The sequence below is a fragment of the Trematomus bernacchii genome, unplaced genomic scaffold (genome assembly GCF_902827165.1).
Source record: "Trematomus bernacchii unplaced genomic scaffold, fTreBer1.1, whole genome shotgun sequence".
Lineage (NCBI taxonomy): Eukaryota > Metazoa > Chordata > Actinopteri > Perciformes > Nototheniidae > Trematomus > Trematomus bernacchii.
Window position 1 is genome coordinate 1,486,605 of NW_022987469.1, and position 144,179 is coordinate 1,630,783.

Below are 144,179 nucleotides of genomic sequence, written 5' to 3' on the forward strand. Positions count from 1 at the left end.
TTAGCTGTAGAGCTTGCGAGTAGGTCGCTGGACCGGAGCAGCAACAGAACAGCTGACAGCTGACGGACGGCTGCGGCCGCTGAGTTGGGACCAAGCGGCAAACTCTGGGGCAGAGCCGGGAGGCCAATAAGGAAGTGCCACAAACTGCAGTTCATCTATTGGCCGATAGGCGATGACTGCAGAAAGGATCAATTTCCATAGACCCCCATGTTAAAATGCCCAACTTTACAGCAGAAATAAACATGTTTCTGCCCCTGGATGCAATACAAATTATTCGGGATATAGTTAGATTCCATCTTCATGATTATGAATTGTTGAGTGAATTGTTTTATAACGCGACCCTTTTATTTATATTAGGTCTTAACGTTTTTGCATAAATTAGTGCGTGGTTACTTTGATGGACAGGTACGTGCCTCACTGTCAGCTAACAGCAACTTGTCCACTCTGCTAGGCTACAACGTTAGTTAGTTGTAGTTACTGTACTTGATATATATACAGTTTAGTTTATGATTCAGCCTTGGGTAAGACTTTTATAGTCTATGGCTATGCTATGCCATAATGCTAAACGGGAGCAAATGTTAAAAGGGGATCCAATTATCCCAGTGGTGGCCGCTGGAGTCCGCCGGCTGGAGCTAGCCCCCTGCGGCTCCGTTAGCGCCAGCCGGCGTCCCGGCGGCGGAGTTCGTTCGGCGGCGGAGTCCGGCGGCGGAGTCCGGCGTTATAACTGGAGATCAAGGAATGCAGCGAAACGCGGACTTGGTTCACCTGCAGCCCGCTGTAGTATTAGCTAAAGAAATTGTGTTGAACAAGGCTTATTAAGCTGAACATCGCCACAATTGTTCTGCTATGTATCGGTAGCCTACTTATTTCATTTTTTATTAACGTGTGAATGACAAGCATTAAGAATAGCAAAAAATAGCTAATTCTCTTGCAGATTGTCTCGTTTGATTATGAATGTAACGTTTATATAGTGGAACTACACTGTTTTATCAAAACCAAAGTGCCACGCAGTAACTTGGTATGCATGTATTTCAGCAGGAAATGTGCAGATGACATTTACCAACACAGACTATATAGAAATATTTGTAAAAGTTGTTAATGCGTTATTAAGTGAATATGGCATTAAAACACCTATGCTTTTTGACTCTCAAATGTTTACATTTCAGCATTGCATCATTAATTTAAGTTCTATGCTTTGCTTGTTAAGCAGTCTGTAACCCTACACACCTAACATATAACTTTTCATGTATTTTTGTATAAAGGTTTCCTTTAGCTTAGCTTCTTAGCCTAAGCTAGCTCTGGAACTTCCAGCTCGGTGGCAGCAGGTCCCGCCTCGGCTCCGCCTCTTTGCCCTTATTTGGAGCAGGCGGGAGTTAGACTCTGACGTCACTGTCGAGACGTTAGTGGCCGACTCCGCCTACTAAGGGCTTCTCGGCAACTCTGCAGAATCCTATGGGTGACGTCACGGACACTATGTCCATTTATATATACAGTCTATGGTTGGGACACAGCTTACGCTTTCGTCCGGCTTTAAATTCAAACACTTATTCGGTCTCTGTCTGTCGGGTCAAATCTAACTTTGTTAACCGTTTCTGCATTTGCAGCGTCTTTCTGTTTTATTTTTTATTTTTACAGGTTTTGTGTGTTTTATTTCTGTATTTGCAGAGTGTTGCTGCTTATGTTTGTGTTTTGGGCTGATGTGGCGCGCTTGCAGGAGTCGGCCTACGTACAGACCAGTGCGAAAAACTGTGTTAATTTAAATCAGACATTGCTTCACAACCAAAGATAAATTGAAGCAATTTTTCACAATTACTTCACACATTGGCTTGAATTTGGAAAGACACGTCTGTTATTCAGAGTATAATTTTCATATAGCTCTAATACCCAGTGCGAACACTTGAATCTCTAATTCTAATTTTAAGATCCTAAAAGTTTCAAAATGGGCCTAAAGCTTAATCCAGAGTTATTTTCCCTCTCCATTCATTTGACTGAGCCGAGTCCGGACGTGACAGAGCAAATTGATGGCAGGGCTTTAGGAAAATGAAAGGGTGCATGCTCTATGGGCCCAATGGATGCTGAAGATTCCCTGTAGAACCCTGTAAGATCAGGGTACTTTTGTTCTCCAGATTCAGGCCATTTTGTCTTCATGCACCACTGAGCCCTGCCTCCAACGCTGTTCCCAGTACTCTCTATACATCAACGATATACCCTCCAACCCTTCGCTCCACTCTGCCTGTGTCAGTCCCGGATATAGTGTTAGAATATGCATCGTGAAGACAGACACAGGCTTGTTTACTTCATCGATTAAATTAAAGGAACGATCCATGAGTCTAGGAGAACTACTACACTTTAGGAACCGATAAAACAGAACCCAAATTATTTATTTTTTGTCCTTTTACCTGGTACTTGCCACAGGGGATTTGATACTGATTTGGACCATTGTGGTTCCCAACCCTGGGAACAACCAATCTTACATCATCAATATGCCAAAATACTAGAAATGTATATACTTGTGTAAAGAAACACAGCTGCAGTGATAACATGACAAGGTGTCAGATCTAGAGAAGGTTAACTGCTTTTGGATGAGCGGCTTGGCTGAGGAAGAAAAAAAGTCCACGAGCCGACGGCAGCTAGCTGTCTACATCCACGTCATTAATCAATGCTGTTAAAGTAAGACGAAGTTCATCTGTCTTACTTGCTCTTTGAAAAAAGAATTATGAATTACCTTTTACTCAATATAATTTATGTAATTGTTAACATTATGTTATTTAAAACATTTTCAAACTAAATGCCCTAACAAACCAAGTTGGCCGTTGGTAAAAGGATCTGTGATTGGCTGTGTGTCTGTCCATTTATTGATCATTGACGGGATGAGAGCGGACCTTCAGTTGGTGGCTTTAGCTTCTTAAATTAAGCGAGTGTAAACCAAGCTTCAATTTTCTAAAGCCACTTCTGATGGTCCGTGTCCATAAAGTCGTTTTCAAGTGGCCCAGGAAAAACAACAGACGCAGGGGGCATTGGCTTTTTGCAGATTTCTAAGCAGTTTTTTAATTTTAATTATAATATTAAGATTTCATTTTTTAGATCTAATATTTAGAATTAGATTTAACATTTAAAATATATGTGTCCCATGAGAGAAAGCTAAGGTTTATCTTCCAGTCACTTGAAATCAACCGCAGTGGAGAACTCTGAATAACACAGCAGGATGTAAATAATGGATATTGTAAATAATGCCGTAATATTTAGTTAATCACAGTTAATTCACTGGTACGCTGATCTTTGTGCGACACAATCATAGCTTAGCATGTTGTGCTACTTTATCACCTGAAGTCATCTGCAGTTCTTCTCCTGACCAGCAGAGGGAACCAAGCTCTGAACCCCTGTCATGCTCAGTCAGGAGGACTACAGGATAAATGTGTTGGTCAGAACAGCCTGAAACATCTGAAACACCACATCAGGGGGTGTCAGCTGAATCCAGCAGCACCCAGCCTCCAGCTGTCCTCCACCCAGCCTGCCATGTTAGGAGATTCCTCCACAGCACCGCGCTGCAGCCGGACCACAGGATGTGCTCCGGGTCAGGTGTCATGAGAACTGGGCTGCTAGTCCAGACCAGACAGGGCTGGAGACCGAGGCCACCAAGGACTCATGGGAAATGCAAGTATGTGTCTCAGTAGACCGCAGACTGGAGATGGCTATTTTCAGACACAATGGCCACCATTCAAAACACATATTCATGTCTGTACACATATGTATACGTCCTCACTTACTGCACACAGAAGCGCACACTGATCAACTCTCCTCCATGTGTTTCAGATACAACTACAGTGTTGTTATACAATAACATCCAACTCCTGAATGCCGCACTTTCAATATTTCTATATTATATATAAAATAAATTATGAGAAAGGGATCACTCATAGTAACAAAGGGACAAAGATGCCTGTTAGTGTCTTCATTTGAAAAAGGTCTCAAATACTAATGACTTTTGACTCATTAATAAGTAATTACACGACCTTAATAAATACTGATCAGAAAAAAGTAATTAGTTACATATTTTATTTCTCTGCTTACCCACACCTTCGTATGTCCGACCTAAAGCCTACAGATTTGAGGTGCTTATTGTCCATCAACAAAGCCTCTAAAATCAGAGGAGTGTGGTTTCACACACCCCCACCGGTCAATCAAACCAGGGGATTCCTGTTAGTGGGCTTACCATCAAGCAAGACCCCAGATATAAAAAAAGATGTTTGGAGTTAAAGAGGTCTTTCTGCAGAGGCAAGCTATCTGTCCAATATGTCCATGTGTGAATTTGTCCATGTGTTCATGTGAACATGTGTGTATGTATTCATGCATTATCATAAGCTGATATTCATCCTCTCATCCAACGCACAGTAAGACAGTAAACAACTAGACCACAGAGCCTTACTGGGATTACGTTCCATAATGTATTTGCTGAAACTACTTTTTACTCGAAGAAATTGATGCAGATGCAAAACGAAATGTTGAGAGCATCACCTTGTCAGGGGAAGTGGGCTATCTGACACTGTAAAGACTGAGCAATTTAAAAAGGAAAGGAAAGACGAACTGACAATAATAGTTTTTTACACTCCTTAAATAGCGTCTTTTCACAGTAGGGCATTATGAAAAACTGCGGCTCACTTGACCCCTTCGTGCCCTGTGGCCAGACTGAAAAGGATATAGCCATAAAAACAAGCAATCAAGCTCTACTGTACATGTCGGCCTACATTAAACCTCCACGCAGACAAAAGAGCAGAGCCGCGCTGCGGGCCAATTAACACGGAGGATATGACCGCCATGTCCAGAGCGGGAGAATGACCTCGAGGCCAAAACGGATGAGTCTTTTAATAGCCTGCTTTATCCGACCCCAGCCCTGTATGTTACATCATGTCAGACGAGCTTTTACAGGCCACTTGTAGATCTCTCTGCTGCGATAAACTGTGTTGACCCGCGGAGGCCTTGGCTCTGAGGTCCCAGGTGACTCTGGAGGAAGAACCGGAGGAACTTCAAGCCCAGCCTGGTGGACATTAAGAATGTGCTCCGAAAGAATCCTTGCGTGTGAGTGGACGTCCTGTATCAGGGGGGCTGACTCGATGCTCTGCCTGTGGGGGGGCCCTCAGGAATCTCATGGGAGATGATGACACCGGTTCATCAACCCAAGGAGCAAGACACACCTTATTCTTTTAGATATAAGTCTCATAAAGAAGTCTCAGGGTGTTTATTTTAGCACCAATGATAACTAGCAGCTGAAAATGTAACACAAGAAACATTCCCTAATAAAACATTTCAAGTTTGGAACTCGGGACCAACTGTGCAGTTCCTTCCGTGACAGGCTTCTTCACCGCGGTGTCTCAGGGAGAGATACAGCAGGTCCTTTCTTCCTGCAGCCAGGGCTGGTTTTTGGCATAGGCGGTTCCCTAGGACACCAGATCTTAGGGGGCGTTGCGCTGGTAGCTCTGGGAGGGAAAAACATTTTTTGACTGTTTGTGCTCATCCTAATTTTCGGCCTTGATGTAACAACATTCATAATTAAGTAAAGGTAACACCCTTTTCACCCCGGTTACACTTTTCATTTGCCCTGTGGGCGCTGTAAGTGATGAAATGTTGGCTTATCAGGCGCCCGCAGCTCACAGCCAAAGTGTGAGTGAGCGCGAGAGCAAGCGAGCGAGGGAGAGAGAGGGCGTGCACCGGTACCGGGAATTGTTGTTGTTAGCATCTGGTGCTAGCTGCGCTAATCGATATAAGAAGATGTTTCTACAATAAGGTGTAGGGAGAGTCCTCTCCTGTCAGACTGAGAGGATCTGTGAGGTAAAGGACTCTGACGCAGCGTCCACACGGCGGCGTGCGTTGAAGCTTGCCGGTGGGCGTGTCTGAAACTCGACCAACAACCAATCACATGAATCTCCCGCCCCGGACACACAAGCACACGGTTTCATTGGCTAGAGCTTGTACTGGCATATGATTTGATTGGCTGACGCTTCCGTCGAAGCTTCAAAAGTTGAACATTGCTCAACTTTCGAAGCGAGCAACGCGAGCAAAGCGAAGCGACGGAACCACAATGCAGTTCGGCAAAGCGTGACGTCACCCCATTCAAAGTGAATGGGCAGAAGCGTTGAAGCTTCAACGCACGCCGCCGTGTGGATGGGCCGTGAGTGTTTAGATAGTTAACTTTAGTCTAAGTTATCTCAGTGGGTCTCAAACGTTTTGATCACAATTTATGTAAACAAATATTTATTTGTGATCAGCCTGAAATAAAATATGCATTTATTTAGGATAAATAAAAACAGGTTTGAAATCATTCCAATGTATACTATAGGACAGTAAACCAAAAATATCGTTTAAAACTGGAGAGATTTGATTAATAAAATGTAAATCGATCTTTTTCATATGGGTGTTTAAAGTTGTACCCCCTAGATCTAGTCTCTAGTCATTCTGCTCAAAGTGCACCAGATTGAAACATTTTACTTTAAAATGTTAAAAAACATCTTCCCAGGGGGGCATACCCCCGGACCCCCCTAGAGGAGGTGATGTCCACCCCTCAATTAAAACATGTTCATACAATACTGAATACATTTGAAGCCTTCTTTATATAACTCATGTCAATAAGTTTCTGTTTTTGTAGTGTATTGGTCTTTTGTAGAGATTTTTCATTTATTCTTTATCAATCAATCAATCAATCAAACTTTATAGGCACTGATGAGTTATTACCTCTATATTTGTTAACCATTTCCTTTAAGGCGTATATACACAAGTCAGTGCCATGTTTAGCCTTAAAGCCAAACTGGTTATCTGTTGAGTTAATAAAGTCATCTAATCGGTCCAGCAGAATTCTTTCTAGGACTTTTGACAGTATGCTGGCTAACGCTATGGGCCTATAGTTATCTAGGCTTCCCACTTTACCGGCTTTGTCCTTAATAACTGGCACTAACAGAACAGACAACATTGAGTCTGGTAACAAGCCATGACTCAGAAAGGCAGTAAAGCAAATAGAAAGGAGAGGAGCTATCTTCATACTGTCATATTTAAGATGTTCAGCAGAAATATGATCTACACCACTTGCTTTGTTATCAGACAGCTTGTTTATAGCTTGGCACACCTCATGTGACATTATCACCATTGAATCATTGCTATCAATATCATCTACTTTAAATAGTTCACTTTGGACACAGTTGAATAAGGTACTATAATGCTGTCGCAATATTGTCTGTTCCGGATGTTCCATCAACAGTGCATGGTAGAGATATTTTGCAGTTATTAATAACCCTCACTTCTTTCCAAAAATCAATAGCATTGTTACTTAGCAGCTTCTTAGCCATGAAATCAGCCCTCATCGCTTGCTCATTTTTACAGATGAAGTGAATGGCATACTTGTATCTTGCATTAGTAAGCTTCTTGTACTCAAATACAGACCCTTGTCTGGGTCTGCCTGCCATAGCCCATGATTTAGTGGCTTCACAGGCTTCAGCACGATACTCAGCTCCATACTTATTCCAGCCAGGCCTGATGTTATGTGTTTTATTGTTATGTGTATAGTAAGGCTTACTGCCTTCATACAGAGCACTTACTATATCATTGTACATGGAGCAGATATCACTCCTATGCTTTGCATCCTCACAATTAACATCACTACACATAATTGCATCTCTAGGTACAGTAGATGAATATTAGTTAAGGATGTATCCGTCTGAGCATAATAGGATGTAATGTCTTCCTTTGTGAGGGTTGACCAGTCTAGTTTTTCTGTTTGAACACTATTTACATTTCTGGTTAGCCCAGGTAGATGTTCGACATTTATTGACATAGCAACATGTATATGATCAGTCGTTGCTGTCCCATACAGAATGCTCTGTACTAATACAATGGTCAAGCCATGACGTAGTATGCCAGGCCTCACTAATGTAACTATAACTATCTGCAGGCAAAAGCACCTTACTTGACAATATAAAATTGTTATCGTGACAGAACTGTCAGCAGCCTTCTCTGAGTCATGACGTCGGCCTTTTTTCACAACATGACTCCACTTTGGAGAGCCTGGCAAAAACACCAGCTAAAATCTTGCCTAGGGCAGCACATTGGTCAGGACCGGCCCTGCCTGCAGCGGTCAGACTGTACAACCACCACGGCCCCTGTTAGACCCCCACACACACAGATTGGAATACCCCTGATGTGCAATAACGCTGCCTGTAAATATATAACTTTGATCATGGGCGTCACTTTGTTAGAAAAGGTGGTGGGGACTCTTTTGTCAGTTTAAAAAAACACTACTGCATTAAACCCCCCGCAGACAATACATACATATATACATACACCCTTATGATTACAATACTTTCTTTTACAACTAGTGCAGTAACTAGGCTGCTGCAAAGCGGAGCAACGATTGCTTTACTATTCTCTATTCAATTATTACTGATATTAAACGTGTCGCAGGTCCAAACTGCACCACTTGGGTTCCCAGAAACACACCCAGAAAGTGAGAACAGTCCTCCAGATTGTACATGTTGTCTTATGCAAATCAAATTAAAGTGAACAATTGTTTGTGCACGCTATTTTCAGAACATTTCTAACAAATGATCCTAATGCAAAGTGGTGCATTCCCCAGCGTCCACAGTATAAATTACACCTATGGGTCACTTATTCAATTTATGCTACATTTTTATTTCAATGTATTTACAATCTGTAAACAGTACCTGCTACTTCTATGATTTATAGGGTAACTTTTAATAAATATATATATATATATATATATATATACTGCTACTTAGTTTTTTCCCATGGTCTGCTTATCAGTTATTTGTTTTTACTTTATTATTATTGAAGTGTGCATACTTTTCATTTTTTAATATGTAAGTCTATTCTCTGTACTTTATCTGCACTATACTTCTGCTGTTCTACACAGTGATTTCCTTGATTTATGATAAGAACTGCATCTTCGAATCTTCAAGAATGTGTCCAGCTTAGTCTTCCGAAGGAGAGCTGAGACATTGGTTGAATTTTAATGAGACACCCCCCACCTGTCTCTGACTGTCAGGAGCTGTGAAAGACGAACAGCGTCTGCAGGAGGTGAATGACCGGGGGGGGGGGGGGGGGGGTGAGTCTTATCTTGAGGTCACGTTGAGGGGTAAAGGAAAGATAATAGTGCTGCTACTGTAATGGGTTACAGAAGCTCCAGCACTAATGGAGCAGTCTGACTGATGCATCTATCACATCTCTAAAGAATACTACACAAAGGCTTCAAAATATTTCAACTATGACAGAGTCTGCAATAAAAGTCTTTAGGCATGTCCAGTATCACACAGGAGAAACCAGAACAATGATTAGTTCAAATGAACATTTGGATTTTCAGTGGGCTACTCCAAAATACTAAATTCAGGGCTTTAATCGAGAATAACACAATGAAACTGATGTTTTTTTATTTAAAATATATAAGTTAAAAGACAGATGTAACTGTAACGAGATACATTTAATCAAGTACTTCACTTATGTAAATATTGTTGGAACTTTTCTTGAGTATTTTCTCATTATGCTTTTATTTCAGTAAATAATCGGAATACTCCACCACTGTGGTTCCTCTTTGATGACACATGTGACTTTGGTAAGTATAAGTATTTTGTTTACAGACTATTAAGCCGCCACTGAGAATATTTTTGATATAAATCATTTTAGTATTTTATAAATCATTTTAATCATTTTAGTATTTTATAAATCATTTTAGTATTGCCACTCTCGGGCAATATTGACTGAAATAAGAGCGTTTCCACTTGCTGCCTGTGTAGAAACGGTAGAATCAGATATCTGAGAATCAAACACACAATCTGGGCAGCTGTGATGAGCAAAGATATCCAACAAAGATTAGGAGATCACAGTCCTGTGCAACATTACAACAATGAGGGACAACAAACGCTTCTTCTTGGATTTATTTTCAAATTGAAAGCTATAAGTAAAGATACTCTGGAAGCTGTTTACATGAAACTCTAGTCTAAACTATTCAAAGTATGCCACTACTGTTTCTCTCCCACTTTCTCTCCACACACACACACACACACACACACACACACACACACACACACACACACACACACACATACACACACACACACACACACACACACACACACACACACACACACACACACACACACACACACACTCACACTCACACTCACACTCACACTCACACTCACACACACACACACTCACACTCACGCTCACACTCACACTCACACTCACACTCACACTCACACTCACACTCACACTCACACTCACACTCACACACACTCACACTCACACACACAGATAAATCACAAGGCGCTGTGCAGCTGGCTGTGAGGAGGAGGCTGCAGCTGTTTCCGATGAGTCAGGTTATCTGACGCGGTGTTTCCCAGCAGAGAGCTGTCCGTCACTCCACACTGTGTGGAGGGGAGTGACTGCATGGTGCTGGAAAACATGCACTGTCTTTATTTTGTGTGTCATCATTAAGAGATGTAGTATAATCAAAAAAACATGTTGCTTTTAGTTGTCAATACTGCTAATGTGCAAGTCATAAAACCTGCAAATAAATACATTCAACCATGGCAAAAATATTGCACAAAAGGTGCACAAAAAAGTATGGTGGGTCATAAACACTGTCTGTACACTGCACTACACTACCAGTCCTCCTTTAGTCTCACCATTGACTTATCTGCATCAGACCAGACACATTTACAACACATGGAAACCTGAAAACATTGCTCGTCGTCACCAGTGCAAAAGGTCCCACCTGTCCCATGAAGGAGACTTAACCCAATTTCTAAATGTACACGCTTTTTTACTGCACAGGATAATTACGGCAATATTTAGACATTTGCCAGAAATCAGAAGAAATAAACGTCACTGATATGTGCTTCCTGTCTGCCACTGAGTGCAGCTATAAAACTGCACTAAAAGATCTCTTGCAAAGCAGACATTATAGTTTTTCCAAGCATAAAGGCGCAGTTGTAACGTAGATCATAAATAATGTCTCATGTCCATTTACAGTAAGCCATGGGGGGGGGGGGGGGGGGGGGGGGGGCATGCAGCTATTGTTAATGCTCAATATCCACCTTTGCTTTGCCTGCTGGGAAATATCTGATGAGGAAAAACTCTACTCGTCACTGCGAAGCATCTCATCTCGAGTGACTGTTTTTAGTGTCTTGGTTGAGAAAATCTACAACCACTGAAATACTATTGTGTTTTCAAGTGTTAGCAAACCAATAGCTTGAATTGACTTTGTTATTATAGAGCTTGGTCACCTTTCACATTATACATTATAATGTATATCAACATTGTAGAGGCTAAGCTTTAAGCCACTGAGGATGTCTGTGTTGATGTAATTGACGCACACTTGTCAGGTGAATTAAAGTCGATACAAATTGTTTCCAACTGAACACTTAGTCCGTTTTTTTTTCATTGCTGTTCTCCATTCAGCTTGAATCAGATTCCATCACTGTACAATATGACACTTCAAACACAACAACTCCAGTAGCCAATCTGTACCTCAGCGTGTGGGGGTGTGTGCCCGGGTGTGTGTCCGGGTGTGTGCCCGGGTGTGTGTCCGTGGTCATAAACAGTTTGCCCTTCCGGCAGAACCTGAGTAACAGACATTGGTTCCTACTTTTAACTTCTGAGCTCTAATTGGCTCCTACAAACCTTAATATAAAAACATTAATTACTACAGTTTTAAACCAAGTCATCCAACCTGTCTGAAGAAGTTGGTGACATGGTAAGAAAAAGGTTAATTCCTTAGACAGAGAACCTGCTAACTAACCTATCGGAAGAAATTACATATTTGATACTTTTTTTTGGACATGCTGAGCATCTCCTAATAATCTTAATGCCAAGTCCAGCTTACAGCGCACTTTATCTTGTTAGCAGCTTCCTCCCGTAATATTGGTATCAGCTTTACAAAGCATTCAGTGAACTTCATACTTTAGTAAGAATTTCTCATTCAGAACCATTCTCACATCTTCCCGGACACACATTCCGCTGGACACACACTTCATTAGAACTTTAATGGCATTCCTTTCAGTTGATGCAGGGGGTTGGGGGGGGTTAAAGTATTTACGGTTACAAACTGAGAAGCATGGTGTTGTTGGGGGGGGGTCGTGTTGCTGGCTGCTTGCATGGTAAAACTGCATGGTGTCCCGCTTTATGAGCGGAGCCAGGTTGCACACAGGTCGCTGATGTTGGTGCAGCTGAGCAGGGGCCAGGGGCCGCCGGAGCCCCGGTTTGATGTGTCAAGGGGTTGTGTTTGTAAAAACAGACCCTTTGATGACACTCTCCCTTTTCCAGTGCTCACCCCCCCAGCCCCCCCCCCCCCCTGACAGCACCAGTCAATCTGGAAGCCATTTGCTGCTCCACACAGAGAGAGTGCAGGCTGATCACCCCCAGCATCTGCTGAGTGTTTATCTACCCGCAGCAATTAACCCATTACACAAACTGAACAAGGGCGACTGCATGGCCGCCGCTCACTGTGGCCCCTGAGGACAGGAGCCAGCGGGGCCACGGCATTATAACATCAAGTCAGGAATCAGAATCTGAATCGTTTTTGATTACCTCTCATAACAAAGACACATAACAAATAATACCTTTATATTTTTTTGAACAAAAAAAGAAGCAAAACATTTTCCTATTACAAAAACTATTTAAAAAACTCTTTTAAGACGATTCTTAAAAGATACAAATAAAACATGAATATCTAAGACACTGAGTACAGTTAAATAAAATAAAATATGACAAATACTATTTTCAAAGTGGAGAGCTGTGCACGTTTAAAAAGAGGTAGTGTGGGGCAGAAATGTGCAACATGTCCAAAGGGATGTGCAGGATTTACAGTGTATATGAATGTTTAAAGAGTCAACTCTGACTAAGCTAAATCTAAGACAGTGTACTGAATAGAGAGTGGTATGTATTTTTCTACAGTATTTGCTGATGGAAGAGTAGTCTGAGTATTTAGTGAGAGCAGGCAGGACAATTATTCATTGTCTTGTTACAATAAGTTGGCTTTAGACTGAGCCACAAGGCTACATTTGTTGCTAGGGGACCACATTGATGTTTTTAGGGCTGAACAGTGCTCTATTTTCCTCAACAGTATCTACTAGTAATTAAGAAGGCCAATATGTAGAAATCAAACAATCTGGACAGTATCACTATCATTCAGTTCATACATTGACAGCTTGTTCTACTAATGAATTGAATTGGCTATAGTGTGTTAATTCATTTTGTATTGAATCAAATGAGCTGCACTCAGTAGCAGAGCTGCTGCTACACACCTTGCTGCTCACAGTACACAGTATACATTCTCTTGGGTTTTCAAATTCAGGATTTCAGATTCTGACTGCCTAACAAACTGGTAAGTGTTTTTGATTTGTCAAATCCAGTGGTAGAAAGTAACTAAGTACATTTACTCAAGTATTGTACTTAAGTACATTTTTGAGATGTACTCGAGTACTTGAGTATTTCACTTTTTTGGTACTTTTACTCCACCACAATTTAGAAGCATATATTGCATTATTTACTCACCACACTTGGTATAGTAATACTACTACTAATCCTTGGTACTTAAGGATTTTGTGATGCTGTTACTTTTGTACTTTTACTTAAGTAACGTTTTAATGCATGACTTTTACTTGTAAAAGAGTATTTCTACACTGCAGTATTATTATAAGGTCTAAGTTCTTCTTCCACCACTGGTCAAATCGTCATCTCCAAGTATACAACAAGTGTCAGTGTCTTAAGTACAGTCGGCCTACTTGCAGTGGTGTAAAGTAACTAAGTACATTTACTCTAGGACTACCATTTTGAGAGACATGTACTTTACCTGAGTTTTTCAGTGTTATGCTACTTTGTACTTCTACTCTACAATTCAGAGGTAAATGGTGTACTTTTACTCCACTACATTTATTTAATACCTTTAGTTTACAGATTTTGATTAATGATGTGAAATATAATCAAGTGTTAAATCAGACTTTAGTTCCACCTGGAGTAAATTCACAAGCTACCCTGCAGTATACAAAGTCATTCAAACTAGCTGCACCTTTACCAGCTTTGAGAACACTTTCATGATCAATCATTATAAAACATATCATATATATTATTCTGAAATGGACCAATCTGCACAATCACTACTTTTGGTACTTTAAGTACATTTTGATGATAATACTTTTGCACTGTTACTTGAGTAACATTTTGATTGCAGGACTTTTACTGTAACAGAGTATTCCTACTTTTACTTAAGTTACGAGATCTGAGTACTTCTCCCACCTCTGCCAACTTGAGTAAATCTTCTCAGTTTTGTTGCACAACTTTCTGCAGCGTTTGTTAAGTCATCAATCTGCGTCTGAAGGCCACCAAACTTTTGCTCCAAATTCCACCCATAAAAACTAATGGCTCGTGTTGAGGAAGGTGTCCACATCTTGCCATACTCAAAGCATGTGGACTTTTAGGACCAAAACATTTGGGAAGATGGGAGCCAGGCTGCATGTGCCCCACCCCTCCCCCTGCAGCTGCTTAGGGGCTGCTGTAGCTGCTATAAGAGCCCTCCCTGACACGATCACCATCACACTGGAACATCCTATGGGGAAGTGTCAAAACAAACTGGGGACTCGTGTGTAAACCTTGGAGTTACAACACTTTTACGCACGGCTCTAGTCTGCATGCAGCTGTTTTCTACGTCAAAATAAGGGATTGTCTTTCCCCTGGAACACTCTTGGCTACAAATGATGGCTTTCACTATGCTGAGGCCGGTATCGACCCATCCCTTCTCTTACCCGGCTGACCTGACCTTGATTTCGGACGACGAGGAGGAGAACCGCAGCGAGAGCGACGGCAGCACGGACCAGGGCTACGGCTGCTGCGGGATCCCGGGGCAGAGCTACAGGCTGGAGTCCGGCGTCGTGGTGCCGCATCGGAACGCCGCTAACGCCAGGGAGAGACACCGGACCCAGAACGTGAACACGGCCTTCACGGCGCTGCGGACGCTCATCCCCACGGAACCGGTGGACAGAAAACTCTCCAAGATCGAGACGCTGCGCCTGGCGTCCAGCTACATCTCACACCTGGCCAACGTGCTGGTGGTGGGGGACGGGAGGGAGGACGGAGAGCCGTGCCTCAGCGCTGTCTACAAGGAGGGGAAGGGAGGAGGAAAAGGCAAAAAGCCCCGGAATATCTGCACGTTCTGCCTCAGCAACCAACGGAGAGGGGTAAAATATGAATAACCTATCCTTAGTCGCTGGCAGAAAAACACTGGCAGGTGCCAAAGCTCCATTTCATACTTAAATGATTTTCTCAGTGGGAAGCGTAATGCACACAGCAAATATACTTAAGATCAAAGATTCAAAGGTTTTATTTTCATATGCACAGCTACAGTGTATGTATGGTAATGAACATCTTAAATCCCAGGCTCCAACAATGCAACAGAAATATATGATATAATATAAACAATACAAAAGAATGCAATAACAGGACAGACATCAAATAAAATAGTGCAAGAGAATGTTGCAAGTGACCAATGTATGTATTGTGAATACATAGGCTACTACAAATAAGTCAACTATACATGTAAAATCTTCTACTCCTGAATACGACTTATATAGAATTGAGTACGCTATAATGCAATCATGTTTACTGTGCAGTTTCTAGTTTTAACGCCCCCGCATGTAATCCCTGCACCATCGATCATGCAGAATGCAGCGCGCGGTGCCAAATGGAACATTTGAGCGGGATTATAAAACGTGTTTAATAATTAAATAATTTGTGTGCCGAATGACTAATAAAATCACAGCATTTCAAATAGTCATTGATGGGTTACAGCGTGTATCTTTGCGGATAGACAAAGGGCCACAACAGTTGCACATTTATATAAAGTGATAAAGATGCTGGTTAAATATAATGTCTCATTGTTAATGAAGGCTTGAGGTTTTCTTTGCAGTAGAGAGTGAGTATATATATTGACATTTATTTTGGTGTGAACTGAAGGCATTGTACACTTTTTATTTTCAGCATTATTAAAAAACGATTGTACTTAGTTATAGACGTAACAAGTTCCACATTTCACATCCCCATTTGCCTGGAGTTTTAGTTTTCTAAAGTTCATCAGTAAAAAATAGTTTGAATGGAGCTTTAGAGGGAGGTCATGTGACAGTGCTGGATTATAATTGGCTGCATGCTTCTCAGTCCAATTGAATGTGGTCCATCTTGGATTTATATTATTGCTGATTGGTAACTTTATAGGTTCATAATTATTCAGTGCATGGAGGTGTTCTTTAAGGAAAGTGGTGGTTGTATCCCTATTTGACAGCTATGTGGCTGAATCCATTTGCTTGTAGGAAATTACATGAAAACATCTAAACTTAGAAATGATTGTCAAAAATATTTCTTGCAGATATACAGTGACAATAATTTCTCTCTTTGGTCACAGGTGAAAGACAGACGGGACTTTGTGAAAATGCATGGAGGCAGTGGGAGACAAATAAGTCGGCGATGAGAGGGTCTGAGCAGGACTGGATCCACTCTTCAGATCAGACTTCAGGGAACCTCCACAAACTGTTCCACAAGTCTGGAAGCATCTCAGACTCTGAGGACCACTTTGACTTTTTGCTTTGGCTCAACGGTCACTTTACCCTGTGTGAGATGAGAGGACTCAGGACTGGCACCAAAACCATCAGTGTCTCCAGCACAGACTCAATGCAAACACACCAATGTCATTGGGGAATAAAAGTGAGAGCGTAAAGCTGCTATAGGGCCATGGACGTTCTTTTCATTTTTAAAGACAAACATGTTCAGGGCATCGGTAGGATACTAAACAACGAGGCGGAGTATCTATTGGCCTGAGTCTCAAAGCAGAATGTATGCAAAGTTTTGGTTTTTGACAGAAGCTTTGCAGCATGGATTATGGGTAATTATCCACTATTACTTAAAGGCACAATCCATAATCTTAATCTTAATAAAAGGAAACATTCCCCGTTCAAATTCAAAATACCTGAACCTGGTTTGAACCTGCTATCACTTTTAAATATCCTTGTTTCATATATCCACATTCAATATATGTCCACACATTTACTTGTGAAAGTTGCATAATGCTTAAGGTTTATTTACATAAATAGTTTTGTCTCTTATCCATGGATCAAATGTATTGAGTCATATTTGTGAAATGACCCAAACATTAGCATGGCTGCTGAGACACAGAGATGCTGTTGATGTTTATCCCCGAACTGATAAACTGTACTGGGTAAGGCACTGAGGCAAACGGGCATACAAGTCTGCATTATTCTTTACGATGAAGAGGAGGGATACGTCAGGCCGGACCACACACAGCTGTTGGGAAGATGTGTGCGACAGGACATTTTTGTGGGACACTACGTTGTTTTATTTTTCATTACATGTTGTAATCTACTTTGAAATTAAATTTATTTTTACATAAAAGTGGCTCTTGTGTTTGCCTTAACAATGGATTTAACTATTTGAATTGATAATGCACACACAATAATATTGTTGTTGAGTTGTTGTTGTTGTTGTTGGCATATTATGACATATTTTCAACTGTCGTCCTCTAACAAAGCTGTTCCAAATATCAAATGTTAACTGATTACATTTGTTTGTAAGGTTTGATAAACTTCATTTGCAAAAATAGGAACAGAGCCAGATTTTGTAAACCTGGACAAATAAAACCAGAACTATCTGCATTGCGACTACACCTTAGTTTGTAGATCAGTGATGCAAAAGCTGCAAAAAGTAGGCTCTGCAAATAACTCTTACAGATATCTATGTTCCTGATATATTCAATGCTTTACACCACATGTAGAGTTCATGTTACTTCAGGACAGCTGGATCCAAAGAACAAACCACTTAACCATTACTGGCATCTTCTGCCTGTAACGGCTCAGAGGAGGAAACATATACGGGGAATTCCAGTGAAGGTTTACCCTCTCCGTCTGAGTAATGCCAAGGAATCTCATGGAGGAAGTAATCAATCTTTTCCTCAGTGGGCTCTCTGAAACGTATCCCAGCAGTGGGAGCCCGCAGACAGCCTGTCAGTAGGCAGTGCCAGTTAGGAAGGCATGAATCAGAGTCAACTCTAAGGTAAAGGCAAAACAGGAAAGACACAAATTAGCGTTGTTGGATCTATTGTAGGGACTGATGATTACTTATGGGAACCATCGGGGGGTGTAGCACATTCCTGGAGCCATGCCAACGAGATCAACCACAGAGAGGAAGAAGCAGAGTTCAAACTTTGGTGTTAAAGCTCAGAAAAGAAAAATCCATGTGGAGGTTCAAACATTTCAGCCTTTTTGCGTTTGACAAAAACAGATCTCTTTTTTTGAATGCCAGTAAAAACACACTGTCAGTTTTGATATATACCACAGTGCAACGTTTTGAATATTTAGAAGCAATATTCAGGAAAAAACTGAAATCTGAGGGCTGATCTTTGCATGACTCTGCTCTGGTAGTAAATCTCCCGGGTTGGAATCCACATGTGGTGTTGATCAGTCACAGCTAATATCACCTAGCACCCTGTGTCCAGACAAACACAGCTGCTACAGAATTAAAGTTCAGAAAGTGAACACGCAGAGACAGAGAGAAATACTGTTTTGAATTGGATGTGGCAAAACTTCCAAAAAGTACTTCAGAAAAAAGAAGGTCTAAAGTTTGATTTGAAAAATCTGCACAGCTTTACTTTGCAACAATCACATAATGTGGCAAAAGTAAAAGTAGAAAAGGTGTCCACTTTGATGGATGACCTCCTTCAAGAAAGTCTCTACCAGATGCATTATTTCTTAGAAATAAAAAATTTAAAAATAATTGTTGACATAAACGTGTTCACTTTCTTTCAGAGAGAGACGATTACTACCACTGAAATATGTAGCTTCAGCCAGGATTTGTTTAGTTTAGCTTAGCATAAAGGCTGTAAACGAGGGGAAACTGCTAGTTTAGCTGTGTGGCCAGGTTTCTTCTCAGGTGTTAGTTAGAAAGTTATTTAAGCATTTTGGATTCCTGTATCATAGTTACCACTGCTGTTGATGTATCCATATATTTTTTACAATCTTTCACAGAAAAATGTGTGCATCTGGCACATCTTTGTGTGTTCATGTTGAGAATAGCATGACCATGTACACTACAATACCTTATGATACCTCTGTATTTCTGCCATAAGCATTCCTTAAAAAAGCTCTGAAAAGTGACCCCATATCACAGTGTGCGATGCAACAGTCGAGTCAGAGCCAGCCCTGAGATTTATCGCTGAATTTAAACATTTGACAACAGAGTTATGACTAAACTGAATCATTTCAATGACCCCTGAAGTGATGTTTGGGGGTACACCCCTCTGGAAAAAAGTTATTGCACTCCGGGTCCTCTGGGGCAACACAAATAACTGCACACTTGCATAAAGCGTCCCAACGCTCCACTTTCTTTCCACCTGTCAGTGCTAAAGCCTAATTAGAAGCTGCTGTGTGAGCTTATCCTGTAGCTCAGAGGGCCCGGCGGAGCCCCGCTCAATGGCTCCCAAGGGCCCCCCCATGCAGGAAGATGTCATAGACGAACAGGAAGGAAAAGGCCTGATCGCTCGACCCTGCCGAGGTTCTCCCTGTGGGGCCCGGGGCCCTGGGTCAGTGCCAGCTTTGACATCAGTCAGGGCCCAGATGACCCTTGTGCTCAGCTGATGCTGGTTTTAATTCCAGGGTGGGAAAGCATGGCCGAAGACTGAAACAATACAAAATATAATAAAGTAATGGTAAGTACTTGTAGTATAGCTACATGTGAGTTCATATCATTCTGTAGTTGTGAGACTTATTTTTTGAAATATACATGCAGATTGTATTGCACTGTAAAGTTCAACAGAAACATGTTTACAGGAATTGGAAAGGCTGAATCACGGCATAGGCACCAGTACCGTGTGAATTGAGATCAGTAGGTGCAGATTGTCTTCAGAAATATGGTCAAAAGTAGTGATGTTGTGCAAAAAGCTAACTATGGTGGCAGAGGCAGAGATCCTACAGAGGAAACATTTCCTATCTTCTGGATTACAGAAATCTTTATGATAAGAGATAAGAAGGACAGCGTGGCCACCTCTGACTGGAGTGGTTTCTCATTTACGTTAGTGATATCCGTGAACAGGACAGTATAAAGCTCAACCTCACCATAAATTAATATGTCAAAGACTTCAGCGACGCTTTCCCAATCTTCAGCCTCATCTGGTAAGCATTAGTGAAGGATACCATGGGGCAAATAGGAAGGACTAAGATTGCGATATAGTTCCCCTCCACCACACTTCACCCTAAACAGACCCTTATGGTGCTATAGCTCAACTGTTTGACAGGGAAGACCCCCCCCCCCCACTGCCTCTTGTTCAACCCTATAGTTCTCAAGCCGGCCGCTGGCCTGTCAGTCTTCGCCTTCTGACACGCACTGCGGTCCTAACATGGGACTGAGGCTTTGGGAAGGACGCTTCCAATCTTCCTGATTGTTTTCCTTGTTGTTTTCCTTGATTGGGGTAGTAAACAGCAAATAACAGCCCAGTCCTCTGCAGCAGCCTAATGGCGCATTTCCATTGCAGGGCCTCGCTCGGCTTAGTACGGTATAGTTAGGCCTTGTTAGGCCAGGCTCACTTTATGCTGCATTTCCATTACAGTTTAGTAGCTGGGGCAGTAACTATAGTAACGCAGTGTAGGCGGAGCCGTGACGTCATCTTCAATGCGAACCACAGGAAAACAACATCAGCCGTTAGCTGTTAGCCCTCAGAGCTCACAGCTCCTCATATCTGTTCAGAAACTAGACAAAAGTTAAACAAGTACACACCACAGACTGCCTGTGTCATGGCGAATACAGTCGCTGCTTTATTTATGTCTGTAGGCCGTTGTTGTGAGTGTGGATGGTCGGAGCATATACTGCGTTAGCTTAGCCGATCTCCATTTAGAAAACACGCATTTTAAAAGGTTTTTCGCCTGCCGTCTGTCTGCAGACTTGTCAAAGCATTAATTCATGGTTTTTACTAACCGGTATCAGTATGTTGTTACTTCGGCATCATTTTGAAACGTGTATTACAATTAAATCACGGTCAAATATGTTCATTTAGTTGTAGTTGTAGCCCCCTTGCCAGCGATTCTCTCTCTAGTTTAGCATACTCAGCCCGACTCAGCCTGGTTGTTGGCCCGCTAAGAACCTCGATTTTATGGGGCCATAAAAACTGTGAAATAGTAGGCTACCCGCTAGCCGGTACTACGCCTAGTGGAAACGCAACCAAAAACGGGCCGCGCTTAAACCGCGCTGTAGTGGAAATGCATCATAACAGGCACTTACAGGGTCAAACCTAGTTTGTGTGTGTGTGTTGCTAACAGGATCCAAATTAAAGGGCAGGTGTATTTTGAAGATTGTTAAAATCTGCAAACAATTTTGTAACCTAACTGTTAGCAGAGTCAAGCTCAGCTCTTTGCTGTGCGCACCCAGGGTTAAACCATTATGGATAACGGAGGAATAATTACACGTGGGACATCTGTACTTTGCTCAACTGGAACTCCAGCATCGGGGCCTGGCTTTATTAATGTATGCATATGACCTTACATCGTAGTGGCTGTCAGAAATGTCCATCAATATTACACAAATTGATAGCACATTTACTCATGTCATACAAATGATGCCAGTGTCATGTATACATAGTAAAATCAACATGGTAAGCCAACTGACAACTTTAAGCTAGTAAAATAGCTTCTTGCCAACTTAGCTAAAGTTAAAAATAATATGCGAGGTGCCAATGGCCTTGCTTTAGGCATTGTTGATGTAACCTTCAATCCAGTAGCTGTATCTCTTTGTTTGGATTCTTTGAGGGATCTTTACAGACTTATGCCCACGTTTGATTAGTTCAAGCTGGGGTGCATAACTCAAATGTTTGACGGCAAAGCTAGCTGTCTGAACAGTTTCCGGAAGATTTCAACTCGTCCTCAGGTTTTCAGCCTGGGCATGCTGGAAATCATGCCATTTGTGGTGGGGAATTCATAGGATCAGCTGGACAGGAGGGAGAGATAAGTTCCTGTTAAGACAACATCCATTTGTGAATCAAGGAAAGTTAGGGGAGTCTCACAAAGACCCACAATGTGGGTGAGCAGTGAAGTTAACATATGAAAAGTAGTTTGTAAATTCAACTTACATTTTTGACTGTCTACACATTTTTAGAAGAGCTTTAATTCCTTTCCTATGTGTGTGTTGTTGTGTTTAAAAGGCCAGATGAATGTGCGATCATAACGTGTATGATAAAGGCATCAAGTTAGAATCTGGTTAGTTAAACTCAATTTCATGTTACCTATTAGCTCAATACAACAGATCCCACAATGAAGCTCAGTGAATAAAACCAAACAATGAGCAAATAGGTGAGACCAGGTTGGCAAATAGCCTACTTCTTAGCTAAATTAACTTTAAGCTTAGATGGTGAATTTTCGTGTTTGTGTTGTTGTGCAGTAACAGGTCGGTTAGCTGTTCAAATCCGAAAGAGAAGGGTCGCTCTGTTTTTTATCTTACAGACTTCAGTTTGCTCCTTGCTAACTGCTTGTTGCTCCTATTGTAAAGTTTAGCCATCTGTTGCTGACTGGAGCTCTTTCAGGCAAATGCTTAAGTTTGTACCGGTAAAAGAACACAGAGTTCGATTTGTCGGGCTGGAGGGACGTGCTCCCAGCAGGCTAATTGCAGCGGTCAGTTGCGACTGTACATTAATGACCTCAGGCAGAGGTCAGGGCACTTCAAATTGCAGACACAGTTGGTGGTTATGGGTTTTCACATCATTCACCACCAGAGAGGATCATGGGAAAGTGTGAACACATGGCTCAGTTCCCATTTGGCCAAAGAAAGTATTTCATACTTCTATTGTGGTCTATATCTGTAGAGATTGGCGACCCTGTTTGCTGATTTCAAGCAAGGCCAATATCGTGAAATGTGTCCAGCAGAGCAGATGAGTGTGTGGGATTGTTCTCTGTATGGGTTGACACACTCTCCTCTCAGCAAAAAAACAATCTCTGGACTATTTTTTGCCTGTTGGGAGGAAGTTGTGTAATGACCTGAAACATTAGTACAGACAATATCAGATCACCGGGTCAGGGCTCTGATTGCTCTCCTGCTACCTCAGACCTAGGGCGGCGGTCCTTTATGCAGAGGTGAAAGGGGACAAATCTAATGCCTGATATCTCCTCCTGTCATAATAATACTACAATATGTTTGCCAGAGTTCTTTAAAGGAGGAAAGAGGCAGACTTCCGCAGCAGCTTGACGTCCGTAACATCTTAGCCTGCATCGCATCTTAGCCATATTAAATACTTAAGGCCTACTTCTGAAGAATACAGGTTCTTTATCTCTCTTTCATGTGAGATCAATCTTACCAACTTGACATTTTTACCAAGAATAAATCTCCTTTTTCGAGAGGGCGAATACATTCACATCCTGGTTTTTCCTATAATTAAACCGAACTGCGCACTTCCGTTCAACCCTCAGGGTTTGCTGTTGAAAAGTCACAGCTCTGCCTTTGGTTGGCAGAGATTCACAGTAAAGAACTGTCCCCTCAATCCAGAAATACACACATGCATGGGTAAACTCACATGGTATAAATTCGCCTGTGGATCTGCATTTTAACAAGACATAAAAAATCATCTTGGGGCCAATAAATGCAAGTGTTTACAGCTTGTAACTAGGACATGGATTGGAGGAAGAATATACGTTTGAAAACTTTTAACCAGTTTCAACACTCACAGCAATTGTTTAGAGAGGATATCCCCAATCAAGGCCCCAAAGAGCACAATGAATAGTCTGGCTGACAGAAACCTGCTGCCCCCAACAACCTCCTTCACCTGCCGGCTGTGCTCTGGAGAAGAATGAGTGCCTGCTCCAACAACACAGTGACGTGAACTTTGTTTCTCATTGAATTTCGCCAATGGGAGTCTTCTGCCAATTTAAACTAGTCACTCTTCTTCTGATGGTGTCTTAGGGAGTGCTGACAATAAAACTTGGTTTGGGCTTTACTCAATTTTTGCCATTTCTGTATTCATATACCCAGACCATATACCCCCAAGACACCATTCTTTTTGTGTATAAACCATAAACCCATGGTCATTCAGTACAGTGCACACTGCAGACTACACAGACCAGCTTTTTGCTCAGACATCCCAAAAACTAACTGAAAAGCATGGCTGGTATCTGCCGCCAGATTTTCGTTGTTTCAATTAATATGATTTATTTCTTTATTTAGGAATATGCACCCTGGGATAATATTATAGTGTGATAATAAGTAAGTAAAATAATTCCAAATGTAAGAATACATTTATAAACAGGGCCCCAGCATTATGAATTAATTACTAAAGATATTTAAAACTTATCAAATGTAATCTGAACCCAAACATACCCAATGACATGTGCAAAATACCTTAATAAGGGGAAGTAAGACAAAGAAGCTGAGTCAAAGTGTACAGGGGAAGTAAAAGATAATAAAAAACATTATTTCAATGTCTACAAACAAGTCTTAAGAAAAAACAATTTGAATGGCAAGTACTGTACATTTGAGCTCTTAAGTCAAGTTTAAGAACTCTCAGAACCTGAGAGAGCCACATTGTGCTAACATTATCCCTGTATGTTCGGTGTTGTACTGTAAGTGTTATGTGTTTTAGTATTGTGAATGCATGTTTCCATTTAACTTTAAAGAGGGTGGTTTGAAAATGAGCAGAGTGAAAAATAACATGCATGTCCTTTTTAATGTTGAGGCTCCCCCTCTTGGACAAAGTAAGAATTATTTAAAGCCTACTTTCATTTACAAATATAGATTTTTAAGTAACACATTTAAACAATGCATACAATGTTATTTTTACAGTTATAAAGACATAATCAGTGAAGATGCATAATATATTTTCACCCATGAATGTTGCAGCAATCCCTTTTGCCAGGCTGTAACAAGTATATCATTTGATAAAAGCTTTATAAGTTGCATGTGTCATGTTCCCTACAATTACCTTCAAACCGATCCAACACAGGCTGCAGAGGACAGAGGTGGATCGTGCTTGCCATGTCGTATGCACTGCAGTCAAAAGATATTTGGACAGTTCTGTCCATATCATTGGATTTCGAATGAATGCACAAGGTCAAAGTGTTAAAGGTCCCATGTCATGCTTTTCCGGTTATTAACCGTCCCCTTGTGTGTTATGTAGGCCTAAGACGGCGAGACGCGGCGGGGCTCTGCCTGGGCTCGTTCTGAGCACAGACGCAGACTCACAGCCAGGCTGCACATGTGTGTGTGTGTGTGCTCGGGCTGGGTTCAGGCTGGGTTTCGCTGTGTCTCGCTGTCTCACAGATCCCCCGCAGCAACCAGGAAACAACACCAGTAAGCCAGCTCACACTGTCCGCTCCAGCAGCTGTTTGTCATTGCTGGTGTCATTTTCTGGTTGCTAACGCCATTGTAACACATAATCACTGATGTTCCGCTGTAACGGTGGTGGACTCATCAGAACAGAACTCATACTATACAGAGATGCTGTATGAGAAACCAATGTGAGTTTGGAAAATTGCACAATGTAAATGTATTCTAGTATACCTCAACAATGGAATTATGATCAGTAGAAATGGCCATGACATGGGACTTTTAACATTTAGTTTTGATGTGTATTTTCATCCACATAGGATGTAACCTACAACGTATGAATTATAGCCATTTTATAATACCTGAATTAAAAACTACACTTGAATAAAGTTATTGTATTTAACATCTGGTTGAGGTGTCTGCCCTGCTGATGTGCCGTCGGAGTAGGCTTTGTAGAATACTCATACACCTCTTATATATATCTCACAGAGTCAATAAATACATTATTGGATACTGTGTATCTACATTTATGTTGCTGTAGTATATTGGTCTTTTATAGAACATTCTAAATTGTCAAGAATATTTTATATTCTGTGTTCTATGGGATTTATGTATTTTCTACTGTATTCCACCTTTTAAATATTTGAATGCCTGAACACATTGCTTTGACTTGATTGACATTGATTTGCTGTAACAAAATAATATCCCAATTTGGGATGAATACAGTATCTATCTATCTACAGTATCTATCTATCTATCTAATTGTTAAATGATTATTTTTGGGCCTTTGGGCTGATCTTTGGATGTGAAACAGTTTGTGATTAACCTGGTTATTAAAGAATATTCCAACCTTTGACCTAAAAAGTGTGTTGGGAGTTTCTGAAAATAAACATGACAGTTGCTACTGTTTTGACAGTTACTCCTCCTGTAGCTTGTCCCTCCACGGCCTCCGTTGCATTACTCGAGGACGTAGGTGGCGGCGGCAGTCAGCCATATTGTCTCTGATACAGCAGAAATCTCACACTTGCAGACACACCGGAGTCGGAGGGAGGCGAGGACCTTTGGCTTAAACAACATCAGCTAACTGGGAAGCCTTTCAGTCGTCGAATTGATCAAGGGGGTAAATATCCACTCCATGTTCCTCTACTGTAGATAATGCAGACTCCAGTTCTCTCTGGAAGCTAGCAGGGGAGCACGTTAGCCATGCTAATGTTAGCGGCTAGCAGCTCGGGCCCGCCTAGAGCCGACAAGTTGCCAACACCTTCTGCTCACAGCAAAGCTAACACAGCCGGTTGTAGCCCTGCTGTAACGTTATTCACTGTCAAATAAATATAGTTTCACCACTGTATGCAAACATTGGCACACACCCAACGTTAGGTATGAATGTACCGTTACAGTTGTTGTTCGAATGTCGACATAACGTTAACGTTGTGGCTGTCGCATAATTCCGAATCAATAACTGAAACGATTACGTTTGATTTAACCTTAGCCAAACTGTTTGAATAAGGCTAAATTAATCATTCAGCATCGTGACACTCGATGCAAGACGACCGAGGGAGCTTTTGTAAAAGCTAAGATTTAATTGAATCTAGCGATGGTTTCTCTAACGCTCGCATGATTAGATGAATGCCGAATGAGGATTGAATCCGGAAAAGGAATTCATTCAGGTAACATGAGCTTGTCTTTAAAGCAGTTATTTAATATGATTCAGTATATTCTACTCCTTTATTACCTTAACCTATCACGGGTAAAACCTTCTCGTTTGTCACTTGAGGAAAAAATACATCTCTGCCATAAATCTGTCTTTTACCGGCGTATTCATTAGCAAAATACCTACATGAGCCAATGCTGTATTAGAAGACAATAGATTAAATATAAAAAACTGCTAAACACAACTAGCTAACGGTAGGGTTTGAGTTGACTGTAAATGTGTAACGTTATAGTAGCTACTACGCAATCGACCTATAGGACGATACACATTGCGCAAATTGGATCCAAAATCTGACATGATATCTAATCACAATACCGATTCAATATCGGTATATTGTCCAGCTCAAGACACAACCCAGGCGCATGACCCAGGTGAAGGCTAGCCTCAGGCCCAGTTCCTCCTCACAGCAAACGCCTGGCACAATGCCTGTATGCTGCAACCATCCGCCTGTTGGACTGATGCTCCTTCTACCTTTCTCATGAACATCAACTCAGGATACTACGGAGCCCCCTAAGGCAGTGGTTCCCAACTTCTTCTTTTTTTACCAAGGCACCCCTGAAAATATTTCTCGACCCCAAGGCACACCAACTTTTCTTAGATTTAAAAACCACTTCAGAGCTTAAAGGTGGGGTAGGTAAGTTTGAGAAACCGGCTCGAGATCGCTAGAATTTGAAAATACAGAACCGGAGAAAATCTGCCACTTCCTTACAGAGCCCCTCCTCCAACACACACGAACGCGCACATGACCAATGAGGGCACGAGATAAGTTTGTGCACAGATGGAAGGCTGACAGGCAGGTAGGCCATCCAGTTATTTTAGACGGGCCGGCTAAAATGATTGGTCGTACTTTATACAGTATTACGGCTTCCACAGATTACATTTTTTTTATGGATTTTTTGTCAAAGCACTTAAGATATTCATTGCTATCGGGATGTTAAGAGCATTCCATGGAATATAACAAAAAGTGTATCTCGAGCCGGTTTCTCAAACTTACCTACCCTACCTTTAAACTAAAAACAATAAATACACCATAAATTGGTTTTCAAATGTGTATTTAATTGAATAGAACATTTTATAGAACAAATAAAGTGTTCACACATAATAACAAGAACCAGACTAAAAACGTCAACACCCTATGATTAACTCAATATTATAAACAGGCCTACTAAGTAGGCTCTTTTGTTTTGGATGAAAATAGTAGGCCTACCTGTGTAAAAACACGAATACATATCATTTTCTGAGTTATTATTTTACATTTGGATTTCAAGAGAGGTAGGCCTATGATCACTTAAATTTAAATAATAACTTAATATAATTGGAGGGATGAAACAATGCCCTCTGACCTGACTGTGGTCATGTGACTCATCAACCACATCCCAAATATGAAACATTCTGCATTTCGCTATCCAGATAATACTTGATTTTGATTGACAAAATCTATAATGATCATATAAAGGTGTGCCTTTACCTCACAGAACCTCTCAGTCTGACAGGAGAGAGCTCTCTTCCACCTGGTTGTAGAAAAAGCTCCTTATATTCGTTAGCATAGCTAGCTAACCAGATGCAATAATCCCCGGTACCGCTCTCTTTCTCTCTCGCTCGCTCTCACAAAATACGCTTGTAATACACACACACACACACACACACACATACACACACAGAGCCACAGCCGAGCTTGAGTGACACACAAAGACCCAGAAGTAGTTGTACTGTAATGTAGCATATTGTTTTCGATGGCGTTATTGACTGTCTGATCAGTATGACAGATGAACAGATCGCCACTGGGCTTTCAACTAAAGACACAGCCACGCAAAAACTGCGGCATGTGTATGGCTTATGGGTACTGCAATTTTTGCAGTCCTTTTCCGGTGCGTTCCGGCAGCACTACACCACGTGATGACACGTTATGCTCGTGTTGTGTTCAGGGAACCTGTCCTTGGCCAGGAAAAACAGGCAGTCGCTTGTTTAATTCTGTTGCGGTCTAGATTGCTTTAATTTGTTGTTTCCTTCTGCGCTGCGCTGCGCTGCGCTGCGCTGCGCTGCGCTGCGCTGCGCTGCGCTGCGCTGCGTGCATGGCTTCCTTCTGCAGTTAACGGGGAGACGAGCTCTGGCGGCGGTCTCGTTCAGGATCCGAAAATACAATTTAAATATTTTGCACACTTATTCCACTTATTCCTAGTGTGCCACTGGTTACGGTACCGCGTGCCAATGGTGGCACGCGTGCCTATGGTTGCCGACCCCTGATCTAAAGTAATCATTGACTGTCTCTAAGTCACTTTGCCACTTTAGTTTATCTCTTCCAATCAGCTTGAGCTAGTCTATCATCAGCCAGCTCAGTGTTTTCCTTGCTGTCACCAAATTGTTTCGCCAATAAAGGGGCAGAGAAAATCAGATGACAAGTAAAATGATTTATTGTTTGTGTGTTTATGGCCGTCATGCACTGGTGTTATTATTTGTGGATTCTCTGTTGAGAAACTGCTGACACCTCTATCAGTAAAATAGAAACATTCAAATGTTCTAATCCATCATTTCCTCTCTCACCCTCGTTTTCAGCTATCCCACCGTGCCCCTGGTGGCCCCTTCCCCCGTCCTCAGGCAAAGCCCCCCCCCAAACCCTTTGCCCTGTAGGGATCAACCCCTTCACCCCCTACTTTCCCTCCTCTTCCTCCCACCCATCCTCCCTGTACTCCAACAGTCTTCCGCTGCAGTGAGAGTCCCTGACCATCTCTGCCAAGCTGTCGGACATGTCAGGACCCGTGCCGAGCCGGGCCCGAGTGTACACTGAGGTCAACACTCACCGGCCAAGGGAGTACTGGGACTATGAGTCCCATGTGGTGGAATGGGGGTAATCACCTTGCAGACATTAAACAACTTTTGCAGTATGCGGCTCGACAACTCTTCAATCCAGCTAATGTTTTTTTTTTTTTTTTTCCTTCACAGGAATCAGGATGACTTTCAATTGGTGCGTAAGCTCGGACGTGGCAAGTACAGCGAAGTCTTTGAAGCAATCAACATCACCAACAATGAGAAGGTTGTGGTGAAGATACTCAAGGTAAATCCTTACAGAAAGAAGCTCTGATTTATGATCACATGCTTTAATTCAATCTGCCTAACTCTGCCTCCCCTTTTCCCTTTTAGCCTGTGAAGAAAAAGAAAATCAAGCGTGAGATCAAGATTTTGGAGAACCTACGTGGAGGTCCTAACATCATCTCCCTCATCGATATTGTGAAAGACCCTGTAGTAAGTAACACTTCACACTTTGGTCATAACTGCAGCAAAGGCCATATTTAATTGATATGTTTGTTTTCAACAAACTTATGTTGTGTATGTTGGGGGTTCTGAAATATCGTCACTGTACCAATAGCGAGACGAGCCCGCCACCTGTGCAAGGTTAACCCTTTTGCTTGGGAAGTATGTGTCTGTAAGTACTGAGCCAGCTCTGGCTGTAAGCTAGAATGTCTAAGCAGTTTAACACCCTTATATTCCTATGTTGTGTCACGACTCCCCAAATAATGGACTGTTAGTATATTGCTATATAAGATGCAGGAGTTCACAGGTCTTTCACACTGCAAAAATGAGACTATTGTATTCACTTTAACCTAAAACACCTATGAAACGCCATCAAAATCTATTAACCTCAGCACAACCAATGATGGTTTGATCATCACATACATTACAATTATCATATATTAGCCTTATGTTGATTAAGCAAAGCATGTCACCTTTAGAGGGACAACGGATTTCTTTCAAAGTTTGAGGATGCTCAAAGGTTTATTATTCCTTTTATAGTTAACAAGTCCCAGGAACAAAGCAGGGGAAGTCAAATAATGTAGGAACTAAAAGTGCCTTTTGTGCTTTACAGTTTGCGTTTCATGTAGCGCAAGGATTAGTCAAATTAGATAGATGACAGATAAAAAACAACTGTCGCATTTCAAAAACAACGGTCAGACCCCAGGGGATGATAACATCCTCATCCTTTACTGATGACCGACGTTTGAATGGATTATTGAAATAAAGATAAGGAGAAATGCAGAGGTGGAAATAGGAAAAGAACACCTGTGCCCCATAGCATATTGTATTCTTTACAAGGATACTATTTATCTCCCTCAATTCATTGTGCCCAGAGTCGACACAATAACTCAATTAACAGAAAAGCAATTTACTAATTTGATAAAACAGGCATTACATTTTCTTGTTTCAGCTTCATTTTGTTTATTACTGTAATGTATAAATGTTCTTGTAATCTTTGGGACTGGCCTGGTGAGGATATGAAGTTGAACTTGTTGAAGACAATAGGCGCATTCACACCGCAGTACTTTTTCCACAAAGGTTAATGAGAACTTAGTTCATCAGAACTCTTTAGTTCTGATGAACTAAGTACAGATCGCGTTCACACCGGAATAAGTCCCTGGGGGAGGATTAGGCAAATAAAGCCGATGACGTCACTTCTTCTTCTTCTGCTTTGGGTTTACTGGCAGGCCGCAAACAACTTCACGGCGTATACTGCCACCCGAAGTCCCCGGCCGGAAGTCCCCGGAGTTAGGGACTGGCTTCAGTAGAAGCTGCTGGGACTCCCAGCAGCTTCTACTGAAGCCTTCCGAGTAAATCGCCAGAACGCCGACACCTCCTCATCTCTACCGCTCCCATGTTTTCTTTTGTGTTGCCATAAGTTAGTCTCTCTGCGTTTGTGCGCTGGGCTAATGCTAATGCTAATAATGCTAATGCGAGGATAATAAAATGGCGGCTTCACAAAACCTTTTGGGAGTTTTACGGGGCGTGGTTTGCATTCCGCCCAGCCAATCAGACATAGGAACCTTTTTATCCCACCAAAGTACCTGCTCTCTAGCAGGGACTGAAAAGGGGGTAAAAAGGTTCTGATGAACTCATTTTAGTTCCGGCTCTTTTTGGTGTGAACGTGACATTTCAGAACTATATCGGAACTAAAGTGGGAAAAGTACTGCGGTGTGAACGCGCCTTATGCCTTTTTTCTAAATTAATTCTGGGATTTAATTGTAAAGTCAAACGACTGATTTCCAGATTATGACAACGTATCCACAGTAGGGTGGTCCTTAGTGCCATGTACATTTTCAAATTCATTTATTTGAAGCTCCAACCACCGGAATTCGTTATGATAGTCAAGAAAACTCTCCTGGTGAATTTTATTCAAATTCCAACAGCATTTACCCCTCCCTCATCAACCTTGAAGTTTAGCCTCAGTAGGGTGGTCCTTAAAATTGAAAGTCGAAAAGTCTAAGCTCCAACCCCTATTCCATTAGACAAGAAAACTCTGCTGGTGAATTTTTTTCCTCAATAATAATAATAATAATAATAATAATAATAGCTTGGATTTATATAGCGCCTTTCATGAGGACCAAGGTCATTTTACAAAGAAGAACAGGGCAAAACAAACATAACAAAACAAAAGGCAGTCAGACAACCAGTCAGACAGACAAAACAACAAATAGATTAGGGGCCATAGGACTTGGCAAACAGATGGGACTTGATGGCCCTTTTGAAGGCGTCAAGCGTGGGGATGTTGCGGATCTCCGCAGGGAGAGCGTTCCAGAGGGTGGGGGCTGCCACACTGAAGGCTCTGTCCCCGAAGGTTCGCAGTTTGGTGCGGGGGGTGGTAAGCAGGCCAGAGTCTGAAGACCGCAGGTTCCGGGGTGGGGCTTGTGGGTGAAGGATGTCCGATAGGTACTGGGGGGCAAGGGCATGGAGGGACTTGTAGGTAAGGAGGAGGATTTTGATTGATATGCGGGACTTGACCGGCAACCAGTGGAGGTGGATGAGGGTGGGAGTGATGTGCTGCCACGGCTTTGTATTTGTGAGTACCCTAGCAGCACAGTTTTGAACATACTGGAGCCTGTCCAGGGTTTTGTTGGGGACCCCAAACAGTCACTTGCCATTGTAGTAGTCCAAGCGGGAGGTGACAAATGCATGGACTAGGGTTTCGGCAACCGACTCCGAGAGTGACGGTCGGAGTCTGGCAATGTTCCTTAGATGGAAAAAGGCCGATTTGGTCACAGACTTGACGTGGGAGTGGAAGGAAAGGGTGGAGTCGAGGATGACAACCAGGTTGTGGGCTTCAGGAGATGGGGAGATGGAGCAGCCGTCAACCTCGAGGATGAAGTCACCAACCTTCTGGAGCAGCGCCTTGGGTGCCACAACCATGAGCTCTGTTTTCCTGCTGTTTAGTTTGAGATAGTTGGAGGACATAGTCTGACAACATTTACCCCTCCCTCATCGACCTGGGCTGCCACACCAGCAGCACGGTGCTGCAACTGAGGCTAAACTTCCAGGTCGATGAGGGAGGGGTAAATGTTGTCAGATTGAGGAAAAAATTCACCAGGAGAGTTTTCTTGACTAATATAATGATTTCTGGGGGTTGGAGCTTAGACTTTCTGACTTTCAATTTGAAGGACCACCCTAATCCACAGTTGAGGAAGCAACCTTTCTCAGACAATTTTTAAAATAGTGCTAAAACATGTTGATTAACTGACTGTCCTGATAGTTCTTCCTTCACCTGGTACCCCTTTTTGTTATCATTACTGGAAAATAATTCTTTATTTGTATTTACCTTTTCAATGTAAACTTAAGCACTCGTATACTAACTAAGGACTGGCTTATCTAAAGCCAGTTGAGTAGCACTTGAAATGTTTTGGCTCTATGAAACCTAATGTACTTATATGATTCTGTTTTCTTCAAGTTTGTATCTTCTTGGTCGAATGCACTTATTGTAAGTCGCTTTGGATACAAGCCTCAGCTAAATGTAATGTAATGTAATCTGCTGCTTAGACAGACAAAGCAGTTTGGGAACATCACGTGGACTCTGGCAACTTAAGAGGCTGATTTAATAGAAAATAAAACCATCAATAGATAGTGAAAGTGGATTGGTTGATCGCAGCTCTAGTTCATACTTTAAGCAACACATGTGGTTATGGTCAACAGACTGTATTTTTGATTCTAGTGTCACTAATGATATTAGCGTGTTAAATGAACAAACTAAACACTTACATAAGCACTTGCATCAACCCAACAATAGATCTGTTTGGATTGGCCAGTGACAGTGGTGGGATGTTGACCGTCCACATGCTGGCTAAGTTTCCTTGCGTACTCGTGTACAGCTACAGAATATAAATGTACATTTGGAGACTTGGTCATAGTGTTGCTCACATTGTGGCTTCCTGGTTAGTTTAGGTTTGCATTAGAACAATAGCTAATACAGTGTTTTATGTCCAATAGAAATATTTAACCAATTGTAGAAATTGTTGGCTAAGACTGCAACGCATTAAAAAGACAAATATTGATATTTAAATGTTTATTTCAGTCCCGGACGCCCGCCTTGGTATTCGAGCATGTTAACAACACAGACTTCAAGGTAAGAGCTAAACAAATGTGGACACCTCCTTTCTTGGCATGCTCGTTGTTTTTCTGTACACGTGTGTGTTTGTGATGGAGGAATATGAAAGTCCAGTTCTATGTCTTCGGTGCCAGAAAGTCCACCATCTTCTGGTTCTATCCTCAATAACTGGTACACTTCCACAGCTGCCTGTGAGTCATGTATGACTGTCTCATGAACGTGTGCTGTGTGTTTATTGTAAGACATTACTAATGACATTGTTTTGGTCTCCAGCAACTGTACCAGACTCTGGCAGACTATGACATTCGGTTCTACATGTACGAGATCCTAAAGGTGAGTAATGTTTCAGCCATCTTTGTGCTCATTATCTTTAACCTCTAAATGTCCGGAGGATGTGAAGCATTAAGTCCTTAATCAAGACTGTTTGTCATTGATATTCTGGGGGTTTGTACAAGCTTGGGTATTTTGGCAGAAACAGTCCATTGTTAAGGCAATCAAGATTGTGGGTTTAGTCTTGTAGGCATCATCTTCTTGGAATTTTTCTAATGAAACCTGTGACCAACAAATAACAGTTTGTTTGTCTGTAGGCCCTAGACTACTGCCACAGCATGGGAATCATGCATAGAGACGTGAAGCCACATAACGTGATGATTGATCATGAACACCGCAAGGTAAGTGATGAAGTCAAACAATGTCTCGCTTACCTTAGCAAAAGAGTGATTCAGGAATGAGTCCTAAAACCTAGACTTGACTTAACATTTTAACACTTCTGGTTCCCTCGTCTAAAAGTGAACAGTTTTTTGAACATGTTTTTGGTTAGAAGCCTGAAATTAGGTCTTTGGTTAACACAAGCTGAAATGATCACGTTTTGTTTTAAACCCAAAACCTACCACACTGTTAAATGTCTAAATAGTGTTAATTTCTTCAGCTATTTTTTTATTAAGTTTTAGTCTTAGTCCTGTGTTAAATTTCCGTTTTAGTCATATTTAGTCACCTTCATCCTGTTTTTATTTAGTCAAGTTCTAGTCGACTAAAAGTCTGAGCATTTTAGTCTTATTTTAGTCAAAGAAAACTAATTATTTTAGTCTACTTTTTGTCCATGAAAACTGTTGAGTTTTTTTTAGTCATATAGAACATTTCAGTCAAACTAGTCTAGCCAAAACCAATAATTTGTCATTTTAGTCAAACTTATTTCACAATAAGATTATATCTTGTCCTTATTTGATGAAAAACACAGGTTGAATGATTAAGAATGCAGCTTTGCAGAGAGTATCTGGTCAGGTTTGTGGTGTTTTTACCAGCTGTATTATGGCCACATTGCTTCCCTTCTGATAAAACAATGCATTCGCTTTTTTTCTCCGCCTCATTGTAGCGAAAATGGGCCCAAATATCACATCACTTTTTCGTTGTCTGTCATTTTGACGGACAGGATCGTAACATTTACGTCATAATCCATTATTACCCGTTGAGTGCACAATGTATCACTCACTCGCGCTGACGGGGGGGGGGGTGGTATTCGGTTAACGCGAGTGCGACCACTGCTCCCAAGCCCTGTTGTTGCCATTTTATTTTCTGTTAAATAAGGTTAGTTAGACCATGAGTTAGACCCGAGTCTTCCTGACAGTTCACAGTGTGCCGCTGCCCGGTGTAATTCAAATGTACCGCCGCGCGCAGCACAGACACACAGCTGCTGCCCAGCCGCAGCACCGGAAATTGAACTGCTGGGAGAAAAACTGACTATCAGAGATGTAACGTTATCTTTGATAATATTTCGTCTCCTCATTTTTCGTCAACGAAAGTAAAGAGAGATTTTGGCATAGTTTTTATTTAGTAAACTACATTTTCGTCTCGTCACTTTTCGTCAACGATATTGCATGTTGATTTCGTTACAGTTATTGCCGTCTCGTCATCATCTCGTTTTCGTCATGGAAAATAAGGTCGTTGACGAACATATTTCGTCATAGTTTTAGTCAACGAAATGAACACTGTCTAAAGCTGCTATGTGTCATAAAACAGCGGTTGCTAATAAGTGACTTAATGTCGTCACGCTGAACACCTTTAGCTTATAGGTGGCTGTGAAGTCATGTGATATTGTGTGTTGATGGCCTAATGTTTTTACTTTTGGTGATTGGATTTGCACTTCAAAAATCATTTAAGTGCTGAATGGAGAATATCATAAACGCTTCTGGCAACAGATCTCATTTTCTGCCTCAATCCAACCCAAAAGTCCCATTGCCTTTTAATTAGGGCTGTGCGATTATGGGAAAAATCATAATCACGATTATTTGGGTCAATAATTGATATCACGATTATTAAATACGATTATTCATTGACTTTGAAAAAATCAATTTATTGAACTTTAAAACAAATAATAATTTGAACAGTATCTTTTTAACTGTTGATTTCCCTGAGCGTATAATTAAACTGAAAAACCAATACAAAAATAAATAAAATAAATTATACATTTAAATAAATAATATCAAAATAATAAATACCAATAAACAAGATCAACAAATATTTTGGAGCGCACTTCCACAAGCTACTAAAAATATAGAAATATGATAAATACAAATAAATTAGACTAAAATTAATTAGATCAAATATGTTGCAGTGCACTGTCACAACCTAGCAAAGCTAAATAATTGTTTTTTCCGATTATGTTGTTTTCGTAATTGTGGCAGGCCAAAATCGTAATTGCGATTAAAAATACGATTTAATTGCACAGCCCTACTTTTAATTGAGGGAGCCCATGTGATGCTAATTTCTGGGTATACAAAATGTGTAATCTCTGCACTGCTCTAAAAGATGATGATTATTGCTGTCCTGAAGCTTTTTGTCTATTATGTTTTCTTTTTCCCCCCCATTGACTAGTTGCACTCATTATTTAAGTAATGCATGAGAAATAAGTAAATGTCCATTTTTTTGTATCTTGTGTTGGACAACAACTAACTGCTTCATATCTGTCTGTAGTTGCGCCTTATCGACTGGGGGCTGGCCGAGTTTTACCACCCAGGACAGGAGTACAACGTCCGAGTGGCCTCCCGCTACTTTAAAGGCCCCGAGCTCCTGGTGGACTATCAGGTACAGGGGGGGCGGGCACACTTTAGTTTGAGCTGACATGGTTACATTACATATCATTTACATCCGTAGGTATCCAAGCGGTGTCTTAATGATCTGTTACACATGTAATCTGAGACACTGCTCTTCACTTTTCAGTATTTTTCTCCAAACCTACTGACCTTGAATTTTTTGATATTTTATATCTACACACACACGTACCGGGTCCGGCTGCGACGCGGTTTTGTTCCGACCTCCTACAGCGTCAAACCCCACCGGGCGCGTTTCAGAAGCGGAGCGTCTTGCGTGGCGGCTCGCAGTTTTGGTTGATTTGGGCATATTTCCTGGACAGGTTCATTTGTACAGACTAGGGATGCTCCGATCGCCAATTTTGGGGGCAATCGCCGGAATCAGTATCGGCCGATCACCGATCCGATCGAGTGGGCGGGGCCTATGGGGATCTTCCATTTAAAGTGATGTTTAAAACTCAGTTAATGGGGCTCATTCACTGGCGCTTCCACAAACAACAACCAACATAATTATTACATTCAAATGATGTACATTATTCAAGTTTACATTAACTTTGGATAATAACATGGGAGAAATGAGCGGAAGTGCTCTCTTTTCCTCTCTCCCTCTCTCTCCCCCTCTCTCTCTCTCTCCTGACAGCCTGTCAGTATCTCATGCAGCTCACTGATCCAGTAATGAGTGACCCGACAGTGAAGAATAAACGTATTTATAACTAGTTTAGCTTGTTCCAGAGGTAGATAAAATAGCTAAGTGTGTTAGGTCTAACTCTTAATGTGTGTTCTGCTCCGCTCACCGGTCCGTCACAGCGGGTGGAGCTGCAGGATCTGCTTCACACACACGTTGCATACCGCTATTTTATTGTCTTTTTCGGACACCTTAAAATACTGCCAGACTAGTGAAGCCATTTTGGCGAGCTTGTTTTGCCGCGCACAGAGAAAAGTGTCATGTATTTTACATCATGCGATCAGCTCTCGCGATTGGCCTTTTTAGAGAGCACCGATCGATTGGCAGAGAGTGAGTATCGGCCGATATCGATCGGCGGCCGATCGATCGGAGCATCCCTAGTACAGACAAAGTTAATAATAATTGTAATATTCCAGTTATAAACGACATGAATCAAAGATGTGTTGCTGTATTTTAATGGTAAAAAAATGCATTCATCATCATAATTATTTATATAATTTACACAGTGCCTGTAAACCGGAGGAGAACGCTGGCATTTATTCTCCTACTTGAAAGACTACGGGTCTGCAAAATTAGTTTATTTTGGGGATTGAATGGATCCACTTCCTGCCCAGCGCTATGCAACGCCTCGCGTCAAAAATAGACGAGCCGCCTATTTTTAGCGGTGCCCAGTGCCGAGGTGCTTCTGAGCCGCAACGGGGTGCGTCTGTTGGAAACACACGCATTGACTAGAGTGGCCACGATCGCTGTGCATGGCGCGGCCGTAACGCGGCGCAGACGGACCCGGAGGAATACGGGGGTTACTGTGTGTGTGTGTGTGTGTGTGTTTCAGAGGTATCATACATGTTCTGTGTGTTTCAGAGGTATCATACATGTTCTGTGTGTTTCAGAGGTATCATACATGTTCTGTGTGTTTCAGAGGTATCATACATGTTCTGTGTGTTTCAGAGGTATCATACATGTTCTGTGTGTTTCAGATGTATGACTACAGTCTTGATATGTGGAGCTTGGGTTGTATGTTGGCTAGCATGATCTTCAGGAAGGAGCCCTTCTTCCATGGCCATGACAACTACGACCAGGTAAACACAAAGCGGGGTTGGCTGATGGGGCAACATTTGATTTAAGAAAACAAACAAAAATCTGTACCCGCTAACCGCTGGGCCATAGTGCTCAGCTGTGAAACCTCTTGCTTTCATTCCGGTGTACATGCCGCTGTATGCACTTTTTTTATCTTCTTTACTTGTGGCTCACTTACTTAATATTTTTCAGTTTAACTTGTTCAATGAAATGAAACCTCTTAATCTAGTAAATTTAAACTGGAAGGAGCACTTCTGTCTGTGTGTGACCCCCCCCCCCATGAATGCACGCAGAGCAATTCTCCCATTTCTGTAAAGCCACAAACAAATGTATTTAATAGACGGCAACAGCAATATATGAACCGTGCAATTTTTCCATGAACTCAATATTTTCAGTCACCGACTGGGGTCAATGTAGATTAGTGTGCTTGAGGGTTACACAGTCTCATACAGAGCTGACAGACTGATGTATCCTTGTTTGGGCTCCTGTAGTTGGTGAGAATAGCCAAGGTTCTGGGGACTGAAGACCTGTACGACTACATCGACAAGTACAACATTGAGCTGGAACCGCGCTTCAACGACATTCTGGGGAGGTAAGGGCTGTTACTGCTGACTCAGGACGGTGTCTTGGACAACCTATTGCTTTCTTTCCATCAACCCCTATGTTAACTCCATATTTACACATTTTGAGCAAGTCCAAATGATAAAGTAACAGTTGGGTTCATCCCTGCTTTTTCCTTCAGGCATTCTCGTAAGCGATGGGAGCGTTTTGTCCACAGTGAAAACCAGCACCTGGTCAGCCCCGAGGCTCTGGACTTCCTGGACAAGCTGCTGCGCTACGACCACCAGGCCCGGCTGACGGCCCGAGAGGCCATGGACCACCCCTACTTCTGTGGGTGTTCATAAAAATGAAAAAACAATCCGTAACAGTAATGACAAAATAAGTGATTTCTTTATTTCTGTTGTTCCTGCAGTCCCCATTGTGAAGGATCAGTCTCGTGGGGCCGCGTCAGCCAACCTGGCCAGTGGGAACACAGCTGTTAGCTCATCCAGCATGATCACTGGTGAGCACACACACACACACACACACACACACACACACACCAACCAAAATGTGTTTCTATTGCTGAAATAAGATTGTTCCTCATGTTGTAAACAATATGTCAATACTTACCTCTACCAACTTACTGAGATCTTGGATAAGAGTTTAACAAAAGTATAGCAAGTGTTTGTTATTGGAGCAAAACTACAAATACTTTTTAACCTGTTAAGCCCCATGCCCCCACTGGCGGGGGCATGACGCAACATCTGGCAAGAAACAGCGTCTGAGGGCTTCTTAACATTTAATAAACTATGAATGTGTCATACCCACCTAACGGGAAGAAACTCAGCTAACTGACGATACGAAACAAAACAGCGAGAAAATGCTAACGCACTCACGGTAGAAATACTTTGTTACTTATCGGATCTGCACAAACAAGATATCAGATTAAAGTTGATATTCCACAGATTCTAGAGGTATAAGTATCATCACTGTTCGACCAAAACTCGCGGCAGCTCAGGCAAACCCAGACAACACACAACGTAGCTTTACGGAGCCAAAACGGCAAATACGTCTTACCTTTGCTGTTTTCTGATCAAAAGTTGTGTTCAATGGCATTAAAACGATAGAAACGCTGCTGAAGGTTAATCCAATGTGTCTGTGTCACTTTGAAATGATTACTGATAATCCATCATTCCATTTTTGTCAAAAACTGAGATTTCATATTAGCTGCTATGAGAGCTATGAGCAGCTTCCGGTTTTGGGCAAACTGTGTACGCATCACTCTCACTCATCAATGGTAATGTTTAGATGGATTTAGGAACTTCCCCTCGATTCTATTGGCTCTAACGGTTCAAAAGAGGTGTCAATCATCAAAATCGACCGATGGGTTCCAGAGATAGGTCAAATCCACCCAAATGACCCCAGAAGTGTTTTTTCTTTGCTAAACCTCTCTAAAAAGGTCAAATGTCACTTGTTTTGCATCAATCTTGACACAGGGTACTTATTATATATTATAGTTTGGATTCCTAAAGCTTTTAGTCTACCATCCCATCATTCAAGGGTGGTTTTCACTATAAGTCATGTTGTTTTTTTGGACGGAAACTATAATTTATATATTTTTGACTATGTTCAATCTGAATTGACTTTAAAATAAAAACATCTATATTGATTCTGACTTTTCTACATCCAACTCATTGCTTTGAGAAAAAAGATGATTAATTTACCCCTTTTAGAAGTGAAGATATAGTCATTTGTTCTGGGAATGTCATTTTCGAGCCTGAGACCTGAAAAACAGGCTCAAGGCTTAACAGGTTAAAGATGTGATTAGAATGTTTCATTAGTATTAGCAAACACATTAGTAATAGATGCCTGAATAGGGGCCCAGCTGCAGTTTCTGAAACAGATTAGGAGTTGTTCTGAGAGTTTGTGGTGGTGAGAGATGCGTATAAAGTTACATAGTTTGTGCAAACAAATCAGCTGTAGTAAAGCGTTGTCATTCATATTTATAGGCTAATAGTTTAAATAGACATTTTTATTTTTAAGAACTAGATGGACATCATATTGAAATCTAAAATACATCATCGCAGTAACATGTCCCTCATTGTCCCGTACAAACCCACTCTGTGCCACATGTGGCACCTGCTCATCCCAAGTGTGGGTTTTGGTTCATTTTCTTTTGATAGGGTAGTCCAACCCACCCTCTCTGCCCATGTGACGGAACACACAGTATTAAGTATCTAACCCCCCTCGTGGCCCCCCTCTCTTCCCTCAGGTATCTCTGCCTTGCCAGTCTCCACTGCCCTGGGCCCCCTCACCGGCTCCCCGGTCCTCTCTGCTGCCACCACCGTCCTGAGCCCCCCGGTGCCCGCCGCGGCCCCGCAGTGACATCTCACCCTAAACAATCCCCCCTTCGGCTCTCCCAAGTCCTCCACCACCACGGCTGGGGGGGGGAACCCGACAGGTGCCACTCGGCCAGCCCCACCCCCCCACATCCAACCTGACTCTGTGACCCCGCTCACCAACCTCCCAGCTGCAGGACGCCGTCGCCTCAGAAAAGAACGATGTTTTTCCGTTCCTCTCCTGAACTTGTTACCCTGACATCTGAAATGAATGTTCTGTGTAATTGAAATATACAGGTATTCCTTTGATTTTCCCACAAGCCGTAGTGTGCTGAGTCTGAGAGCGCTGTCATCCACAGCTGACTCCTGTGTGATTTAGTTTGGCTTGTGAAGGAAGTGGTCAATAAGTACGGCATCAGAAGGCAAAGACGTGTTGGCTATCAGGACCAAAAGGATCATCCTGTATAGTTTACTGCTGCAGCGTCAGCAACAGAACAAGACCTGATGCGCTGTAATCCTCTCCCGATGAGTGTACCGCCCTCCAGGTCACAGCATTTTGGACGTTTTTGGTGCTGTTCAGTGCTCTAGGTGTTTGTGAACACAATGACACTTTATCTGCCTGAGTAGTTTTGTCTTGCCTTTCTTACCAAACCAGATCACAAGTCTTCTTTTGATATGCGACTCTCCGTCAAGTCATCCGTTAATAATTAGTTTTGTATAGCTGGTTAAGGTTTATCACCATCAAGTGGTTTGATCGGCTCTAGTTTTGTACTAGGGTCTTTAAGGAGCCAGGTAAGGTTCATTCAGGTTCTCAAATGTGCTGCTTTCCAGTTCCTTGAATTACTTCAAGTGGCTTTTCTTGAATTACTTCAAGACATAACCAAAGTTTACTCAGTTGGTTGGAAGGAGAGACTGACCAAACCTAGTTGTGTGGGAGCTCCTCATGGAGACACTGAAATATGGGTTCTAGTAAATAGGATGACAACATGATCCAATAATCCTCTGCAGGTGACTGAAGTGCTGTTAGTGTTGAGGAAAGGTCACCTGTGTTATGTAGTGACAGGAGTCAGAGCGTTTACTGGCTTTCATCGACATGTAAAGAGAGTTATTGGAGTTGAATAGCACTTGAAGTGTTCCCAGTGTTTTAGTGCCAGATCTGTACGTTTTAGACCCTGCTGTACATAAGCATTTTTTTTCTCATTTCAAAACCTGTAAATGCAAATAAATCCGAACATGTGTACATTGACCTGAGAATGGAGCGGTTTGAGTCCCTACATCACTGTATATATTTGTATGTCCCTATGTAGAAGACTAGTATTTGGAAATATTTGTGTAAATAAACACGTGTTTTATTTATCAGGTACATCTGACTGATTTATGTCTGTCATGTTCATACAGACCTCTCACATCACTCGGTTCAGGGATGCAGTTTCCAAATTATATATTTTTTAAACGGTTTTAGTTCAGTTTTTTGGAGTGAATAATTTTGAATGTACTTTTGAGAGCACTTATTAGTTGCTTTAAGTATTCCTGCTGTCCATGATGGCGTAAGTAATCCTCTCCTATGAGGAGCTAAAAGGGTTAAGTGGAGTTAAAGAGTTATTAGGTCATCTAAGCCTTCTAAGCCTTCAACAGTCTTGAGTTAGACAAAACACCAGTAAAGCACACCATGGACTGTCCTGCATTATGTCTTTAATGTGCAGCCCTTGTGTGGAAAATTCAAACATTGTGTATATATAGTGCATTCAAAGATGTTAAAATCTTGTTTGAGCAATATACCGGACACTTTAGTTTGTATTGCAATCCGTTGATGGATTTTGTTGACAAAAACATGAATGAAATGCTATAGGTTTGTATTGCTGTGTGAAAAGTACATCATGGGACCTGGGAATCGACAGCAAATAATTACCCACTGCCCCCAACTGCTCAGGATGGCCATGCTGAGAAGAAGCAATACCAAAACACATCTAGGACTCAAGACTCGGATCATTTCAAGTATTGTATTTTTCCCGTCAACAATGTTACGTCACAATTATTTTTACAAAGGGAACACGGTGTTAAATGATCAGATGGCCAGTAAACAAATCTGCAGATTATTGTTGAAACTGAATTATTTTTAAGCAAAAAGGCCCTTTACAAAAGTGTTCTGCTCTGTGAAACTACAGCAGCTGGTAAAGCTGCAACAGTGACGTAGTTACTGAATCATGTGTGTTCAAGAACAACACACTTGAACACACAAAAACAAGCCGTTTGCATGTTTTACAAAGATACAACACATGCTTTGCCGCAGAGAAGAGACTAGCATCAGTCCAAGTGTCATGGTATGTCAACATCATACAATGCATCACCCTGAGGTGACAACCTGGCAGTGCACTCTCTGGTACTGTCGGGAAAAGCCTCTCCGGCTGATGATGCTACAGCAATCCTCGCTGTGGTAAAACCTGGAACACAAGGACACACACATCAGTGTGTCAGGATGCCGTCTGACATGATTTTGTGTATTTCATCAGACAAATACAGATCCTACTTGTTCAAACGCAGCTCCTTGTCTATCTCCTCCAGAGTCTTCCCTTTGGTCTCTGGTAGCATGAAGTAGAGGAAAACTGCAGCAGCCACAGCCGTCACACCGTACAGGAGAAATATCCCCGACAGACCCACCACATCTGTGGATTCAAAACACAGCTCAGTCTGTGGGGCCAACATTTTATTGGAAGTCAGGGAAAAACTCTTAAGAATATATGACATTTAGAGGATTTTATGTAAGAACGGAAATTAATTTATCAATGAATTCCGGCCCGACAGAGTGATCTGGAGACGTTTTCTTACGGCCTCAAGTAAATCAAATGTTCATAACATTGTTCAGATAGAAACAAGTACTGATCTGAATATTATTTTCAAGCTGCATTATGATTATTTTCTTCATATGAATTTAAAGCCCTTCACAGCGGTCTGGTCCATCCACAGTGTCTGTCCTTTGTTCATCATGTAGAACCTTGTTTTGCAGCAGATATTTTGACTTGTACTACTTATTAAATGATCTTGGTAAGCCATGCCAATGAGTCAACATACACAGTACTAGGGTCACTACAATTAGATCACTTTAATTCCTTTAAACAAATTACTTTCAGTGATTACTGAATAAAAAAATGTACACATTTTAAAAAGTGTGGTTTTTTTCCCTATTACTGTCGGCTTATGACATCCAATGTCACTATTCATTTGGTGTTTTTATTTGCTTCTAAAATAAAGACATACGCATAAAGCTATGCAGTTTATCTGTTATTAATGTATGACCCCAATGATTGGTGGGGGAAATGGCTGCGATGCTGGCGGCATGGCACCACTTACAGGACTGGAGCGTGCTAGCTAGTCAAAGTTTAATAGCATTTAGCGGCTAAAGAGCTATCTTTTCTCAGGAGTTTGTGGAGAACCAAGAGAGAGAACAGGTGGGCACAAACATGACTATGCTGACATGTCTGCTGGATGAGGATGAGGCACTGTTTTCTAGCATGTTCGTCATATCTAGCTCATATGTGGTGATAATTAGTTGCTACACAGATACTATGGATCTACCATTTTAGATCACATTTAGTAGTTGATAAATGAGGCACGTGTAATTAACCATTTGTGGCTTTTTGCAGTTCAGGCCACGTTAGTATTTTTGCTGACTCACTTGGAAATGTTAATGGAACACAACCATCATTGACCCCCTGCCTTTTTACCACTGTGACTAGACACAATATCCTCTTGAAAAGAGAGGTGTTTGGGAACTCACCGATAAAATTGAGGAACGTGAAGGTGACCAACAGGTTGGCAGCCCAGTTGAAGCAGTTGATGAAAGCGAATGCTCTTCCTCTGATGGCAGCTGGAAATATTTCACTCAGGAGCAGCCAGGTCACTGTTCAAAGACAAAAACACTTCTTAATGTCACAGCTCCAACAACTCCATAAGTGTCATTGAATGCTAGCATCTCCACAATACTTATTAATGTAGACTGAAAGTGTTACGGTTGTATTGTGATCAATCTGGTCTTGTCTAGCATTACATGTCTGTACAATTCTGAATAGTTAGATCCAAAATTTGAAAAAACAACAACATTTTGAGTAAATGTACAAACTTGGTCCAAATCCAACGGAGTAAGCACTGACGACAGCCATCATGCACACGAGGATGATCCAGTTCACAGCGGTGCCATGGACGCCAGGAGAAGATGCCAGAGTGTCAAGAACCTCATCTCCATCTTGTGCGTGGTTATTAAAAAGACTTTGGCTCTCCTCTAAAGGCCTATCAAAAAGTGTCTGATTACTAACAGCTAAATGAGGTAGATGTGTTGTGTTAATATTAATGCTGTCAGAGTTACAAGGCCTCTCAGCATTCATCTCTGAATATCCACTGAGGAGTCCGATGGTGATCAGACCCAGAGCCATCACAGAGCATCCGCTGATGAGCAGAGGCCTCCTGCCCACCCTGTCTGAGAACAGCATTGAGGTCAGAGTGGCGATCACTTTGACCGATCCCAGGCCCACAGACGCCAGCACTGCCGAGGAGTTGCTCTGAAAGCCCACTGAGTGGAAGATGGTGGAGGCGTAGAAGAGAACATTGGGCTGGCCTGTGAACTGCTGGAAGAGCACCAGCCCGAGGCCGAGCACGGTCCGGATCCTCATGTTGTCTTTACGCTGGAACAGGAATATGCTGCTGTACTGAACCTTCTTGTTTTCCACGCCATCAGAACTCATCAGGTCTGTTTCACTTTGAGAGCTTTGGCTTAAAGACTCCTGAGTGCTGGATGGAAGAAAGCAGATGGAGACGAGCTGAATCACAGTCGGTACTACGGCTAATCCAAACATCCACTTCCACCCTCTGTTGCAGTCAGACAGGAAGTAGTTCATGGTGTATGCTGCCAGGATGCCCACAGTGATCCCAGCTTCATACAGCGTCACCAGGAATCCCCGGCGCTCTGGGGGGACCAGCTCAGACACAAAGATGCAGCACGACATGGAGGATATGCACATGGCGAAGCCCACCGTCATCCGGCCCACCAGCAGAGCAGAGAAGGAGCTGATGAGCAGGACCAGGCTGCCGGCCAGGATCAACACGTTGCTGAGGAGGATGGAGTTCCTGCGGCCCCGGTGGTCGATCAGGCTTCCGCCCACGATGGAGGCCAGCAGAGCTCCGACCAACAGGGAGCTGACCGCGGCCTCCTGCTGGAAACACGAGAGGCTGAACTCTGCCTTGAGCTGCAGCAGAGCCCCAGAGATGATGCCCATCTCATAACCATAGACCAGGCCGCCAAGACTGGACACCACACTGGCCAACAGGAGGGTGGAGATCCCTGCGAGGGAGGAACACATTCACATGAGTTACTCTTTGAGTGGAGTACACTGAAAACATATATACATAAACACACCAAAATGAACTATGATGAACATGGGAATTAAATGTTGAAACTAAATAGGGTTTTCACCAGATCTGAGGCAGTATGAGAAAAATAAAGAGCTTTTTGTACATTAAAGCATGGAGACATAGAGACACTAAATACTGATATGAACCTGAGCATGAGCAGGAGAGGACTCTTTAAAGTAGAGACACTATACTAATATGAACCTGGAAATTAGCAGCATTTGGCCTCTTTAAGGTGCAGTACCACTCAAGACCAACAGAGGCTGACTCCAAAATAAAAAGCAACTCCATAAATACCAATCAAAATAAGAAATATAGAGTGGATCAAAATGGAATTGCCTGATTTAATTATGGCTTGACGGGAGATACATTTTAGAGCACATGTGTCAAACTCAAGGCCCGGGGGCCAAATCAGGCCCTTGGTGGATTTCATTTCGGCCCGCAGGATAATTTCTAATTACTATTAGATCTGGCCCGCCGGTATATTGCACGCACACCTTCACTCAATCCTGAGGATCTCCTCAGCTCAGAGCCTGACCCCAAACATTGATGAACTTGCACCCAAGATGAGATGCCAAGTATCTGGCTTGAACTAGCATCACAGAGCAGCACACTGAGTTTACATGGATGTTTCCTTCTGCACTTTCTTTCTTGTGACAACAGGGCATGGTTGGTTTTTTCTTTGAGGGGAATAGTTTTGTTGAAGCTGTTGTTGGCCTGTGGAGAAATGTAATCATAAGAAATGACTCTTGATGCTGCAGATAGAGCCATAAGAAATGAATGCAACTGATTATTTAATGTTTAATGTTGTTTTTATAGGCAATCATTTAAGTTTTGTTAGTTCCAGGTTTAATATGTGCAATAAGTTCATTTCAATAAGTTTTGCTATAAACATTGAACCAGTCCGGCCCTCGACTAGTACCCATTTTTACATTTTGGCCCACTGTGTATTTGAGTTTGACACCCCTGTTTTAGAGTGTGTTTTCAAAATGACTGACCTATCTTCAAAGTCTGTAATTCAAACCCTTAAAATGTTGCCGTCAGGAAGCTATGGATGAGGTACAGATGTTGAGTAGTGGTTTCCAGAATTGTTTAGGACAGCTGGGAGCAGCACGGTTTACCAACGACGTTTCTTTATGCCACTGCACAGGAGCCATGTTTTTCTACTGTCTCTAGTAAAAATGTAGCGTCAGACTGATCAGGATTTTAAGAAGAAGAAGAAGAAGATGGACCTTTATTAATCCCCCGAGGGGGAGATTTAGTTTCCACTCTGTCGTACACACACATGCGTTTTTATCAACCCACTCTCTTCAGTCTGCGTACAAATGACACGACTTTACACATTGGAAATGCGTGCAATAGATACGCAGAAGTCCGATTTTGCGTGCATATGATACGCTAACCATTCCCATTGAGATCTGAGGCCGAGTTTTGCGTGCATATGATACGCCACGTTAACCCACTCTCTTCAGTATCTCAAATACGTTTATTTTCTACATATCTTCTAGAAACATATTTTCTCCCACGTTACGTTTGTTATGAACGTATCTTAAATACGTTTATTTTCTACATATCTTTGCCATTTATTGTCTTGCTTATAATAATGATAATAGTCATTTATAAATATCACAATATCAGCACACACATTTGAAATCGACAATCGGGCTCGATATATGGTTAAATTAAAATCAGTAGGCGAGGCTGTAATTTCTCCAGCTGTTACTCTCATGAGCGAGGCAGAAAATAATAGTTTTAACATGCCAAAAAGCTGCTGTGTTGTTTATTGCACCTCAAACATTAAAACAAATCCAGAGTTACGTGTTTCTGTAAGAAAGGAGTGGACAGTAACAGAAGAGCTCTGTGGCTTCAGGCTTGATCGCCGTTCAAATGACAGCGTTGGTTTCCCCAAAAGTGGGCGGGGCAGTAAAGTGACGTAGATTTTACTCTCATCTATTATTCAAAACCATTCTATTTATTCTAACGTAAATTACATGCCAGTGTTTTATCTTTTTATTTAGCGATTTGTTTTTGCATCTTTAACTGGGAATGTTTTCATGTTGAACCGGAAGTACGTCACTTCACTTTGTCTTCTTCGTCCCTTTTACGTTCCAGACAATGCATGGCTCAGCGTAACAGACTGAACAGCGACCCCAGGTGTGTCTACATTGGAATAGAGTGGCGAAGTCCCTCCCCTTCCGGTGGACCTCCATGGGACCTTATTTCGGAAAAATGATGTATTGAAGTCAATGGAGAGAGAAAGATTATCTTTCGATCCCGTTTGAATTGTGCCACGAATTACACATATGTTGTTTGTCAATTTAAAAGATAATTTTGCAAGTCAAAAAAAAAACTGTGAAGTAACACATTTGTTTGTGTGAAACGCTCAATGAACTACATCTCTGGTCAACAACACACATCACCAAGATGGCCGTCACTACTGTCTTGTCAACAAAACGATTGACTACCCTCACTATCACCACAATGAAACACGTCCTGAAGAATGTCATGCAAAGCTGCCTGCCTGCCTTCCTTTGATTCTCTCTGAACTGCCTGGTCGTTTTCATGTTTAATGTCAACCATTTGTGCAGATAGCATGAAGTAGAAAAGATCGCCGAAGCTAATGTAGCGTTAGCGTTAGCATTTCTCCCCCGGGCTTAAATGGTGTATTATAGAATGATCACACCGGTGACAGTACTATTCAAAGGGTTCACGAAATATGAGCGCTAATCTTAGCTATCTCTTAGTGGAGGAAAACTATTGTGACATCACTTACGCGACTCTGGGATTTGTAGTCTTTCTAGTTGCGTATTTTTCATAGTCTTATATTTCAACAGTTTTACGACAAACTGTGACTTTTTTGACATGGAAATGATTTTTTAAGATTGACAAACATCATATGTGTAATTCATGGCACAATTCAAACGGGATCGAAAGATAAGTTTTCTCTCTCCATTGACTTCAATACATTATTTTTCCGAAATAAGGTCCCATGGGTCGGAAGTAGATGGGCGTGACTTCGCCACTCTATTACATCTTCATTACTGAAGAAAAATACTTGACCTAGTGTTTGTTAACTGGGTTTTTAATGCAGTTGGCTTTTCTTAATGGTTACAATATTGCTATGAGTTACAGTATATCTGAAGCAAATTATGTTTCTGAAGATGTGTAGTCAATTCCACCCTTCAATGTAGCATAAATGTGATCTCTCATTACAGGAACAATACCGGAAACAGACGTAGGAAAGATCCTCAGCTCACTGATTGGATGTTTTAGCCGCAATGCACGTTGGGAGATGGTGTTTATGCAATGTGAAATCCGAAAACATTAAAAAAAATAAAAATAATACTTTATTCCGAGTGTTCTTGCTTTTCTCTTTGGAAGTCATCACATAACGGCATTGTAATACACGGTTCGGCTGCATTAAATATTACACATCTGCCGTAGTTATTTATTTATAGAGCCCTGATGACAAGACTTCTGGACAAACAGGAAGAAGTGCCGCCGAAACTGAATACGTGACGTGGATCATAAATATATCAACAATTAAACAACATCTTACATTTCTTTTCACAAAATACGTCTCCTTGCAGTATCAATACTAATCTGGCTGACTTTTATATTTGATCCAATTGGTAGATAGGTTATATTTACACCATAACGGTGCACAGCTGATAGAAAAGGACTTGTAGTTTTTAAAGATATTACTGATTTTCTTTGAATATAAGAATGTAAATACTGAGTTGAAAGAATAGTCAGGGGTTTTGGGTGATGGGAGACACATCTATGGAATCACAATTTCAATAGCTTACCATCAGATGACAGATATACCTTTCTGTCTGTGATGTTTTACAAATCAGATATTAATGTGTAGAAGTAAAACATGAGAAATAGTATAGCAATATCCTGTACAATTATGTAAAAACATGAATAAAACGACACATCTTCAGATGTTATACATACATAAGTGTCCTACACTAATAATACAAAGTTATTATTAGTATACTGTGTGTACCTTGTGTGCACCGCCTAGTGGTTAAAGCACGTTATTGAATTATTTTTGTTGAATAATGTTATTTTTGTTGAATAATGTTATTTGATGAATATAATATTAAGAGTACATACTTTCATAGGGGGAAAGTAGAAGGTCAATGATAGAAATATAGAATATAAAAAATCAAGAAGATACTGTAAGTGATCTCTACAATAAAACAGTTTAGTGCCTGATGTACAAAGATATTAATATGAGGATGTACAAAACAGACAAACTAATTAACCTTTATTAACACATTAAAGAATACTTTAGGTTAAGGTCATCTTTTAAATAAGAAAAAAGCTTTGGGGGTATCTATCTACAGATAAATATTAAGCCTGACAAAGTTCTTAACGTCTAATATATTGCTTTCCTGCCATGTTAACTATGTTGAAGCACTTATTTTAACTGATATTATACACATTAATTATACTCTTATGTATGTAGATAGTATAAGAAATGTGCAGAATTTGACAGTTTAATGGTGGAGGTATACACACATATTGATAGATGTCTTTGATGACGATGCACTGTTGAGGAACCTGCGACCCAAGTTTTTCATTCATTGCATAACTACACTGTAGTTGTGTATAATATGATATGTCAATAAACCTTAGAAAATCTTGAAATCTTGAAAGGGATGTGCAAAATAGCCATTATATACAGTCTTTAATGAACTATTAGTAGAGAATAACGAGTAATGAATATACTTTATAGGGACCTGCAGATAAATGTTTAGTCTTCTCAAGCACCAGCTATCAAATATCTCGCCTGATTGTTGGCACTTGACAATCACCTTCACTGAATTTTACTCAGGTGTAACTAAAGCCTGATTTAAGGGTTGTTTATATTTCACATCATTAATCAGAATCTGCAAAGTAACTAAAATAAATGTAGTGGAGTAAAAATACCAGGTTAACCTCTGAATTGTAGTGGAGTAGAATTACAAAGTAACAATGAGCTGTCATGTGGGTATATATTAATGCTGCCCATTATGGACACAAGCGATTTTCACCCATTTAGTAATTACATGTTTTACATTTGTACACACCAATTTGTTTCCTATCGCCTAAACCTCCAGGGCTGTACACAGTTCAATACTGTCAACTTCTAATTTTGGGAAAAACGAAAACATCTTTTAAAACTACAATTCCCAGTAGAGACGTGCCATAGAACATGTTGCGAAATGAATGAATTTTTTTTTCGGATATCATATCGCATTAAAACCATATCCCAACGTGCATTGCGGCTAAAACATCCCGAGCTTCAAGCTGAGGATCTTGGGTAATCACTTTACCGTCTACGTCTGTTTCCGGTGACTTTATTTACGGCTAAAAAGCATGCTAAAAAGCCCAAGATTATAGAATTAAACAAATAAATAAAAACAAGGATAATTGTGTGTTATTGTTGAGTAAATAACATGTTATTTAGAAAAGAATAACAAATTAGAAGGAAAAAAAGATAAAAACAAATACAGATTTCATTATTCTGAGGCTCTGAGCCACATTTCTTTTCCTCACAGACGGCAAAAAAAGTCAGACATTATACGATTTAAAATAAAAACAATAATCGTGGCTTGGTATTGAGTAAGAACATGTTTTTATGAACCACATAGCTTCTGGTCTACCAAGAGCCGACCGGACAAAAATAAGTGGTGCAGGCACGAAACGTGGCGTGTCATATGCACGCAAAACTCGGCCTCAGATCTCAATGGGAATGGTTAGCGTATCATATGCACGCAAAATCGGACTTCTGCGTATCTATTGCACACCTTTCCAATGTGTAAAGTCGTGTCATTTGTACGCAGACTGAAGAGAGTGGGTTGGTTTTTATACAGGTACAGGTTTATACACACAGTACACACTTTTTACATCATGCACATACATATACAAATACACACACAGGTATATGCACACATGCACATGCAATTGAGAGGTCAGAGTGGAGGCAGCCAGTCTAGCCGGCGCCAGTGAGCAGTTGGGGGTTAGGTGCCTTGCTCAAGGGCACTTCTGCAGTGGCCAAGGAGGTGAACTGGCCCCTCTCCAGTACCAGTCCACACTCCGTATTTTTTGGTCCGATCGGGACGTGGACCGGCGACCCTTCGGTCCAAAGTCTAATCCCCTACAGACTGAACCACTTTAAACGTATCTTGCTGCTGAGATAAGAACAACAGAGCCCCTTTTGATGACACAGTAAGCAACACAAGTGTAATGATTTTTACTCAGGAACAGATATAAATGAGCTTTACGCAATGCATCAAAGGGCAAGCCTTGTGACTTATATTGATCGAAGTCCTTTAAAAAAAAGTTGCTGCAGTCTTTATGTTTACTGTGCTTTAATGTTTTCTGTCAAAATGAAACTTTTATGCGTAGTATATCCAATGTCAGAATGGTTTTACATCAGATTACAGTGTGTATCATATTTGAGTTATTTAATAAATGATACATTCAGCGGCTCCTCACATTCACCTGTGAGTCTTTCATGTTCAGAAGCTATTGACAGAAATGCAAATGAGGCAGACCCAAATCTAACTGAAAGCTGCTGGACCTCAAAGCTGGGTAAAGAAGACTCTGTCTTATAACACATAAAGATAAGAACAGTTCCTTGTACTGACTGCAGATAGAGTCCATTGCTTATTAGATTGATGGAGTTTAAAAGATGTATGATTTTGACTGCCCGTCAATCGTCTAAACGTAGCTTTTGAGGGTTCAGCACAAACAGGAGCCATCAGCCGCGACACTACAGTATGAGTCTCTGTCAGAGGAACATGCTACAGCTGTTAATAACCTCGCTTTGCTAAAGTACAACCACAATCCTTACAAATCTGCTTTTGAACGGAAAGTCATTTATGAAGAACTTACCCATTGCTTCTGTCCTCTCACAGTCACATATCTGTCAGGTCTTGATTCATTTTTGAGACATCCTCTGTGAAATATGAGCAAAACATAACAGAGTAATTATAACCCAGACAATCTCCAGTTCTGGCCCCACAGTGGGAGTCTTGTGTCCTAATCATTGAAAAGACAAGGGAGCCCACAAGAGCCTGCTGCTGCCCTGTCGTCATGACAACCCTCCTGTTGATTGCCGTGATATCATTAGGGAGTCCACTTGAGATGGACTCAACAAAATACACGGCTCTGTGGCAGTTTTCTGTTTACACCAAATATCTGTCAGCTGATAACGATAGAGCAACAACAGTGGGAAAAAGCTCCACCGAGGACAGGAACTGGACACAGGGACACTTTAGAGGACTTATGCTTCAGTATTAGATATTCAACAAAACAATTTATAGAAGAACAAAAAGCTCTTGTTAGGCTTCTAGCATCATGGTTTAAAATTCAGACAATTAGACCTTGAACTGAAGAAAATCACAATATGTTCTAGTCATCCTGCAGAGACATGCTAAGAGGATTGCATTTAGAATGTTTTTAATAACGTTTGGAGCCATTGATCGGGTAATATTGACAAGCTGTACCGCCTGTCAACACCCAATGATTTAATGTTAAGTTAGGAGTGCTTTGAAATGAGCCATGCAGTTTATTCAACTCTTTAAATAAAAGGTTATTTCATCAAAATGTTCTCTGACAAGCTGTAATCGTTAATACAGGTCCTAATAAATATGAGTGTTTAATGTTTTCTGATTATTTACATTGATATGAACTCAGTGAAGCATCCTTTATGAAAAGAATCCAAACCCTATGGCCTGTTTTCATTAGGGCTGCAATAAGTGATTACTTTCATTATAGAATATTCTGTCAATATCATTTTTCAGATTTATCTATACAGTCTCAGAAAATAGTGAAAGACACACATTGTATTTCCCAGAGCCTGAATGGATGTTTTTTAAATGACCTGTGCTGCAACCAGCAGTATGAAAATCTAGTAACAAAACAGAATTTCAGAAAATTCTCTCACTCAGATCTGTTTGACATCTGCATGATATGATTGTTTTTATCCATCATCTATTACATTTAGAAGTACTTAATACCTGATACAAGGATACAATGTGCTTATTATAAATGCAGCAATTACAAGACAAATACTGTATTAGCACAGTGCTCACACATAAGCTGCCCTGCTAAGGTAAATCAGTGCAAACTGAATTATCAGGGGGGGAGGGAGAGCATATATTAGTATTATTAAGTAAATGTCCTGAAGTCTTAGCAGCAAAATATACTTAAAGTATCAAAGTAAAAGTTCTCATGCTGCAGATCTGACCCAGTCAGTATTACATACGGAAACATATTATTACTACTGCTATATTATTATATATATAAAGATTGATACAGCAATACTCCACACTTCATGAGCATGGACATGTTTTGTATGGACATCCCTAATCTGCAAAGTAAGCAGTAACAGTTGTCAGATAAAAGGTAAGGTCATCTTGTAAACAGTTACAGATTAGAAGTAAAATACATATTTTTAAACTGTACACTCGGCTACCTAGTAAATGTAGTTACATTCCACCCAGGGCATTCATGTAATATCATAAAGTACATTTACTCAAGTACTGTACTTAAGTACAATTTTGGGTTAGTGGTACTTTTTGAGTAATTCCATGTTATGCTGTATACTTTATATTTCTACTTTAGAAGCCACAATTGCTGTTTTTACTACATTACATTTATTTTACAGCTTTAGTTACTATACTTTCCTGATTCAGATTATGGCTAGTACAAAATAAATATAACAAAAAAATACAATATCCAGCACTAGTTTACAAAGGCATTGAAATTGTCTCCACTTTTACATGCAGTCATTTAATACAGATGACTCTACACTCTAGCTAATAACCAGTGGTGTAAAGTAACTAAGTACATTTACTCTCAAGTACTGTACTTAAGTACAATTTTGAGAGACCTTTACTTTACTTGAGTATTTCTATTTGTTGCTACTTTGTACTTCTACTCCACTACAATTCAGAGGTTAATGGTGTGATTTTACTCCACTACATTAATTTATTACCTTAAATTACTTTGCAGATTAGGATTAATGATGTGAAAAATAATCAACTCTTAAATCAGACTTTAGTTACACATGGAGTAAATTCACAAGCTACCCTGCCGTATACAAAGTCATTCAAACTAGCTGCACCTTTACCAGCTTTGATAACACTTTATTGATCAATCATTATAAATTATAAAACGGACAAGTCAAATCAAGCAATTTGATTGGTTCTTAGCCGTGATATAATGAGCGTATATCACGTGTAGAATTGTAGTTACTTTTCACAAGTCAGTATCCCTCCGCATCTAAGAAAAAGCTACAACCGTTACAACTGTTACATTACGTCCGTTACGAAACTAACTAACAAAGCTTAAGATGGAAACATTTAAGGTTAAAGGGCCCATGTCATGGCCATTTCCACTGATCATAATTACATTGTTGAGGTATACTAAAATAGATTTATACTGTGCAATTTTCCAAACTCACATTGGTTTCGCATACAGCATCTCTGTAAAGTATGTGTATTCAGCAGTATTCACTCTCTCCACTAAACGGCTCGTTGGAGCTCTTGCCCCCCCCTCCCTGTGAGCCTAGTGTGCTCCGATTGGTCAGCTCGGCCACTCTGTTCTGATTAGTCAACCACCAGAGAGGCTCCGCCCATGTCTAACAGTGCTTTTTTCGGCTCGCTCTCGGAACATCAGTCTTATAATGGCGTCAGTACAGCCGTATATTTTATACGCTAACTAACCGAACTGTACCTACAACTGTTGTTATAGAAGAGTAAGTTATTTTTACCTGTAATAAACTAATACTGTTTGATGAGAAATCAAATCATGGTTTGCTATATATGAATGATATGTTATAGGAGCAAATAATTCAGGGAAGAAAGGATAGGCCTACTAAGTATTTCCATCAAACTTTATTTTTAGAAATGTACAAAATGAACATAAATATACATATATACACGGTATATCATCCATTCCTCCCCGTTGTCGGCATCTTGCCTATCGCAGCCGGGGCTTTTTAGGACGAGGCATCAGTGTGGTAGTCCCGTCCGTCATGTATTTTCCGCCAGGATCTGGCTGGACGAAATCAAATGCAAATCACAAAATATTAGAGAAACTTAGTTGTTTTAGATTCGTTAGTAGTAGTTGTGGTAGGAGTGTGGATCTATCTAATCCATCTATCTAATCAACACAGTAAGCTTGCCAGCTAATATGCTAACCTAGCTTTCTTGTTTACCTTGGTAGCAAACACGATATGAACGGTAGCTCGGAGGAACGGCAACTATAATGTAGTGCAATAAAACTACTATGAACAAAAGCTAGTGGTTCATATTAGGCTAGCAATAACGTGTTTATAATTGCAATCTTATACGGGTAGTCTGCTACATTCGGTCATTCATTGTAACTGGCATGAATACAATGTTTTCCGCTAGCATGTATAGCTAGCCTCGTTAGCTATACATGCTATCAGCGTAGCTCGGAGGAAAGCCAACTGTAATGTACTGACCGTACGGTAAATCACCCGGAGTATACTGTCCATGAGTATTTCGTGTGTGAATGCAGACATTCTCCTGCTATGAGATACATGTATGTAAGGCCATCTGCTGATATTAGAGTTGATATATGGAAACGCTAGCAGTCCGAAACACGTTTACACATTTAAACAGTCGTGGTAGATACCTTGTTTGATAAATACACAAATAACAATGCAAACTTACAGGTTGTGTACCCGAATCTTCCCCTGCTCCAAACGGTCCAAACAAACTAGGAATAGCATCGTCCTTCAGTTTCAAATGCTGTGCATATCCGGCCTCAAACTGGGCAATGTTTTGGAAGCTTTCGTCTGTGAAATGCCGCGTACACATTAACGTTCTTCGAACCTCTGAAGGAACAGTGTTAAACAGAAATTTCAACCACTGACTTCATCGTGGTTCTTCCGTCGGTAGGACAAACAGCTCAGATTTCTCCTCCCATTTCAGGAAACAGGTCCTTGGCATTGGCATGACTGGATCGATTGTGAACTGAACCAGAGCTTCCAACAGTAAATGTTAGGCTGGCAGAGGGTGCGGCCAGCGCCGCTGGGTGTGGCCATAGCTCTTCGGGATTGGTCCATTTCGTTCCGGGTACCGCATGACATCATGCCGTACCCGGAACGAAATGGAAGACTCAAATGGGCAGTGACGTATCTCCAACGAGGCGTTTTGGGGAGGTATTTTCTGTGTTAGAGTTTTACTCGCTACAGGGTGTACTTTGAGGGTTTTGACTCTGCACACCGTTTACATGCATAAAAACCTTCATAACACACAAGGGGACGGGTAATAACCGGAACAGCATGACATGGGCCCTTTAACCTCCGGGGTGGCCTTACTATGGAGGAGTGGATTGTATTGACTCAATACAATCCACTCCTCCATAGGAGATAGACACTGCTCAATACTATTGAGCAGTGTCTATCTCCAGAAAAAAAGCACCTAAACGACGACATGCAGAGCTACGTGAAGAGCAGGTAGACCAACTGGAAAAGTACCACCATTCAAAAGCTTTCTGATGCGGGTCTTGAAAGCAGAGAAATTATGACCGTTAGTGGCCACAGGTGCGAAAGCTACTGGAAACCGAATCTCGGGGACCGGAGAAAGTGGAGCAATATTCTCGCCACGCCGAGCAACAGCCTATAACAACCTCAACCTATAGGCTATAAGTAACCACGTAAGCCATTCTACTGATGCTGGACAGTTTTTCAGTGGGTGCACAATAAATGGCAACATACAAATTAATGTAAATAAATAGCCAAATAATCGATCAACGCTCTCTGTCTAATATGTTCGCTAGCTGTTAGTGTTGTTGCATAGCAACCACCTCGCACTATGTGTTGTGCAGAAGGCAACGACGGAGGGACTATTTTATTTTGAACATCATTATTTACTAATAATGATGCTTCGCGTCGGGCCGAACCACGCCCCTTAGCTGTGATATAATGACCATACCACGGCCTGTCGTGAGCTATTGCTTAAACATATCATAGGCCTATATATTATTCTGAAATTGAACAATCTGCACAATGACTACTTTTACTTTTGGTACTTTAACTAGGCCTATATTTTGATGCTAATACTTTTCTACTTTTACATTTTGAATGCAGGACTTTTACTTGTAACAGAGTAGGCTATTCACTCTGGTACTTCTACTTTTAACTAAATATAAGATCTGGGAAGTTCTTTCACCTCTTTGACTTTGGGAACGTTGAGCAGACTATATTTTTGATGAATACTTCTCTACTTCCCATTTTTAGATTGCAAGAGATGTAACAGAGTAGCCTACTTTTGCAGAATGTTACTTTTACTGAAGTAAAAGTGTGAGTACTCCTTACACTGCTGTCCCGGCTCTGTCTCAGCAGCTCCTCTGTCCTCCATACAGCTGTCCCATGATAACACTGTGGTTCCTGCAGGCCGAACTCACATCACTTTACTGCGGGCTGCTGCTCTGAACTCTGGGGCTCGGGAGTCCGCTGCGGGGTCTATGCTTTCGGCTCTGAGACATCCGGAAAAGAAGCGGACCACGGCGAGGACAGGGGCTGGGGAGATGTGAGATCTACGTGGCAGCAGTGTCGGATTGCAACAGGAGAACTTCTGGCGCAGTCCTGACGCCAGAGGTCGACAACTGTCCCGGAAGAGAGGGCCCAGAGAGCGGGTTGAAGGACCGGTCCGCGGCTTCGTGCTCGGATCAAGCTTCTTAAAAGTTAAAATAGGCTACCTGAGAATTCGATTATAATTATTGATCATTAAAGTGTTATCAAAGCTGGTAAAGGTGCAGCTAGTTTTAATTACTTACTGCAGGGTAGCTTGTGAATTTACTCCAGGTGGAACTAAAGTCTGATTTGAGAGTTGATTATATTTCACATCATTCATCCAAATCTGGAAAGTAACTGAAGGTAAATGTAGTGGAGGAAAAGTTATGGGCATAGATTTGTCTCATAATTATTTTTGTGAACATAAAAATAATTTGTGTGTAAATATGTGATTTGTAAATGTAAAACACCATCCACAAATGCATTTGAAAGATTTGCAAATGTAAAACGGATCTGTAAATACGCAAAATATTTTCACAAATAAAAAAAAATATCTGTGAATATCTCTTTAACATTGACAACTTTCGATCAGGCATTGGTGAATCCATTTTGTATTTGTCAACCAGAAATGCTTGCGGATCTCAAATCTCTGCTTGTGGATCTCAAATCTCTCTGCTTATATCTGCTTTATTGGTGAAAAATATTCAGCCTATTTGCAGATCCGTTTTACATTTGCAAATTTATTTGTGAGTTTGCAAATCTTTTAAATGCATTTGTGGATGGTGTTTTACATTTACAAATCACATATTTACACACAAATTATTTTTATGTTCACACAAATAATTATGAGACAAATCTATGCCCATAAAAAGTAGACCATTACCTCTGCACTGTAGTGGGATAAAAAGTATACAACATTTGTCTACTAAATGTAATATAGAGTAAAAGTATGAAGTAGCCTACCATAACGGGAAAATACTCAAGTAAAATACACGCATTTGTTAACTTAAGTAGGCTAGGCCTACAGTACTTGAGAAAATTAGATACATTCCACCACTGCAGGCAAGCACAGGGATTGAAGGCCTACTGTATGTACCCCCCCCCCCCCCCTAAAACATTTTATTGTGTAATGAATTAGATGACATAAACAAAGAATATCTTTTGAATTTGGCTGAACCAAGCTTCTAACCCCTGACATGGGTAAGACCCTATATAAACATCACAAAAATTGGATCTTTAGTTTACTAAATTAATTGTCATAATGTCTGACTACCTTAACCCTATTGATTGTGTACAGGTTGTGTAGCTTTGCCCTCCTAAGTTGACCACTATTAACTTTTCTCCTGTTTAGCCCATGGCCGGGGGTCCTTCTCAGGTCGACTATTTTCATTTCCTCGGTCCTCGGTCCTCGGTATCGCGGAAGTTGATTTGTCTGCGCCATCTTGAGTAGCGTCCCATGGCTCTTATTTCTGCCGGAGGACCGAGGATCGAGGAGCGAGGAGCGATAATGGAGGAGCGATAACCGAGGAACCACCAGACCATCCTCCGGTGAAATCCTCAGACACTCGCCCCGCCCCCTTACTGTGTAACGCTCACTGATTGGACGATGCAGCGCATGCACTGATCTGATGCTTCTTGACATGAGAGCAGAGTTTCCCAGCGGAGTGAAGAAAACACATGAAACTCACGGGACTCACTCCTCAGTTTATACTGTGTTTTGTTTCAATTAATGCATCATTCAGTTACAAATATGTGATATATCTGAACAACAAAGTGGTCAAAAATTATTTTATTCATTTATTGGAAACATTTTCATGATCGCTTTTTCGTTTTACATTTTCATTTATTGTCATTTCCATTCAGTCAGTCATTAAGTGCTATTTAACATGTTAATTTGCTACATATCCACACAAACAAAGTGTGCAATCCAATGATTAATGAATGTTAATCTAACTGGGTTTTGATAGATAACATATCTCTTTTTCTTCTCTGAATTATTTTATTTCTATTGTGCACTCTAATCAATATTAATCCAACTATTGTTCGTTTATACATTTTAAGAATGGCGTTTATCTTTTTTGAGAATGAGTTCTTATTTTATTTAATGTATTTGGGTCTACAACAGATGATACAAATGTTTGTGTCAGTAAATGTGTACTAACAGAGGCGAGGGTGTTCGTGAAAATAACGGGGACAGAGCTGCTGTCAGACGAACAGCTGTGCGGCGTCATCACAAACGGACGTCGCTTCACGTGACGCTCCGGAAGAAAGGACGTGCCATTGCTCTAAACTCATTTCCCTGTTTCTCGTGGTTTCCTTGCGTCTCTCCATGCTTCCCTGGTGGGAGGGACTAAACGCAGGGAAACGACGCAAGTGAGGGGCGCAAGGATTCCATTTAATCGACCTGAGAAGGACCCCGGGTCTATGCGTCATTTCCCTCTGTAGTTGAGGTGTGTTGATCGGTGGCCGCCAGGGGGAGCCTGTGTGAACACAGCAGCAGACAGACAGAGCGTAGAAGAAGAAGAAAACCGGAAGTAAACATGGCCCAGGAGAAGAGCATGGCGGCGATCCCAGAGTTCCTCAGTAAAGCAGAGTTACTTAAACAGGGAGCAGAAGCCAGAGTGTACCGGGCAAGGTTCCTGGGAAGGCCGACTATTGTTAAGGAAAGGTTCCGGAAACAGTACAGACACCCGCTGCTGGACGAGAAGCTGACCCACCGCAGGACGGTGCAGGAGGTCCGCTCCGTGCTGCGGTGCCGCCGAGCAGGCGAGTCCCCCCCTCACACTGACACCGCTGAGGGGTCAGAGTGTCAGACCACTCATTAACGTTAAATAAAAGTAGCTTATTCAATTTTCACTGACCTAACTACAATACAGAAGTGAACACCGTGCTGGGGCTGCACCACACTGTCTGCCTGTTAGAGAGACTGACGGGTGGGTTGTGTTCCTCTCAGGTTCCACTATGGAGCTGTGCAGATGTCTTGGAAGAACACAACATGGATATAAAACAAAACGTCATAGTCTATAAAGATTTTGTTATTATCACATTTATTAATTGTTGATTTTATAACATTTGAAAAATAGAGATCACAACATCCCAAACTTGAGAATAATAATCCTTCTCTTTTAGAATCAACCATGCAAAATAATACAACAAAAAACGGATTTATTCACAGCTGAAGTTAGTCCTCTATGTTTGTTTTATTTTTATTTATTTACCAGCTATGTGAATAATTGTTCAGTTTTTCCCCAAAGATGTACATGTTGGGGCAGCTCTAACCCTGAGACATGCTCTTTCGCTCTGACACCTCGACATACACTCCTTGTGTATGTGGATGTGTGGTCCATCTGTATTTCAGGCCTAATGTGTATTGGTCCTGTGTGACATCTGTATTTTTACTGTTATATATTAACAGATTGAAAACTGAAAACACTCAGTCATTATTTATATTCTTCTTCTCCTTGTTTTTCAGTAGTAACCAATTGTCTATAGGCACACACAGAGTCAGAGGTCAGAAAGTATGTAAAGATGCACAGATGCACAGACGCACAGACAAGTACTTTTTTGGTTTTGATCTGGTTGAAAATAAAGAAATGTAGAATAATGACGTCCTTATGACTTGATGCTAGAAAACACAGGGTCCTTATTATTTGATTTAGAATCTTAAGAGGCCAACGTACACGTTTTAAATAAAACTCTTCGTCTTCTCTCCTCAGGCATATCTGTCCCGGTAGTCTATTTTGTGGACTACACATCCCACAGTATTTTCTTGGAGGAGATTGTGGGCTCCTCGACTGTGCGGGACCACATCGCCTCCTCCCCCCCGTCTGCTCGCTGTGAGGGTCTGGAGCCGCTGGCTGAGAGGGTGGGGCAGGTCCTGGCCAGAATGCACGACGAGGATGTCATCCACGGAGACCTGACCACCTCCAACATGCTGCTGAGATGCGGTCCGGAGGACAAGGTGTCAGAGCTGTTCCTCATCGACTTCGGCCTGAGCTACATCTCCGCTCTGCCCGAGGATAAGGGGGTGGACCTGTACGTGCTGGAGAAAGCCTTCCTCAGTACCCACCCCCACACAGAGGCGCTGTTCCAGAGGCTGCTGAAGAGCTACGCTGCGGCATCCAAGAAGTCCTCAGCGGTCATTAAAAAGCTTGAGGAAGTCCGGTTGAGAGGGAGGAAGAGGTCCATGGTGGGGTGAAGATCCGTGCTGTGTTCAGGGCCTCTGGAGATCATGTTTATACAAATCAGTTATAGTTACAAAGCTTTCATTGTGCAGAAAATATCCAACATAAAATAAAAAAATATTGTGAATAAAATGTGTTTTTCTTCTCATGGGAGGCAGATATAATAGAAATATGGAGTTCGAAAAAGCATGTTGTTTTGCACCTGCAAAATGTTACATACAAAGTGAGATTTAGCATGATACATCAGCACCTTCATCCATATTTACTGATACTTTCACATTTAGTACTAATGCTACACAGACCTCAGAGGCTGTTGCACTGCTTTACAATAAAGTAAGCATTCAGGAATGTAATGCTTATCAGGTCAAAATATGTTATGATGACATTATTTACCTGACTTCAAATCCTTTCTTCTTTTGAACTGGTTATAGGTAGGTGTTATGTCGATCCTAGTTTTAGTTACCTAGCTATCTTTTCACCTGAAATCACTGAATCAGTGCTGTTACTGAGATATGTTCCTTTTTAAACACTTAACCATACCATGAATGATATGCAGCTCATATGCATTTATTTTGCAAACAGACAACAGATCTTTGGATTTTGGACATAAGCATTTTGAAAGTTGAGATATGTTTTGCCAAAATATTCCCACTAGAATAAGAAGACCAATCATTATTGAATGATAACGGCTCTAACAAAAAAAAGTCTGGGCTCCATGAGGAGGAGGTGTCAGCCCCAGGTCAGAGTCCAGGAGGAGGAGGTGTCAGCCCCAGGTCAGAGTCCAGGAGGAGGAGGTGTCAGCCCCAGGTCAGAGTCCAGAAGGAGGAGGTGTCAGCCCCAGGTCAGAGTCCAGGAGGAGGTGCATTAGAGCAGCACTCCATGATTCATACCTCCTGAGAAACCAGGTGAATGTTTACCGCCCAGCCCTACTGAACATGATCCTCACACAGCTACCACGTGACCCTCAGTCCAGGGAATGTCTTTGAGCTGTGCGAACACTCTGTACTTCATAATGTTCTGACATCGTCCAAATGCAGCACCAACAGAATATAAAAGTGATGATTAAAGTAATGCTTATTGTCTGCCACTGTGGAGGTAAGAAGCATTGTTTCAGAAGGAAGCTGTTTCTCTTGTGCAGTTTATTTGACTGTTTTTCTTTTGCAAACTTCACTCTCATGTTTCCAGGCTCCTCATCTGACACCACCCGGCAGCTCAGTGTGTTGGTGGGGGCAAATGTGACTCTGGGCTGCCTGTTTGATAAGCTGTCCAGGCTGGTGGAGTGGAGCGCTCTCACCATTGAGTGGAACGTGGTGGATACACATGCAGAGAAGAGCGTAGTGTACACCTTTGAGGATGGAAGAGCGCATGTGAACAGAGAGGGCTCTGAGGTGGACAGAATGCAGTTGCTACAGAGTGATGCTTCTCTGCAGCTCCACAATGTGACTGTGGGAGATGAAGGGCTGTACTCCTGCAGAATCATCACCCCTGTGGTCTACACAGAGACCACCTCACTGGAAGTGCTGGGTATTTACTCTGATCTGTGTCACGCACGCTAGCACAACATGTTCTGCTCCTTGAAACACCTTCACAGATCTCCCTCCAAATGTCTCAGATTGCTTGCAGCAGTTTTTGTTGCATGTTAGATTTCTGTTATGGAGGCTTTGTGCCAACAGAATTACCCATAGGCCTGCTTTTTATAGCCAATTGTGAAGTTATAAATGATACCTGGTATGTGTTGCAGTGTTTATGGTTTATTACTGATCTAAATTGTTTGGCTTCACACTGCTAACATATCAATTAATTAAATAAGTAGTTCAACATTTTGGGAATATCTTTTTTGCTGTCTTGCTGAGAGTTCAAATAGAAGATTGATACCCTTTCACTGCATTAAAGATAGGCCTACAGTTATTAACTGGTTGGCTTAGCTTAGCACATAGAAAGTTGAGCTAGCCTTCCCTGGCTCTGTCCAAAGGTGACAAAATCCACGAGCCATCTGAAGCTATCACAGTTTACCCATGTTTCCATTTGTTATGCTAAGCTAACTGGCTGCTGACATTAGATTTATATTTTATGTACAGAAATGTTTTGGCAACTGTCGTCATGATAACAGCTTCCAACACAATAGTGACATTTTATCACAATATTAATTTCACTTAATCAATTTGACTTATCATTTAGCTCCCCCAACAAAAGGTGGGAAGTAACTAAGTATATTTACACAAGTACTGTACTTAAGTACAATTTTGAGATCCTATTACTTTACTCAAGTATTTCTATTTTATGCTACTTTTCACTTCTACTCTACTGAAATTCAGAGGTAAATGGTGTACTTCTACTCCACTACATGTATTTAATACCTTTAGTTACTTTACAGATGTGGATGAATGATGTGAAATATAATCAAGTGTTAAATCAGACTTTAGTTCCACCTGGAGTAAATTCACAAGCTACCCTGCAGTATACAAAGTCATTCAAACTAGCTGCACCTTTACCAGCTTTGAGAACACTTTCATGATCAATCATTATAAAACATATCATATATATTATTCTGAAATGGACCAATCTGCACAATCACTACTTATACTGTCGCTACTTTAACTATATTTTGATGATAATACTTTTCTACTTTTACTTGAGTAACATTTTGAATGCAGTACTTTTACTGTAACAGAGTATTCCTACTCTACTTTTACTCCAGTATAAGATCTGTGTGATGATTCTGTTTAGTTTTGGTTTTGTTGTGTGCTTGTGTTTTCTTCTGTCTCCCCCCTCCCCTTCCTCTGTTTTCCTCTGCAGGGCTGGTGTGTGACAGGGAGTTGGCTGGCTCCTCCCAGCAGCAGACGAGGCACACCTCTCACCTCTTCAACCTGTTGCCATAAAAGCCCGGTCCTCTTGCCACTTCCCTGCCAGATAATTCCGTCGTGTTCGACCCTCCTGTGTGTCTCGCTGTTCTCCTCGTCCCTGTGATCTCGTCGCCTGGATTTTTGTCTCCTGTCCTTTCTGTCTCCGTGCCAGCCAGCTTCCTGCCTCCACTGCCGTTACCTGTGCCTCTGCTTTAAATACACTTTTTGTTTTTGACCATCTCTCTCTCTAAGTCTTTTGCTTTGGGGTCCAATATCTCTAGGCCATAACAATCTGAGTACTTCTCCCACCTCTGCCACCAACTTATAACATTCTGTTTTACTGATAATATTTCCATTACAATATGTCTACCACAGCAGCGTGCTTCAAAGTTTCATCCCAGAAAGAGACGTTTTTTATGTTACATTTTAGGGAGTAAGACCCCACCCAAAAATGACAATGTAATGTTTTTGCTCCCGCCCCCAGCGCGGCCTTCAGTGTTGCTCCCAGAGAAGGCAGCAGTGACGGAGGGGGAGGAGAAGACGATACAGTGTGACATCACAGGTTTCTATCCAGAGAAGCTGGCCGTGACGTGGCTCATCCTGAACGGCTCCCACACTGTGCTCGCAGGGTTAAGCCCCCTCTCCCGCGTCTGCACCGAAATGGCCATTCACAATGCAGATGGCACCTTCAGCATCCACAGTGGCATCACCATGCACTCGTCAGCAGTGAAGGGTGGAAAGATGAGCCTCATGTGCCAGGTGGAGCACAAGACCTACAGCCGGCCGTACAACACGTCTGTCACACTGACTGTTCAGGGTGCTGCTTTTTCTTCTTTCTGTCATTATGTAGACACTCATTTAACCGTGTTTCATACTAAAATACACATTTATTATATGTTATATATATCTCTCCATCCCTTTCCCCTGCAGCTCCACCCCAGCCTGTGTACAGTGACGTCACCCTGATAGCTCTCACCAGTGTCACCAGTCTGCTGCTGGCCAGCGCCGCCATCGGAGGAGCTCTGCTTCTCTACGCCTATCTGTGTAAGGGTATGTCTCAGTATAACCAAAGTGCATTTTTACTCTTTAAACTATTCAACAAGTCTAGCCTGAGTTTGAAGTGAGAGTGTGGATGTGATGATAATAGGTGTTATGGAGATTGTTATAGCACATATTATGTTCACTTCAATAAGGGTTGTCGATGGAGTAGGAACAGAGTGGGGATTTCTGTTGTAAATCTAATAAGGTTTTTGATTGTTTACATTTTAGTATTGGTCTTTCTTTATAACGTCATTATTTATTTATTTTTCTGATTCATTATGGGTTGGATCAGTTGGCTCACATGAGTATGGGCGGAACTCTTGGACAATATAATCAGCTGTTGACCTGTGTGAGGTGTGTGTGGAAGAGAGGTCCAAGGTTCAGTGGTCCAACACACTGGAGATCTCCACCAGAGGGCATTTCTTTTCTGCCTGGATTTAAGTTATTCTCTAGAAAAAAAGACTGGAATTTGCCCACAAAGAAGATTTACTTACATCCTCTTCATCCCTTTTGTCAGAATGTTTTGTTACCTAACAATATTTCTGAGGGAATTCTTGTACTTTTAATTTCATAACCTTCATCTTAACCCTTAGATACATAAGTGGGTCTTTTTTTACCCTGTGAGGTGGTTTTCTTGAAGTATCTTTGTAATTACATTTTTGTATCATTTCATATTCCAGCTATTCCTCAAAAAACATGTTTTGGATATCATGCCATTCACATTTTAAATTGAAATGTTATACATTTTAAGAAATTGTAGTTTTTGTATTACTGCCCCAAGCTTCCACAAGTGACCCGCATGCTTTTCCTATGGAATCCTCTGGAACCTTTGATTCTTATCACCTGTTGCTGTCAGGAATACATTCACTGTAGATGCACAGACTACATCACAAGTGACACCTCTCAGGAAGATTATTTTACACAGCGGCTCAGGAAGAAATCACTACGGATTATCAAAGACCCCCATCACCCCAGCCACAAACTGTTCTTTCTGTTGCCGTCTGGCAGACGTTACCGCAGCATCCGGGCAAGGACAAGAAGATTCGGAGACAGTTTATTCCCGCGGGCAGTGAGACTGTTAAAAAATTGAACTGTTGAAACAACTTCAAACATTCAACTGCTACTCAGTAGTATGTATCTAATACCTAATATATATATATCATTCCAATAACTTGTATATAGACTCATACTGCACTATTCCACATCATAACTTTATTTCATTTTTATAACTATTATTATTTTTGTATTGCTCTTGCTCTTATTGTTATTATGTTATGTTATTATGTTGCATTGTTGGAGAAGCCTGTGACATAAGATTTTCAACTGCATAATTACTCTGTAGCTATGTCAGATTGACAATAAAGAACCTTGAACCTTGAACCTTGAAGATCTGATACCTGTCAGTCTAATAATAATAATAATAATGCATTATATTTTGATAGGGTTTTTCAAGGACTCAAAATCGCTTTACAATATAAGGGAAGGTTAGGGTGGGGGGTATAGGACGATCAAACTTGATCAACCGGCATGGATTGATGGGGGGTGGGCTATGAAGAGATGAGAGGAGAAGAGATGAGTTTTTTAGTGTGAACCAATATATAATACTAAATATTATACAAGTGATTTTTCTTAACCAAAATGACACAAATGGCATAAAAACATATATTATTCTAATAAGGGTCCTTTTTGACCCACTTATGGAAGAGTGTAGGGTCCAGCCACTCGTGCATCTAGGCTACTTCGCAGAGTGAGATAATGTTTAAAACATATGATAAGCTTATTAAATGTTTACATTTCAAATATAAGGACAAACCAGGGTGTACGATACAAGTGGGCGTTTCTCATCATAATTCTTCCAAGAACTTCATTTCATTGATGATGACTGTGCAGCCATCAGAACAAAGTGGGGGGAGGATTTATTGATTGTAGAGGCGTTATTCTCCTCTATAATAAATGATCCAAGTTCCACACACTTTCAGAATGAAAGGAAAACCCTTTATTGTCTTTGTCTTATCTGTGCAACAACATTCCTATTTCTCTCCTCAGCTCCACCAAGTGTTTCTGAGATCAGCAAACCCAGCATCATTTATGCTCAGGTGCAGACGGACCTCAGATGCACCATCAGAGGAGCTGGACAGCGGGAGCTCAGAGTGAGGTGGTCTAAACTCAGTGCAGGCTCAGAGGAGCTGTCAGAGGGGGGCTCTCTGCTGGGCGGGGGGGATCTGAGTGACCAGGCCTGTCTGCTGTCAGACTGTGAACACCACACATCCGTCCTGACCGTGTGTCTGACCGTCTCTGAGGACCGGACCCAGTACCAGTGTGAGGTGCTGTGCAGGGGCCAGAGCATCACCAGAGTGACCACAGTCCGGGTGAAAGGTGAGGAGGTGGAGCGTTCTGTAACAGCAGCAACTAGGGAGCATTTCTACCATATACTTTGATTCAGTATTGTAATAATTTCTAAATAACTGTATCCCAAACATTACTTTTTATTGGTGACTTTGTGTGTGGCTTCTATGAGCAACTTCTTTCACATTGTTTTCAGTTTGTCATTTGACACATTGTTATTTAAAATAATGTATCGACTTGAATTGAAGTCACAGTCTGTCATGAAGGAAACATATACATAAATATGTGCATAATGCAAGAATATATCAGCGAGACAAGTTCACTTAGTCAAGATCCTTTCAGCATACAATTCAAAGAAGCACATTTCCTTTAATAAGGATTTTTATAACCTCGTTATATTATTTATCAGAACCAGTGAGATCAATTGTGTAACTGCTTAAGGAGCGTTAAGGTCATCCTTTCACCTGTTATCCTTAAACCTCAAAACTAGTTATCTTGGAAACCCTTCACCTGAAAAGCAGATGGATAGTTATGTTCTGAGCTTTATTCTCTCCTCCTGTGAATGACACGGCTGCCCCCCCCCCCCCCCCCCCCCCCCCCCTCACCACACTGTCACCCCTGCAGTGGAGCCGTCTTTCCTCCAGATCACCAGCATCCCTCAGATCCCCAAGGTGGAGAGGAGCCTGGTGCTCTGCTGTCGGCTGGAGAACTTCTACCCCCAGGAGGTGGACCTGGAGTGGTCCAGGAACGACGGGGAGCCGGTCTGTGGGGTCACACACTTCGGACCTTTCTCGGACCACACCCGGCTGTACAGCCTGTGGAGTAAGATCCAGCTGCTCATGGCCAGAGAGGACGAGAGGGCCGTCTACAGCTGCCGGGTCTACCACTCCAGCTTCCCTGCTCCGGGGTACAAGGACGCCCTGTACCACATCAACACTCAAGGTAGCTCCACCTAACCTCTTACTGTTGGTTTGAGCAAACCAGCTTCTATTGATTTCCTACGGTGGTGGAAAGCAACTCATTACATTTACTCTAGTACTGTACTTCCGTTTTTTAGGTACTTGTACTTCACCTGAGTAATTTCCTTTTATACTACTTTATACTTCTACTCTACTACGTTTTGGAAGCCAATCTTATACTTCTTACTCCACTACATTTATTACAGATGTATGTGCTAGTTACTTTATACATTCAGATTTTGACACACAACACTCAGAGAAATACTTTTGAATTAGGATTATATTGTTATTATATTTCAGAATCTGTTCAAAAACATTTGACAGTTCCAGCTTCTGAATCGTGAAGATTTGCTGCTTTTGCTTTAAAATATCTGATATGCAGCTTTGTTCAAATGTTCCTTTTAATCAGATCAATATTAAAAGCAGCTTTCCCATAAACCTCATAGAGAGAGATAGAGAGAGATAGAGAGAGATAGAGATATAGAGAGAGAGAGATAGAGAGAGATAGAGAGAGATAGAGAGAGAGAGAGAGAGAGAGAGAGAGAGAGAGAGAGAGAGAGAGAGAGAGAGAGAGAGAGAGAGAGAGAGAGCACGCACACACACACACACAGCTGGTTAAAACAAAGCATTGCACATAATGTGAGGATAATTGAACAAAGTATAAACATCTAAAAATGTTGAGCGTTAAAGATAGAATCGTATCCATGCTAAAAGAGAATCTCCCCCCCCCCCCCCCCCCCCCCCCCCCCTGTGCACAGGGACTCCTCCTGACGTGATGTTCATCGACTGCGAGCCACCGTGTCCCCTGCTGGGGGGGGACTGCACTCTGCAGCTGTGCCTCAAAGACTTCTGTCCTGAGGACGTGTCAGTGACCTGGACTAAAGATGGAGAGGAGGTTCCCTCTTTCAACACCCCCCCGAGCCTCAACATCAACGGCCTCTACTCCATGTACACTTTCCTCAAACTCACCCCCACCAAGCAGGACCGGGGCTCCAGGTTCAGGTGCCGGGTGGAGCACAGTGCCCAGCAGGAGCCGGAGGAGAGGCTCTTCACCCTGCCGCTCACACACAGCCTGCTGAGGATCCAGCCTGCAGACGCCTGATCCTGCAGACTGTCTGCACTCTACAGTTCTTTGATTTATGAGAGTGGGGATGCTCTCAGTAGAGAGGTTTATTGTCGTGGGTCACAGGTTCCTAAAGGATGCACTATGAATATATACAAGACAATACAAATAGTGCACACTGTGGGATAAATATGTCCCTGATACTTCTGATCTGATGCGCACATTTTATTCATGGGTCCATCATTTCTTATAATCTGTATATCCTGGAAAGTTTCAGGAAATACTTCATATATTATTCATATAATTATTGATACTATTTATAAGTTAAGCAAAGTTCATATCTCTGCATGGTGTGCTGGTCACTGACTGAAAGAAACGTAAACACTGGAACTCTTCATAATAATATAACATTTGAAATATAAAAGACAGACCCATAAAATAATGTGTTACAAATGATTGTGGGGGATTTATTGATTAGAAAAAAAAAATATTTGTAAGATATTGGTTTTATACTCAGCAGTTTATTTCTGCTCAGTATGCATTCTCATGAGTTCTCCTGCCCCCCAAGGAACTTTCAAATGTTATTTAATATCTAAAGACGCAATGTGAGGGCAAATGAAATCCCTCAAAGTTACTAAACAACAACACACACTAATGTTAAGCTCCAACATTCAGTGAGAAAACATTTAATAAATAGTATTAAATCATTTGATTGTACTATTTAGCAAACACTTTTGTTTCAATGTCAGAAAAGCTCCCCTGTGATTGGCTCTCCTGAGGAGCTCTAAAAGTGACAGGTGGGAAAGAGAACGATGAATCTTGTATCAGTTCTGTTGATGGCCCTTCAGTTCAGGTGCAGCGTTATGTAAGGCTCACATTGGGTGCGTCTCACTTCGGTTATTTTTCATTTCCTCGCTCCTCGGTCTCGGTATCACCGGAAGTTGATTTGTCTGCGCCATCTTGAGTAGCGTCCCAGTGGCCTTATTTGTGCCGGAGAACCGAGGATCGAGGAGCGATAACGGAAGAGCGATAATCGAGGAACTACCAGACCATCCTCCGGTGAAATCCTCACACTCGCCCCGCCCCCTTACTGTGTATCGCTCACTGATTGGACGATGCAGCGCATGCACTGATCTGGCTGCTGTCAGACGATCGAGACGATCAGCTGTGCGGCGTCATCACAAACGGACGTCGCTTCACGTGACGCTCCGGAGGAAACGAGTCCCATTGCTCTTAAAACTCATTTCCATGCTTCCCTGGTGGGAGGGACTAGTCGCAGGGAAACGACGCAAGTGAGGGACGCAAGGAATCCATTTAACCGAAGTGAAACGCACCCCTCGTCCTTAGGTTTCACTGTTAGCCTGCATAAAGTCCGTCTGTAGAACATTTGATTGCATCAGGAAAAAAGTTGAGTAGTAAAACAGCTTTTATTATTTGATAGTGTTTGCACAATGAATGTTACAACAGCGTTTCCATGTACAGACAGCTTTGTTAAAAGCTACATTATAACAAACAGACACTGCATTCTCCGTTTGATTGACTATTGATGATCATTTCAAACCGAGACGAGGATGATTCAATGATAACATGGTGCAAGAAGAGAGTTATGATAAGATCAGCGAAAATGTGTTGTGAATATGGAGTTGAACAGAGATTAGAACTCACATCCAGTTCATATCTTGGGTTTACAAGGCATTTGGTCAGTGGTAGAATATCAGCTTGAAATCACTCCTGAACATATAAAACCATTCATTTAGCACAACCTGAAACTCATACAGCTTGGATTAAAACTATGACTTTGTTTATAGGTAAGATCATAATAAACATTAAAGCTATTCCATACTATTAGGATTCAAACAATGATGCACAGAGAAGAGTATTAAACACACATCCTTTGATGGTGTGTTAAGCGCAGTTCTTTCATTCTATATATTTATTTTACAACCTGAAGCGATCACACCGTAAAGAGAAAATATCTTGGTCCATAAATATTTGGCTGACACTTAAATTGACTTGAAGTCATATTGCAGAATGTGTCATGTTTTCTATCAGCAATCTTTACTACACTACACATAATACTCTTCATATTTTCACATATCTGAAGTATTTGATAGACATAAGGCACTGGAAGGCATAGCAACACACCACTGAGCTGACTGAGTGCACTTCATTATGAATACAGTAATACATTCATCTTTTTAAGCAGTGTAGAAACTATTTGTACTTGATTAAATGTAACTAATATTTGTTACAGTTACAGCATAAATTCATATTATTAAGAGCATGTGATCAAAATGTGACTAGTTTTACTTTGGACCTGAATCCCAATAAAGACAAGGTTACACAACGTTGTCTGAAACCAGGGCCCAGTCTGCTCTGATAGGTTAGCTGGCCAGCTCTGTTGTGATTGGTCAACCGCTTAGAGATGTCCTGCCCCTTAGCCTATCACGCAGAATGTGTTAGAGCGCTAGCCAATAGAAGCACGAGTATTAAATAGTGATGTCACTATGATATTATAATAAGGCCCCCTTTAAATAGTGAAACTAATCTCAAGCCCAAAGCATACATTGAAGTGCATTTTGAAAGTAAGATGTAGGCAAAGTGGTCAGAGTTTGTGTAAAAAGAGCCGCAGATGCTGCTCAGCTGAAGTCTCTGTTGGTGAGGATCATGGGGGCCACCAGGGTCCACACGTACAGGGCCAAACACACCCAGCTGGAGGTGATCTTCACCCACACTGCTGGCCAGCTGCTGGTCACTGTGTAGTCTGCATCAGGGCTGTCAAGAACACAACAGGCATTAACATCAATCTGCTTATAACGTCTTTCATTTACAACAAACTATTGTTTCAGAAGAGAAGGTGAAACTCACTGGAGGGCTTTACATCCAAGTAAGATCATTTTTAGATCTAGAGACGCCATAAGCTACAACAGTCAAAGAGGGTGAGTAAATGCACCCTTAATAGTGGTCGTAGGGTAATGCCTCACTGGAAAGAGCAGCAAGTAGGTCAAAGCTGAATTTGGTCTGTATGTTAATATATGTTTAAAACAGATGACTTTGTAACAACTGTGGGACAATCAGCCAGACAAACCATTTGAGGGAAATGCCATCATTTTCAACCATTTTCCTAATTGTGGCCATTCTGACTAATGGGTCACGCTCGCCCAGTTACAGCCTCTCATGCTAGTGTTTCAATCTATTCTCTGGGGAAAGCATCTATTTCTCTGGCAAATGAATACAAACATGTTGAAAAACCCAAAAGGCCTCTTAAACAAAAGAATCCTCTAACCGAAAAACATCATCGTATTGCAGAAGCAGATGAGGTTGCTAAAAGAACGCTGGGTGTAAATCCGACTGTGTGTTACTTTCTTGTCTAAATATGAGGAACTTTTCATCTGATGTGTGGAGCGGTGAGGCAAATATTTTTCTGATTCATTTTGGAATTTTGTCAAACTGTTCCACACAGCTGGGGGGGGGCAGGCTGTGTGCAGGACTGACCTGTACCAGTTGGTGAGGGTCATCATGATGTACAGGGAGGCCAGGAAGAGCATGAAATGGAAGAAGGAGTAGCTGTACTGCACCAGGTCCCGCTCGTTGTCCTCCACCCTCCGGGGCCCCGGGGCCTCCTCGGAGAGGTCGGAGCTGCTGCCCTCCTCCGCCAGGATGGCCGAGTCTTTGGAAGCCATGGTCAGCTTGTTCACCTGGCTGGTGCTGGACGACCGAATGCTGAGGGCAGAACACAGGAACATGGATACTGTGTGTCTATTTGGAAATTATGAATTTATAGAAAGGTTCAATTGGCCCTGAAGTGTAAAACCATACTAAAAACAAACTGAGGAGTAGGGCTGCCCCCTAATAGTCGAATAATCACTAGTCGACTAATAAAGTCTTAATCGAGCAATTTTTTATTAGTCGTTTAGTTGGGAAAAAAAGCTCCATCCGTGCGCTGAATGTGCTATGACGCGTCAGCCGGAAACCCCCTCAGACTTCATTCAGAGCTGTGTCTGGTCATTCAGTTTGTTTGGTCTGGCAGGAAATCCAAAGTGTGGATCTTTCTGAGCGAGTAAAGGACCACAAGGTGACATGCAAACTAGGACGGCAAAGAGTCTCCTCCTGCACACCATCAGAGCGCAGCTTCCTGAATGCCGGCTTCATAACAACACAGAGCTTAATTATCCCCAACGTGTGTTACTTTCTCAGACTCTGAGGAAAACAGCAGCAGTGAGTCAGGCAGTAGCCTAGCATTGTATCAACATGTATAGACCTATAATATATAATCATTCTGACCTCAGAAAACTACAAAGCTTTCATTTCATGATGAGGGCGTAATGCGGAGGGATTTTTGCCCACGCTCATATTTTTAGTTTCTCTGTAGTATTTATTGGGTTGTTATATTCAGATATGAATAATAGAAACTAGAACTAAATGTTCCGTGTGTGTCCTCACTGCTTGTTCACACACACAATAAGAATCCTTACCGGAGCTTCTGCTGTTTACACCGCTGCGTCCGTGCCGTGCGCTGTGACCCTCATGCGCTCTCTACATTTAATTCATATTTCAAATGTTCATTATTAAAGTTTTATTTTATATTTGATGTGAAGCACAACGTACCATGCTGTTATAATAACGCTCTTTATCAGCCTTTGAAACTGAAACCATTTTGGAAAAAAAAAAAGAATAAAAAAAAAAAAACCTAACCCATACATATATATATATACAGGGGTGCACATAACTGGTACGCAGGTACGCATGCGCGGCAACAATATGAAATGCGTAACGTCACTTGTGTCACAACGCGCCTTTGCGTACCTGATAGGTCATCAAAACAAAACACATATTTCGCCTACACATGTTTCTTGTCAATACTCAGTGGAGTAAATTATTAGACATGTCCAAAAAAAACAAAGACATTAAGCAGCCACTTTGCCGTTTCGCTCCCTTGTTTGTTTGTTTGTTTGTAGCCTTTATTTATCCAGGTTAAAAATCCCATTGAGATCAACGATCTCTTTTACAAGGGAGACCTGCTAAAATCTTCAGACTTTCTATGACTGATTGAACTGGGTGCTGGCCGTGCCGCGCAGGACATAACCGACGGACCTGTGAAGCTTCACAGGAGGCAGAGGCTTAGATCACTGGACGACAGAGTTGGTCGCCGTGTGCACAGACGGAGCTGCTGTTAACGTCGGTGTGTACAACAGAATTGTACCAAAACTACGTCAACTGGCTGCGGTGGGAGACTCCCCTGTGCACATTCTGTGCCCCGCGCACACACTGGAGAACTGCGCAAAATCAGCTGATCACAACGTTCACGCTCTGTGGTCAAGCTGCTGCAGTTTTATTTACAACAAAGTGGAGTAAAACACACAGCTGCAAACTTACTCAGGCTGTTAATGGAAGAGTTTGAAATCAGACAGAGGTGGAAGAAGTGTTACTCAAGTAAAATTAGAAAAGTATTATCATCAAAATCTAGTTAAAGTAGCGACAGTAAAAGTAGTCATTTTGCAGATTGGTCCATTTCATAATAATGTATATGATATGTTTTATAATTATTGATCATTAAAGTGTTTAAAAATTAGTTTGAATGACTTTGTATACTGCAGGGTAGCTTGTGGATTTACTCCAGGTGGAACTAAAGTCTGATTTAACACTTGATTATATTTTCACATCATTCATCCAAATCTGTAAAGTAACTAAAGGTATTAAATAAATGTAGTGGAAGAAAAGTACATGATTTACCTCTGAACTGTAGTGGAGTAGAAGTACAAAGTAGCATAAAATAGAAATACTCAAGTAAACTACAAGTATCTTAAATTGTACCTAAGTACAGTACTTGAATAAGTGTACTTTGTTACTTCCCACCTCTGAAATCAGATATGACTTCAAGTCATGTGATAATTTCTTAGTATTTGATCCTTCAACTTGGCCTCAGGAAATGCAAGGACTTCACAGTTTTGGCAACAAGTTTTGGAGAAAGCAAATCGGAGGCTTACAAAGAGACAGGGAGGTGCATCTTCATCATCTTCATCATCTAGCACGCAAGAAGTGTAAATAGAGGACAGTGAAGGAGACACTGAGGAGGACAGTGAGGAAGACTGCACTTATTAACACCACGCTTCATGTGGGGTGAGTACCAAACGCTGTCTCCTGGTACTCATCTGAGTAACTCACTCAAAAAGTTATGTGCACACCTGTATATATATTAGGGCTGTCAGTCGATTAAAATATTTAATCGCGATTAATCGCATGATTGTCCATAGTTAATCGCGATTAATCGCAAATTAATCGCACATTTTTTATCTGTTCTAAATGTACCTTAGAGGGATATTTTTCAAGTTTTTAATACTCTTATCAACATATGAGTGGACAAATATGCTTTATATGTTTGTTTATTATCATTTGAACAATGACAAATATTCTCATGAATATTAAACACAACAACCTCTGAACATTACAAATATTCACCTCAATTCAACCTGGAACCTCTCTCATACAATAATACTGTGTGTGTGTGTGTGTGTGTGTGTGTGTGTGTGTGTGTGTGTGTGTGTGTGTGTGTGTGTGTGTGTGTGTGTGTGTGTGTGTGTGTGTGTGTGTGTGTGTGTGTGTGTGTGTGTGTGTGTGTGTGTGTTCCAACGGGAGCTGCCTGGACGCTGCAATCATGTTGCGCGTACTATCCGTGCTGAGTGTGCTGACTTTTCGTACAATGTCCCACTGTCTGGCTGCCTGCATAAAGTCAAGTGCTCGGCGCAGTTGTCGGCGAAATGTCATTGAAACAGCTCCTTATATCCGTTAGCTCAGCTAGCTAGCACCAGATGCTAACAACAACAACACGTAAGGTGTGCCTCGCTCGCGCGAGTCGCGCCACACATACACACACACCCTCCCGGTCCTCCCGATGGCCAGTCCGGTCCTGCCGGTGAGCGTGGAAGTGTGGTCTGCCACAAGCGGGCGGCAGGAGGGGGGCTGTCAGCATCAGCTTGTAGATGGTATTTTAAACTCGATGCGCTCTGAAACTACGGGGCGGCCGAGGACAAAAAATACACATGCGTTAATCGCGTTAAAATAATTAGTGGCGTTAATTTTTTTTTGTGTTAACGCGTTATTAACGCGTTATTAACGCGTTATTAACGCGTTAACTTGACAGCCCTAATATATTTATAATCATAATGTATCATAAACGTGCGACGATTAGTCGACTAATCGCCTTAATTGGCGACTAGAAAAATCTTTAGTCGAGGGCAGCCCTACTGAGGAGTACCTGTCTCATAAACACAGGTAGTTAGTAAGAAAACATTTGAATGGAACTTTATCTGTGAGGCTGTTGCCATTAGCCGCGTTCACACCAAGTACTTTGCCGTACTCAGTGCCGGCACTCAGTGCCCCGGCACTAATTACCCCAGGGCACTTAGTACAGATCGTGTTCACACCGGAATAAGTTCCCTGAGGGAAGATTACGCAAATGAGCCGCTGACGTAACTTCGTCTTCTTCTGCTTTGGGTTTACTGGCAGGCCGCAAACAACTTCACGGTGTATACTGCCACCCTGAGTCCCCGGCCGAAAGTCCCCGGAGTTGGGGACTGGCTTCAGTAGAAGCTGCTGGGACTCCCAGCAGCGTCTACTGAAGCCTTCCGAGTAAATCGCCAGAACGCCGACACCTCCTCATCTCCACCGCTCCCATGTTTTTTTTTGTGTTGCCATAAGTTAGTCTCTCTGCGTTTGTGCGCTGGGCGAATGCTAATGCTAATAATGCTAATGCGAGGATAATACAATGGCGGCTCTACAAAACATTTCAGAGTTTTACGGGGCGTGGTTTGCAATTCGCCCAGCCAATCAGAACTGGGGCACTTTTTCCCCCCAGGAAAGTACCATCTCTCAGCAGGCACTAAAAATGGGGGTAAAAGTTCCCGGCTTGAAGTACTCTTTTTGGTGTGAACGCGACATAAGGGGTACTAACAGAACTAAACGCGAAAAGTACGGGGAAAAGTACTCCGGTGTGAACGCGGCTATTGAATATTAGATTTTAGTTGAAATATATTTTTTAAGTCACAGTGTTCGTCACAGGTCACATTGTTATTTCATCCGTTTGTTTATGACAGTGAAGAAGGCTTGCATGTGATGTAATGAAACCTCCGGGATGATGAGCTGTGATAAACACCCACACTAATTAAATCCTCTGAGTTAAACCACTGTGTTCATATTGAAAGCGTATCAAGACTTTCTGTCCTCTTTGAACACGTGTCACTGTGCAGTTAGATGTGGGCAAGCCGATCAATAATCAATTAAAACCTGTGATTCGGCCCATCACAGCTACACTTCACATGATGCTCATGGGAACATTTTTGGACCTTGTGGGAAGTTTGTGAATGAAAATAGTTTGCATGAGGTGATCTCATTGTTTCTAATCTCAGCCTACCTTGAGTAAAGGATGCAGAGGACAAAGATGGCGAGCCCTACGATGCTCTGGGCGTCCCACCACGGCAGGTAGGGGGACGTAAGGACGGGCTCCTCTGTGTCCGGGCCCAGGATCAGCACCGCCGTCTGGTTCTCCATCTCCAGAGGGGCCAGGGTGGGCACTGCTATCTGCTGGAAGAGGCTCAGCAGGCTGGGGTTACACTCTCGATCTGAGGGGGGGGGGGGGATTAAACAAGCACGGGGGGTTTAAGTAGAAAGGGGGACAGTTATTGCTTGTTATTTTCAGACGTGTTGTTGCCTCTCATATGCCTTAAAAACACGTTCTTTGGAAAAACAGACATGAGACATGAGATCCTTGAAAGTAGCGTGAACATTTGACTTAGACCATATTAAATCAATAGTAATGCTTTGTGTGTGAATACTTTTGCACATTCTATGGAGGAATTAAACATGTTGCTCTGCTGCAGGCACAACATAAATCATGCTTTTTGAACAAAACCACAAAAGCATATCAAACGAAAGGTATAAGTCAAAGTCTTATGACGTAGAAAGAGGCTATTTCTTTCAAAAGAACAGAGACAGAAACACCGTCCGGTTCCTTGGTTGTAGCGAATGGATTCCTATTGTTTCTGCTCATTCCTAACTGAATCAATGTTTATAGCAGTAATTCACGCATGCAGCAGACATCCTCACCAGGTTCATTAGTCATGGCGGACCAGGTGAGATACATGGTGTACAGGGTGATGATGGAGGACTGCAGGAGACCTGAACGGGTCTGCGACTCCTGAGGATACACACAGATCAAATAGGCAGACAATGAAACATAAATAACATGAAATACTCCATGATAACTGGGCCAACTTCATTCACTCTTATGTTGTTAGTTTAGTTATTTATTTTCTTTTTAAAGCAGCTGGAATTCCATTTGAAAATGAGGTTCAGATTGGATGCAGTAATTAAGGACAACTTTAGAAGTTGAATAGCAAGTCAGCTTAATTTGAACTACACCTTTATTTAGTTGTTGTGGTGGTGATATGCAGTGATTAACAGAAACATGTAAGTTGCCCCTGAAAGAACAACAATAACATAGAAACAAGTATTTAAATCAGACTAGAATACAATTGAATGTTTATGATATATGGTGGAGTTCAGAGTGCTCACCATGCTTGTGTGCAATTTCTCCTCTCAGGATGCTTTATACTCCTCATAGTAACTTGAGCTAATTCCTATCTTTTAACGTATACCGAAAATAACATATTACAACATTACACTTGTGTAATGCATTTTGAGATTTGTCATGTTCCGAATCATCTAACTAGGTTTTAGGTCACATATCTCTCCTTGTGTCAGATCATTGGCTGTGGCTCAGTGTGATAGTTCGAGTCCCACTGCAGTCAGCATGTCGTTGTGTCCCTGAGACACTTCACCCCAAATTGCTCCTGTGGGGATTGTCCACAGTACTGAGTATGTAAGTCGCTTTGGATAAAAGCGTCTAACAAGTGACATGTAATGTAAAAATCATTCTCTCCCAAATATAGTCACATTTAAGGATTCATGGAAAGGACTCATCTTTAGAGTAAGAAACGTACTGCTTGCCCTGTGCAGGATACAATGAATTAGCCTTAACTGAAACTATTAACTTGTTTCACATCAGTTACATTGATATAGACAGGGGTGTCTTCTGTTCCTTTTTTATAAAACCAACAATCTGTCTGTGGTTTTGCTGATACTGAGGAGTAACTTGTTCTTAGAGCAACACTGCAAAGACTTTTGACCCTTTCTATATGAAGTCACTATTGTGTCCGGAAGATTATGGCGGTTTTGTCTGCAAATATGTAGTTCAAAACCCAAAGGGCTTTTTAATCTGTTCAACAAATGTCACCCGAACCCGACAGTGAACATTGAGCCCAGCTGGAGTTTCAGTTTCACACATTAAAATGCAGACATCAAAACACACACAGCTGCGAGGTTAACAGTCACAACAGTGTTATCTTTTGTTGGGATATTTGTAAGTTGATGGAAATGGTGAGAATACACAGATGGTGTACACAAAGGAACGCACTTGGTGAAAAGTATCAGACCATAGTCATTTTCAAAATATAATGCCTGTATTTAATATACAGTCTGCTATATCTGCAGCTTCCCCTATTGTGGTTTTGTCTTAATTTGTACGCAATAGCCACTGAGCAGCAGGTACCCAGTGATTTTCCTCTTACAAAACTGTCTCTATTATTTCTCTTTTTCACTGACTATCATTAATGTCTGTATTGACCCAATTTAGTTTGTTAAGAAATCATAGTTTTTTAAACCAAGTCAAACCGTGCCGCACATTTTCTTTAACAGCAAATTGATGAGGGGAGCTGAACTTTTATTTTGATTTACATAGTATGATGACTGTATCACTATTATTAGCCTGTACTGCACTGTGTTTACTATATGTACACAACATGATACACTACTTTACAGGTGTTTATGGAATTGTTTCCCCTCTTATTTTTTAAAACAATGTCACAGTTTTCTCATGTGAACGACACGGTCCTGTTACTGTACCTCAGTGGTTCTCAAACTTTTTCTGTGGAGAAAAAAAAAAGTCGGGCCCCCCCAACACAAATAGTCACGTAATGGGCCAAGTTAACATTTCTTAAAATACATCAATATGAACGTGAGCATTCCTTTGCTAGAACAGTGATGACTAGAGAATGCAATTCCTGAAGAAATTGCTAGTGGGAATGCTTTATGCCGGAAAGCCGATGCTAAACTGCTATGCTGAAATGTAATGTGTAAGAAAGTGAAGAATTTAGATTGAAATGATACATGAACACTGGGGGCTTGAATGTGTGATGAGTGAAGAAAAGAAAGTAAAAAGGCTTGGAAAAGCAGCAGAATATTTGAACTGCAAACTTTTGAACTAACTTGATGGTGAATGATCTGTCGCCATGGCAACGGCATTTGATGACACCCCATAATACGCTTAGATGCGTTGATGGCTGCATCGTTACCAAACCTGTGAAGTTTTGGGCCGTTTGGAACATTTTCACTGAATTTATGAGAAAACCGTGTTTCATGGCGAGCATTGTGTTGCCATGGCAACGGCATTTGGTTCTGGAACACTCTGCCCCTCCATGTGAGGTCGGCCCAGACCCTAGGGGTTTTTAAATCAAAACTAAAAACACACTTCTTCTCTCTGGCTTTCTAGTTAGAGCGGAGCACGACTCCTGACTTTTCCGTGTGTTTTATTTTTATTTTGTTTTTTAAGATATATCTGTTGTAATTTATTGTCGTTTATTGTGATTTGTAGTAATGTGTTTTTATTACATGTACAGCACTTTGGCTCGACCAAAAATCGCTTTTAAATGTGCTATATAAATAAAACCTGATTTGATTTGATTTGATTTGAAGAAACCCCATAATTGATGTAGAGCTGTTGAGGGCTGGACCGGTGATATACAAGCGAAGTTTGGGGGACGATCGGACCGTTTCCATTGGACTTACAGCGACATCGTGCTTCATGGCGAGTGGTCTGTCGCCACGGCAACGGCATTTGATGACACCCCATAATACGCTTAGATGCGTTGATGGCTGCATCGTTACCAAACCTGTGAAGTTTTGGGCCGTTTGAAGCATTTTCACTGAAGTTATGAGAAAATCGTGTTTCATGGCGAGCATTGTGTTGCCATGGCACGGCATTTGAAGAAATCTCAAAACTGTCTCGTAGATGTCTTCACGGCTGGACTGTTAGCACACATGTGAATTTTGAGCACTTTTTGAACATTTTCATAGGAGTTAAAGGGACATTGTGTTTTATGGCGAGGGATAAAACACGATGCCATTTCCATGGAAATGGCATATGGTGAGATTTCAGATTTGGCGTAGAGCTGTTAAGGCATGGACCGGTGATATACAAGTGAAGATTGGGGGACGATTGGACCATGTCCATTGGACTTACAGCGACATCGTGTTTCATGGCGAGTGGTCTGTCGCCATGGCAACAGCATTTGATGACACCCCATAATATGCTTAGATGCGTTGATGGCTGCATCGTTACCAAACCTGTGAAGTTTTGGGCCGTTTGGAACATTGTGTGTGTGAGAGAGAGAGAGTGTGTGAGAGTGAGAGAGAGAGAGTGAGTGTGAGAGTGTGAGAGAGAGAGTGTGAGAGAGAGAGAGTGTGAGAGAGAGAGAGACTGTGTGTGTGTGAGAGAGAGAGAGACTGTGTGTTTGAGAGAGAGAGAGAGAGAGAGTGTGCGAGTATGAAATGAACAGTTAGAACTGACTGCTGTCAGTTGGAGTGATGACATCATCGTGTTCCATTACACAGGTGTTTATAGTTGAGCTAACGAGCTCTTTAGAGATCAAAGGTTTCATTGTTCTGAATGAGAGATGAACCTCTTACATGTGAACGTTTTGTGGAAGAACCATAACAGATATCTGTGAAATTTCAAAACGTGAAGCATGTCAAGGAAGTTGAGTATCTGAAGTGTAATTTTTGTGTACTTTCGGGTTAATAATGTGGCCTTTTTGGCAGTTTAACTAAAGGTGTGCGGCTGCTGCTGTGAGGAAATATCAGCCTGAAATTACAATGGGTTTTAATGGAGACATGTTTTCTCCACGTTTTTGTCACTTCATGCCCTCAAGAGGCATTTTGTTTAATTATTTTGCTTAATTATTTGTCATTTTTCAAGCTACGAGATGTTTTCCTACGTTTGTCATGAAAAATTATGTCTCAGGAATGTAGGGTTTGGGAATTATGGCAGTTTAAAAAAAAAATATGAAGGCAAATTTCAAGATTTCCTACCCTCTAGCTGTGACATCACACACTCTAGTTAATGTTAAAATCTGAAGAAAGCCTCTTTACCAAGGTCTGAACAATGTTTAATATCTCTAAAAGTAAGAATCAGATTTAAAAGTTGTGTTACACGAATAATGTCAGAAAGATGTGTAACATTTTAAAGTTGGAATGAGGTTTCTGAGTGAAAGTATGAATGAACAGTTAGCAGTTGAAGTCGCATGAAGATTGTTCAAGTCTGAAGATTTTCTCCATTGACTTCAATGGTTAAAAATGTGATGAATTATGGGATGTATCTCTGGAATTATGAAAGTTATGAATGATAAAAGTAATAGCCATCGATTCCCGACCGAGCTGAAAGTTTTGATATTTGAACGGAGTTTCTGCGATGTTGAATGCAGGAGGAGAAGAGGTGCAAAGTTCCGGCGGAATAATAATAATTTTGTCCGTAGAAGAACATATAGTTGGAATGCTGTATCAGCATTCCCACTAAATAAAACAATGCTCCCCCGGGAAGATTTTTTTTTAAATATTGAAGTCAAAAGCATCAATCTGGTGCACTTTGAGAGCAACATGAAGAGATCTATGGATACATCTCTCAACACCCATTTGAAACAGAACTGTAAACAGATTTACTATTTCTTTATGGATATTTTACAAATCACTCCCCTTTTAAACTTTATTATTTTTTTACTGTCATATAGTATTTCAAACCTGTTTTTCATTTATTCTCTTATTTTTGTATAACTATAATGATCATATAAACGTGTGCCTCGGAAATAATTGTTTACATTAATCGTGTCCAAAACGTTTGAGACCCGGCCACTAACTCGCTAGCACCAGAAGCTAACAACGATCTCCGGTACCGGTGCCCTCTCTCTCTCTCTCTCTCTCTCGCTCGCGCACGCACACAAAATGGCTCGTGCCACACACACACAGAGCCGAGCTGAAACACAGAGACCCAGACGTACTTGTACTGTATCATATTATTTTCGAATCAATACTTTTTCAAATTATGATTTTTTATTTTTCAAAACCATTTTTCCTCCTGGTCTCTCGCGCCCCCCCTGTCATGCCTCTGCGCCCCCCACTTTGAGAAACACTGCTGTACCTGAACTTTAGGCAGCACAGAGAGGAAGGAGGCCACCAGGCAGAACAACATGTTGAAGCTGATGAAGAACTTGTTGATGGAGCATCCATCAGGCTTTGTGTAGAAGATGAAGAACAGCACCACAGCAGTAAAGGACATGATGTAGTTGATGAGAGTGACCACCAGCAACGCTAAAAACACAAGGTAGAAAAGGTTCATATTTGATAGCAGACCACTGCTAAGGATTAAGGAATCTTTGCAGTCATATCAACCAGCAAAAAGAAGTCCGGTCAATTTAACGTCAGCTAAAAAATACAAATTAGCTTTCCTCCAACAGAAAACACCATGGAATACCTTTTGAACATTTATTTTAATTGTGGATAGCACAAATGAATAGAAAATAAAAGAGAATAAGATCAAGAAAAACAGTGTAAGAGAAGAAAAGAGGTTGAAGAGAGACAGGAAGTAAACACTAAAGGGAACAGCAGAAGAAGAGAGACGATGGCTGCAGTCGAATTGTCCAAAATCAGCTCCTATCGTCTATTCCTATCGTCTATCCCTTGACCTCTGTGTGAAACGTCATGGGGTTAAAGGATAGTGGATAGGAGAATTAAAAAGGACTTAGGAGAAGAGACTGCGGTGCTTTGGGAATCCGACTGCACTTTCACTATCCGACGTGTTTATGATGCGCCAGCGGACGTCATCAATGTGCGTCTGCTGCTGTGGGGAAACTACAGTTTTCTATACAGCGGACTACAACATGGATGTATAATAAGAACGAGGGACTACTGTAAACTCATCTAGAGACTCTGCACCGTGCTCTGATGCTGTTGTTTTATGCTTTATGAACGTGGACAACAGAGAAACATATTCTTCATGACCAAAGTTGGAATTGAAATAAAAAAGGAAAGTGAAACTTATGCTTGTCACCCTCTCCCTCCGGTCCACTCGTATTAATCCACATGAATCCCAATACGTATGATTGTATGAAATGATCTTAAAATCAATACAAATGTATTTATTATAGGGCTGTCAAGTTAACGCGTTAATAACGCGTTAACCCACATTTTTTTTAACGCCACTAATTATTTTAACGTGCGATTAACGCATGTGTATTTGTCCTCGGCCCGCCCCGTAGTTTCAGAGCCCAAAGGCTTGACGTTGTTGTTGTTATTAGTTGGATGGTGGGAGATTCTAGCGAGAGATATGGATACAAAAAAAGGTGTTTTAAACAGCAAGCCAAGCACACAGCTGATGCTGATGCCGACAGCCCCGCTCCTGCCGCTCGCTTGCGCTTCTAAGTTTGCCGGGGAGACGCCTGGACAACAACAGCGATAGCTAAATGGGTGGCTACAGCTTAACATTGTGGAGGACGAGGGGCTGCGTTAGATCATTCGGATCGCATCCAACGTGTCGACTGCACATCACAGCGCATTATTGTGACCCACAGTGGGAACTTCAGTCTCATGCTTTGACTGTTATGAAGACAGAGGAGCGGCATTTCGCCGACAACTGTAAACAGGCTTGTCTGTTTGAGCAACTGGCTCAGTGCAGAGAAGTACACAGGGTTGGGAGAGAGTGTAAGAGAGAGAGAGAGGTTCCAGGTGGTTGTGTTGAGAATATTCAGGAGAATATTTGTCATTGTTCCAATGATAATAAACAAACATTTGCATAATGCATATTTGTCCACTCATATGTTGATAAGAGTATTAAAAACTTGAAAAATACAGATACAAAATGTGCGATTCATTTGCGATTAATCGCGATTAACTATGGACATCATGCGATTAATCGCGATTAAATATTTTAATCGACTGACAGCCCTAATCTATTGTAAACGTTTGTCCTTAACATCTATCACTGTGTATATCACCATTAAAGATGTTTTTAAAAGTTTCAGAAACCCCACACAGCTCAGTAAAGACTTGTTGACTTATTTGATCATTTTAGTAAAAAAGTAACGTTCATATTTCTCCTTTTGATTAATATAGTGATGAACGTTCAAAACAAAGCACTTTTGCAAGTTACGGTATAAGTTGTAAAATGCTTAATAAGTACCGTAACTTTCATGATACGCATTTCTCGGTCGTAATCGGTTGTTTCCGTGAACGGCCGAATGTTGTGTCACGGTAAATGTTGCGACAGACTTGGACAGTCACAGAAGAAAATGCAGTAGAACAGACTATTTCTTTCTTAGCGAAAGTAATATAATATTTTTTAAATCAATGAAATCCTGCTTAAATCAATATATTGTGTCAAATATTGATTTAAACCGTAAGTTGTCATGTAATAAGCGGGTTCACACATTATCCCATAGTCTGCATGTTATTACTTACAAATGTATCTTATTGTTGAATTCCAAAGTATTAACAAAACACACGCTCAAACATACTTGCAAGTAGTATGCAGTGTATCATTTTGTACACACTGTTGAGTCACTGACCTGCGTACCAGCACCTGGAACTGCCGGTCTCCATCTTCTCCACCCAGGACTCGTTCCATGAGTGGGCGAAGTCCACCAGCAGCACCAGCTGGATCAGGATGAAGCAAAAAGCCCCCCCAGAGCCCACCACAAACCACGCTGCAACCACAGACACACAGCTCATTCAGTAACTCACTTGGTATTACAACAACTCTGTATATTGGAAGTCATACTAAATGTAGAATAGGAAGTTCTTACTGTAGGTGAAAGGCCCATCTGGAATATAAAAGGCGCCAACTGTAACTGCCACCAGGGCAGCAAACTTAAAGAACCAGAATCTGAGAAAAACAACAGCTGATCATAGAGTAGGATGTACATAAACATACATTTAGAGTTTGAAAGCATTTCTAAACAGTGATCCTTAAGGTCAAAGCTAATTTCCCCAGCGTTTCTTCTGATTCAAACACTAACACACTGCCAGGTTTAATGTGGGACAAACAATCAGATCTGCTCAGATGTCATAACTGTTCACATGACTGTTTATTAGACAAGCGTATCCCATAGAGGGACAAGAACAGGCGACATCCACAAGAAAGACCTTTCAGCCTTATGACCAGCTGCAACGTGTGTGTGTGTGTGTGTGTGTGTGTGTGTGTGTGTGTGTGTGTGTGTGTGTGTGTGTGTGTGTGTGTGTGTGTGTGTGTGTGCGTGCATGCGTGCATGCGTGCGTGTGTGTGTGTGTGTGAATATGGAAACTCCTGGAGACACGCCTCTGTCTCTCTTTATCTCTCTGTCTATCTATTTCTATCTTGTTGTGATATATTCAATTGTCCTTTTGAGACGCCTAGAATAAGGCAATCCTTTGAAGAATCTATGTAAAAATAGCGATAAACACAATTCATAAAAAAAATAAAAGTAATTAAGGACGTTTTAAATAAGCAACTCACAGTTTCAAGGTATTGAAATGAAGTTCTTAATAAGGTGGGACATGGGAAAACAAACAAAAATTAAGTGCAGATAATTAAATAAGAACTTGGCAGTGTTGTTTGTTTGTGTTTGCAAAAAAAGCTCAAGGAAATACCTGGAAGCTTTTTGGGTTAGGGTTATCTTTTTCATATATGCCCACATTATCCTTTTTGTTACAGGAATTGTCTGTGTTGCAATTTTGTTACATGGTTTATCTTGTAACATCTCCAGTGAGAATATGGAGGTTGAGTTTTTTTTTTTAAAGCGTGCTCAGGTACATGAAGGGGAGTCAGAAACAGTGTTTGTGATAGAGTGCATGAGCTGCTGCTGTTACTGCGGGGCTTACCCGTTGTGGATAGCAGCACGGGGGTCTCTGCTGTTCTTGATGTTAATCATCAGGATGGAAAACCCCAGGAACCACATGCTCATGCCGAAGCAGATGCGGTACACTGCCTTGTAGCCCACGAACATCTCACAGTTGACATCGGCCTGCATGCCAGGGATAGAGGAGCCGGCCCCGTCTTCACAGAAGCCAGGGATCTACAGCACACACAGGAAGGGTTCAAAAGAGCAGGAGCTGAAGTCCATTTCATGTTCGGAAGCACCGGGCCAGTTACCGAGTAACCCTAACTCTAAGTATACGATTTAAAAGAACGTCTGTGCCTTGTGATCTTGTTCAGTGACACTTTTAGTAGCCAACTCATCGTTTTTTGTTACGTTTAAACCGTAGGACTTTTAAGAGTTATTATTGATAGTTTTGGCGCGATTTAGACACGGTCTGCACAATGTTGTTGGTGAAAATAACTGCCAGAGAACAAATCAGATGCTTCGCTGTCCATTCTTACACATCTGCCACATCATCTATCTACAACAGAGAGTCAGCTCTTAAGTAATAACAAGTAGGCAGCTCCAGCTGAATTAAACCTTTGTATCCAGCGTCATGAGATGATTAAACATCTGTGTAATGTCAGTGAACTTCATCACACAAAGACAATCATCGCACGTTATGATTGTAATTGAAACCTCTGGAACAAGGACTCGGAACAGAATGAGAACACAGGAGAGCTGGAACTGTTCTGTTCGACACAGCAATAGAGCATTACCGTGAATAAACGTGTGTTATATATCTATACATTGACTGTATCTCCACAGTTCACTCATACCCTTTTCAGCTGCTGATCGACCCCCGGGGACAGCATGATGCAGGCCACGATGGTCCCCAGCAGCAGGATGAAGGCGTAGATGATCCGGGTCACCGTGGAGTTCCTGGTGCTGGGACAGCAGCTGCACAGCAGACAGGTGGCGCTGCTGCACAGGCACGGCAGCTGGGGACACACACAATCACTTCATCATCTGCATGTTAAAGCAGGAGCACCAAACACAGGAGACACATTTAGGTGAAAACAAATCTGCAGAAACATATAAATGCAGATGCTTTCACTCCCTTTTTACTCCAAGCGCTTTCATTACTCACACCTCAGTCAATCAATCAATCAATGTTTATTTATATAGCCCAATATCACAAATGTTACATTTGTCTCAGTGGACTTCACAGTTTGTACAGAATATCAGTATGACAATACGACACCCTCTGTCCTTAGACCCTCACATCGTACAAGGAAAAACTTCCAGAGAAACCCCCACAGTTTAAAGGGGAACATGGGAGAAACCTCAGGGAGAGCAACAGAGGAGGGATCCCTCTCCCAGGACGGACACACGTGCAATAGATGCCGTGTGTAAATCGAAGAGATAATACATTTCACAGTATAGGTAGACCAAATGTTTGGAAATGTATGTGTCTATAATAAGAAGATGAATCCACGAGGATGTCAACAATCCTGTGGGAGCCATCAGGGAAGTAGTATGATGAGAGCCAGGCAGGACCACAGTGACAGGTTCAGCCACGACTCGAAGTCCAGGACTCGCGATCCAGGACTCAGGATGCAGGACTCAGGATGCAGGACTCAGGATGCAGGACTCAGGATGTAGGACTCAGGATGTAGGACTCAGGATGCAGGACTCAGGATACAGGATCCAGGACTCAGGACCACAGCAACAGGCACAGCCACGACTCAGGATCCAGGGCTCGCGATCCAGGACTCAGGACCGCAGCAACAGGATCAGCCACGACTCAGGATCCCGGCGTAGATAGACACCAAAAAGAAATTTAGGGGAAGCTGGGTTATTCGGAACATGAGAGTAAGGTACAGACAGAGAGAAGGAAGAAGTAAGGTTTCCCCCGACAGTCTCTAAGCCATTGCCTCTCTCACTGAATTCACATGAACTGGTACTAAGTCTTTACAGGCCTTCTACTTTAACTGATACTTCAAGCTCTGTCTATCACCTAAACACAACTGGTGTCATCTCCTTTTCTAAAATGCTAATAGCCGCGTTCACACCGCAGTACTTTTCCCACTTTAGTTCCGATATAGTTCCAAAATGTCGCGTTCACACCAAAAAGAGCCGGAACTAAAATTAGTTAATCAGAACCTTTTTTACCCCCTTTTCCGTCCCTGCTAGAGAGCAGGTACTTTCGTGGGAGAAAAAGGTTGCTATGTCTGATTGGCTGGGCGGAATGCAAACCACGGCCCGTAAAACTCCCAAAAAGTTTTGTGAAGCCGCCATTTTATTATCCTCGCATTAGCATTATTAGCATTAGCATTAGCCCAGCGCACAAACGCAGAGAGACTAACTTATGGCAACACAAAAGAAAACATGGGAGCGGTGGAGATGAGGGGGTGTCGGCGTTCTGGCGATTTACTCGGAAGGCCCTAACTCCGGGGACTTCCGGCCGGGGACTTTGGGTGGCAGTTTACACCGTGAAGTTGTTTGCGGCCTGCCAGTAAACCCAAAGCAGAAGAAGAAGAAGTGACGTCAGCGGCTTCATTTGCCTAATCCTTCCCCAGGGACTTATTCCGGTGTGAACACAATCTGAACTTAGTTCATGAGAACTAAAGAGTTCTCATGAACTAAGTTCTGATGAACCTTTGTGGGAAAAGTACTGCGGTGTGAATGCGCCTATTGCTATTAATACTAACAATGTAGTGTTTTCTAGTTGTGAAACACAGTTTTGGTGGCGTCCATTCTTGGCAATGTAAAATATTTTACAAAAAAAAACTGTCATTGTCCTGGAAAAAATGTGAGTAGATTCAGAGCATGACAAACGTTCCCATGTATTTCTCTTTATTAGCAGGAAGCTGAGGATAATGGATATGTTCTACTTGTTAGGATGGTGCATGGGACTCAACATGAGACACTGCTGAACTATCATGTGAAGGTCATCTGCACGGCAGTCCCCTCTGAATACCCTGGACTAACGGCTTCAATTATCTGCTATTTAGCCTTTTCCCTTTTCAACCATTGAACATGTTCTACCAACAGGACATGTTTAGTTTGCAGAGCTTCTTTAATCTTGGATTACAACGTAGTTTTAGCATAATATTAAGAAGCTAACAGGGCACAGAAAAGATAATCTGTATTTGGAAGAAGAACGGTTAAGACTTCCATGCATGTCCACTGAAGTGAGCATCAGTATTTATGTTCTTGATTGTTTTACTGCCATTAAATACTGAAACATTGAAATATTGCTTCTACAATTTTAATTGCAGTTTAAGATGACAGTAACATGCTATAGAAATATTTAACCGTTATAGTTAATAACTAAGACAACAGATTTGTTGCGGAACAATCAGTGTTTTCTATGGTCATGTGGATCACAATAATACAACAAAATAAGAAAAAAGCTGTGTATGTATGTTCTAGTATAAAAACGTTGTATACAGTATTCATATTAATATCCAGAAATGTGTGTTTGGATGAAAAATATCTACGCACAGGGCAGTTGAGAACATAAGCTAATGTTTGATTAACTGTAATAAAGAAAGGAATATCATTTTAAGAAATCTAACTTTTTACAGAAAATATACTCAGTGTCCATGGCAACGCTCTGCAAGTGTATCTGTGTGTTCAATCAGTCACATCACAGTAAACCTGCTTTATTATCTCATCCCAGAGATGGTTCCTAATTTCAAACAAATCAAGTAAAGAGTCCAAAACCAACAGTGTCAGTTCATCATGCAGTACTGGTTCTACTGAAGATGTTAATCTTTAAAAACTCCACCATAATAATGTTTCATTTTCAAAAAAGAAATAATTTGTTGTTGTTGTATTTATTATTTAACATTACTCGAACACGAATAATTAGTGCATGTTTGGGCCCATTTTTAGCAGTGGACTGTTGCGCATTACCTGCTCTAGTGACAAATTCCAGCAGGTCAACATTTTTTGTGGGATTAACTTAAAGGGGACCTATCATGCAAAATGCACTTTTGTACGTCTTTTATACATGAATATGTGTCCCCGGTGTTCCAGGGAACTCACCAAGTGTCAGAAAACACAACCCTCTCTATTTTCCTCCATACCCAAATCTCTAAAAAAGGGGCTGCAACGGATCTGATAAAAACTGATCCAGATTTGAACACTGTCCTGACGTCAGGACAGTGGCGCTACGGCTATTGGGCCAACTCCACCAATCAGGAGGAGACAGCCACAGCCATTGCCGTTCGAAAGCGCTGGAGACGCTGTAGTACATATGCCAGGCCTGTAGATGGTGCTGTTCTCACATAATCTGCCCTTGCAAAAACAGAGCTAAAAAATGTCAAATTGAGCAAAATGAGGCATGGCTAAAATGCATGATCTGTTTGGTATTTTGAAAAAAAATAAGTATAAATATGCCTATAGGTATGGTCCTATACTATATTATTCAAATATAGCATGATAGGTCCACTTTAAAGTAAACGACAGTGGCACCTTTGAACAACAATGAGACGACTCTAAATGCTATAACTTGTTGTAAAGCTGCTTACACTAGAGTGATTGTACTCTCTATATCAATAAAATGGTGATTAATACAATGTTATGCCAAACTTTCGTGGCCCAAAGTGACCCAGGTGGGTAAAAAATCCTTCTTATCCTGGAAATGGTCCTTGAGCTATAGAGAACTGTGAGTTGTAAACCAGATGGGTTTGAGAGTTAGACTTTTTACAGAGGATTAATAATTTCATATTCTCCATATTTTGTCCTGAATTTAAAGAAAGGCTCGGTTCATTTGCATGGACAAACAGCCTGTGTATTAATGTACAACAAAGGCTTATCCACAGTGCTTTACATGTGTCTCTCTCCTACACCAACAGCAGAGCGGTGTGTAGAGATAAGGAGGCCGGAAGATAGTCAACAACTTAATACGCCTGCTAGACAAAGTCAGCTTAGCTCCAGACAGTAGGCCATGATAACATGCCACATACCACAGGTGTGTTTATCAGAGTACTACCCTCTGAAACATGGTGTCTAGTTTTCTTGAGATAGTCCTCTAATTAAAAGGAAATGTTTCTATTTGTTTATCAAGTAAAAATCCTAAATATTTGCTGACCAGTTTTTTTAATCACCATTAGTCCAATATATAGCATTTCATATTTGTTCCCCCACAAACACAGCTAAAAGATAACTGAGGTTATTATGTGTGTGCTATGTGGCACTTTAAGCCTTTCATCCATACAACAGACGAGCTTCTCGTATTGTTCCTAACCATAACCACTCATTTCCATGCTCTCTTCCCGCCTTATGCATGCTGTCATTGTCTGCACTCATAATATGGCGCTCGTGTTGGTGGTACAAAGCAGAGTTAATCCAATTAAGCACGTGAGAGCAGATGACCGGGTTCAGTCTAACCCTGCGCTCTCTTACTGTCCCTGTGTTAGGAAACATGATGTTAGACTCTTCTGAACAACATTTAGCATCTTATCTTAGCTACAGGCTGCACGATGTGCATGTTCTTGTGACTGTGAGTCACCAGTAATAGTCTGTCTCTTAATGTCAAATTACATTTCGGCCTATACAATTATAAGGTTCAAACGCACCATTTAAAAATGCTAATGAATCAGCTGAATGTGTTTTATATCTTATATCTGCCTAAATATGAGGCAAAGAAAGGCAGTTAACACGCTAGGTTATTTGAATGGAGTTCGGACTCCGTCCCCACCCCAGCAACAAGCTGTCGGACACACCTGTGGGAACGGAATGAAACAATTCAACGATTCAATAACATATCATATTTAGCAGGAGAAAGTAGTGCTTTGTGGAGAAGCCATCAATAAACCCCAGCCGAGAGCCCAAGTAATCATTTTTCTGGTATCTTAGACCAGAGACCACGAGAGGAGGGCAGAGTACTGTACTATGGAGCGATATTGGCTACCTGTTGCTTGCTCTTCATGACATCACCATACCATACGTTTCTCCTCAATGTGAAACAATGTGGTTGTAAATAACAATCTTGTAAAGTTTATAATAGCAATGTCATAACTTACGCAGCTTGCCAGGGAGAAGGCTCCCAGAACAGCTCCCATGTCTGAACACTTTCAGTACCGTTACAGGAGCGGACAGTCCGTAAATCCCACGTTTTCCTCCCGTTACTCCTCCTCTGTCCCTCCAGGGTGGATATTAAACACAAAGCAGCTAAACCCACTGTGAAGCAGCCCAGGACACAACATGGACAATTAAAACACTTCAATGTGTCCTGTCAATCCTCAGTAGCGCTCTGTGTGCCTGGCTGCTTGTGAGGTACAGTTGTGATTTGTTTCCGCTCCGTGCGTCTTTGAAAGCGTCATGCCGGGTTACGTCATTGCGACGTTGACCTGTTGTGAACCGTGCACCATACGCAGTTGGAAGAAGTTGAAAAATACTTTGTTAAACTCATGCATTCAAAATGTACAACATTATCAGCATTAAATACTTATTAGGCTACATGTAGAGCTAATTTAAAGTACTTTATATACTGCTGCTTGATATCATAACCTAAAACAATAAGGTAATGTTTATTTTATCATTTATTTATATTTTGTATTAGCTTATAATCTAAAACATACAAAGTTACTATTAACTAAATGCTCTCAAATAAATGTAAAAAATACAAAATGTGATTCTATAATGTAGTTGCGTAGAAGTTAAAACTAGAATAGTCAAAATACTCAGTACCAGTTCCTCAACATTGTACTTGAGTAAAGGTACTTAATTTACTATCCAGCACTTACCATACGAACCGAAAAAATCGATACAAAACTATCATTTATAACATATTTTCAATGTACAGTATATATATATTTTTTTTTTGTTCATGTATCATATTGAGCACTGAGCAGCAGTATATGACTAAGATTAAGAAAACAGTTTAGCGGCTTGCTTTATTACTCAGGGAATACATTTCTTGCTTCATGTCCGTCAAAAAAGAATAAGACCAAGCGTATTCAGTGGAGGCTGGTCTATGGAGCCAGCGGAGGTCATTCCTCCTCAGCTGAGAGCCAAGTACATGAGTCATTTGTTTAAATAAATCATTGCAACTCCTCATTGTATTGTGTATAGTTAAAAGATTCAAAGGTTTTATTGTCATATGAACATAAGCTACAGTGTAGAAATGGCAATGCATTTCTTATGACCCGAGCTCCTTCAACAATGCAACATATATAATCAAATACAAAAATTAAAATTAAAATAAGAAATAGTGCAAGAAGTCTATACATGTAAATAGAATATGATATATACAAGAACAGAATCTGAAATTAAATATTGTACAATAAGACAAAATTAAATACGGTTTATTGCGGTGATAACTATTTAGACAAATAAGTACATTTCAAGATGAAGGTTTATCAAGGCACTTAACAGAGCTCAGGTGTTTAGCAGTCTTATTGCCTGTGGGATGAAACTGTCCCTGAGTCTGGTGGTTTTAGTCCGGATGCTGTGGTACCGCCTGCCAGACGGCAGCAGACAGAACAGTTTGTTGCTGGGGTGGTGGGGGTCTTTATAATCCTGTTGACTTTCTTCCTGAGCCGCTGGGTGTAGGTCCTCCATTGATGGCCATGGTGAGCTCTATAGTGAGTGTGCATTGTTGTTGCGAGGCAGAGGATCACAGGCTCCTGCTGCCCTCCCTCAGGGCGGGATCTAATCATATCAATTTTATGCATCGAAGTTTTTTTAAATGCTATTCAAGCTTGATAAAACACATTCTAAAGCTTAAACATGAAAGGATTCCTGGAACTGAATGATGTCTAGATTTCCATTCCAAGACTTGACTCTGAATCTGGTCATTTACCTTCTGGTTGCCTTCAGAGATAGACAACACTTGCGTTTGGGAATTTTGAAACATTTCACTGCAAAAATGATTAATCCCAATTCATCTTCTGCACCAGATCAGGTACACAAGAGTTATTGTTGAATTATGAATTATAAGATATTAATTCGTTTATTTAATACTCTTATACTAAAAATCACTTCCTGTATTCCCGTGATAAAAGGGACATGTGCAATAAAACGTGTCACTTCCGGTTGAACCAACGCCGACGGTGTATGTGTGTATTTATTCCTCTGTCACGTTAAACTATGTTCACGGTATTCCTGCCCTAAGATCATGGCATCGTCAACAGTTATACTATACTCTTGAGCAACTCCACCCGCTACTTGGTCACAGACTTCAATGGAGAGGGATGCTTTGGCAAAGTCATTTGCAGTAAATGATCCACAAAACAACTGAAGAGGCCGTCATTCAAAGATACGTTGATATGCTAGAAGCAATCAGGGCCATTGACCCAGAAAAAAAGAACATAGTACGATCATAAGTACGATTCATGGAGAATTTTATGTTCAACAACCTCTCTTGCCTGACTTTCGAAATGCTTGAAAAGAGCCTGAAAGCAGGGACGTGCACAGACATTTTGGGGGGCAGGTGCTCAAGTGAGAAAAAGGGCACTTCCCATAATCATTTATAAAAAAAATGTTTTAAAACAAAAAGTTAAATATAGTTGCACATCTCTGACTCATCCCCTCACACTCACGTAATTGTTTAATACTCAACAGAATTCTACAAAATAATCAGCTAACACAAAGACAACCCAGATAGCAAGCGGATGTGGCCCACTTCAGGCAATGATGCTGCACTGCTGGCCTTCTTCTGGCCCGGACCAAATGGATGTGTGCCTAAAGTGGCCCACTTGTAAAATAGCAAATATGGCCCACATATCCCAAAGCAAATGTGGGCCTTTTTTTGGCAAAGATGCGGTGCTCCTGCAATGTGTAATCTGGATGTCACCCTAAAGTGGCCCATGTGGGAAATGGTGAATGTGGCCCAAATATCACAAAAACAACTGTGGGCCACCTTTGGCAAAGATGTGGCAGAATGGACAAAGGCTAATCTGGGTGTAAACCAAAAGTGGCCCATATATGATGAAGCAAATGTGGCCCAGTTATCTTAAAACATATCTGGGCCAGTTTAGGCAAAGATGCGGCACAGTCAGCACTGGCTAATCAGAGTGTGAGCCTAAAGTGGCCCACATTTGACATGAAAAATATGGCCCAAATATTAAAAAACAGACGTGGGCCACTTGTGGTAAGGATGCAGCACAATTGGTACCGGCAAATCTTGATATGAGCCTGAAGTGGCCAACAACTGATGCAGCAAATGTGGCCCGGTTATCTTAAAACATATCTGGGCCACTTTTGGTAAATATACGGCACACTTTTGGCACAGGCTAATCTAGATGTGAGCCTGAAAAGGCCTACATGTGACATATAGTATAAATTGTGGATTGGACTGCCGTGTGATCCGAGATAGGGTTAGGGTAGGGGTCAGCAACCTTTACTATCTTAAGAGCCAATCTGCCTTCACTTCCATCAAATACATGTTGTCTGGAGCTGCAAAACATATTTATACTACACTATACTTTATACTATATGTACAAAAACTAAAGTTTGTTGCATTTATAAAATTATAGAACGACTATAAAGAGAACTCTTGACATGTGTGTATTTACCCGTTAAAACAAATCAAATCAACAAACTCTTATGAAGAGAAAGTTTGCAATAAATTATACACTTTCCAGAACTTTCTGCATATTTGTGAAATATTAATAATAATTAATTTAATATTAATTAATAATCACTTACAAAAGTATCAAACTTATTTTACTGAGACTTTTCTTATTCTTAGTAAGTAAAGAGAAACATTAATCCAGGGTTATCTCACTGAGCCGCTCTGGAGACAGATGTGACGTGTATTTGTGTGGATTTAGCAACATGTAGTAGTTAATGTAATTCTCCATGTCCACTTGTTGCTGATGGTTGTGGTAGAGGAGCTGTAGATTTTGCACTAATCTGTAACATCTGTAGCATGGTCAGTAGCAGTAGCACTAGCAGTAGCTACTGACAGGAGGAAGTGTGTGTGGCGATTGCTGGTATTCAGCGGGATATAGTCATTTCCTCAGCATATGGATAAATGCAACGGGGAAGTTAACTGAAAGAAACCGAATCTGTGGATATTGCATCGACCGACCAAGAAGCACGTCTCCGTGGAGAGGACGCGCTCAGAAAGAGAGATATTCTCTACAAACACCGGGTGAGATCGCTCCTCTGGGACACGCCGGTCCTGTGTTTCCTTTTTTTGTGTGGATTATAGCCTGAATAGGCCTACAAACATTTCTCTTTTTGCCGCCGACGGGCACAGGAGCAATGAACAATAATGGCCTGGATTAGGCAGTAAAGACAATTTTGGTGTATCGCAGAGCGGACTGTTTAATTTTGTTTGTGTTGTTTGGCTGGAAAATTGTCAATATAATGGATCAATGCATGAAATCTGACTCTGTTTATTTTGTTTAAGGAGTATATTGGGCGTTAACAATTCTGGTTTGCCTTTTATAATATTATTTCATTCAAGAACCCCTTGTGCGTTTAATTAACACAGCTATTTTTGATAGTTGATCGTTACAGATGGCTACTGGCCATGCTACAGCAGTGAGCAGCAGAGGTGGGGAGAGGTGGGGCTATCATTATTTTTTCAGGAAATATTCGTATAGAGGCGATTACACGACTCGTTTGACCCCCCAGAGAGTTTCGTTTGCAAATCTATCCACCTTGGGACCCGTTATCGTTGTGGGGTCCGTTTCTATCGGCCCTCGTGTAAATAATAGGGCTATACGCACGCGAAACTATGCAGATACAAGCCGTTTTGTCCTCGTGTAAACGGCGCCTCAGTAGCCGAGGCTGGATCGTGTTGAATGCGCTGGAGAAATCAAAAAAGGTGATTCTCACAGTGCAACCCGATCCATTCAGGTATGAGTGAGCACGCTGCAGCAGGTAAATAATGGCATCGTCCACCCCCAGGTGAGGCTGGTAGGCAAATTGCAGAGGGTCAAGGAATGATCTCACCTGCGGTGTGAGATGGGCCAAGACCAGTCTCTCAAGTACCTTCATCACATGAGATGTGAGTGCTACAGGGCGATAGTCATTGAGCCCAGAAGGAGTCGTCTTTTTAGAGACAGGAACAACGCAGGACGTCTTCCACAGCACCGGGATGGTCTCCAGGTGCAGGCTCAGGTTGGAGAACAGGAGACAGCTGGCGGGCACAGGTCCTCAGGACCCTGGGGCTGATACCATCAGGGCCAGCAGCCTTGCCTTGGTGGAGTTTTTCCATCTGTCTCTGGACCTGTCCTGTGCTCACAGTGAAGCGGGGGGGGGGCCTGATGGCAGGGGGGTAGAGGGGAGGGGGTCAGCGGCAATGTGAGCAGAGGGGGGGTGCAGAAGCCAGGCTGGGTGGTGGAGGAGAGGTCTGAAGTGGCGGTGGTGAGCAGAGGGGGGATATGTTTGAATTTTGGCAGGACATTACCATAGTTGTTGCTCCCTGTAATGCTGATATCGGATCAGTAGTATAATTTAGCACTTTTAACCCTCCTATTGTCTTCGTTTTCCCCCCCTTACTTTGGTGTCCGTGGTCAAATTTGACCGGTCCTGTTTTAACTGCTATTACATTAACACAAAAAACATTAATCATCACCACATTTCTTTTAACACCCTTTCAAACTGTAAATATTGTATCAGACTAACTGCAGTAAATATACAAAGAATAGACACTGAACATGTATTGCGTGTGCCAGGTTTGATCCATGTGGGGGGATGGGCACATAAGAGCGGGAAATGTGTCAAATTGTGTGTTTGTGTGTGCCAGCCAGGTCCAAGTGTGATTCACATGGGGGGATGGGCACATCTAGTGTGTGTGTGTGTGTGTGTGTGTGTGTGGGATAGTTACTAATTCCTTTTCTTTATGGCGGGAACAGCATGGGTGTTACAAAGTTGACTAAATCATCCAAAATTCAATGAAAGTGGTGATCAGCAATTTTATATGTTCAAATGTCTACTGTGAAGGATATCATAAAGCCTTAATGCAATCGAATGTAAAACTAAAAAGTTATGATTGATGAAAGTAGTAAATCGGTCAGATTTGACCCGAAGACAACAACCCAGCTTTGTTTTTTTTCCTCATTGCTATTGATATCAATTAAGAAATTAACTTATAGGGACACCCATAGCTGGTCAGGGTCAGGAACTTTCCAAAACCGACAGATCTTATAGGACAAAGTTTATTGCTCACCTCTGTCTGGCAGAAGCCTCTTTCAGGTGTAGATTCTGAGACCATTTGGGACTCCAGCCTCAAGTATTTTGAATAATTGCTTGTTTGGTGGTAGGAGATCTTTAAGGTATAAAAACATTTTCTAATCACATCCATGCTTTCAGATTTGGGCTTGTATACCTTTTTTAACTACAAAATACACAAAAATATACACTGAGGGTCAGGGTTAGATAACACTGCTGTATTTGATGCTTTAGCATCTCCCCTAAACCTCCTGAATGGTCCTTCACGGGTATGATTATTAAATGTTGTAGCACTCAGTTTCTCTCCATTCACAGATGAATTTTCATACAAATATCCCTAAAGATGTAAGATGACACTGTTATGAACTTAAAGGTAGCAGTGTCCACAGTTGGTTTGTGGTTTATCCTTACCACTGGTAGCCTATGACAAGTGGTAACTATGTGGTTAATATTGTTGAATTACTACTTTCATGTACTCAGTGTTAGGGTTTTATAACACGTTACACTGCCAATTTCTGTTTTTATTATCTGACCCTTAAGATGTCCCTTACACTACCATTGACTTACCATTGCTTTTTGGAAGAACTGTTGTCCCTCTCCCGATCCTCGACATAGGTTCTAGTTAGTTATGAATTATGTTACACATCCAATATCAATCTCTGTTATAAATGGTATGACTGTAACCTCACGTTGTTCCAACATGTTCGAAGTTCCAACGTCCAATGCATGAATTTGAAATCACCCAGTTCAAGCTAATTATTTGACGTGTGAAGACAACTCTATAATGTAATACAATATCAAGTGGGTATCAGTAAATATTTACAGACATCAGTAATGTACTAAATCAAGTTTATTACTATTTTGGTAAGATAAAAGAGCATATGTAGCAAAACACAGGTTACAATATATGATAATGCACATGACAAAGTTTTTCAACATTAAAGGGGACCTATCATGCAAAATGCACTTTTGTACGTCTTTTATACATGAATATGTGTCCCCGGTGTTCCAGGGAACTCACCAAGTGTCAGAAAACACAACCCTCTCTATTTTCCTCCATACCCAAATCTCTAAAAAAGGGGCTGCAACGGATCTGATAAAAACTGATCCAGATTTGAACACTGTCCTGACGTCAGGACGGTGGCGCTACGGCTATTGGGCTAACTCCACCAATAAGGAGGAGACAGCCACGGCCATTGCCGTTCGGAAGCGCTGGAGACGCTGTAGTACATATGCCAGGCCTCTAGATGGTGCTGTTGCTCACAGAATCAACCCTTGCAAAAACAGAGCTAACATTTTTCAAATTGAGCGAAATGAGGCATGGCTAAAATGCATGATCTGTTTGGTATTTTGAAAAAAAAAAAAAGTATAAATATGCCTTATATAGGTATGGTCCTACACTATATTATTCAAATATAGCATGATAGGTCCACTTTAAAGCATGGAAACATGTCACAGTAGAAGCACTAAAACTCAAATAAGCATAATATGTCCTCTTTAACGTAAAAACTGCACACTTAATCAAATCCAGACGGAAGCATCTACATGTTAGCTGGCTAACAGCTTAGCTAGCTGTGTTAGCGTGCTAACACAGCTAGCTGTTGTGCCTGTCAGCTTGCTAAAAACCACAGGTTAGTCGTTAGACTGCTTTGTGTTTGGTGTCACTTTACTACCTTTTTATTAACTTAAACTTAAAACAGTCAGCTAGCTGGCTCACTGTTCTTGGCAGTCTGGTGGCAAGCCTTAGCCTTTTGTTAGCCATAGCCTGTTAGCTCTCCACTGCCCATTCTTATGAAGCACAGACACCGTTTTTTAGTGTTTCTTTTTAGTTTTCTGAAGGTTAGCAGAAAGAGAAATTATGTTTTGGGTTTGTCAAACTATTGGGTTCTCTATTTAATCCTGAAATCTGATTATTAAGGAGGCTAAATGGCTGAAGGGAGCTGTGAAAAGGAAGAACAGTAAAGGCAGATATATGGACAAAATATGAACCTGAAAATAAGCATAATATATCCGCTTTAACTACAGAACTGCATAAGGGCACCAAGTAACTTTACACAAGTCAAGTCCCTTCTTCTGCGTCATCTGAGCACTTTGCCAGTCTTTTTCTTCTTCCATGTCCTCGTCCTCCTCCTCCACCAGCCTAGGACTGGGTTCCAGAATTCCTCTGTAGGCGCCTGCTACAGTCTGCTGTTTGAGGCCCCGCTCACACGGGACCGTTTGCGTTTATGCACAGTATGCGTATTCAAAAAAGTCTTCCGTTCACATGCATTTGTTTCATTTAACGTGTCTGTTCAAACGAGGCCGCTGGAAACGCTGTAGTACATATGCTGGGACTGTAAGTGGCGCTGTAACTTCCGCCAAAATACACCAAAAGCCGCGAAGAAGAGCAACCGAGCAGCCCCGCTGCAATGTTGCCATGGCTACCCTTCTGTTTAAGCCCCAAAACTGAAACTGAAAGAAACTGAAAGAAACCGAATCTGTGGATATTGCATCCCGACCAAGAAAAACAACTCCGTGGAGAGGACGGCTCAGAAAGAGAGAGATATTCTCTACAAACACCGGGTGAGATCCTCCTTTGTCAATATAATGGATCAATGCATGAAATCTGACTCTGTTTATTTTGTTTAAGGAGTATATTGGGCGTTAACAATTCTGGTTTGCCTTTTATAATATTATTTCATTCAAGAACCCCTTGTGCGTTTAATTAACACAGCTATTTTTGATAGTTGCTACAGCAGTGAGCAGGAGAGGTGGGGAGAGGCGGGGCTATCATTATTTTTTCAGGAAATATTCGTATCGAGGTGATTACACGGACTCTGTTGACCCCCCAGAGCGTTTCGTTTGCAAATCTATCCACCTTGGGACCCGTTATTGTTTGTGGGGTCAGTTTCTATCGGCCTCGTGTAAATAATAGGGCTATACGCACGCGAAACTATGCAGATACAAGCAGTTTTCTCCTCGTGTAAACGGCGCCTGAGTCTGAGGTCATGCAGATTTCTCCTTAGATGACACATAAGGCCCTTGTACCCCTCCTCTGTGATTCCATTCGGATAGCCTACAAGTTATATAGCACACATATAAATTGTGAAAATTATTCAGAGAAAACGCATTTAGGTCAGTTTTTATTTAGATGGATAAAATCTTCTTTAAAGTGTGTTTGCCTTTGCTGGTTTGAAAAACATTGGCTTATGTATTTTAAAGTGAATAAATCCATGTGGTTCACTTACTTCCTGTCTGTGTGATCAATGAAACTGGGGCCATCAGTGTCTGGACCTTTGATACAGAGTCCTTGAGGTACTGACAGTGCTGCATCAGCTCCTTCACAAGGATCTGCTTTTCATTTTTGGTCAAACAGCCTCTTCTTGGTGAGAATGTCCACACCGTCTGAGAATGAATATAAACATTTCACATTAATGAACACATTTTTTTATTACAATTTTGTAGATTAGAAGTAATAGTCTGTTGGGTTCCTGCCAAGGCCAGATCATGCTCTCTGCAGATTTGGCTGAGAGTTTCTCCACAACCGTGAATAGGGTCACCATCAGGTTGCTGGTTGTACTTGTGGATGTCCTCTACAGTAGCAACCTTTTCTTTTCTTGGGCAATCTTTTGGACGATCTTTTGACGCCTTTTGTTACGATCTGTAATGAGAGTAAAACATATATTACAAAAGAGCCACCAATAAATGTCCCAAAATGCTTACCATTTTGTCTGTAAAGGTCAGTGGCGAGCCGTCAGGGCCCTCTAGGCCCTCTGTGAGGGCCTAAGATATTCTAAAAAATAATATTTAAAAACATTTAAAAAATACATTTTTTTTTTAAATATATATTTTTTTAATATTATTTTTGTTATATTTTTCATTAGTTTTACCTAAAAAAAAAAAACTTGATTTAATTGTATTTAAAATAACATTTCCAAAGAAATAAATCCTTAGAATCTGCCTGTTCAGTCTCTGTTGAATGTGAAGGGTTACATGAAAGAAGCTCGTCTGGCCCTCTCTGCGATTCACAGAGGGCCCGCTATAGTAACTGAACGAGAGAGTAATGTCAAATGACAGTACAATTGACCAATCATATCTTCCCTCTAAATGGGTGGGTTTTATTCATGGATGTATAATAATAAGAAGGTTTTATTATCGCAGACTTTATGACAAGTTCCGCCCGCTGTGAAACTTTTCTTGTTTCCATAGCAACAACAACTTCCTGTCAACAGCGTGAACTCGCCTTCAAAATAAAAGCATGCCAAATTACACTTAAGACACACAACTGCAACGAAAGTAACAAACACAATGCAATATCATTTTCAATGTCAAAGAACACAAATTGGGTTCACAGGTGTTGTTTTGTGTGGTAGAGGGTCGCTGTCATTGATGCGTTTTGCACCCTGGGCCGTTGTTTTGATATTCCGCTGAAGTATACGCTGTGACGTAATAACTATTTTTTTTTCTTTTTTTCGAGGGAATTGGTGGGGGTCAGAGGGCCTAGGTATAAAGCTCACGGCTCGCCACTGGTAAAGGTAGTGCTTTTTCTGGCAAATGCTCACAAAGAGTGCTTCTATTGAGATCAGCAAACAACCAGCATCTGCAGGACTGGCTGATGCACTTCCTAAATTAAAGATAAAAAGAAGAAAACAAGTTTCAAACACAATTAATGTCTGTTATTTGCACATCGCACATTAACAGGCACACTAAAAGGATAAAGTTTCATTTGGACAGCATTATTTAGTTTTTATGAACCGACTCCATCTAAAAAAAATAACCATTTTGCTGCTTGAAAATATCAGAGTTACAAGCTGAGCATGCATGAATGATGCAAAAATTGAGCACTTGGTATTGGCTCGCATCAGCACATTGAGCTTGGACTCTTGCTAACTTAAAAAGGTATTGTTCTATTTTGGCAAAAACCAACATCAATCAATCATTATGTTTGAATTGCTTAATAGGTGTACAATAAGTCAAAATACTATTTAAATACTTGCAAACAGTACCAATCCCCACACCATAATTACACATTATTAAAGCTACAGTTATATGCATTACAACGAGACAGTGTATACGTAAAAACAGCATTGTTCTTACCTTTTCTGGCCCACTGTTTGACATCATCAACCCACAGTTCTAGCATGTCATCAGAGCAATTCAACTGGTCCTGCATTTTCTTCAGGCTCTCAGTTACAGCCTCTGTCTTTTCTGCTGTCTGCAAAATAGCAAAACAGAATCATGCCATTTTATAAAATAATTCACTGAAAAGAAGCCAAAAGTATGCATTTTAAGGAGGAAATTAACACAATAACATATTCAATGATTTTCGTAGCTCTAGTCCTGCACCAATGCAATGTCTATATGGGGGTGTAATTTTTATATATATATATTGGGTCGACTTAAATGTCAGATTTTACAGCTTAAAATAGTTATCTCCATTTCAATACAAACTTTTTTGAATCTAGAGGACAAGGCAATGTGGAGGCCATTCTCTTTGCGATGATTCCAGCCCATAGCATGGACTGTGAGCATGTCAGTTCTTGCTGTAAAGAAGAATACATCTCATTACAATGTTATATAAATGTGTACATTTACAGGAAGGCAGGGCCCAAAAAAGTAACACAAACCTGACTTGGCCATGTATTTAGTTGTTAGGGCACATCTGGATAAGAAGCTATTAACTTGTTCCACTTCTTCACCAAGAGTAGTGCCGGCACCCTCCTGGTTCCGTGCATTCCAAAGAATCTAAAGGATGAGGTAAGGTAATCAATGTTGATGCAAATCTCAAGGTCAACAACTCAACAACTCATAACTTAAAACATTCTCTTGGATCAGTTCAGACTCATGTGTAGTGGTGGACCATTAATTGTTGTTTAAGTAATTCAAATCCTCACCTCGCATTTGGTATTGTGGGCTTTGCTTGTCTGTGATGCATGCCAATGTCTCATTTCCTTTAGGGGCTGAAGATGAGGCAAGGCTTCTGACACTTTGTCAAGATATGGTACATACCGACACGTCACGTCCATTGCCAAAAATGGATAGGCAAAGATTTCTCCTCTATACATATTTAAAGCTTTAAAAAAAAAAGTGAGTACAAAGCAGATTCAAGGTAAGGCTTCAGATCTTCTACAAATATTTTAATGGAAAATGATCAAGACAACTATACAGAGAGGCTGTCGGCAGCCTTATTTATTTGACTACCTGTACACGTCCAGACCTATGTTTCGTGGTAAGCAAGTTATCACAACATTTTTGCTGAACCGACAGATGAGCATTGGGTTACAGTAAAACATGTTTTGCGTTATCTCAGGGGTACTGCAGACAAACAGCTTTGTTTCAGAAAGAGCAGCGAGAAACTAGGCCTACAGGCTTATAGTGACGCTGATTGGGCTGCAGATAAAACCGATAGACGCAGTACGACAGGGTATTGTGTGAGCATGGGTAGGACAGCTCACTAGTCTCTTGGAAAACCAAGAAACAACCTATGTAAAGGAGGGGGAGGGGTAATAATTTATAGAGAGGGAAAGGGTTCTTTTAAATCAGGTAGAGAGCAAAACTGGGTAATCAAGGAGCCAACTACTAAGTTTAAGATTTTAACACCATTTATTCAGGAGAACATACAAACTTTACTAAGAAACTAAAATCAGAGCCGTCTAAAATGTAATCTCAGTAAAAAGATAATCTAAAACTATTTTAAAATACAATTAAACGCAGTTAAAACAATACAAATAATTAAAATGTTAAAAGGGTTAAAAGTATTTTCTCAAAACCAGAGTCTTTCCAGGGCTGTAAAGGTGCTCCGTCGACACTCTCTTGGACTGCCGTGGTCTCTTAATTCCTTGTTCGCCTGTGCCTCTGCTCCTGCTGCGTTCTGCCTCTGCTGTCTCAGTCTGTCCTCTGCTGTCTCCTTCAGTTTCTCCCAGTCTCAGTCTGTCCTCTGCTGCTCTTCTCCTTCCATTTATAGGCAGGGCTGTTGGTGTAAATTGGCTCCAGGTGTGGTCACTCATTGTTAATCAGCATGGCAAGGCCAATCCAAACATTTAAAAAATAAAAGCATGCAGCAGGAAGTTAAAACGTGTTAATAAGGCAAACACATTTCAGATCAAAATCACACAATAAAAAGGTATAAAACACACACACTTAAAACCATGCAATAATGAATCATTAAAATACATTGCCATGTGACACCTACAGTAGCGCTTTCTACATGTGAAGCTGAGTATATGGCTCTAGCTCTAACTATACAGGAGTGTATTTATTTGGAGCAGCTACTGGAAGGTATAGATACATATGCATATAAGGAAACAGTTGTTAACGAGGATAATCAGGGGACAATAGCCCTTGCTAAAAATCCTGTGTGTAGACAAAGATGTAAACACGTGGATATTAAATACCACTTCATAAGGTCCACCATAAGGCAGCGAAAGATATCACTGGTTTATTGTCCAACAGATTAAATGGTTGCAGATGTGATGACCAAGCCTGTCTCCAAACTGAAGCTGAGGAAATTCGCAGGGATCATGTTTGGTGTGTAAAATGTGTTGAAAAGCCCACATTTGAATGTACCATGTTTTTGTTTTGTTAATGAAATATGAACAGGTATACAGTAAGCACATAATTCATAAGTGGGAGTGTTGAGGTATGACATACAGAGATATGTATATTGTATGATTCCATGTATTACTGTGTACCATATTGTATATATAAGCTCTGCGACTATTACTGTGTTCATTGGGTAGCGCTCTGGCACATGATTATGCCACAGCGCTGATTGTGATTGTGATGTCACTACCTGGGCTATATGACAGTTGGAGTCACGCCCCTTCTTTGTCAGTTCTCGGGTGTTTCTCAATGTCGAGGACGCTTCCTTGGTAGGACATGTCTTCCGACTCAGGTCCTTCAGAAGCGAGGCAAGAATCCTTCCTAGCCTCGGAAAACGGAGAATGGTCGGAACAGGCTAACAGGTGTGCGTCACCGCGGAGGATACACATGTGCAGCCTCGAAATTTCCCGCAACGAAGGACGCCGGCCTCGGTAGAATTTCAAGGATCCTGGACATTGGAACAGTCCTTCGGCGGGACTCGATGACGTAGCATCCTTGAAATAGTGGCTCTGGAGGAGCCTTCCTCGACATTGAGAAACACCCCTCATGTCTCTTGACCTGTGTGCATCGAATAAACAACGCCAAGATCAATGGCTTGAACTGTGAGAATAGTCACCTTTCTGCTGCAGATAGACAAAAGGTATAAGTCTAAATCTGCTAACAACTACGGTGTTTTGCTGACCTTGAGATACTGTTTATGAATGCTAAATACAGGGACTTAGACTAAAGAGTTACCCATTAAATGTGTGCATGATTTCAGCTAAGAGATTAATATGTTAGGCATTAAAGTGTTTCCTGTCAAAAGCTTTATTTAATATAATATCTATATAGTAGGCTATGTTTTCAAGGACGGAGACAAATGTATCACATTCATCCCAAATTACAGACTCAAAAGGTTTTTTGTCATGGAGTTTTAATATTTGAGAACATTTCTGTCAGTGAATATTAAATTAAAATGATGGAGGAAAACCACAAATACTGAGCCAGATCAAAAACACAGTATATTCAGATGAGTAAATTATATATAAATAAATAAACAAATCAACCTGAGATGTGTGATACAATTGTTCCTCTGCAGCCATTCTTCCTGCCAGTAGATGGAGGAGTTTCATTAAAATGTAGCAACAGGGAATTAACTCACTGAGATCCATCTTCCTCTCTGAGCCGCTTAAAGGTTCAAGGTTCAAGGTTCAAGGTTCTTTATTGTCAATCTGACATAGCTACAGAGTAATTATGCAGTTGAAAATCTTATGTCACAGGCTTCTCCAACAATGCAACATAATAACATAACATAATAACAATAAGAGCAAGAGCAATACAAAAATAATAATAGTTATAAAAATGAAATAAAGTTATGATGTGGAATAGTGCAGTATGAGTCTATATACAAGTTATTGGAATGATATATATATATTAGGTATTAGATACATACTACTGAGTAGCAGTTGAATGTTTGATGTTGTTTCAACAGTTCAATTGTTTAACAGTCTCACTGCCCGCGGGAAGAAACTGTCTCCGAATCTTCTTGTCCTTGCCCGGATGCTGCGGTAACGTCTGCCAGACGGCAACAGAAAGAACAGTTTGTGGCTGGGGTGATGGGGGTCTTTGATAATCCGTAGTGATTTCTTCCTGAGCCGCTGGGAGTAAAGGTCCTCCATGGATGGCAGCTCCGTCCTGGTGATGTGCTGTGCAGTTTTCACCACCCTCTGTAAAGCCTTACGATCGAGGTCGGTGCAGCTGCCGTACCAGGCCGTCATGCTGCCAGTGAGGATACTCTCTATCGTGCACCTGTAGAAGTTGCAGAGTATCCTGGAATCCATTTTGAACCTCCTCAGCCTGCGGAGGAAGAAGAGCCGCTGTCGAGCTTTCTTGGTGATGGTGGTGGTGTGAAGAGACCATGTCAGGTCCTCAGTGATGTGGACCCCAAGGAACCTGAAGCTTTTGACTCTCTCCACCGTAGTCCCATTGATGGCGATGGGGGCGTGTCCCTCTCCCTGCTGCTTCCTGTAATCCACAATCAGCTCCTTTGTTTTGCTGATGTTGAGATGGAGGTTGTTCTCCTGGCACCAAGATGTCAGGTTTTCGACCTCCTCTCTGTATGCCGTCTCGTCATCGTCTGTGATCTGGCCGATGACGGTCGTGTCATCAGCAAACTTCACGATGGTGTTGGAGCTGTGTGTGGCCACGCAGTCGTGGGTGAACAGGGAGTAGAGGAGAGGGCTGAGCACGCAGCCTTGAGGGGCACCGGTGTTAAGAATCAGGGTGGAGGATGTGATGTTTCCCACCCGCACTGCCTGGGGTCTGCCCGTCAGGAAGTTCAGGATCCAGTCGCAGAGGGCGCTGTTGAGCCCGAGGTCTCTGAGCTTGATGGCCAGCTTGGAGGGCACAATGGTGTTGAATGCTGAACTGTAGTCAATGAACAGCATTCTCACATAGGTGTTCCTGTTCTTCGGGTCCAGGTGTGAGAGGGCAGTGTGGAGGGTGAGGGCTATGGCGTCGTCTGTGGACCTGTTTGCTCTGTAGGCAAACTGCAGGGGGTCCAGAGATTCAGGGAGGGAGGAGGTGATGAATAATTTGACTAACCGCTCAAAGCACTTCATTATGATGGAGGTGAGTGCTACTGGGCGGTAGTCGTTGGGGCAGGTGATGATTGTCTTTTTGGGGACAGGAATGATGGTGGAGTGTTTAAGACATGTGGGGACTACAGACTGCAGCAGGGACCTGTTGAAGATGTCTGTGAACACCTCTGCCAGCTGAACTGCACACACCCTGAGAACACGGCCAGGGATGCCATCAGGTCCAGGAGCCTTGTGTGGGTTAACCCTTTTAAAGGATTTACACACATCTGCCCTATTTAAAACAAAAGGGCAGTGTAGCTCCTGGTCCCTCTGTACCTCCACAGCCTGGCTGCTCTCAAAGCGTGCAAAAAAACTGTTTAGCTCATCTGGGAGAGATGCGCACGCAGACACTCCCGCAGCACCCCCCGCTGCTCCTTTGTAGTCAGTCATTGTCCTTAGTCCCGCCCACATATTCCTAGTGTTACAGCCTTTGAAGTCAGATTCCACCTTCTCTTTGTACTGTCTCTTTGCATTTTTTATTGCTCTCCGGAGATCATACCTAGACTTCCTGTACTCCTCCAAATCTCCCGCTGTGTGCGCGAGAGTGCGCGCTTTCAGTTTGCCGCGCACCTCACCGTTTACCCAGGGCTTTTGATTTGGGAATGTCCGTACAGAAACCTTCGGTACCACGTCATCGATGCATTTCCCAATGTAGCAGATGACAGTGTCCGTGTGTGTGTTGATGTTATTGTCCTCAAACACACTCCAATCCGTAGATGCAAAGCAATCCTGCAGTGCTGAATCTGACTCCTCGCTCCATCGTTGTACTGTCCTTGTTATCGGTCTGTCCCTTTTAAGTTTCTGCTTGTAAGCAGGCAACAACAGTAGTGAGATATGGTCTGATTTGCCGAAGGGAGGGCGAGGGAGAGCCTTATATCCATTCCGGAAAGGGGAATAAACATGGTCCAGTATGTTTCCCCCGCGCGTCGGGAAGTTGATGTGTTGGTAATATTTTGGCAAAACCTTCTTCATGTTGGCGGTGTTGAAATCTCCGGCCACAACGAACGCCGCATCTGGCCGTGAAGTCTCGGTTTTATCAATAAACCCAAACAGCTGATCGAGTGCCGTGTTGTTGTCGGCGAGTGGCTGCGGCGGGATATACACTGCTGTTATCACAACAGATGTGAATTCCCTCGGCAGATGGAAGGCCCGACATGAGATCATGAGGTGCTCTAGCTGTGCGGAACAGTCCGATGAAATAATCTTCACATCTGAGCACCAGTTGTTGTTAGTCATTACACACACACCGCCTCCCTTACTTTTCCCCGAGTTTGCAGTCCGGTCCTGACGAAAAATAGAGAATCCGTCAGGGACAATAGCGGAGTCCGGGATAGCGGGGTTGAGCCAAGTCTCAGTGAGAATTAACACGTTACAGTTCTTAATGTCCCGTTGAAAAGCAATCCGGCTTCTGAGTTCATCTAGCTTATTTTCAATGGATTGAACATTAGCCAGAAGAATACTCGGAAGAGGGGGCCGATTCTCACGTTTTCTTAGTCTGACCAGCAACCCGGCCCGGCATCCTCGCTTTGTCTTCTTCTTGCGTCTCTCAGGTAGAACAGCAACAGGTAGCCATGGTGAATCTCCATTGTCTGTCGGAGGGTTAATATTGTCCACGAAGTTTCGCAATTGGAGAAGTTCCTCTCTGCTATATTGTATGGCAGAGTAGGTGCGGTCGGCTAGCATGTTGCGAACCATGTTAAAAGTAAAACGGCAAAAGTAAAAGAAATATGTACAAAATACGAAAATGGGCAAAGTTGGAGAGGAGCACGAAGACGATGCGGCCATCTTCACCGGCGCATCTAGTCTAGAGATGTCTGGATGTTAGAGGGGCCCACATTCATAGAAGCGGACCGCTGGCAATTATTTTACTAATTAGATAGATTTAAGCTTGGCATTACTACTTTTGTGATAGTAGATAACGGGATATTATTACCATGTATGTATTGTACAAACCTATGACAACATAGCAGTTCATTCATGACTATTTCATTTTTGTTTGCACACGAAACCCCGGGTAACAGAGGGTTAACCACATACTTAACCAATCATCACACAGAATCAAAAACAGGTTTACACAAACGAGGAATTTGCCTTGGTGTACATGGTGTATACATAAACACAGTTCAAGAAGATCAAAGGTAAGAAAAACAACAACAAATAAAATAAAAAATATTTTTTTTAAATATAAAAAATAATAACTATTATACGTTAAGATATAAAAACATATTTACATGAAATCTGGATATCTTCTAAACACGTTTTCTTCGTTTTCCGAGGCTAGGAGGTATTCTTGCCTCGCTTCTTAAGGAACTCACTCGGAGGTGCATGTGCTACCAAGCAAGCCTCCTCGACATTGAGAAACACCCCGTATGTGTAAAGAAGCAGGAAATTAAAAAAAGGAACCCACCTTGTGGTAAACCTGAGAGAGAAAAAGCATTTGAGCTCCATACTTTTCATCCACACTTGCCCCTGCTAACATCTCAGTAAATGAGCTAGTAGATCATTTCAATTCAAAAATTAAAAATGTTATAGATACCATTGCTCCAACTAAGGTAAAGGAAGTGATTAGCAAGAAAATATCCCCATGGAGAAAGGCCATGACCGTGAGAACAGAAAAAAGAGAGTGTCGAAAAGCTGAACGTAGGTGGCGAAAAACAAATCTCCAGGTTCACTTTGAAATCTATAAAGAGAGACTTGGCCTTTATAATTTGGAATTGAAAAACGCACGACAGTCTTTCTTCTCTGACATCATTACCAAAAACAAAAACAACGCACGTGCCTTGTTTGCTACCGTCGACAGACTAACTAACCCCCCAGTGTCAGTAGCCTCTGAATTTCTATCCACCAGGGCGTGCAATGATTTTGCCTCCTTCTTCACTGACAAAATTCAGAAAATTAGACAAGCAGTCAGTGCCTCTACATCAGGTACAGCAAATGTTTTGTCCCTATGTCCACCTAATATCAATTCAAACACCATGACACAATTCCATCAGATTAATGGTAAAAACTTAGAGGACATTATTCAACTTCTGAAATCCTCCTCCTGCTGCCTTGATATTATTCCAACAGGATTTTTCAAAGATGTTTTTCCTTGCATGGCCTCAGATCTACTTCATATAGTAAACACATCTCTTCACTCAGGTATTTTTCCAGAGGCCCTGAAAACTGCAGTCATTAAACCGCTCTTAAAAAAGAATAATCTAGATGCCTCAGTAATGAACAATTACAGGCCAATATCAAACCTGCCATTTCTAGGTAAAATCATTGAAAAAGTTGTATTTCAACAGTTGAGTAACTTCTTGCATTTAAATAACTGTTTGGATGTGTTCCAGTCAGGATTTCGTCCAAACCACAGCACTGAGACTGCTCTTGTAAAGGTCTTCAATGACATCCACTTAAACACAGACAGTGGCAGAACTTCAGTGTTAGTATTATTAGATCTCAGTGCTGCGTTTGACACTGTTGACCACAACATATTACTAGACCGACTAGAAAACTGGGTGGGACTTTCGGCAACAGTTCTAAATTGGTTTGAGTCCTACTTAAAGGACAGAAAAAACTTTGTTTCTATAGGTAAATACACATCTGAGTTGACAAATATGACATGTGGGGTACCTCAAGGCTCCATCTTGGGGCCTCTTCTCTTTAACATCTACATGCTACCACTGGCTCAGATAATGAAAAACAACAAAATAAGTTACCATAGCTATGCGGATGACACACAAATTTACGTAACAATTTCACCAGGAGATTATGCTCCAATTCAAACACTGAGTAAGTGCATTGAACAAATCAATGACTGGATGTGTCAGAACTTTCTCCAATTAAACAAAGATAAAACTGAGGTAATGGTTTTTGGAGCCAAGGCAGAACGTATAAAAGTTAGCGCTGAGCTTCAGTCTGCAATGTTCAAAACAACAGATACAGCCAGAAATCTAGGTGTAGTCATGGACTCTGACCTGAGTTTCAACAGTCACATTAAAACAGTTACTAAATCAGCCTACTATCACCTAAAGAACATATCTAGGATTAAAAGACTAATGTCACAGCAGGATTTGGAAAAACTTGTCCATGCTTTTATCTTCAGTAGACTCGACTACTGCAATGGTGTCTTTACAGGCCTCACTAAAAAATCTATTAGAAAGCTGCAGCTAATTCAGAACGCCGCTGCTCGAGTCCTCACTAACACTAAGAAAGTGGATCACATCACTCCTGTTCTGAAGTCCTTACACTGGCTTCCTGTGTGTCAAAGAATAGATTTCAAAATATTGTTGCTGGTTTATAAAGCTTTGAATGGTTTAGGCCCAAAATACATGTCTGACCTACTGCTAAATTATGAACCATCCAGAACTCTCAGGTCTTCAGGGACTGGTCAGCTTTCTGTCCCCAGAGTCAGAACTAAACATGGAGAAGCAGCATTCAGTTATTATGCTCCAAATATCTGGAACAAACTCCCAGAAACCTGCAGGTCCGCTGCAACTCTTACTACTTTTAAATCCAGGCTGAAGACTTTTCTTTTTGCCGCTGCTTTTAATTGAACTATTCACATCTTAAACTGCACTGTAACTTTTAACTTTTATCCATGTATTTTTTCTTTTAATGTTTATTTTATTATCTTTTCTTTTTAATGACTGATTTTAAATGCCATTTTTAAAATGTCTTCCATTTTTGTAAAGCACTTTGAATTACCTTGTGTTGAAAGGTGCTATATAAATAAACTTGCCTTGCCTTGCCTTGCCTTACTGTTTCAGAAATAATCCTTGATGTGGTTTTGAACATGATATGGCGTTTAATCACGGCAGCATTTTGCTGGGAATCTGCTTCTCTGCAGCTTTCTGCACACATGCAGCTTTGCTGCAAAGGGGGCGTGGCCCCATAGCTACTGACCCAGAGTCAGGTCATTAAATGTTACATGAAAGATGTTTTGGCTAATGTTATATCATAAAAGTAAGACTTGACTGAGTGTAAATTGTTGAAACTTGAAAAAATAAGAACTACAACAGACACACAACTTAATAACTTTATTATAATCAACTTACAATTGTGTGAGAAAAGGTTTGAAGGAAAAAACCTTTTGAGGAAAAATATTGTGCATGTGAGAGAAGCACTGCGGTTTATATACAGGAGAGGTGATGAGAGAGAAAGCTACACAGAGACAGAAAGGTGAGCACAGGAAACAGAAAGGGAAATGGCTGGGGCATGAACACACTGTGGTTGTGCAGTTTGCTACTATAAGTGTGTGGAAACCCCAGCAGAAGATGAGGCTCATCTGAAGATGTGTGTGGTGTTAAGAAGCAGCTGATAGAAACGGTCTGTGAGCTGTTTTTGTTTCAGCAGATGCTCGGGTGTATTTTAGGCTGAATGAGTAATATCCGTTTACATACTTCTGGCTAAATCCCTGCTCAGCTATTGGCAGAGCCAGGTGAAAACACTGTCTTTGGCGGACAGATGTGGAGAAATGGGGGGGTGGACTACATTTATCTTTTATCTATCATGCTAACATAAGAAGACAAGACCAGCAGTGAACACTGAACTAATGCCACTCAGCCCTGCAGAGTATCAACATATGTTCTCTGTAAATATCGGTAGACTGTGAAGGCGCTAAAGCAGTCAATTTACGATACCAGTCATGTATCAACCTGTCCATTTCAGCACTTTCCTCTAAAGTTCTCAGGAACTCACTATCATGGGATTGGGAGCTTTATCCAGGTGCGTGAAAAGACTTGACATTTAGTAAGTCTTTGCAGGTTATTTGGAATGCAGTTCTGTTGCCAAAAAAAGAAGTGAGATGGAGCAACAACTAAGGAAAGTAAGACAGATAGATAGGTTGCCACCTCTCCTGTACTGTGTATTAGAACAACTTGACTCCTGAAATGCTGTTGTTCTAGTTTGTGCTGACCTCGCCCTAATGCCTCAGTGTACAGTAGAGGTGTAGATGTGTCACTGTTGGATGCTTACAACATAGACGGCATCACTTTTTTACACTTCTTTTTCTTCTATTTATCACTCAAAACAAAGAACATGAACATGTGCCTGAGGGAAATTATTAGCATTATTATTCTTACTATTATAATATGGTCATTAACCAAAGTATTGTGGGAATTGATATTTTTACCTGATGATGGCTCCAGATGAAAATGACTGAAGATGTGTCCTCATCATGGATGTCTTCACTAACTGTCTTTGTAAACCAGTTGTTGACATGTTTCAGTAAGAGTGATATCACAGAACTTGATGCACATTCAGTGTGTCACATGATTCCACCTCTCCACTGTTCCTAAGGTCTGTGGATATGCAAATCATGCTCTGCCTCAATCTTTTCAATCTCTATGATTTCAGGACAAAATGGACAAAGTTTTTACCTTCAAGCAGTCAAAACTCAACTATATGAGACAGAAAATGCAGGATTGTTGAATCACTGAATTTGTATCCCCATGGTTTATTAGCAGTAAGTGGCTTTGGATAGAAGTCAGCTAAAAAAAATGTAATGTGTTGGAACAAGAAAGTCCTCATTTAGCGCTTGCACACCGGAGTACTTTTCCCCCCAAACGAGGCCGATAGGGGGGGGAGATTTGGTTTCACACAAAAAAGGATCTGGGCCTAGTTCGCGCAAACCTTTTCACCCCAAGATAGTCCCTGCCTGCGAGGTAGTGCTTTCCTGGGGAGGAAATGGTTCGTGGGGTGTCGGCCACGTGTGTCGGCCACGCCATTTTATTTGCTCGCATTAGCCCAGCGCACCAACGGAGAGAGACTAACTTATGGCAACACAAAAGAAAACATGGGAGCGGTGGAGTGATGAGGAGGTGTCGACGCTTCTGGCAATTTACTCGTTATCAAGCTGTATAACATGAGCACAAAAACCACAACTTCAGTCAATTCCATCATGTCTGAGGAAGATAAACAGACACCTCATGTACAGCGGGTGGCAGTATACGCTGTGAAGTTGTTTGCGGCCTGCCAGTAAACCCAAAGCAGAAGAAGAAGAAGTGACATCAGAGGCTTCTTGCCTAATCCTCCCTCGGGGACTTATTCCGCGATCTACTAGGACAGTTCGAGGGACTAAAGAGTTCAGACCAAGTACTTAGCCGGTACTTGTCCCCGGTACTTATATTAGTCCCCCCGAACTCTTTAGTCCAGATCTTTTTGGTGTGAAACCAAATCTCCCCCCCCTATCAGCCTAGTTCGGGGGGAAAAGTACTCCGGTTTGAAAGCGCCTTTTGTGTTGGAAGACATGTTTGTTCAGACCATGCATGTGTTGTTAATGGAAACTTGAAAAACATGTTGTCGGTAATGATGGTGTTTGATATCCCGAATCAATCCATTAAATCAGAAATAATCCAATGTGAGCTCTGTGATAATAATAATGCTCTAGAGATTAACATCAAGAAAACAGAGGAAATTGTTTTTGAGTCACCATCTGACTGTCACACAGTCCCCACACTGTTGTCATCCATACTGAACAAACAAATCAAGCAGGAACAAATTATCTTTTGTTTTTTAGATCAGTGATTTTGACTTCTAAAATACTGTTACACTACATCAGGCATCCTCAAAGTCCGGACTCTGGTCCGGATCCGGACCGAACCACAACTGTCTCTGGACTCTGAGCAAATTATACTTTTCATATGTATTATCTGTATTATCTGTGTTATCTGCGAGACATCGCCACAACGCAACGAGTCAAAATTCACCGCTATGTCCACTGCATACAGCGCTCTGCATGTCAGACTGTTCCACTGTCTGTGTGTGTCTGTCAACGCTTTGGTCCAATCACATTCAGCATCCCGTCAGCGTTTTTTCCCCCCACCAACAGTCTGCGAATCAGAGGCACAGTAGGGCGGGTCTTCGCGGAATGCGGGTGGGAAAAATGCAATAGTATGAAGCTGCAGCCTCGGAGGAGGATGCACTCTCAGGACCGCATGTACTCTCAGGACCCTAGTTGTTTTGCAACATCGCCACCTAGTGAGCAGGAGACATGAATATGAACGACAACGCAGAGAGTGTGAGTAGTGTGAAGTGCTTTTAAAGTTTTATTTGTTTAACATTAATAACAATTCCGGTGTCTTGAAATGAAGTGTGATTAGCCAACATTAACTATGATAGTCTTAAGGCAATACAAACAAACATCTGTTAGCTTATGATAGCTTCTAACAGTATTAAAGGCACTAAAAACATTTATTTGTTAGCTATAGCTTTCGGCAAAAGCTAATGCTAATAGCATTAGCTTCATTAGCATATTTGATTATTTGTTTAATGAAACTGTAGCGTGATTTTGGCAAGCCCAACTAGGTGTCCTACATTAATTGTTGATTTAATCACTAATTACAGTAAGAGTGTGAGTAATGTGAATCATGTTGTTTGTTTAAAGTTAACAACTATTCTGGTGTATTCAATTGGACAGCAATACAAGCAACACGTGCTAAATGTCATCTGTTAGCCTATGATGACTCGCTGCAAAACCAACTGTTAGCCTTTTTGTTTATTTGTTTAATGAAACCGTATGTTATGGTTATGTTATTTAGCAGAGGCTTTTATCCAAAGTGACTCACAAAAAACATAAAAGAACCATAATTAACATTAGATTATCAATACAAATAGTTACATAGTCAGTTACATTAAGTATTACATTTTTAACAGGGTAATTAGTCATCTGTAACCTACATTTAAAAAAAGTAAACTTCCCAACCCTGATCATTAATTATAGTCAGCTAATTAATTAAACTTCAAAGGATGACAAAAGCATGTCAATATGATCTGTCTGTCCGCTACATTAAATCAGCAGTAGCCTAATATAAGTTCTGTCTTCAGTGTAAATGCTTCTTTAATAGTCATTGTATTACTATTTGAATTCATTGTAAATAATCTTAACTGTGCTGACTGCCTGTTTACTGTTTATCAGACAGTCTCATCATTTTGACATGTTTTGTAATATTGCATGAGGTGTTTTAGTCAGTTATTATGTCGGCCTATTCTGTAGGTTAGAATCTGTCGTGTCAGAATCTAACAATTAGGCCTAATTTATGTCTGTCTGTGAAAGTGTTTCAAAATGTTCAGTTTGACCAATTAGGCTCTCTCTTTTTCAAGATGCATATTTCAATCCAAGAGGGGAGATCCTTGCCCGATTTACAACGATGCACTACATGTTGCAAAGTCTATAAAGTGTCTTTACTTCTGCCTTCTCCTATCCTAGTATTATGAAGTTGATTGACTAAGAGTAAGGTCAGCTAAATTAAGGAAGGTTTTGTTGTTTTTCTGTCTGAATTGTAATTTTCTTATGACATTCTACTTCAGGTGTCGTCAACTGGAATATCTTCACAGAGGGACACAAAAGGGAATTTCGGAAGGAATACCAAATTTCCAGGTGCTTTTACTGCGACAACCTTTATAAGGACGTTGGCACAGGCTACCGGGGAAGTGGACGGCGAGGAGTGTTGCAGGGTTTTTACTCAGAAGAGGGCTTCCCGGGGTACTGCAGCTGGAGCTGTTTTCTGGTGGTTGAGGGAACAGCAGACCCCGCCTCACCCCAGTGAAGAATCCACAGTGCCCAATAAATAAAAATGTATTCTGCACTGAAATTCCTCTCGTCAAATTGCATGTTTATCTTTTGCAGCCTGGTGCATAAACACACTAACAGTTGTTTTTGAGTAATCTAGCACCTCTTCAAAGACACATTTGATTTCATTTATTTCGAACGTGTAATACAATAAAAAATATATATATATAATAATTAAATGAAACAAGAGAATTATGATACTGGAGAAACATAAGCAGTATCAAATTGATTCAAAGGAGTTTACACTTATTTAACCCCACCCCTTCTCCCAAAAACTAAATTAACAGTTTTCTTTTAACAAAATATACATCTAAATGTATGTCTACATACAATATACATTTACAATTATAAATAGATTATATCATTATTACTACAATATATATATATATTTATGTTGTATGTCAAATTTGATAAAGACAAATATAAAAGACTATCTTTTTACATCTGACATACAAAATACATTTGTTATTAAAAATCAAAAACATATTAACAACTTGTTGTTAATAATAATAATGTAATTTCAGTAAGAAAAACATATTTTCATGCATTTTTAGATGGTTAATAACAAGCATTACAATGTCTAAAGAGACTCGCAGTGTATGAGACTCAATACTCGCTGGTTGTACTTTTGCGGTCATCCAATCCGCTAGGTGGCGATGTTGCAAAACAACTAGGGTCCTGAGAGTGCATGCGGTCCTGAGAGTGCATGCGGTCCTGAGAGTGCATCCTCCTCCGAGGCTGCAGCTTCATACTACTCGAAAAATGCGTTTGTCGTGTCGTCTCTTTCAACCTGTCTGAGTCAGAGCGAGAGTTTAAAAAAAAAAAAGTCAGAGCGAGAGTTAACAGCTCATCTAGTTGCATCTGTACTGTAGCTAGTAGCCTAGTTTCACCTACCGGGGTGGCATGGGGTGGCAATTGCCACCCTAAAAATAGGCCTTGCCACCCCAGCTTCCACCCCAGTTGGCAGCTTTGTTTTGAAAGAAAAGTTGTGGCTCATCTGACATTTATGAGAGAAAGTCTCTAATGTCCGAGTGCAAGTGAATGCAGCACAAGATGCACATCTTGTAACCCCTCCCCCGGCCCTGGCGCGAGCGTGGAAATATGATTGGCGGCGATTTCATTTGAACGGGACGGCGCAAAACGAGAAGCATTCGGACCCAAGTACTGAAGGAATGAGGTATTTGCGGTCTACAATGACAGAGAAGAGACTGTCAAGTGTGGCTGTACTCAGCATTGAATCAAAACGCACTAAAGCTGTAATAGACATGTCAACTTGATGCTCTGCTCACGGATGAGCATACAAAACTGTTAAGATGATGACCGGCCAGCTCAGAGAGCTCAGGCTCAACAGCGCCCTCTGTGACTGGATCCTGAACTTCTTGACGGGCAGACCCTAGGCAGTGCGGGTGGGAAACATCACATCCTCCACCCTGATTCTCAACACCGGTGCCCCTCAAGGCTGCGTGCTCAGCCCTCTCCTCTACTCCCTGTTCACTCACGACTGTGTGGCCACACACAGCTCCAACACCATCGTGAAGTTTGCTGATGACACGACCGTCATCGGCCAGATCACAGACGACGACGAGACGGCGTACAGAGAGGAGGTCGAAAACCTGACATCTTGGTGCCAGGATAACAACCTCCATCTCAACATCAGCAAAACAAAGGAGCTGATTGTGGATTACAGGAAGCAGCAGGGAGAGGGACACGCCCCCATCGCCATCAACGGGACTACGGTGAGAGAGTCAGCAGCTTCAGGTTCCTTGGGGTCCACATCACTGAGGACCTGACATGGACTCTTCACACCACCACCATCACCAAGAAAGCTCGACAGCGGCTCTTCTTCCTCCGCAGGTTGAGGAGGTTCAAAATGGATTCCAGGATACTCTGCAACTTCTACAGGTGCACGATAGAGAGTATCCTGACTGGCTGCATCACGGCCTGGTACGGCAGCTGCACCGACCTCAATCGTAAGGCTTTACAGAGGGTGGTGAAAACTGCACAGCACATCACCAGGACGGAGCTGCCATCCATGGAGGACCTTTACTCCCAGCGGCTCAGGAAGAAATCACTACGGATTATCAAAGACCCCCATCACCCCAGCTACAAACTGTTCTTTCTGTTGCCGTCTGGCAGACGTTACCGCAGCATCCTGGCAAAAACAAAAAGATTCGGAGACAGTTGCTTCCCGTGGGCAGTGAGACTGTTAAACTGTTAAGACTGTTAAACAATTGAACTGCTGAAACAATTTCAAAACATTCATCTGCTACTCAGTAGTATATATCTAATATCTAATATATATCATTCCAATAACTTGTATATAGACTCGTACTGCACTATTCCACATACTCACTTTATTTTATAACTATTTTATAACTTACTATCTGTATTATTATTATGTTGCATTGTTGGAGAAGCCTGTGACATAAGATTTTCAACAACATAATTACTCTGTAGCTATGTCAGTTTGACAATAAAGAACCTTGAACCTTGAACCTTGTAAATATATTTTTTTCTTTGTGCGGGTCTGCCCCCAAAAAACAGTTTTAAGTCCTGAGAAAGTCAAATAAGACGGTGTGTAAAACTACACTGCCCAGCCAAAAGATTTAACTAGGCCAGTAGGTAAGGGCATTCCACTGGATAATAACTGAAGTATAAAAGAATGCATGACTGAAGTGATGGAGACCATGTTTGAAGGCAAACAAAAAGAGGAAATAACAGGTCAAATCAAGCAAATCCCCCTCTCAGATTCCACAGCAACCAGAAGAACATAAATACTAGCTGGTGATTTGATGAATCAGCTTTGTGATAGAATAAAAAAATGCACAGTGCATTTCCTTAGCTGTGGATGAGTCCACTGACAATGCTCAGTTGCTGGTGTTTGTGAGTTTTTATGATGAGGCAAAGGGGGAGTTTGTTGAAGATGTGTTGGGCCTGACGAACCTCAGTGGACACACAAGGGGGCAAGACATTTATAAAGCAATAATGGGAATGCTGAATGAAAGAGGGTGCAGCTGCCTTTATTCATAACTGTGCAGCTCACACTGCGACTCTGAGGGATCAAGCACAGACACAATAACAATGAAAACTGCTGCATACAGATTATTTTTGTTTTTGCAACCTCGTGTTAAGAATCTTGTTGCAATTGTTTAAAAGTTTGAATGACCGTAATAAACGGACCTTTGTCTTATTGAAACATTTTTTTTTGACCTTTAAGATTTGTATTTGAGTACCCCTGCACTACATGGTACAAGTGTTTGTCTACCACCAGTCAAAACTGACTTTTAGACTGAGTCTAAAATCTGCTCAAAAATTGTAAGTCAACCCTGTGAGAAATTCTATGAATACACAGACTGCTGAAATGTTTATTCTTTATAAGCCAACTTAAGTTATAAATGTAAAGAAAACTGGCACATTGGTCCTTTGCTTGGAAAAAATAAATAGCATTCAGGTACCCCTTCAAATGGCAGCAAATCAGAATGGACCTCTTACTGCTTAAAAAGCCAACAACAGCACAGGACAGCAGTGAATAAGCAGCCAGCAACACTCGCACAATGCTCCATATGCTGTGTGAATCAGTTCCTAAATCAGATACACCTACTGTACAGGTTAACCAACCAGGGCCGTGGGAAGTAGGGGTGCTGAGGGTGCTGCAGCACCCCCTGATGGTGGACAGGGAATTATTTGCCCTGTACGAGAGAGAGAGACACACACGCACAGTTTTTGCGTGGCTTTGTCTTTAGTTGAAAGCCCAGTGGCGATCTGTTCATCTGTCATACTGATCATACAGTCAATAACTTTGTTGTTATTAGCATCTGGTTAACTAGCTATGCTAACGAATATAAGAAGCTTTTTCTCCAACCAGTGAGGTAAAAGCACATCTTTATATGATCATTATAGTTATAAAAAAATAAGAGAATAAAGTAAACAGGTATAAAATACTATATGACAGTAAAAAAAAGTTATTAATAAACAAGAATACAGTTTAAAAGGGGAGTGATTTGTAAAATATCCATAAAGAAAATCTGCTTACAGTTCTGTTTCATATGGGTGTTGAGAGATGTATCCATCTTAATGTTGCTCTCAAAGTGCACCAGATTGATGCTTTTAACTTCAACATTTAAATCATGTCCACATGAATAAGAAACTAAATACATTTGCACACATCTTGTGTCCATATCTTTCTGTTTTGGGGGTCATGCCACAACCGTGCACGTGCGTGCATGCGTGAGTCATGGCAAGATATCTGGATTAAGAGGTTGCTTTTTCTTTGCACAGCATGAAAGAAAGGTGAAATGAATGGGCTGTGATTTTAGTATTTTTAAGCAGAGGTCAATAATTTGTACGGCCCTCGGAGGATGTTGAAAAATTGAAATGGCCCTTGAGAGGAAAAAGGTTCCCCACCCCTGGTTTAGATAGTTCACTATAAGTTATCTCAGTGGGTCTCAAATGTATGTAAACAAATATTTCCAAGGCACACCTTTATAATTATTGGGATAAATAACAACAGGTTTTAAATCATTCCAATGTTTACTATCGGACAGTAAACCAAAAATATCCTTTAAAACTGGAGAGATTTAAAAAAAAAGCATGAATAAATAAATGTTAACTGGTAAAATAAGATATAAATGAACAACAACAATAAAATACGTTACATTTATTTGTTATTGGCTATGGTAGGTTATTGGTTATGTTCACATATGATTTGATTATTAAAATGCAAACCGATCTTTTTCATATGGGTGTTTAAAGTTGTACCCCCTAGATCAGGTCTCTGTAATTGGGCGCTCAAAGTGCACCAGATTGAAGCATTTTACTTTAAAATGTTAACAAAAAAACTTCCTGGGGGGGCATACCCCCGGACCCCCCTAGAGGATGTGAAGTCCACCCCCAATTAAAACATGTTCATACAATACTAAATGCATTTCAAGCCTTTTTATATAAGCTGTCCACCATGTCAATAACTTTCTCTGTTTGTAGTGTATTGGTCTTTTGTAGAGGTTTTTCATTGCCAGCTAAAATCTTGCATATAGGGCAGCAAATTGGTCAGAACCGGCCCTGGTGTCATCCCCACAGCACCCCCCATTTGAAACATGTTCCCACGGCTATGTGACCAACACAAGCATTCCAACGTTAATTAACTCATTTCTTGTGAAGACGATGACAACTCTGAATGCTTTAGGCTTCTTGAACCCATAAATGGTTCACATCCACAGGCGAAGTCCTGCTGGTCCCACTGGACTCGGCTCATTCACAGAGCTCTAACTGGACCCTGTCATATCCTCCATGAGAGGCATCTGTTCACTCAACTGTTAACACTGTTAAAGGTCCATTAGACAATGGTGGAAAGTATTTAAGTACATTTACCAAAGTACTTAATGAAGTACACATTTGAGGTACTTTCATTTTATACTACTTTATTCTTGTAATGCACTACATTTTGGAAGCACATTTTGTACTTTTTACTCAACTTTACAGAGTTATTTACTAGTTACTTTATAAGTTCAGGATATGAAACACATTACTTTTTAAATTATTTGGTATAGATTAAACCATCCAACCTTAAGTACATTAAAGTAACTAAAACCATGAATGGGTTAACAGAAAATACATTGAAATTAAGAGGTTTTTGTTCAAAATATTTCAGTTCCAGCTTCTTAAATGTGAAATATTTAAATGTATATATTACATTTTGTTTTGGGTACTTTTACTTGAAACATTTTAAGTATATTTTGATAATCATACTTTTGTTAAGTACCATTCTCAAGGCAGTACTTTTACTTGAAAGTGATCATTTTTACATTGTGGTATTAGCACTTTTACTCAATAAAGAATCTGAATATTTTTTCCGCCACTGCCATTAGCTGACGTAGCCCACTAATACTAATACTGGATTTTGTAATTAAACACACTGTATGTATTAGAATAATGTATAGGTTATACATGTTTGAGTTTGTGAATGTGTAGTATACTTGGGTTATACCATGTTTTTTTTATTACTCTCTGCTGCTGTCATTCTGTTACCGTGGAAGATAAACCGTAACCATGCAGATGAATAATTTAACTGTAAACAAGAGTTGCCATTACACTATTTTACAGGAACCCTGAGTAAAACAGAGGTGAGAAGGTAGGCTTGATTATCATTGCATGAGATAAATAATAAGAAGGCTGCTGGGTATTGTGTAGTTTAGTGTTTGGGGTATGATTTATACCTGGTATTAGCTTGTTAGCTAGCTGTTTCAGGCTAACCTTGTTGTTCATCTTAAAATATCATGTAGGTCTATAGGCCTAATAAAAGAAAAATATAACAACCTAAAGTGCAATGTTTATAAGGCTAATTTAGCATTTTAATAATAATTACACCTACTTTTTTATTTTAAATATAGAATATATTCACCTTATCTTCTTCTTCTGGCTATATTTCTGTGAATCACTTTATAACTTTGAAACTTGCGAAACAACATTAGAAGACCTTAAAGGTGGGGTAGGTAAGTTTGAGAAACCGGCTCGAGATACACTTTTTGTTATATTCCATGGAATGCTTTTAACATCCCGATAGCAATGAATATCTGAAGTGCTTTGACAAAAAATCCATAAGAAAATGTCATCTGTGGAAGCCGTAGTACTGTAAAAAGCACGACCAATCATTTTAGCCGGCCCGGCTAAAATAACTGGATGGCCTACCTGCCTGTCAGCCTTCCATCTGTGCACAAACTTATCTCGTGCCCTCATTGGTCACGTGCGCGTTTGTGTGTGTTGGAGGAGGGGCTCTGTAAGGAAGTGGCAGATTTGTTCCGGCTGTGTATTTTCAAATTCTAGCGCACTCGAGCTGGTTTCTCCAAAATTACCTACCCCACCTTTAACCAAAGCTTCAGAAAATAAAGCCTAAAAAGTCTCACTTGTAATTATCGATTTTTTTCCACCATCACACAGTTTTAAAAGTTAAAACGATAACAACCCACAGCATTTAGTTTTTTCTTATTAATTAAAAAAGGCAAAACAAATGAGAAACCAACCTCTGTCTGTAAACATCACTACCACATTTTCATTTTTCCACATTCCCACAGTATGTACTTCATGACAGTATTGGTCAATTATATATGGAAGAAGAAAAACGTTCACAGCTGTCTCAGAAAATGCTCTAACAATACATTTGCAGATGAAATGCAAAGCCAAACATTGACACAATTTGTTTTGATTGTCTGCATTTTGCATTTAACCCACAACCTGTACATGAATTATGTGAATGTGTGTAACAGTTACCATGGAAAAAGTGAAGTGTGCAGCTCAGGAGATCAGGACCCTCCCAGACCTCTGCAACCAAATCCTTCATCTGCGCAGCACCGTACTGAGTGACAGCTCCGTCATGGTAAGTATATTACAATGTAAATCAGAATGAGCAATGTACTTCTGTACTATTACTTTTTTTGTAATATAAATCTTCATTTTAAAACATATATTAAATTAAATCGAGGCCTTTAACGAGCACAAGTACGTTTAAGGCCGCTCCACACCCATAGTCCACCCACACAGGTATGTGTGGGCGTGCACAGACTGTGGCCCAATTCCAAACCACACCCTACCCACTCCCACTCCGTGACGGAGTGAACTCGCAGCTCAACGAGGCTCCCTTCTCTCAGATGGAGGGAGTAAATACAGCGGCAAGCTTTGGAACATAATTAACATGAACATGTGCCTGAGGGAAATTATTATTAGTATTATTATTATTATTCTTACTATTATAATATGGTCATTAACCAAAGTATTGTGGGAATTGACATTTTTACCTGATGATGGCTCCAGATGAAAATGACTGAAGATGTGTCCTCATCATGGATGTCTTCACTAACTGTCTTTGTAAACCAGTTGTTGACATGTTTCAGTGTGTGCTTGTATGCAGGGCTGTGTGATGCGTAGTGCAGTAGATCTGTGGTAGTAGTGCTTGTAGTTAGTGCATGCTGCTTCTGCTTGCTACTCTGCTTTCAGCTACTGCCGCCGGCTAGCCCTCCTCGCGGAGGGTGACAAGGGGAGCCGAGTGTGTAAGTCTCCTCCTGCTGGTACAAAACCGCTCCACCGCCAAGACTTCTGCAGTGCCTCCTCGTGGCCACACATGGTAACTGGGTACCGTGAGGTCCCAGGCTAAACTGTAGGGGATCTCGGAGCAACAGTGGGCCCTAGAGGCAAGGCGTGCAGGCCCACCGGTGTGTGGACACGCCCTGGCGCCTGCCAACCACTGTCCCAGCTATGGGCAAATAGCAGGGGCAGATGGGGCTCATAGCCATGGAAGGCAACCCATCTAGGAGAAGGACACTAAAACCAGGACTGAGAGGAGTTGCGCCCCCCAGTCCTTAATTAGCATGGTAAAGCCAACCATGAAGAACAAAGTCATCCCAAATCCTATACTTCCAGCGGCGGGAGTCCGCAGGAACATCGCAACGGATGGTGGTGCTGGTCCTCCTTCCGGAGGACAACATGACGATAGGACCCCAAACCAGCAAGGGAGGGTCCTGTCCGATCACAGCACCCCGTTCAATGCACTCATGCGTTGTCGGAGACCATTCGTAATGGGAACCTTCAATGCATGTACAGTGAGAGAAGAAGCTAGATTGGTAGAACTAGCACACTGTGCTGGGGAACGGGGAGTGGAGATCCTGGGAATCCAGGAACACAGAAGAGTGCACACTGATGACCGGATCGTGTATCGCAGAGTGGAGAGATGCACGTTTATCACTGCATCTGCATGGCGAAACGAGGCCCAGGCTGCAACAGGGGGCGTAGGGCTAATGCTGGGTCCTCTGGCGCGTAAGTCTCTCCGTCGGGTTTATCATCACACCGATAGGATCCTTATTGCAGAGTTCTCAGGCAACCCAGTAACAACAGTCATAGTCGTGTACTCACCCACCAACGTGGCACCATCTGAGGAGGTGGAGAAGTTCTATGAGGACCTTGCAACAGCAGTCCGAGATGTCCCAGCGCACAACTTCCTGGCAATCCTGGGTGACTTCAACGCAAGGCTTGGACCAGAGGACGCACCCTACCCATACCACGACTCTACGAACCGCAATGGCGCATACCTCACGGCCCTTCTCATGGAACACGAGCTACTGGCAGCGAACACCACGTTCCGGAAAAGAACAGGCAAGAGATGGACCTTCCAAGATCGAGCCACAGGTATGCTACGTCAGTTGGACTACATACTTGTGAGGAAAAAGTGGAGGAACTCCATCCTGAATGCTGAACCGTACAGCACATTCAGCTCTGTGGGCTACCGCGTGGTCTCCATGAGGGTGCGACTGAGCCTCAGGGTCCCCAAGCCAAGCCCCAAGATCCGGCATGACTGGAAGGCGTTCACAACCGACCCTGGCCTTCAAACCAGGTATACAGAGGTGGTTAGGAAGCGCTTTCGGCAGCTGGATAAGGGAGCAGAGCCCAGCAGCGAATACAGGAGTTTCTTTGTTGCAAACCAGGAGGCGACCAGGCTATGTGTGCCCGTGCTGGACAGAGCCAGAACCTCCCTTCGGTCCAGACATCCGGAGGTCGTAGCGGCACGGGGTAGGGTGGAGGAAGCACGCCTCAACTTTGAGCGTGAACCAACCTTGGAGAGACGTGGGGTACTGAACGAAGCCAAACAGCTTCTCTTCAGTACCTACGACACCATCAAAGGGGAGGAACTGATGGAGAGTGTGCGAAGAGTGCAGGCAGCGCAGGGTGAAAGGCAATATGGGGAGGCCTGGAGGGTCATCAATGAGATGACCGGGCGGAAGAGGACTAAGGAGGGACAGGTTGAGGGACACAGCCCTGAGGAGAGGGTGACGACCTGGTTCAATCACTTCCATAGCCTGCTGGGCACAACAGCGGATGGAGCTGAGGAAAGTATACCAGCATTCCTCCAGAACCTGCCCATCGACGATGGTCCCTTCACAGCCAGTGAGTTTGCCAGGGCGAAGTCCACAGTGAGAGAGGGTAAAAGTGCTGGGCCGGATGGCATACCCCCGGAGGTCTTAAAGAACTGTGATCTCGATGACCTCATCCTAGACTTTTGCAACCTCGCTCTACTGCACAACATGCAGCCTGATATATGGTCTCTCTCCAACATCATCCCGGTGCCTAAAACTGGAGACCTCTCAAAGCCAGACAACTACCGAGGCATCAGCCTGACATGTATCACCGCAAAGGTTTACAACCGGATGATACTGAACAGGATACGGCACGCCATCGACCCTCACCTGAGGGAGAACCAGAATGGCTTTCGAGAGGGGAGAACCACCGTAGCCCAGATCTTGGCACTAAGGAGAATGATCGAGGAGCTGAAAAAGGATAACCTGACTGCTGTACTGTGCTTTATCGACTTCAAAAAGGCATTTGACTCGATCCACAGAAGCACAATGGTGGAGATCCTTGAGGCATACGGTGTCCCTCCCAACATACTCCGGGCAATAGAGACCATGTACGCAGGAACAAGGGCCAAGGTGGTGACCCCAGATGGCAACAGCGAGGAGTTTGACATCCTGGCTGGGGTAATGCAAGGGGACACTCTAGCCCCCTTCCTCTTCATAATAGTCCTGGATTATGCGCTCAGGAAAGCCATCAGTGGACGAGAGCAGGATCTTGGCTTCACTCTAACACCAAGGAGGTCGAGACGATACCCCACAGTAGTCCTGACAGACCTGGACTATGCGGACGACATCAGCCTGCTCTCCGACAGCGTGGAACAAGCACAGGAACTCCTGAACAGAGTGGAGTTAGAGTGTGCCAAGGTTGGCCTTAGGCTAAATGCCAAGAAAACTGAGGTTATCACCTACAACATCCTACCGGAACATCCACCTCTGACAACAACAGAAGGCACTGTGCTTAAAGAAGTCAAGGACTTCAAGTACCTGGGCTCATGGGTAAACTCAACCGAGCAAGATCTTAAGGTGAGGAAGGCACTTGCATGACCTGAACGGCATGACCAGTGTATGGAACTCCAATCTCCCCTGACAAATCAAAATCAGCTTCTTCTATGCAACGGTAGAGTCTGTTCTGCTCTATGGCAGTGAATGCTGGACCCTGAAGCCAACCCTGCAAAAGTCTCTAGACGGATGCTACACCAGAATGTTGCGAGCAGTACTTAACATCAGCAAGAGTGTACATGTAACCAACAAGGTCCTGTACGAGGGAATACCAAGGGTTAGCGAGAAAATTGCAGCCAGGAGAATGAGACTAGCAGGACATTGCCAAAGGCATCAAGAGCTGCCAGCCAGCAAATTGGTGCTGTGGGAACCAACACACGGGCATCGGTCACGAGGACGTCGCACACTAACATACGTGGACGTACTCAAGAATGACGCAGGAGCACAAAGTACCAATGAACTGGCCAGATGTATGGAGAACCGGGATGACTGGAAGCGACGATGGAGGGCTCGTCTGAGGACGACCTAGAGCAGGGGTGGGCATTTTACGGCCCGCGGGCCACATCCGGCCCGTTGGCCGGCCTTGGCCGGCCCGTGTGAGGTTGATCATAAATTATAACATAATGAAAAAAAACAGCAACCTTTTCAAAATAAAAGCAACACAGCTGTATTGCTTGCATGGCGTAAATACTTTTCTAACTGTGTTGCTTTTATTTTGAAAAGGAAGCTGCTGTTTTTTTTATTTATTTACGTAAACGCGCATGCCGTAACAGCTACGAGTGATGCTGGCCGCCTAGTCCTCGAAATGTCCGCTAAGGGCAAAAAAAGAAAGATCGATACTGAATGCCGTATTTTCAACAAGACATGGACCGCTAAGTATTTATTTACAGAAGTGAAAGGTAAAGCTGTGTGTTTAGTTTGTGGTGCGCAGGTCGCTGTGTTCAAGGAGTACAATTTGAGTCGCCACTATGCTACCAAACACGCAGATAAATACAAGAACCTGTCTGAGGAAGAGCGGGCAAAGGGGTCGGATGCTTTGCTAGCTAAGCTGCAAAGCCAACAACACATTTTCACAAAACATTCCACATCCAGAGATGCAGCTGTCAAGACGAGTTATGTCTTAAAAGTTAACCGTTTTCGGACGAAGAGTTCATTAAGGAGTGTTTGTTGGACACTAATATGCCCGGAGAAAAAGGAGGCATTTGAGAAAGTGCCGCTCTCGCGACGCACTGTTACGAGGAGGATTGAGGACATCGCGGGAAATCTGGAGCTTCAGCTGCAGAACAGAGCGGTCAACTTTGACTTTTTTTCCTTGGCTTTGGATGAGAGCTGCGATGTACGTGACACTGCCCAGCTACTCATCTTCCTACGTGGGATAACTACAGACTTCAAAATCACGGAGGAGCTGGCAGCCATGCAGTCAATGAAAGGTACAACAACAGGGAGTGATTTGTTCACGGAGGTAAATGCATGTGTGGAAAAGTTGGGACTGAAATGGGACAAGCTGGCAGGCGTGACAACGGATGGTTGTCCAAATCTGACAGGGAAAAATGTTGGACTATTGAAGAGAATGCAGGATAAAGTGACAGAAATTAACCCTGAGCAGAAATAGGTATTTTTGCATTGTATTATACATCAGGAAGTGTTGTGTAAGTCAGTGTTAAAAATTAACCATGTTGTTGATGTTGTAACTAAAATAGTTAACTTCATCAGGGCAAGAGCATTGAATCACAGACAGGTTGTTGCACTTTTGGAGGAAAGTGAGACTGAACATCGTGACATACCCTACCATGCAGCTGTCAGGTGGCTCAGCCTGGGCAAAGTGCTGAAAAGAGTATGGGACCTGAGAGAAGAGATTCAAGACTTCTGTGTGAAGAAAGGAAACGACATCCCACAGCTTTCAGATGCAGACTGGATGGCAGACCTTGGTTTTGCTGTAGATGTGACTGCACTAATGAGTGAACTAAATGTCAAACTGCAAGGCAAGGGCCTTTTTGTGCATGACATGTACAGTGCAGTGAAGGCTTTCATGAGAAAGCTGCAGCTTCTCTCAAGCCAAATGGAGGACAACATTCTCACGCACTTGCCAACACTGAAGGAAGCCACACCATCAGCTGATCACCTCCAGAGGTACTCATCCATGTTAGAAGCACTGCATGGTGAGTTTTCAAGGCGATTTAAAGACTTCAAAACAGTTGAGAATGAAATGAACATGATCTTTTCCCCATTTACATGCCATGTGGATGATGCACCCAGTGATGTTCAGCTTAAACTCATTGACCTGCAGTCTGACACACTTCTGTCAGAGCACTTTAGGTCAGTCTCACTGCCTGAGTTTTACTCTTCCCTGAAAGAGGAGAACTTTCCACACATCAGGAGACATGCTCAGAAGATGATGGTCCTCTTTGGATCTACCTACATATGTGAACAGACATTCTCAGTGATGAAGTTCAACAAATCCAGATACAGATCCTCTATCACTGATGATCACCTCTCAGCTGTCCTTCGCATATCCACCTCAGACATTGAACCAGATTTCCGTGCACTTGTTCAAGCCCAAGACAGACTGGATTTTTCTCACTGAACAAGTAAAATTAACTGAAAAACAAAAATCAAAAGCACTCATTTCTTTTTGTATAAAGCTGATTCATTTCTTATCTTTAACATACTGTAAAACACCTTTTCAGTATTGGTATATTGAGCAGAATTAAGTTCAACTTATTTTTGATTCGGCCCCCCAACACAGCTCGAGTTTCTGAAGTGGCCCCTTGTAAAAAATAATTGCCCACCCCTGACCTAGAGAGAGAGAAGAGTGATGTCACCAGAACTTGATGCACATTCAGTGTGTCACATGATTCCACCTCTCCACTGTTCCTAAGGTCTGTGGATATGCAAATCATGTCTGCCTCAATATTTTCAATCTCTATGATTTCAGGACAAAATGGACAAAGTTTTTACCTTCAAGCAGTCAAAACTCAACTATATGCGACAGAAAATGCAGGATTGTTGAATCACTGAATTTGTATCTCCATGGTTTATTAGCAGTAAGTGGCTTTGGATAGAAGTCAGCTAAAAAAAATGTAATGTGTTGGAACAAGAAAGTCCTCATTCAGCGCTTGCACACCGGAGTACTTTTCCCCCCAAACGAGGCCGATAGGGGGAGGAGATTTGGTTTCACACAAAAAAGGATCTGGGCCTAGTTCGCGCGAACCTTTTCACCCCAAGATAGTCCCTGCCTGCGAGGTAGTACTTTCCTGGGGAGGAAATGGTTCGTGGGTGTGTCGGCCACGCTAACAATTTCTGATTGGCTGGGCGAATTGCAAACCACGCCCTGTAAAATTTCGAAAAGTTTTGTGAAGCCGCCATTTTATTTGCTCGCATTAGCCCAGCGCACCAACGGAGAGAGACTAACTTATGGCAACACAAAAGAAAACATGGGAGCGGTGGAGTGATGAGGAGGTGTCAACGCTTCTGGCGATTTACTCGTTATCAAGCTGTATAACATGAGCACAAAAACCACACCTTCAGTCAACTCCATCATGTCTGAGGAAGATGAACAGACGCCTCATGTACAGCGGGTGGCAGTATACGCCGTGAAGTTGTTTGCGGCCTGCCATTAAACCCAAAGCAGAAGAAGAAGAAGTGACGTCAGAGGCTTCATTTGCCTAATCTTCCCTCGGGGACTTATTCCGGAGAGATCTACTAGGACAGTTCGAGGGACTAAAGAGTTCAGACCAAGTACTTAGCCGGTACTTGTCCCCGGTACCTAGTCCCCCCGAACTCTTTAGTCCAGATCTTTTTGGTGTGAAACCAAATCTCCCCCCCCCTATCGGCATAGTTCGGGGGGAAAAGTAGGTTTTTCATTGCCAGCTAAAATCTTGCATATAGGGCAGCAAATTGGTCAGAACCGGCCCTGGTGTCATCCCCACAGCACCCCCCATTTGAAAAATGTTCCCACGGCTATGTGACCAACACAAGCATTCCAACGTTAATCAACTCATTTCTTGTGAAGATGACAACTCTGAATGCTTTAGGCTTCTTGAACCCATAAATGGTTCACATCCACAGGCGAAGTCCTGCTGGTCCCACTGGACTCGGCTCATTCACAGAGCTCTAACTGGACCCTGTCATATCCTCCATGAGAGGCATCTGTTCACTCAACTGTTAACACTGTTAAAGGTCCATTAGTCAATGGTGGAAAGTATTTAAGTACATTTACCAAAGTACTTAATGAAGTACACATTTGAGGTACTTTCATTTTATACTACTTTATTCTTGTAATGCACTACATTTTGGAAGCACATTTTGTACTTTTTACTCAACTTTACAGAGTTATTTACTAGTTACTTTATAAGTTCAGGATATGAAACACATTACTTAGGGACATTTCTTTAATTATTTGGTATAGATTAAACCATCCAACCTTTGGGACAAACTCCCCTCTCTTCGGCAGAAACAGGAAATGCCGTAATTGTATGTAACAACGGTTTCAAATCAGCATCTCTTTGACAAAAAATTTAAATTAATAACTAAAATAAAACATCTTTAATTGTGTTACTTTTTTGTAAAACTATTTTAGTTTTAAACCTGATGTTTATAAGCTTCTTAGTTTTTGCAACAGTCTGTTAATATACACAACTTTATAATAAAATGCACACATGTACCTTTTTCTAGACTAAACACAGGTATTATCCTAAGTAAAGAAAATATGAGGTTATCATGAGGTTGTTAACATCGCAATTTATCAGTGGATGTTTGCTGGAACTGTTTGTAAACAGCGTGTTTAATGACGGACACACACAGTGTTGAGTCACGAACGCGCAAACGGAGGGGTAGGGTGTAGGGGGTGGATTGGAATTGGGCCTGTGTTTGATTGACAGCTCCTTCACTTGCCTGTTAGCGGTAGGATATTGTATATTGTAAACTTATAGTTATTAGTTCAAAGGCTTCCTGGCTACACCCAAAATCAGCCTGACTACGGTCTTACTAGCCGTTGATTGAAACACCTGTATGGGTTTGCAGGAGTAAAAACATTCAATAGTGAAAAATGAACTGTCTGAGTGATGTCATCATGAAATGTTGAGCACATACCAGGTTATGTGATGTATTTCCAAGGTGATGCACAGAAAGCTGCGGCTTTTGCAGAGAAGCTCGTTCTACTTAGAGGTCCGACTGGATGAAGGGCCAGCTGCAGAGGGGCAGCAGCCTCTGGGCACCGCGGTGTCCTCTCTGACTGACAAGCGGAGGCTGCAGCGGGCCATGGCTCTGGGCCGGACCCAGGTCACGCTACTGCTCACTGTGATGGGACAGCTGTACCAAGTGATCACCAGGAGCTGCCGGGAGCTGGAGGCCTTCATCATGAAGTATAAACAGGGTTTGGTGGACAGTGACATGGCAGCTTCCATGCAGCAGAAGATCCAGCAAACGTGGCAGCACGTGCACGATTTTGATACCAGATTGACTCGGAATTGCGGCCCACTAAACCTGCAGAACCAGCTCGCCTCAAATACAGGCAACCTTCACACTCTCCAGCTTAGTGCATTGGTTTCCTTCAAGATGCCAGTGATTTTTGACCGGGTCAAGTCCAGTGTGTTATCCAACGGTGTGCATCTGTTCTGGGAAGTTGCATGCGTGTCGTCTCAGGAGCTGTACCAAATGTTTGAGATCCACATAGAAAGCTGTCATCCAACTACTGCTGACAATGCCAAACTTATATATGCATGCCAGTCGTATGACCTACAGCTCAGCCTCCTCGAACCTGACAGGAACTATAAGTTCTCTGTCATAAGAGTAAATGCTGTAAACTTGCTGTATGGACTGTGGATGGACAGCATTATCCTGAAGACCTTGGATATTTCCAAGTAAGAGCTACATGTCCCCTTCTAGACATGAAGGGAATGAAGATAATTCACAGATTGTTTTTATTTACAAAGAAAAATATATGTAACAAGTTTCATTGCAAATAAATTAACCCCAGGATAGCTTGAATTGAAAACTGTGTTAATGTCTTGATAGAATGGTTGGTCAAATAACTTGGATCTTGGAAAGAAAATCTAGTAAAAAATTTGAAATCGAACACATAGCATCTAAAAGGCAGGATTCTGATGCACATAAATAGAAACCTTAACCCTAGAGGATAGCAAACCTGGGCAAAGACATAAAACAGTTTTTGATTGACACCTCGACACCCCAGCTGTATTGATTTTGTTCCTGATCTTTATCATCTTCTGTCTAAGTGTTTGTGGGTTTGAAGTTTAGTGACCTCACTTCCTTACGCTAAATAGCAATTTATTAATTAGACAGAGGCTTCTGATAAGATAAATGTCTTCGTTGTTGTAAATATGTCTTTATGAAGGAAGCATTAGGCAACTATTGTCAAGGAATGAACTCTGAGGCATGAACTCAAATGCACGACTCAACTCAGACTCAGGTAGTGATTCAAAATAAAGACTTTACTGGATTTAGACACAGTAACAAAGCAGGGAAAACAATAACACTCTTTCGAGGAAAAACAAAGACTATGATCAGGAGCTTAGAGGTACGTTTTAAGTCCGTGGAGTAGGCTTGTACGATTGTCCTGAATGAGGAAACGAACTGGCAATGGACAGGAGGGAACTAGCACAATATATACACAGGGTAAGGGGAGCAGGTGGAAACAATCAGGGCGGGGAAAACAATCACGGACGCAGGAGACAGATAGGGGCGGGGAGCGTGGAGGCCTGAAATGAGAGGGAGAATTACTTATCAAAATAAACATAAAGCACAGGACAGAAGGACATGACAAAACTAACATAAAGAATAAACTTTCACAATAAGTTTCTTAGACATGACAACTATTACTCAAGGTAAGCGTGGCTAACAAAGGCTAACAGAGGCTAACAGAGGCTAGTGGAGGGACTAAACATGTGATATGAGAGATCAATTAATTATTTGCTTTTTTACTTATTATTATTCTTAATTATCCTAAAAGCTGTTGAAATAACTATTAGATAATGACAATGAAGGGGTAGCTGGAGGTGATGAACCTGAAGAGAATTATAATATGATCTGCAGCAAAAAACAGACTCAACTGACTTGTTCGCTCTGTTACTGCTGGATGTGGAAATATCACAAAATATATAAAGTAATGCTGCAGCTGAGTCGCCCAAAAAAATCAATTATTGCAGGTCTAACTGTAATTTTTTAAGTCTGCTGGTTCCAGCTGTTTTGTTTACTTTACTACAATTAAAATCAGAATATTTGATCCCAGGGCGGAATTAGCTAAAACCAAGCAGTCCATTATCTGTTAGGTAAATCCCCATTTTTTTTTTAACTTTTATTGTCATTACGTAGTACAAGTACTAGTAACGAAACGGTTTCTCTGCATTTGACCCATCCTAGTGTTAGGAGCAGTGGGCTGCCATTTTTATGTACAGCGCCCGGGGAGCAGTGTAGGGAACGGTGCCTTGCTCAGGGACACCTCGGTAGCACTTGGTCTTGCCGTTGCCAAGCTAAGTCCCTATGGATCTAGAAAATCTTTACATTTCCACTCCTGTGTGGTAATGCCGTTGAAGCCAATTGAAGTGGACGCTATAATTTAAGATTAAAGTGCACCTATCATGCTATTTTTAGGCAATAGCATTGGTCTCAGATATATAAAAATATATAAAAAACATGTCTATGAAGTGTTTTGCTCAAAATACCAAACAGATCACCCATTCTAGCCATGCCTCATATCCCTCTATTTCACTTCCTGTTTCAAAAGTGCTGATTTTGGGTATAAAGCTTTAAAAAAATCAATAATTGATTAAAAAAAATGAAATAAAAAAGGAGGGGGCTGAGCTCATGCGGGATCCGGCAGCTACTGTCTAAACTAAATACTGCCGTGATGAAACGCCATATCATGGATTATCAAGGATTATTTCTGAAACAGTATGGAGCTCAAAGTAGGGCTGTGCAATTAATCGTATTTTAATCGCAATTACAATTTTGGCATGCCACAATTACGAAAACAACATAATCGAATAAAACAATTATTTTGCTTTGCTAGGTTGTGACAGTGCACTGCAACATATTTGATCTAATTTATTTTGGTCTAATTTATTTGTATTTATATATGATTAGTAGCTTTTGGAAGTGCGCTCCAAAATATTTGTTGATCTTGTTTATTGGTATTTATTATTTTGATATTATTTATTTAAAGTTTTTCAGTTGAATTATACGTTCAGGGTAATCAACAGTTAAAAAGATACTGTTCAAATTATTATTTGTATTTGTTTTAAAGTTCAATAAATGGATGTTTTCAAAGTCAATGAATAATCGTATTTAATAATCGTGATATCAATTATTGACCAAAATAATCGTGATTATGATTTTTGCCATAATCGCACAGCCCTAGCTCAAAGGCTTTCTCTCTTGCCGGTTATACCACAAGGTGAGTTCCTTTTTATATCCAGCTTCTTCACACACATGCTCTCCAGTACAGGTTAGCTCTGAGTGTTAGCGATGCTAATGTAAACACCGACCATATTACGTCCAAAACGAGAAAAGAGAGAGTTTAATTTTCTGACGCTGCGTGAGCTCCCTGACACACCGGGGACACATATTTATGTATAAAAGACATAAAAAAGTGCATCTTGCATGATAGCTCCCCTTTAAAGTGGACCTATCATGCTATATTATAATAATATAGTGTAGGACCTATATAAGGCATATTTATACTTTTTTTTCTTCAAAATACCAAACAGATCATGCATTTTAGCCATGCCTCATTTTGCTCAATTTGCACTTTTTTACCCCTGTTTTTGCAAGGGCTGATTCTGTGAGAACAGCACCACCTACAGGCCTGGCATATGTACTACAGCGTCTCCAGCGCTTTCGAACGGCAATGGCCGTGGCTGTCTCCTCCTGATTGGTGGAGTTGGCCCAATAGCCATAGCGCCACCGTCCTGACGTCAGGACAGTGTTCAAATCTGGATCAGTTTTTATCAGATCCGTTGCAGCCCCTTTTTTAGAGATTTGGGTATGGAGGAAAATAGAGAGGGTTGTGTTTTCTGACACTTGGTGAGTTCCCTGGAACACCAGGGACACATATTCATGTATAAAAGACGTACAAAAGTGCTTTTTGCATGATAGGTCCCCTTTAAGTTAAGGTTAAGTTATACCCTGTCTTACAGTAAAAACCCCTACAAATCTTCAATATCTTTAAGTATATAAAACATCTTTATTGAGCATTAATGTTTTTTATATCAAACTGTATTCTGTATCCCCTGGTTTCCATTGTGTTTTGAGCTTCTTGCAGCATTTTGTATTTGCAGCGCTTTTAGTAAACGCTGTGCATGTGTTAAGTTGGTGAAGGTGTTTCTTAATTTGCATGGGTTTTGGCACATTTGTGTTTTTATATGTGCTTCGTTTTTTAAACTGCAGCGCGATTCTCCAATGGAAATGTTTTCAGCCGTTGTGAAGTGTTTACACCTGTCGGCCACCGTACAAAAGGCCCTCTGGAGCCTGATTCTCTTCAAGAAAGGTAACTTGTTAAGTCTTGCTGATGGAATGTTTGATTCTCTGTTGGTAAAACAAAAGTATCAGTTTGGGGGGGCAGAACTTTACTGTTGATTGGGCAGAGGCCAGGGGCGGACTGGGACTAAAAATCAGCCCGGGACTCTCGACCGGCACACTTCGGTACCGCCGGCCCACCTCGGTACCGCAAGTAAATACCGCTAGTAAATTGTCAACGGGGGGGGCCTTATCCGACTGGCCCACATCGTCCGACCGGCCCACTTCAGTACCTGCCCATCGGGATTCGTCCCGAACGTCCCGATGGCCAGTCCGCCACTGGCAGAGGCTGTGTCACTACAGTATCTCAGCAAATGTCTTGCTTTGCTCTCTGGTTGTAACTTCCAGTAAATCTGCAGCGTCCGACATCAGTTTGAATCCCTCCTGTATTCCTTGAGTCCCGGTTCTTTGTTCCAAGAATTTGACCTCCACAGCTTCAGCACCATTTGGAGGTCCCATTAGGAAGGAAGCTCTGAACAGGGTGCCTCAGCGTGAAGGAAGTGATTCACCAGAGGGCGGTGCAGGTCATTGTGCCCGCTGTAATCACTGCTTCAACACTTCCGAGGGAACGCAGCATGAACACTGTCAAACAGGCCCAGCAGGATCCCTTGGTCTGACCTGATACTTAAAGGGGACCTATCATGCAAAATGCACTTTTGTACGTCTTTTATACATGAATATGTGTCCCCGGTGTTCCAGGGAACTCACCAAGTGTCAGAAAACACAACCCTCTCTATTTTCCTCCAAATCTCTAAAAAAGGGGCTGCAACGGATCTGATCAAAACTGATCCAGATTTGAACACTGTCCTGACGTCAGGACAGTGGCGCTTCGGCTATTGGGCCAACTCCACCAATCAGGAGGAGACAGCCACGGCCATTGCCGTTCGAAAGCGCTGGAGACGCTGTAGTACATATGCCAGGCCTGTAGGTGGTGCTGTTCTCACAGAATCAGCCCTTGCAAAAACAGAGCTAAAAAAGTGCAAATTGAGCGAAATGAGGCATGGCTAAAATGCATGATCTGTTTGGTATTTTGAAAAAAAAAAAGTATAAATATGCCTTATATAGGTATGGTCCTACACTATATTATTCAAATATAGCATGATAGGTCCACTTTAAGGTTTAACATCAACCTTATCATTTCTAGTAGATTATTCAGATACATATCAAATGTAATCAGCCAGTGGCCGTCAGGACCAGGGGTGCCCAATACGGTACACAATACCTTTGCGATCGACCGGTAGATCGCATGGCATTTAAAAAAATGTATTAAAAAAAAAGATTAATTTTTTTTTTTTTAAGTTAGCCTATCATCCATCCTTAC

At 41.6% G+C, this 144,179-nt stretch overlaps 7 protein-coding genes and 1 non-coding gene across 8 annotated transcripts; 6 read left to right on the forward strand and 2 right to left on the reverse strand.

The window, feature by feature from the left end:
• The first annotated feature begins 14,679 nt into the window (after positions 1 to 14,679).
• LOC117493700 (transcription factor 15-like) lies at positions 14,680 to 17,400 on the forward strand. The gene is made up of 2 exons (XM_034144321.1): positions 14,680 to 15,233; positions 16,451 to 17,400. Exons 1-2 carry the CDS (start codon positions 14,751 to 14,753, stop codon positions 16,514 to 16,516), a joined length of 549 nt encoding a protein of 182 aa, XP_034000212.1. The 5' UTR covers positions 14,680 to 14,750; the 3' UTR covers positions 16,517 to 17,400.
• An 8,891-nt stretch (positions 17,401 to 26,291) lies between these two features.
• Positions 26,292 to 43,517, forward strand: LOC117493515 (casein kinase II subunit alpha). Its single transcript, XM_034144116.1, has 13 exons — positions 26,292 to 26,470; positions 29,615 to 29,906; positions 30,002 to 30,113; positions 30,200 to 30,301; positions 34,392 to 34,442; positions 34,698 to 34,757; positions 35,012 to 35,095; positions 37,395 to 37,505; positions 39,173 to 39,274; positions 39,764 to 39,864; positions 40,015 to 40,163; positions 40,246 to 40,335; positions 42,088 to 43,517. The coding sequence occupies exons 2-13, from the start codon at positions 29,806 to 29,808 to the stop codon at positions 42,198 to 42,200; spliced, it is 1,176 nt and encodes a 391-aa protein (XP_034000007.1). The 5' UTR covers positions 26,292 to 26,470; positions 29,615 to 29,805; the 3' UTR covers positions 42,201 to 43,517.
• LOC117494112 lies at positions 34,467 to 34,603 on the forward strand. The gene has a single exon (XR_004557051.1). It is a non-coding gene; the product is annotated as a small nucleolar RNA SNORA57 (small nucleolar RNA).
• Positions 43,518 to 44,140: 623 nt separating the features above from the next.
• Positions 44,141 to 60,088, reverse strand: slc2a10 (solute carrier family 2 member 10). Its single transcript, XM_034144319.1, has 6 exons — positions 59,907 to 60,088; positions 54,446 to 54,509; positions 46,272 to 47,486; positions 45,930 to 46,052; positions 44,682 to 44,817; positions 44,141 to 44,595 (listed from the first exon to the last, which is right to left on the reverse strand). The coding sequence occupies exons 2-6, from the start codon at positions 54,447 to 54,449 to the stop codon at positions 44,499 to 44,501; spliced, it is 1,575 nt and encodes a 524-aa protein (XP_034000210.1). The 5' UTR covers positions 54,450 to 54,509; positions 59,907 to 60,088; the 3' UTR covers positions 44,141 to 44,498.
• Positions 60,089 to 62,351: 2,263 nt separating this feature from the next.
• tp53rk (TP53 regulating kinase) lies at positions 62,352 to 64,421 on the forward strand. The gene is made up of 2 exons (XM_034143522.1): positions 62,352 to 62,870; positions 63,821 to 64,421. Exons 1-2 carry the CDS (start codon positions 62,645 to 62,647, stop codon positions 64,300 to 64,302), a joined length of 708 nt encoding a protein of 235 aa, XP_033999413.1. The 5' UTR covers positions 62,352 to 62,644; the 3' UTR covers positions 64,303 to 64,421.
• A 582-nt stretch (positions 64,422 to 65,003) lies between these two features.
• On the forward strand, positions 65,004 to 72,579 carry LOC117493331. Its single transcript, XM_034143840.1, has 7 exons — positions 65,004 to 65,061; positions 65,474 to 65,812; positions 67,616 to 67,948; positions 68,062 to 68,175; positions 70,219 to 70,548; positions 71,143 to 71,460; positions 72,236 to 72,579. The coding sequence occupies exons 1-7, from the start codon at positions 65,004 to 65,006 to the stop codon at positions 72,577 to 72,579; spliced, it is 1,836 nt and encodes a 611-aa protein (XP_033999731.1).
• Positions 72,580 to 73,948: 1,369 nt separating this feature from the next.
• On the reverse strand, positions 73,949 to 96,844 carry si:ch73-267c23.10 (serine incorporator 1). Its single transcript, XM_034143476.1, has 10 exons — positions 96,575 to 96,844; positions 91,376 to 91,537; positions 90,559 to 90,752; positions 89,505 to 89,584; positions 89,268 to 89,405; positions 86,846 to 87,015; positions 81,643 to 81,733; positions 80,951 to 81,158; positions 76,036 to 76,263; positions 73,949 to 75,315 (listed from the first exon to the last, which is right to left on the reverse strand). The coding sequence occupies exons 1-10, from the start codon at positions 96,611 to 96,613 to the stop codon at positions 75,180 to 75,182; spliced, it is 1,446 nt and encodes a 481-aa protein (XP_033999367.1). The 5' UTR covers positions 96,614 to 96,844; the 3' UTR covers positions 73,949 to 75,179.
• A 41,598-nt stretch (positions 96,845 to 138,442) lies between these two features.
• LOC117493338 lies at positions 138,443 to 139,189 on the forward strand. The gene has a single exon (XM_034143851.1). It carries the CDS (start codon positions 138,443 to 138,445, stop codon positions 139,187 to 139,189), a length of 747 nt encoding a protein of 248 aa, XP_033999742.1.
• Positions 139,190 to 144,179: the final 4,990 nt, after the last annotated feature.

Coding starts and splice junctions, on each gene's coding strand:
- tp53rk (XM_034143522.1), top strand. CDS start 62,645: ATGGCCCAGGAGAAGAGCATGGCGGCGATCCCAGAGTTCCTCAGTAAA. Junction 62,871..63,820: donor GCTGCGGTGCCGCCGAGCAG/GCGAGTCCCCCC, acceptor TTCTCTCCTCAG/GCATATCTGTCCCGGTAGTC.
- LOC117493338 (XM_034143851.1), top strand. CDS start 138,443: ATGCACAGAAAGCTGCGGCTTTTGCAGAGAAGCTCGTTCTACTTAGAG.
- LOC117493700 (XM_034144321.1), top strand. CDS start 14,751: ATGATGGCTTTCACTATGCTGAGGCCGGTATCGACCCATCCCTTCTCT. Junction 15,234..16,450: donor TCAGCAACCAACGGAGAGGG/GTAAAATATGAA, acceptor CTTTGGTCACAG/GTGAAAGACAGACGGGACTT.
- LOC117493331 (XM_034143840.1), top strand. CDS start 65,004: ATGAGGAGGAGGTGTCAGCCCCAGGTCAGAGTCCAGGAGGAGGAGGTG. Junction 67,949..68,061: donor TGTCACACTGACTGTTCAGG/GTGCTGCTTTTT, acceptor TTTCCCCTGCAG/CTCCACCCCAGCCTGTGTAC. Junction 71,461..72,235: donor GTACCACATCAACACTCAAG/GTAGCTCCACCT, acceptor CCCTGTGCACAG/GGACTCCTCCTGACGTGATG.
- LOC117493515 (XM_034144116.1), top strand. CDS start 29,806: ATGTCAGGACCCGTGCCGAGCCGGGCCCGAGTGTACACTGAGGTCAAC. Junction 30,114..30,199: donor TTGTGGTGAAGATACTCAAG/GTAAATCCTTAC, acceptor TTTCCCTTTTAG/CCTGTGAAGAAAAAGAAAAT. Junction 39,275..39,763: donor GCCATGACAACTACGACCAG/GTAAACACAAAG, acceptor GGGCTCCTGTAG/TTGGTGAGAATAGCCAAGGT.
- si:ch73-267c23.10 (XM_034143476.1), bottom strand. CDS start 96,613: ATGGGAGCTGTTCTGGGAGCCTTCTCCCTGGCAAGCTGC. Junction 91,538..96,574: donor CCTTCTCCCTGGCAAGCTGC/GTAAGTTATGAC, acceptor GTGTGTCCCCAG/CTGCCGTGCCTGTGCAGCAG. Junction 89,406..89,504: donor AGATGGGCCTTTCACCTACA/GTAAGAACTTCC, acceptor CTGTGGTTGCAG/CGTGGTTTGTGGTGGGCTCT.
- slc2a10 (XM_034144319.1), bottom strand. Junction 46,053..46,271: donor CTCCGTTGGATTTGGACCAA/GTTTGTACATTT, acceptor GTCTTTGAACAG/TGACCTGGCTGCTCCTGAGT. Junction 44,596..44,681: donor AAGGAGCTGCGTTTGAACAA/GTAGGATCTGTA, acceptor CTTGTGTTCCAG/GTTTTACCACAGCGAGGATT.